The sequence below is a fragment of the Arvicanthis niloticus genome, chromosome 1 (assembly GCF_011762505.2).
Source record: "Arvicanthis niloticus isolate mArvNil1 chromosome 1, mArvNil1.pat.X, whole genome shotgun sequence".
Taxonomy (NCBI): domain Eukaryota; kingdom Metazoa; phylum Chordata; class Mammalia; order Rodentia; family Muridae; genus Arvicanthis; species Arvicanthis niloticus.
Genome location: NC_047658.1, coordinates 11,664,262 through 11,787,385, shown reverse-complemented (window position 1 = coordinate 11,787,385; position 123,124 = coordinate 11,664,262). Strand labels below are relative to the sequence as shown.

Below are 123,124 nucleotides of genomic sequence, written 5' to 3'. Positions count from 1 at the left end.
CCTTTTCCTTTGTGTATAAACTTGAACTCACATGCCAATGAGTGTGAGGCCAGAGGTCAACCTCAACCTTAAGGGTATTTGTGTGGGTGTGTGCTATGCACATGTGTGGAGGTCAGAGTGAAGACCCCCATACTCGGGAGACCCTTCCTCAAGTCTCCGGAAATCTCGACCACCCAAAGATCACAAGAAACCATACCTGGATGCAATCAGCAGAGGCTTTATTAGGGAAGTGAGCCGGCGGTCAAAACTACAAGCTCTTTAGCTCCAAGAGCAAGGTTTTGGCCTAGAGTGGTGGGTTAAAGGGTCTTTTAGAGCATGGGGTGGGGAAAGGAAGGCATTTTCGCACACTTACACATGAATGGTTGCATTTTCGCTCGCTTACACATGATTGGTTGTTTTACAAATTTTGAACATAGCACTGGGAAGACCAAGGGAGGGGTAACCAAGAACAGTGGAACATTTCAGAGAATCTAGCCCAAATGATCTAGAGTCATGTGAAAATCACTCTGCACACTCATTCTTCTCAAAAATGTGGTTTTTACCATGCTATTGTGTCCTATCCTGCCATTTACCAACTATTTCAGATTAACTATCTTCCTGCTATAGCCCCACCTAGGTGGCAGCATCTTTTATCTGTGGTCAGGAATGTGTCTTCCTGCCTTGGGCCTCCCCCACCCATAGGTGGGAGAGGCTTGAGGAATGTAATCCAGCAAGTGTCCTTCACCTGGAATGTGAAGGCCTGAAATCTTATTTTCAGTTCCGAGTTCTGTAAGGCAAAAAATCTACACATATTTCATAAAATGGCCTTTATAATTTTTCACTCTACACCGCCTCCTCCTTCTCTTCCTCCCCCTCCTCCTTTTCCTCTTCCTCCCCCATCCTTCTCCTCCCCACCCCCTCCTCCTTCTTCTTGCCCCCTTCCTGCCCCCTAGGGCAGTTTTATTGGAGGTTGAGAGGATAGAAAATTAGGCTAATTTGGAACGCAGGAGAACTGAAGCTGTTTTGCCTTCAGGCATGAGGGGCTAAATTCAAGTCTCCTCCCCAAGGAAGGAAAGAGTAGATGGATCACTGGGACTCAGTACTAGCTGGCTCGGCCTCATCCATAAGCTGCGACTCTGCAAGAGATGATGTCTCAAACAACACCAACCAAAGTGGGGTCCCAGGCTTGGTGGCAAGAGCCCTCCCTTTCTGCTGAGCCAAAAGTTGTCCTCTTGTAGAGTGACAACTTCTGTCTTCCTACTGCCTACTCCATCTTGCTCATCTCTCCAACACACATGATTCCTAAATCACAGTAGCACCTGCTACAGATGCTTGGGGGTCTTTCTTCTGGCTGCCGCGGGCTGGCCAACCTAGGACAGATGCTTCAAGTCTACCATTACTTAAGTTTCTGCTAAATCAGACTCTCTCTGTTTCCCTTCTCTACCACTCTTGGTGGGAAAAGGGGTCACAATGTAGTCCAGGCTGACATAGGACTCTGGCTTCTGCTTGCTCGTCTCTGGAATCCCAGGCGATTACCACTGTGCTGGCTCTGCTCTACAAAATGTCCCACTCTTCTCTTTTCTTCCAGCAAAACTTTTAATCCAACAATCTTATCACCTTCCCATCCCAGCAGCTTACATTCCCTGTGTGTTCCAAAATTTTCTTTCCTGGGAGACTGTCTTAGTGTTTCATTGCTATGAAGAGACCCACAACCAAGGTAACTCTTTTTGTTTTGTTTTGTTTTGTTTTGTTTTGTTTTCTGAGACAGGGTTTCTCTGTGTAGCCCTGGCTGTCAGAAATCCACCTGCCTCTGCCTTCCAAGTGCCAGGATTAAAGGCGTGTGCCACCACTGCTTAGCCCAAAGTAACTCTTAAATAGGACAACATTTAATTGGGGCTGGTTTACAGTTTCAGAGTTTTAGTCCATTATCATGACAGGAAGCAAGGCAGCGGGTAGGCAGACATGATTCTGGAGAAGCTGAGAGTTCTACATTTTAATCCTAAAACATCCAAGAAGAGACTCTCTCCCCCAGGGATCCAGGAGGGTCTCTTTGGCATTGGGTGGAGCCTGAGCATAGGAGCCTCAAAGCCTGCCCCCCACAGTGACACACTTCTTCCAAGAAGGCCACACCTCTTAATAGTGCCACTCCCTGGGCCATGCATATTCAAACCACCACAGGGACATAAACAATCCACATCTCTTTATGGTCCCATTGGCAAACTCAAGTCTAATCCCACCAAAGGCCAACCTGATTTAAAGTGGATTTAAAGTTTACTGACAGAGCAAGAGTGAGAGGTTGCTCGAGGGACCCCAAAGCTGCCACTCTAGAAGGTCTTCGACCCACATGGATGATGTTTGCTTCAGAGCTGCATACATGGATTTCCTCCTCAGCTAAACTTCTCCATCCTGAATGCCCCAGCACCTGCTGATAAACATCTCCCTCCCAGGCCAAGTAGACAGTTCTGTAAGTGGCTAAGAGGAGACTGGAGTCTCAGGTGAGGGTTCTATAACCCACCCTCTTGCAACTTCAACTGCTGATGCCTCTCACAAGCAAGCACTGCTGCTCTGATGAAGATGAAGGCCTTTCCCCCCGCCCCCATGATGACCATGCTCCACTGTGTTGCATGAGTACGGTTTGTTTTCATTTTTTTCTAAGATAGGATGTCTCTATGCAGCCCTGGCTATCCTGGAACTCAGGTGTGAGGCCTAAAGTTATATTTTAAGTTTTAAATTTTTGTGCTAAGAGATCTATAAAACAAAAATGCCTCTAACCTGTAAGCCCCACTCACCCAAGGACAGATCACTTTCTGGAATGCTGGGGGCTGTTTATGTAAGATACAAGCCGCACGTTCTAACTTCTGTAAACAAGGTTGTGTAGCTTGGAGTTTTGGCTCCTGGTGGGTCACATGCTTCCAGCCACCCGCCCAGGAACTCTTTGGACTCACAAATGAAACACACACACACACACACACACAAACACACACACACTTATTTTTGAAATGCTGTAGCTAGCTCAAAGGTTGGGCAGTTCTAATCCTCCACCTGGCTATCGTAGATTTTCCTCCAGTAATCCTGACTCAACACTCTCCAAATCTATGATCTATCTATGCTGCCCTGTTCCTTCTGGGCAGCTCCTTAGTCTTTGCTTCCCAAGACACTTCTGGGCATCCCTTAGGGGGCAGGGCCTGCATTTCTTCTCATCTACATTTAGAATGATTTTCCTTCTGCAACTCTAAATCTGATCCACCTCCTTCCGAATCATGGTGATCCTCCTCTCCTGTGTTCTAGCCCACACAAATCTAAGAGTCCCAGCTTGTCTCCCTGTGCCCAACCATTGGCCACTGGCATCTCTATTGATCAATCAAAAACCAATTGGGAACAAGGACATGCAGGTTCCTGATTAAATCTAAGCATTAGAACCAATCCCCAACAAAGTTGTCAGCCACAACTGCAAAGGATGTGCTTGGTCATCCATAGGTGATAGGTATGTAGGCAGAAAGTAAGACTGGACAAAGGTGGGAAGTTTGTAGCCTTGTGAGACTCATCTTTATAAGAACCTGACAATCCCAGGAAACCTGTATCCATTGTCCTGGCCAGTTTTTATAAAGCGTGCTTCAAGTTCAGCTCAGAAATTGTGATAGTGGTCTTATTCTCATCCAGTTGGATTAGTACCAGGTTGGCCTTGAACCAAGAGATTTGCTTACCTCTGCCTGCCAAGTGCTGGTATTAAAGTCATGCATCACCACACCCAGCTTGGTGTAACGGTTCTGAAAGGTGTGTTTGACTCAACTCTTCCTTGTGACATGGAATCTTCAGATGCTGGACATTAGATGGCCCAGATTTTTCCATTTTCCATTACTGAAGTGAAGGATCTGGTGCAGACTAACCTGACAACATTTTGGAGGCTTGCTAGGAGCCTGCCCTGTCTTAGATTGGGTGCTGAAGTAGGTCACAGAGTGGAAACACAGGCCCAAAGGATGATCCTTGGCCTGTTAGGAAACTTAATTCTTACTGTTCTGTGCTTCACTAAGTGATGAAGACTTAACTCTTTCTTACTGTTCTGTGCTAAAAACTTAACTCTTTATTACTTCATTAAGTGCTGGGGAAATTTAACTCTTTGTTTCTCTTATTATTTACTTTCTAATTCTCTGTGCTTGATTAAGCGCTGGAAAACCTAATTCTTATTTATAGACTACTTTATAATTCTCCGTCATTAACATATGCTATATAGCAACGTGAGCTCAGCACAGGACTTAATGCTAAGGCTCAGTGAGAGGGGCGGCCTGGAACGATGAACTTAGTGAAACAGGAAAAGAAAGTCATACTTGCAGAAAGAAAATATACATTTATACACACACAGTGATACATTCACATTTTTTGGTGAACCTGACCACCTGTCTCATCCACTCCACAAGTATTCATGCATATTTACATACATATACCTATATTTACATATATATAAATATATATAAACATATATATATATTTTTTGATGGATGGAGGAAAAGCCCCCACAAGCAGGTTTCACTGATCAAGTGCCAGCACAGAAAGAACACACTCATTCTGGATGAAAAATACACTCCAACCTTTATTGCTTAGAGAGAGAGAAAACTTCTACCTTTTTAGTAAGAAAAAAATCCCTGTCCTTGTCAGTAAGAAGAAACTTGCTGTTAAGAAAAAAAAAAAACCTGTCTCGTGGAAATAAAAGGCCTACCTACTCTCTGTTCTTTCTTTTCTCTCCCCCTCCCCTTCCTCTCACCCCCTCCCCCTGCTGTCTGTTCTCTGTTTTCCCCAGTTTATGACCTTTAGTTATGAGATAAATGATTTTATAGCCACCCTAAAAGGAATGTTTTCCCTGAACATACTGTTGGGAGCCGCAGTGAGCATGTCAACATTCGCCATTCCAAGATGGCGCGGACATCCTGTCCTCCCACTAGTAAACAACTGACTGCGAAGGTGCAAAAGGCAGAAAGTGCGCCAAAGTCACTGCCCATCCCGGGGCGTAATATGGGGTGATGAGTGAACAGCCAATCAGAAGTGAATACGTCACTCTAGGGTGTATTTAAGATGTGCCTCTTCCTGTCTTTCCGTCTTTCCGCTTCTGCTGTTACAAGTAAAGCCTCAATTGTAGTAATACCCGATCACTGCCTCCGTGTCCTTTTTCGAGGGCGAAGGGAACACGAGAGGCGCGCGGAACAACATACATCTGTTTCAAGCTTCATTTACCTGGAGAAAATCTGCTCACTAGGGTGGGCTAATGCCTAGGGATCGCTATGCTATTTAATAACATCAGGAAAGGCATCATGACGATCAGTTCTGAGATGAACTCTAAAAGCCTTGTAACTTTAGAGTTTATCCATCTCAGCCATGTAAAACGATGGGCCATCTTCAGAAAATCACCTACATTTTCCGGCTCTCCTAGATGGCTTCTGACAGTAGGCTGAAGGGCATGGTGCTGGTCTCAGTTTGGCTTTGGTGAAGGCCTCATGGCTGGGTCACATTGCAGTAATGGCAAGTGTGTGTGTGTGTGTGTGTGTGTGTGTAGAGACAACAAGCCACACTGCTGCACAGAAAGCCAGCAAGGGGCCAGTGTCCTCTGGTCTCCTCCAGCATCACAACTCTCACTGACCTTAAAGATCTCTTGAAGGCCTCACTGCCTCCCAGTACAGCCACTCCAGGATGCCATGCCTTCAACACATGAAGCCTGGAACACATAAAACCATGGAGAAGCACACAGGCCATCTGAACACAGCAAAAGTGCTTTCCGAGTTCAGGCCTCTATTCATTAAGTTCAATGTGTCTCAAATTCTTCCCACTGTAACGAGAAGATTATTTGTGACTTGCCGGGGTGGGGCACAAGAGAGAGCAGAGAGAGCAGAATGAAAAGTAGGCATGGTGTGTTCACTTAGTACCTGAATTTCAGCCCCAGGCCCCAGGAAGTGTAGGGAGTGTACAGAGGCTCACAGGGTCACCAACTCTCAATAAGTCATCCTATGACAATCCGCAAGGGACTGGGAGAACTAGCAGGGAGAGCCAACGTCACAGTGTTGGGAACAGAAGCCCATGTATCCAGGTGCCACCAGAAGCAGGGTCCTGCCTTTTTCTTCTAATTCTGTGCTGGGAACAGCTCAAGGGCCTGTGCATGCAAAGACATGCTCTGCCACTGAGATATGCCCAGGCCATGCCTATCACTGTGTTCCAGGTAACATGGTTCCCCTTGGGAGGAGCCTGTTAACCCCTTCCCTGCCTCCAATCACACTCCCCATCACTGTCGCTCCCTTTTTGTTGTAAATATATTATATATATATATATATATACACACACACACATATATATTATATATAATATGCTATATATGTATATATGGTATATGTATATATGTTAATATGTTATATATATATATATATATATATATATATATATATATATATAACGTTTATGTATAATTTATGAGCCTGGGTGTTTTGGCTGCACGAGCCTTTGATAGACATTTTAAGATCCAAATCAAGACAGCCAGAGAACCCCATTTTTCAGCCATGCAGCACTTGCTGACAGTAGAGAAAGCAGCACAAACAGGAAACAGACTTGTCACTTCTTTAATTGCATAAGCTAAGATGGCACTTCTGATCTTCACACTCTTCTGTGTGGGTCACCATGAAAACCAAAGTCACCTTCTGTGTCTTATAGTGGCGCATCCGGACCCAGAAACACTTCCGGTTTTGGAGATCACTGGGATGAAATGGACAAGGTCCTTGCCGGAGTCCCAGCTCACCTCCACGAAGCACCAGCTGATTCTGGTGCTGATCCTCTGTGCTTGTGTCTGGTCCTTCTGCAGCAGCCTCCTGTAGATTCAGGACATACCAGCCCCTCCATGAAGTGCCCATGGTCTCTCCAGTCCTGTAGGTTGTCTGCCCCTCTACAGCCGTGCTTTCTCTGTTTTGTTAGCCCATCTGTGTGCTGAGAGCTCAGCTCATGGCCTGTTTCCTATAAGACCCAGCATGAAGTGGGACAGTGCACATGAACTGTACCACCTGTACCCCTCCCTGGTCACAAGGTGGCCCTGGGGATGCCCCGCTTGGATGTCTTATGAAGCAGCAGCACAGGGTAGAAGAGTGTTCTTACAGAGAGGAGGAAGGCATTCTCTGGGTTGGGACAATAGCCCTGTTCTAGTGTTCCAGCTGACAATGACAAGCCCTGCCCAGCATGACGCTTGCTTTACTGTCTATAGATTTTGGGACAGTGAGTGTAAAGCCCTTTGACAAGACATCAGAGTTATCTGCTAGGTCACCTCCTAGGGAGAAGTCACATAGCTTAAACCCAGCCACCTCTTTCTGCTTGTGCCTGCTCCTCACTACGCAGCCGATAGGCACCACACAGCATCTCCATTTCTTCCGGGCCTTTCTCAGCCGCCCGGCTAGCAGTGTTGAGATGATGGGCATTGCAGAGCCAGCTCAGGGGCAGCAAGCAGAGGCTGCATCTCACCAAACATGTGGCAGGTCATTAAAGGAAACTATGGAGAGGTGTGTGGCGGGTCACTCCTGTGATCCCAGCACTCGGGAGGGAAAGGCATGAAGGCTAGCCTGGGCTGCTCAGGGAGACCCTGCCTCAGAAAATAGGGCTAGGGTACAGCTCAGAAGCCTACGTGCCCCACATGTATAGACCTCTGGGTTCAATACCTAGTGGTGTGTGTGTGTGTGTGTGTGTGTGTGTGTGTGTGTGTGTGAGAGAGAGAGAGAGAGAAAGAGACTGACTAAAACCAAAGAAACATAGAAAAGCATTTGATGCCTGGGCGGATTTATTTCTTTCTTGTCTATGACACTCAGTGGCTTCCATGGGCCTCCTTGTGAAACTGGCCCTCCTGGGGACAGAAGCCATCCACCAGCCCGCAGGAAACAGACACCTCAGACAAGAGGTCTATGCCACAGACTCCCCCAGACTCTGGCGGTTGATGGTAGCAGGAAGCTGCATGTCACCATAGCTGAAATCATGGCCAATCAGCAGGTCTCCCTGAGAGAGGCGGCTCAAGTAGGTGTCCTGAGGAGCTGTGACATGCTGTGTGCCTCTCCTCTCCAGGGTGGCCTGCAGAAGGCCCCGCATCCTTCTGTTCTCCTTGGCAGTGGACTCCAGAACCATTTCAAGCTCACCTTCCATATTTCTGGAAAAGGAGGAGAGAGGATGAAAACAGCAGCTGAACCAGTTGGGGCCACAGGATGGCCCAGTTAGTCAAGGATGTGAGTTTGGACCCTTGGAGCTTGCTGATCCACTAGCCAAGCCAGCTGGAGGGCTCTGGGCCCTGTGAGACCATGCCTCAAAAAACAGGGGAGAGGGATTGTGGAAGATCCTGATGTCAACTTCTGGTCTCCACATGTGCGCACATGTGCCAGCACACATGTGTAAACACACACACACACACACACTTCTTAAAAAAGAAATGTCACTATCCTGTGTGAGTTCTGAAGCAGTAAGATCTCCAGTGATGGATGTTTAAGGTCCAAGGGCCAGGGGAGAGGATTTTGAAGGTTGCACCGCAAAGAATCATAGTGAAGGAGAATAAGGTCAAAAAAACCAATTACTAGATACTGATTTATTTAGTGATTCACTTAAAGCACTGCCTTTCAAGCACGATTTCACATGTGACCTGGAGCAGAATGACCTGGAGAAACAGAATGGGCTATTGCCCTTAACAACCTGCCAACTGCCAACTGCCTCATATGCGTCTGTCAAATCTTGCTTGCCCACTCCAGTGTGTAGCTTTAGAATATAAATGGGAATGCAAACAGCACCCAGGATGGAGGCCTTGCAGGAGCTGACCTGGCTCTGGTCCCCTGTTGACATGTCCCTGGTGTAGAATGCTTATTCCAGGAAGGTTCCCACGATCGGTGAGGTGACAGGTGTAACCACGCTGAGCTGATCTCATGGTGTGCACTGGTGTTGAGCATCACACGGACCCACCGATCTGTACCGTTAGGTGATGCACACCATGCTGGTGAGTTACCATGTGCTGTGAGAGAGAACTGGCTCCCATTGCAGCCCCATCCCTGCCAGTCTCAAGGTGTCCTCCAAAGGCCCCTGTCTGGGCCAGGCTGGCCTTTGACTATGTGACCAGGAGAAGAACCCAGGGTGACAATGCTGTGCCCTTGCAAACAAAGGCCATTTTGTTTGGACCCTTGGAGCTGGAAGGGGAGCCATTTCTAACAGATATGACCACATCCACCCCATGACACACAAGTGCTTGCCATGGGGAAGACAAGAGAAAGGTTGTGAACTCCAGCTAGATCTCTTGCCTTCCCCACCCAGCTCCTGCTGGGTGCTGTGAACATGCATCTGATGATGTCACCTCTGTTGTTGCTGTTCGTTCTTTCACTTGGAAGTCTCCCTTGAGGGGACTCTGCCCTGCACAGGACTCCAGCTGGCCACCTCACCCAGTTTCCGTGGCATATTTGGAATACTCACTATAACATCTGTCGGCCTGCCTATCTATCTGCCTGCTACCTCATATCTGCCCTATTGCTATTAACTCCTTTACTGTGGCTTGCTATATGCTTAATAAACTCAGTCTGGCTGTGGGAGATCATTCCCTGGACCACACAGAACCAATTATTATGTCAATTAAAAATAATGACCAATGAGTTCGAGACCAGCCTGGTCTACAGAGAGAGCTCCAGGACAGTCAGGACTACACAGAGAAACCCTGTCTTGGAAAAAACCAAAAACCAAAAACCAAAAACCAAAAACCAAAAACCAAAAACCAAAACCAAACCAAACAAACAAAAAACAAAACAAAACAAAACAAAACAAAAACAAACCCCAAAACAAGGACCAAAAGGAAATAAGTGAAAAGAGATCTTATGCATATCACACATAGACCATAAAGCTATGAATTGAATATTAAGAAAATTAAAACATGTATGCATAAATGTTCAGTCTCAAATCCCGAGACAAATAGCTCAGGTGCTTATTTAACATATCAGAGCGGACCTGCCCACTAGGTTCTCCCAGCATCCCTCAGTAACTACCTGTTACAGGGCATACCCTGCCCCTACCCTAAAGGCGCCCTTACCTCGGCTGCCCTTCCCTGTATAATCCAGCCACTTTGGTTACTCACCCCTTTTTGTAACCTCACCCTCTTGGCTGCTGTACCTGATCCCCTTCCTTCCCCCTCCCCCTCTCCTCACGTGGCTCAGGGTCATGACCTCTGAACTCTCCCAGATGTGTCTGCCTCTGGCTCTGCTATCTGTTTATTCACAATAAACCTTCTCCTCCACCAAAGCTAGGAGCAGTCACGTCCTTTCTTTGTTTCCTTCTTTCTTTCTTTTTCTTTTTAAGATTTATTTATTTATTTTATGTATGAGTACACTGTAGCTGTCTTCAAACACACCCATTACAGATGGTTGTGAGCCACCATGTGTGTCAGGAGCCATAATGGGACAAGCTAATAACTAGTAGGTGATCATCCTGAAATGGCCTGCTTCGGATTATTATATAATCTGCGACAGGTGCGTCCTTATTAAGCAAGGCTATGAGGGATTCATTTTAGGAAAGATTCCTGCTATTAATATGCTTTTCTGTTATTTTTATTAAACATATATAACAATCACTTAAGTAACAGCACATCCCTCTGGAGCAGATCTCTGCAGATCCACGAAGATGTACTGTCTTGTAGTGATGCTATATAGACAAATAGATGACTCCTTAAGCCTTAATGATGACCCTATAAGAATTCTTAAAATTATAACAATGATTATCAAGCTCTTTTATAGTGGGACTGCTATTAGGTCCTTTTCTGATAGTCAAAACTGTGATGAGAACTCTGCCAGTCTCCCAAGTGTCACCAGTTAATTGCTTTTAGATAGGAACCAGATTTCTCCTACTCAGAGCACATTCCAAGAGGTTGTAAAACAATCAACCAAAGGTCATAAAAAGGGAGCTTTTTGTTACAGGTGCTAGAACAGAAGATAATACATTGACTGGGTTTATCTATGTAAAACTTCACTAATAACTTAGCTATGGTTTTAAACCTTCAGTGAGCCTGTGGAGCTAGATAGGTGATGGATGTTTAGCCAGATAATTATTCCTAATAAATATGCATGTAAACATTTTATGTTGTAAGCTTCTATTTTTCAATTTATGATTTGATTTTTTATGTGAACTTGTGATGAACTTTGTAACATGCAATCATGTATTCTGAAAGATGTTTAAGTGCTGAGGACAAGGAAAAGAGTAAGAACTGAGCTGTGAGAGGGAACTGAGCTGAGGAGTTTTTAGACAGAACACTCTTTAGGCAGAACTGAACTCAAGGAGAACTTAGAAGCATAGGCATAGCTTTGAAAGAAAAGGTATCGAGAGTAAGAGCATCGTAGTAGTTTCAGAGCAGGAGGAGAGGCAAGATTAGAAGGAGAGTGCAGAGTGGAGTAACTTAGAAACAATAAGGTAACATAAAAATGAAGAGAGCTATGTGCAGAATGCAGAGGGAAAGAGGAAAAAGAAGAAGCTGCAGAGAGCAGAGGGAGCAGGCAGGCTTCTCCTAACCATGGCACAGAACAGGTCCTTTCTTAGTAACAAACAGGCTTAGTCTTATTAAAAGGAACAAAGCTTTTTCTTTCTCTATGCAATAAAGATTGGAGTTCATTTTTCATTCAGAATGAGTGAGTTCTTTCTGCACAGGTGCTTGGTCTTTTGCTCCATATGCATGTGTAAGTATGGATGTGTGTGTATGTAATTGTGAAAATGCATGCGCGTGTGTGTATGTAATTGTGAGAATGTATGCATGTGTGTAAGTATGTAATTGTGAGAATGCATGCATGTGTGCGTGTAAGCATGTAATTGTGAGAATGCATGCACGTGTGTGTAAGTATGTAATTGTGAGAATGTATGCATGTGTGCATGTAAGCATGTAATTGTGAGAATGCATGCACGTGTGTGTAAGTATGTAATTGGAAGAATGTATGCAAGCTGGGCCCAACTGGTTTGAATGGAAGTGCATAAATGAGCATGCATAAATCATGAATCTGTATATGAACTTATGTGAGTTTATGCATATTTGCTTGTATAAAAGTTTTTCCTTCTGTGAGTGTTACTGTCTTCTCCTGATTCAATAGAAGTTTATTGCTCCAAACTTCCCCCAGCCTGACAAGTAAGAGGCATCATGACAAAAGGGAAAGGCTGTAGCAGTTAATCCTTTACTTACTCTCCTGCTGTTTTAGGATGAGGTGCTAAGTGCCAGAGACTCAGGATCACAGAAGGCAGGTCAGCTACAGTAGCATAGTAACTTAGATAAGTAAACTTTTTATTATACAGCAACCCTAAATATCTCATAAGACAAAGTTTACCCCCAATCTCATAAGACCAAGTCTTACCCTTCACCATGCTCTTCCCCCTCCGCTGCCTCAAGAACCGACAAGAAAGAAGACCCCCAAGAAAGAAGCCCAACACTGAGCACTGATGAAGAGAAAATTAAATAGAAACTGAGCACAAAATAAACAGACAAAACACTGAAAACATCAACCAGGAAAGTGAACAGATAGAAACTTTGAAAGGAACCAAGTACCAAAGGTACTCACCGAGAGTGCCTGACCGCCACTGAACCGGAGTTCCACAAGGATGCTGGGAAGCAGTGAGACACACATACACACACAGACACATGCACATAAACACAGACACACCTGCACACAAGCACTCACACACAGACACATGCACTCACACAGACACACATGCACACAAGCACTGATGCACAGACACACATGCACATGTGCACACTGGAGAGATGGCCCAGTGACTAAGAGCACTTGCTGTGTAATCACGAGGGCTGGGGTTTGGATCCCAGCCCCACGTAAGAAGCCGGACACCCGAAACACACTTATAACTCCAACTCCTAGGATGGCAAAAGATGGGATCGTGGGGCGAGCTGGCTTCCAGCCTATCAGAGAAAATGCAAGCCCCAGAATCAGGGAGAGACCCTGCGCAAAAGAACAGATGCAGAATGACAGAGAAGTCACGAGATGTGCTTCTGGAGGCGCTCCTGCGTGATGCTCCCGCACCTACCTTTTCTGCTGCAGAGCCTCATCCAGGACCTCCTGCTTTTCCTGCAGCATCCGATGCAGGTGCTTCACCTCCTTCTGGTACTGAGCTGCTTTGCCAGCAAAGTCCTCCTGCTGTTCTATTAGGCGGTGATGGATGTCCCCCAGCTTCAGCGCTGCCTGCTTTTTGTACCCCTGTAGGAGAGGGACTTGGTGAACAAGGAGTGTTGCCTCTTAGAAGTCAGAGCCCACTCACTGACTGAGTGTGCCTCAGCCAGTGCTGACCTGGAAGGCAAGTCTGGATCTTAAGAAGACGGAAAGACCAGGTACTTGGGTGGAGTGCTTGCCAGGCACTCACACAAAGCCCTGGATTTGATCTCTAGCAATGTGTAAAACTGGGTGTGCTGATGGGTGCCTGTAATCCCAGCACTTGGGAGACAGGGGCAAAGATGAGTTTAGGGCCACTTGGGATACAGTGAGACTCTGACTCAAGAAAACAAAATTAAAAAGAGATACAAAAGAATTTGGGGCAAAACCAAACCAAAACAAAACAAATGGCTCAGTGGTTAAGAGCACAGAGGACCCAAGTTCAGTTCCCAGTGCCCACGTCGGCAGCTCACATCCACCAGTACTCCAGCCCCAGGGCATCTGATGCCCTCCTCTGACTTCTAAGGGCATCGGCACTCACATGCACATTCCCACATATACACACACACTTACATAAAAGCAAATTAAACATAAAATATCTGCATCACAGAACCAATTGGATGTTTTTGCAAATTAATCTACTTCTCCAAATTTTTGTTTGTTTTGTTTTTGAGGCACAGCCTGAAGTAGCCCAGGTTGGCTTCAAATTCCCTATGTAGGTGAGGGGGATATGAACTCTGGCTCCTTCGGCCTCCCCCCCCCCCCCGCACCCCCCTTGGGTTGGGATTGCAGGTGTGCACCATCAAATCCAACTCTATCCAGAGCTGAGGATCAAACTCAGGGCCTCATGCATGCTAGGCAAACTCTATCCAGGGAACCACATGCCCAGCCCCCAGCCCCATGTCTGCAATGTTCACGGGCAATCCTTTCATCAGCTGCTGTCTTCTGATCTCTATAGTACCAGGCATGCATATGGTATACATACATACATACACTCAGATGAACACTCATTCACATATAATAAAAATAAAGAACCTCTCTCTCTCTCTCTCTCTCTCTCTCTCTCTCTCTCTCTCTCTCTCTCTCATACAGCTTTTACATTTCCAGGTTTAAAAAAACTTTTTTAAAAAAAATATTCTTTGCTGTGACATCACTGAACCCTAGAACCTGCAGATTTCTCTGAGTTTTCTAACTGCATGGTGCTTTTCTGTGCAGCAAACCACAGGTTATTATTTAAGGAGGTACAAGGTGCTGCCTGCCAGCAAAGCCGGCATGGCTTTTCTCCTTGCGTGAGACAGACACGCCACACACAGACTTGTCCTTTGGAAGCTCCGTTTCCCATGGGAAGACAGGGTGGTGCGCGATGGCCTTACCTTTACCCTCTCCTCCAGCTTGCCCAGGCGAATGTTGCCTTTCAGGATTTTGTTGAGGACCCCATGCTTCTCGCTCTCTAGACACTGAGCCTGAGGAGAGGGTGCAAACACAAACATTACTTTAGCTAACACACAAAGTCTTAGGAATTGCTCTGATTGTAACCCATTGTCACAGCACTTGCCTAGCATTTGTGAGGCCCTGGGTTCAATCCCTAGATAAACACACACACACACACACACACACACACACAGCTCCACTCTGTCTGTGTGTGTTCTATATTTTAATTCTTCCTGTCTCGCTTTTGGCCCCCTCACTCCCTGAGGGGCTGTGGGCAGAGCTTGGACAAGGACTAAGGACCAACAAGGAGAGATGCCCACACTGGACATTTCTCATGGGTAGAAAAGGAGGACCTGGGGCCTCAGACCTGGCTGTTTAGAGCTTCAGAACACTGCTGTCTCCTAGCTGTGGTGGTTTGAATGAGAAGTGATGCCCCACAGACTCAGGCATTTGAACTTGGTCCCTAGTGAGGGAAGTTATGGAAGTTTTAGGAGGTGGAGCCTTGTTGCAGGAAGTATGTCACTGGGTGTGAGTTCTGAGAGTTTATACCCTCACCCCACTCCAGTTCACTCTCTGCTTCCTGTGTGAGAATGTGATCTCCCAGCTCCTGCTCTGGCTGCCTGCTGCCATTATAGACTCTTCCTTTGAAACCATAAACAAACCAAACTCTTGAGTCCATAAGTAGCTTTGGTCACGACTCTTTCAATGGTACTCAAGGAATAAGCACTGTGATAAAAGCAGGCTTGTATCTTGGCTAATTGGATCACAACAAAACCTAAGGGAATAATAGAAACACACAACGTTCTTCTCAGACCAATATGGCAGACAGCATATCCAAGAGGGACGTCATCTAAAGCCAAGCCGTCTGCATTGACACCCAGATGGGAAACACACCATTAAGGGTTTCAGCTGCTATGGTATGGGACACCTTCCTCCTAAGGTGCCTAGGGGTAGCAGTTGGACTTTCTAGAAAGGAAAGGTCTGACTGAGAAAGTTAAACAACTTTTCCCAGACACAGGAAGCAGCATCCAATTGTCAGTTACCATGTCCATTCCTCAGACTACCGTGCCTCCCTCAGAAAAGTGCAAACGGAAGTAGATGAAAGCAAATGGGGAACGGGAGAGTAACACGTGTCCCTGGGGGTCAGTAGTCACTGCCCAGAGCAGAGTGGAGCCTTCCGTAAAGGCTGAGAGGGCCATGAGACAAGCAGGAAGTCAGTTTCACCCCATGTGGGTGATACAACACCCCCTCCAGCGGGGGGTGGGGGGAAGAGCCCCACCAGTTCCATAGCCCCCTCCTCCCCAGGGTGGGACATCAGAGGTCCTGCAGAGTGGAGCCAAGCACATGATAGCACCCCTGCCCACATCCAGTACTGACTCATGGTCTGGGTCTCAGGCATTACAAAGTTGGCTAAATTTACAACTTTTAACTATTTACACAGAGAGTATGTGGCTTCCACTGTGTTTCCACGCCTGGTCTGCAAAGCTGAGGTGTGGGTCTGAAGGGGCCATCTGAAGTCAGAAAGAATTTCCACTGCACCACAAAAGACTGGGGATCAGATCCCAGGGACAGGGGTCCCCACGTGTCCTGCCCTGGAGGTAAGGATTTAGATTTACTGTGACCCTGTGTGGAGGGTGGGTGCTGGCAGAGAAGGCACTCTACACAAGCAGTTTTGCTCTGCACCTTCCAACAGGTTTTTACCGGCTCAGCAGTCCAGTGGGCGGGTGGAGGGAAGGGGCAATTGGTGCGGTGCCAGGAAACACCAGCTCATTCAGCACTGTGGCCGGGACAGCAACTTTTCAGAAGAAGCCAGAGTCAGATCTGAGTGGCTTCACACTGGGTCAAAGTCAGGAGAGCCTTGGAGATTGCCCGTGATGGGGCCTGTGAGATGGCTCAGTGGGTACCCAGTACAACAGACAGACTGTCACCTGTCTGCCACTCATGTGCAGTGGCACACATGCCACTGACTCACCCCTGCACAACCATAATCATAATCAATTACATTTTTAAGTTGCCAGTAATGTTCCCGGAGACTTGCTGGAGCCCTGCCAGCTACTGTCACATTGTGAAAAAAATGCTTTGTGACACTGAGTACAGACAATATCAAGACACGTCCAATTAGCATTTATTTTATTAAAAGTAAGTAGCCACACCCCCTCAACTCCCCTCTACTACTTCTTCTATAAGCAGGGGCTAAGACGGCTGCCCACTGCCCTGGGGAGGGACTGCCCAGCACTTCCAGCATCCCCTCCTCCCCTCATCTCTGCCTTTCATGATGCTCCCTGTGTCTCTGCCAAGACACTCATTAACCTCCTCTGCCTTCTAACTCAACATGCCAGCCACTGAGAGGTAGAAAACCCACGCATGCTTAGACGCAGGGGAGTGTTGTGTCCAAAACACGTGGAAGAGAAAATTCAAATAAGTAAGAAGGCTCGTAAGAAACATCACCTGGAAGTCCGCCCCTTGGAGGCAACTCACTGTCAGAGCTTGGGGGAATCTACCAGACATTTCTGAACGCACATGGCTTGACACAGAGAGCAGCTGTCTTCTCCGACCACACAATCTGCTGCAGACATCTTTTTGAATCAGTGTGGAAGTGTCTAGAACCGTGCCAGGTTCTTGCTGGCTGTGCGCTTCTCCAGCATCTAGGACACCGATAATCGACTTAATTCCCTTCCCTGCTACCACACCTGGGGTGATCTCTACCTAATGCCGGAGGCTTGCTCCAGCCCTCCCTCAGTGCTGGGAACCAAACCCAGGGCCCTGCACACACGGGGCATGCATTGACGACCTCACTGCACCCCCAGCACTGCCTGTAATTATTAGGACGAGTGTGTAGGTAGGAACTGCTCAGGCAGTGACTGCAGGGGAGGTACAGATGCCTCGCCCTGCTGCTGTGTGACAGACATGAGCGCTGCCCCATACTTCACCTTCTAAAATAATGTTTGCTATTATTTAGAATTTCTGGTTTTCTTTAAAATATGTTTTGCTTGTGCTATAATCTCAAGTATTTGGGAGGCTATGGCAGGAGGATCACAAGTTTGAGGCCAGCCTTGGCTACGCAGCAATACCTTGCCTCAAAATAAATAACTAATTCTTGCCCATGGGTAAAACATAAAATCTCAGAGAATTTGGAAGTGTGGTTAATATATTAAAGAATTAAGTTTTTTTTATAATAAACTTGCTAAAAAAAAGTCTTGAAGGCACATTTGTATATAAAGCTTAAGTCTGCATAACTTAACCCTGTCTCGAAAAACAAAAAACAAAACCAAAAAAAAGTCTGCATAACTTTGAGGAAACTCACCAAATACTTAAGACTGTCTCTTTCCTTGGTGACATTCTCTGCCAAGCCCACCAGGTTTGCCAGGTACTGGTGAGCAGACATCTCCTTCCCCATAGCTTTTTCTACTTGTTTTCTAAGGACATCAATTTTCTTTTGGTATCGCCTGCAGAGGGCCCCAGTGGTGGGGAAAAAAACCAAACCTGTGAGCATAGGCTTGGGCAGAGTGAATATATGTATACAAAACCAGAATACATACATACACACATACATACATACACACACATACACACATATATACACACATATATGAACACACATATCATATATATATGTATATATACATACTCACAAAATGCCAAGCAATAAATTAGCTAATTAATTTTCTCCTAACTTTTTGACTCATGTTCTAAAAGATATTTTTGAAAATGAGATCCAGATACAAAGGTGGGAGGGGATGTGCTGGTGTGTGTGTGTGTCTGTGTGTGTGTGTCTGTGTGTGTGTCTGTGTGTGTGTGTATCTGTGTGTGTGTGTCTGTGTGTGTGTGTGTGTCTGTGTGTGTGTCTGTGTGTCTGTGTGTGTGTGTGTCTGTCTGTCTGTCTGTGTGTGTGTGTGTCTGTGTGTGTGTCTGTGTGTTTGTGTGTGTGTGTAAGTGGGAAGGGAGGAATTGGGGTGGAGATGGTCAAGACCAAATGTATATGTGCACACATGTATGCACATGTGTATGCACAATGTATATGGCGTTATCAAAGATTCTCTAAAAATGATAAGTAAATAAATGTCTGTGTATTAAAAACAAAAAGAAAAAAGAAAAAAGAGACTGGAATACAGTAAGAGGAAAACAGGATTTGGGGCGAGGTTAGGAGACACCTAGAGCCCAGGGCTACCATGTGGTTATCAATATCTGAACCATGGACTTGAGAACTATAGATCCACAGAAATGCTTTTGCTATACTGATACTCTGGTATCTGTCCCTTTGTCATTAGTTCCCATCTTATTGCCCCATCAGAGAAAGAAAAGATAAAGAAAATAAAATGGAGATAAAAAGGAAATGAAATGCTTTTCAAGCATCACACACACACACACACACACACACACACACACACACACGCACACACACGCACAGGTACCTGTTGGCCTTGCGTGTGCGCTCCAGCTCGGCCTCTAGCGCTCTGTTCCTGGTGGCCCAGCTGCTCTTCTCCAGAAGCAGGCTCTTCTTCTGCACCTGCAGGGCTGTCAGCTTTGCCATCAGCTCCTCCATCTCAGCACTGTCTTTCTCTTCTTCCTTCTGCAACTGGCTGAAGGATGAGAAATGGCAGACACATAGGTACAGTGGCACACGCATGTGTACAGTGCATCTCTGCACAGTGCACCATAGGTAAAGGAAGCCTGTGTACAGTGTTGTGGGCACAGTACACCTGAGTACAGTGTTGTGGGCACAGTACACCTGAGTACAGTGTTGTGGGCACAGTACACCTGAGTACAGTGTTGTGGGCACAGTACACCTGAGTACAGTGTTGTGGGCACAGTACACCCGCATTCAGTGTTGTGCACATAGTACACCCTGTGTACAGCGTACCTTGGGTACAGTGTACTCATGTAAAATCAAGTGGCACTAAAAGGACACAGATGACCAGTGGCCAGATTCTAGGGCCTGGTGGATACCCAAAAACAAAGAGCAGCAACAACAAACAAAAATAAAACAGCTCTGTTCACTCTGCAAGATCACGCAGAGGACTCAAGCAACCTTTGTCCACTCTGCATTTTAGCACACAGAGGGCTCAAGCAACCTCTGTCCACTCTGCATTTTAGCACACAGAGGGCTCAGGCAAGCTTGGAGAGATGTGACACTCTCACCTTTTTAGTTCATTGACAATTGATGTGTGGACATCCACCGCAATCTTGCTATCCAGCTGTGTTTTGAGCTCTCGGCATCTGGCCTGCAAGCTCTCCAGCTGCTCCTTGCTCTCCACGAGCTGTTTTTCCTGCTCCTGCGTCTTTGCCTCCAGGAGCACAAGTTGTTTGGTCAGCTTAGAAACTGGAAAGATACAAGATAAAGATTTGGCACAGAAGACTGATTAAAATATAAGTTTTAACCAGGCATGGTGATACACTCAGGGTCTGAGGCGGGAGAATCACAAGTTCTGGCTAGGCTAGGCCACATAGTGAGATCCTATCTCAAAAACCTGTCCTTTAAAAAGTAGGGAGGGCTGGAGAGATGGCTCAGTGGTTAAGAGCAGTGACTGCTCTTCTAGAAATCCTGAGTTCAATTCCCAGCAACAACAGAGTGGCTCACAACCATCTGTGATGGGATCCGATGCCCTCTTCTGGTTTGTCTGAAGACAGTGACAACGTACTTGTATACATAAAATAAATAATAAAAAAAAAATCTGTGTTTTTTTTTTTTTTTTTTAAAGGGAGAAGCCAGGCTGTGGTGAGTTCTATCTCTGAGTTCAAGGCCAGCCTGGTCTACAAAGCAAGTTTATGGACAGCCAAGGCTACACAGAAAAATTCTGTCTTGAAAAAAACACAAAACAAAACTAAAACCAACAAGAACAAAGAAAGGAGGTCGGGCTGTGTGGTGTTTGCCTAGCGTGCATAAGGCCCTAGATTAATTACTTAAAAAAAAAAAAAATCAGTCAGCTTACAAAACCAGTCCTCTAACACTCAGGATGTAGCTCAGCCGATAAAGGCTTGTACGGGATGCATGAAGTCCTGGGTTCAGTCCCCAGCACTGCATACAAAAACAAACAGAATACGGGGACCTGGGGGAACATGGCTGCCATCCAGCATTTGGGAGGCAGAGGCAGGAGGATCAGAGGTTCATGCTCATTCTTAGCTGAACAGTGACTTTTGAGGCCACATAGACTTTGTTTCAAAAAACAACCAAAAATACAAAAAAACTGAAAAAAAAAAATCCTCTGGAGAATTTTAAGTTAATACCAAAGGGCTTATACACAGAAATTGTTTTCCCTGTGTTAAGCATTCAGTTAATATGACATTAACATTAACACACATGACACCAACTGTCCACATCGGCAGATTCCACAGCTGACTCAATCAATGTGGACTGGAGATAATCGGGGAGAAGACTTGCACCTGGGGATGACGACATAGCTCAGTAGGTGAAGTTCTAGCCCCAGAACCCGTGAAAGAAAGCCAGGCATGGTGGGGCACACTTGTAATCTCAGCATTGAGGCAGGTGGAGCTCAGAGGGCTCACCACACACACACACACACACACACACACACACACACACACACACACACAGATGGGGATGGAGAGAGCCTGCATCTACACAAAACATACACAGATTCTTCTTTATCATCTTTTTTTGGTTGTTGTCTTTTTGTTTTTTGTTTTTTCGAGACAGGGTTTCTCTGTGTAGTCCTGGCTGTCCTGGAACTCACTCTGTAGATCAGGCTGGCCTCGAACTCAGAAATCCGCCTGCCTCTGCCTCCCAAGTGCTGGGATTAAAGGCATGCGCCACCACCACCCAGCCTTCTTTATCATCTTAACTTAGACAACCTGTCCTAATTATTTACAGAGCATTTATATCATGTTAGGCTTAAATTAATCTAGAGATGATTTTTGGTATATGGGAGGATCTGTGTAGGTTTTTTGTGGATACCACAGAATTTTATATAAGGACGTGTAAGTTCATGTATTTGAGTATCCACTGTGTGTGTGTTCCTGTCTGTTTATCTGCCTATAGCCCATCCTCTCTGGGTTCTTTAAGACTTTACTATGGCTTGCTGTAATATCTAAAGAGACATAAATCTAACCTTCAAGACTCTCACTTCCCAAAGACTTCAGTGTCAAGTCACACATAGATGTGTAAGCATGTGTCATGACTTGTCTGTAACTGAGAGAATTTCAGCATGAGCATAGGCATCACTCTAATGAGATATTCCCTGGGCACATGATGACACTGCCACTGGGATACACAATGGGTAAAGCTTTAAGCCCTCCACTCTCTGACAGTTTGGAGTAGAACAGAGTGAGCAGCTAGTCCAGGAAACTGAGAAGAACGTGGTGAGTGGGCTCAGTTATAGGTCAGAGGGCCTGGGCCTTCAGGCTTCCTGTAGCAAGTTCGTGGAGGGACTTCTCTCTGGACTCTGTGAACACAGCTTGGTTGTCGGCACCTGGAACCCAGGCTCAGTAGCTTCAGCTGCAACAGAGGCCAGTGGTGAACTCCTCAGTGTATGCAGAGCAGAAGAACTAGGGAGGCTCACAGGGATGGGGAAGACAGCCTGTTTAAGACTCCTGTCCTGTGACTCCTGTCTTCAAGGAGTAAAGAGGGGGAGTATGCCACTATTGGGGGGGGGTGTATTTGGTTTTAATCAAAGCAAGAGGAAAAAACCCTCTTAGCCTGGCTCACTTTGAAGAAGATTGTCATTGCTATGATGGCTACAGGGAGAGACACACTGGGAGAAGGGATGTTCACGGGACGTCCTGGAGGACTACAGAGATTTAACCTCTGATGTCCTTAGTGGCGGTACACACCTGTTACCCTTGCATTGGGGAGGTACAGGTGGGAGGGCTATGATTTCAAAGGCTCTCTGAGCTCGATGGCACTTCTGAGTCAACCTGGACTTCAGAGCAGACCCTGTCTCAGAACCCTAGGGTTAGGGATGTCTGGTGATCTGAATACAAATGGCCCCCATAGGCTCATATATGTGACTGCTTAGTCACCAGGGTTAGAAGGATTAGGAGGCTGGGGGAAATGTGTCCTGGGGTTGGGCTTTGAGATTTCAAAAGTCCATGCCAGGTCCAGTCTGTATCTGTCTCTGTCTGTCTGTCTGTCTGTCCGTCTGTCTCTCTACCTGTAAATCAAGTCATAAAGCTCTCAGCTACTGCTCTAGCACCATGTACATGCCACCATGCTTCCCGTCATGATGATGACTGGCTAACCTCTGAAACTACAAGCCAGCCTCCAATTATGTATGTTCTTTTTTTTTGTTTTGTTTTGTTTTGTTTGTTTTTTTGAGACAAGGTTTCTCTGTGTAGCCCTGGCTGTCCTGGAACTCACTCTGTAGACCAGGCTGGCCTCGAACTCAGAAATCCGCCTGCCTCTGCCTCCCAAGTGCTGGGATTAAAGGCGTGTGCCACCACCGCCCGGCATGTGAGTTCTTTTATGATTTGCCTTGGTCTCGGTGTCTCTTCACAGCAATAGAACAGTGACTAGAACTGGCTGTAACTCAATGCAAAAGTGCCTGTTTGCATGCAGAGGGTGACAGACGCTGGGGAATGGGAAACAGAAAAGTTCTACTTTCTTGTGCAGGCAATAAATATCTGGGGAAAGGAGACGTTGGGTTGTTTCAAATGCTTCATTCTGTAATCTCTTTAACCTCTCAGGTGCTATCCTACCCTAAAGCCACTTCAGCTGACCCTACGAGGGATCTGAGAACACATGGGCTGACTGTGGCTGCACCAACTTACAACTCTGGAATATGCCGCCCTGCCCGTTTTCTAGAACGTCACCATCACTCACCATCTTGGAGGTGTGCCTGGTGGGTGTCCCTGGCTTTTGTTTGCTGGATCTCCAACTGCTCTATCAACAGTTTGTTCTCATCTAGAACCAGCTCTGCTTGAGTCTGAAGCTGCCTCCTGCAATTGATTCAAAAGATCAAACACTGGCCTTGGGTTTGAGAGATCAGAGAAATATGCCACAATATGAGTCAACACCTGGGCACATTATAGCAAATGCTGCCACGTGCAGCAAACAGGGGACAGGGCAGCAATGATGCCTGAGTGACGGACACATCAGCTACTGTGTGCAGTGACAACTGGCATCCATACAAAGGCAGAGGGAGACTGCCTCGTGCATGATACTCAGGTGAGATGGCCTCAAAATGGCCAGTTTCACTTCCTACACTAAAGCCTCCAATCCCTGCACCCAAATAATTGCTCTGCAATCCACATGACATTTTTGGATGCCGTAAGGTCTCCGTTTTTACTTTGAAACCATTCATTCATAATCAGTAGCAGCTGCTTATGGCAGCCACACTTAACAAGTCCCAGCATTCCTGAGGCTGAGGCAAGGGGACTGCTTGAGTCCAGGACTTGAGGGCAAGTCTAGACAACATTGTGAGACTCAGATCTCACAAGCAGTAAAAATAAAGGGCTGGAGAGATGGCTCAACGGTCAGAAGCGCTGGCTACTCTTCTAGAGGACTTGGGCTCGATTCCTAGCACCCATATGGCAGCTCACGCCACCTGTAACTCTGTTTCCAGGACATCTGATGCTCTCTTCTGGTCTCCAAGGACACCAGGTACTCACATGGTACACAGACAAAATAACCACACACATTTAAAAAGCTTTTCATAATAAATAAATAACCTTTAAAAGCCAACAACAACAAAACCCCAGGTATGGTGCAGCTAGCCTAGAGCCTCGGCATTTGTGAAACTGAGGCAGGGGGAGCTCTGCAGCAGGCCAGTCTGGACTACAATGAGGCTACTAAAAATATAATAATAATGATAATGATAATAATAATAATAATAATAATAATAATAATAATGTTTTGTTGGTATCTCTGAAAGACAGAAAGGGAGTGGATCAGATGTAAGGTAGGGGGAAATAAAATAATAAATAATAAGAATAAGCCAGGAAAAAAAAAATCCAACATATTAGATGGCTTTGAAATACTGTCTTAAACTTATATACAAGTACCCGGCCTCACTTTCTCCATGAGAAAGCCCCTTATTTATGCGGGGCATTGTAAATCGTGTATCAGTCCAACTTTCAAAACTGAAAACTACTACTGGGATGAGCTGAAGGACCTTAGCTGTTGCACCATTAAATGTTTACTGTCCGAGTTGGAGAGATGGCTCAGAAGTTAAGAGCACTGGCTGCTCTTCCAGAGGTCCTGAGTTCAATTCCCAGAAACTACATGGTGGCTCACAACCATCTGTAATGAGATCTGGTGCCCTCTTCTGGATTGCAGGCATATATGCAAGTAGAATGCTGTATACATAATAAATAAGTCTTAAAAAAAAAAAAAAGTAAAAAAAAGTTTACTGCCTGCACTCGGTACACCATACAGCAGAAAACCAAGTGGCAGAAGAGACAAAGGTGGGTGAAGCCACACCGGGCCTGGGTGGCCAGTCCCAGAGAGCCGAGGCTGAGCTCACTGGGAGCAGGCTGTGCACGGGCTGCAGAGACTGGGTAGCACTGGAAACAGTGCGGGAAAGCGGAGGCTTCATCAGGCAGCCTTAGCCTGGGCTTCCTGTTCCCAAGCCATCATTTGGTTTGACTTCTGTTTGCAATGCTTACAGACTGAACTCAGGGCCTTAGTTGGGAACAAAGTGCTCTACTGAGCTACAGGCCCGGGGATATATTTTTAAATCTTTGTATTCTTTTTGTTTGTTTTTGAGACAGGGTTCACTGACCTGGAACTCCCTATGTAGGCCAAGCTGGCCTCCACTCACATAAATCTTCCTGCTTCTGTCTGAGTGCTGGGATTAAAAGTTGCACTACCACACCTGGTGCTGCCTTCCCCCCCCTCCCCCGAAATTAATCATCAATAAAATATCTATCTAAAGCTAGATGCAGTGGAAGCCAAGCGCTCGGAAAGATGAAGGACTTCAGAGTTCAAGGTGAGTTTAGAGCTGGAGCCACACTGCGACCTGTCTTCAAAGCCAGGGTTCGGGATTCAGTGGGAGAGCAGAGTCCCTGAGCTCCTTCCTCAGTCCTTCAAAAAATAAAAATGAAAAATCTAAAGTCCAATTTAGAAGAGTTTACTGAGGTTGTATTTTATGTGTTAGAGATTCTCCCTTTTTAAAATTTTTATAAACTGCTGGGCAGTGGTGGCAGGTGCCTTTAACCCCAGCGCTCGGGAGCAGAGGCAGATAGATCTCTGTGAGTTTGAGGCTAGCCTGGTCTACAGAGTGAGTTCCAGGATAGCCAGGGCTACACAGTAAAACTCTGTCTCGAAAAACAAAACACAAAAACAAAAAAATCTATTTATTTTACTATTTGAAAGCCTTGCAAAACCAAATAAAACTATGACACACCAAAAAACAAAAACAAAAACAAAACAAAACCATGTGGATAAGTGGAGTGGGCAAGAATTATTACAGATAGAAAGCTAATGGTTCTTGTTCTAATTCTGTCCTGGTGTTTTTGGTTTTGGCTGGTGGATAACTGCATAAAATACACTGGATACAGAAAAGTACACTTCTGTTTCTGTAATGTCACGATGCTGTTCCTCTAGTGTGTAGGTTAGCAAACGCCACTTGCCATTCATCGATGGTGACCGGGCTTCTCTTAGTTAACTCTCGGTGCAAGCCTTCGTTTTCCTTCACGATTTCTTGGACTCGCAGCCTAAAGGTTTTCATTTCCTCCTGAAATAAGAAGCATGGATGTTGTCACACACACACACACACGCAGTCTCCGCTGTGCTGCGTTGCTCAGCGTGCAGAGGGCAGAGGCGTGCTCCAGCACCGTGTTCCAGAGCCCCTCCCCACGTGCCCTCAGGAGCACCGTTTCCTGAGAGAATATTCCAAGTCACCCCAGTGTCACTGTGCACTGGGACAAAGAACTTTGAGGTTTAAGTAGTAGACTACTAATGATGTCACTTTGCGATAAGTGCCAAATACCTGAAAGCTTAAAGGAAGGATAAAATAAGTCAGACGACTAGAGACTGGAAAGTTTTCTTTATCTAGACTTTAGAGGGCAAATTGAAAAGATACTGTTTGTTTTGTTTTGTTTTGTTTTGTTTTGTTTTTCCAAACAGGGTTTCTCTGTGTAATCCTGGCTGTCCTATACCTTGCTCCATAAGTAAATTGGAGTTTTATGTTAAAAAAAGTATTTTAGGTCCTTTGGTCCTAGACGAAAGCTTCTGTGAGTAGGCAAGTGTGTTAGTGCAGGGGTTTCCTAATCTTGTCTGTGCATAGCACAGACACCCCCAGCTCAGTGGCATCAGCGTGGTCAGCCAGACACCCTGATGTATGCACCTTGGCAGATATGGGCTCCTGACCCGGGCCTCCCTGCAGTGTCCCAGCTGGCAGTTGGTGTCTTGTGGAGACCTTGGGTGTCCACACTTCCTCAGAAATGCATTGAAATGGTCTCTTGTTCACTGATTTGCAGTGCTGGGGTGAGCCTATGGCTCTGTGCACACTAGGCAGGAGCCACGCCCCCAGGCGTTTATCTCGTACAGAGGCATGCCCGCACCTTTCCCTCCTCTCGTCTCACTCCAGGACACACTCATTTGCTGCTGGCAGTCTACATGGCTATTTGCTTGTTTGTTTGTTTATAACTGTCTTGCCAAGCTGAAGCCATTGGGATAGCTGTTTGTTTTTTATTGAGTTTTACTGGAACACAGCCCCACCCACCACTGGCATCTAGGACTGCCAACCTACTACTACAACAGCAGATTGAGCATCTGTGAACAGAAACTACACGCCCACAAAGCCTGCAATGTTTATTAGCAGGTCCTTATAGAAAACATGGATGACCCTTAATTTAAAAGAGCACCCAAATGGAAATTTTATTATTGATTTTTGATCAGTGAATTCAAGATAATTTATGCTCTTAAAAATCCAAAGTCCAGGGGGCTGGAGTGATGGCTCAGAGGTTAAGAGAGCTGGCTGCTCTTCCAGAGGTTCTGAGTTCAATTCCCAGCAACTACACAGTGGCTCACAACCATCTGTAATAAGATCTTGTGTGTGCTCTCTTCTGATGTGGAGGCATACATGCAGGCAGAACACTGTATACATAATATAAATGTTTTGAAAAATCCAATAACTAATAATACATCTTAAGGTTCATGGGACGGAGTGGGTAATGGGTTGCATGACTGAGGATAAGTTGGTTGGACTTTTTAAAGGACTTGTCCCACTCAGGACCCCTTAAAGGGAAGTTCCCTGGACCTTTCCAATACAGAGACCTACTTGGCTCTATATAAATGACCTCAGAAGTGTGTGAGAGGCATAGAAGGGCCCTGGGTGTAGATGATGCCCAGGCCCAGTTGATTTCCGTTGGAACATTACCTTCTTAGGGAATAGATGAACAAACAGAAATGCACAAATCTTTGTTTCTAATACTGCGAACAACCCGGTCATAAGACACCTCTGGGGTCAGGGATTTCTGAGATACAGGAGTGTTAAGTTTCCCTAAAATGCCCTGAGTATGATCTCTGCTTGCCCAGCAAGTGGTGTCCACAGCAGCAGAGTCAGGGATGATGTTCCGACCACTGTTCCTCCTTTGCATCCCAAGCGCTCCACTCACATGGGGCTACCTCTCCCAAACACTCCTTCCCTCCTCCCACCTTACTTCTCTCCCTCTTTTCCTCCCTGCCTCCTGACACACCCCTCCTTCCTTCAACTGCTCTAGGCACATTTACCTTTGGGTTGTTTGTTGTCTGAGTGGTCTTACTTGATATAACTCGTCTCTGAGATACCTGCCCACTTACCTCCAGGGTGGTGCTGAGTTTGTCCTTCTCTTTCATTCTGTCTTCATAAGCCAGCAAGAGTGGTGAGAGGTACTTTATATCCACCTAGGTGGAACAATGAAGTAAAGGATGAGTAACATAGTTCTTTCTTCTTCTTTCTCTCTCTCTCTTTCTTTCTTTCTTTCTTTCTTTCTTTCTTTCTTTCTTTCTTTCTTTTTGAGACAGGGTTTCTCTGTGTAGAATTAAAGGTATGAACCACCACCACACAGCTCATCTGTTTTTTATAAGGCAAGATAACACTTACTCTAGCATGGTTCTTAGTAGTTTAACAAAGCCAGAGAATATGGGCCTGAGATTAAAAAACTTTCACTTAGCCAGACAGTAGTGGAGCATACCTTTGATCCCAGGACTCAGGCGGCAGAGGTAGGCAGATCAAGACCAGCCTGGTCTACAGAGTGAGTTCTAGAACAGCCAGTGCTGCATAAAGAAACCCTGCCTCAAAACAAAAACAAAATAAATAAATAAATAAATAAATAAATAAATAAATAAAATAGAATATGTTTCACTTACCAGCCAGGGGGGTGTGGGGCCCTTGGACGGGAGGCCTTCGACACGGGAACTCTGAATAAAGCACACATTGAAGACACCGTCAGCTACACTGCCTCTGAAGTCCGTGTGTTAGGTATCCTAAGAGGCATCCTTCTACTGTCTATAGTCGCATGTGCCAAAGCATGTGAAATGACTTTAGAAGTGCTCGAGAGTAACACTCTCTTCCCCTAAGAACTGCAACATGTTTCTTATAGAACATTCACTTAACTAACATCTTCCTTCTAAAAATTAGGACATAACATTGGCATATAACACCGTTTTTAAACATTCAAACTATCTCCAAGTTTCATCTTTCCATGTAAAAAGAAAGAAAGAATGGGAGGAAAGAAGGGCAGAGGGAGGAAGGGAGGGAGGAAAAAGAGAGGGGGCAGGGAAGGGGAGGTATGTACCTTGCTTGAACAGCTACACACGCATGCACGCATGCACACACGAGTGTGCACATGCTCTTCTTCCATAAATAAGTAAGAGGGATCTCATCTGGATAGAGTGACTAGGGAAATTGTCACAGAGATGGGGCATTTGCACAGGTCAGAAGAAACAGGTATAGAGTGGGGATGCGTGGGGCAGTGACAGGTGGCAACAGCCTTGTCACTGGGACCACTTGCTCTGCCCTGCCCACAGCCCCACAGAAGCACGTGGTCCAGGCAACATGTGTTGGATCATGTGAACTCCCCCAGCTTAAATTTGTTATTAAAAAGTTAACACTGGGAGCTGGTGTGGTGGCTCATGCTTATAGTCCCAGCACTTAGGAAGCCAAGAAAAAAGGCTCTTGCTGCAAGCTGAGACCCTGAGTGAGCTGCACAGTGAGTCCCTGCTTGGGCTACAGTCTGAGACTCTTTCTTAGAAATAATTCTGGAGCTGGTGGAGTGCCTGCCTAACTCATACAAAGACTTGGGTTCAATACCAGCATCACTTAAAAAGGAAGATTAATATCATACAAAATGAAAGAAATCAGTCACAAGAGGCCACTTCTAACATAATTGCATTTCTATGAACTGTTAAAAATAGGCAAATCCCTAGAATCAGAATGTCAATCAGGACAGGTGTGGGCAGTGCATACCTTTAATCCCAGAACTTGGGAGGCAGAGGCAGGAGCCTTTCTGTTCTCTTACTTAGTAAGAGTCTAAGGGCCTGGACCCTGTAAATACTTGAGTAACAATCGGTCGAATTTCTATAGCAGCTGCAACTCTAAAGAACAGGCTGAGAACGGAGCAGCTGATGGGAACCGTTAATCTTTTTATGTGTCTTCACTGGCCCAGTGGTTTACAGGCTTCACTGCCTTCTTTATGGATGGGATGGAGGAGGTGGGTGGTCCCGTGCTATGGCTGTCTGGGATGCTGCCACAGCTCATGCTTGAGCCCTTGGTCACTGGCTAGTGGAGATGTCTGCAGAGGCTGAAGAACCATACAAGGTGGGGTATGGTCCTTGTCAGCTGACAGGACACAGGGCATGGACAGGCCCTGAGCATGGTAGGCTAGGCCTGCTGCCAGTATGGCTCTTGGCTTCCTGGTTTGCAGAGATGAAACAAGTCATGCTGTACTTTGGCAGCGTGCTTCCTTACCACAGTGGGCTGCAGCCCCTGAACTGTGAGCGAAAGTAAATCTGCTCCCTTAAGTTGTTCCTAGCAGGTCTCCTGTCACAACCGTGAGAGGACAGACCAGTGCTTTTTTTTTTTTTTTAATGGAATGATTAACTATGCCTTTTTAAGAAATGTTTTTAGCCAGGCATGGTGGTCCATCTTTAGTCTCAGCACTCAGGAGTCAGAGGCAGGCAGATCTCTGAGTTAGACCAACCTGGTCTTCAGAGGGAATTCCGGGATAGCCAGAGCTACACAGACAAACTCTGTCTTGAAAACAAACAAACAAACAAAATGTTTTTTCTTTAAAGACTTACTTTTATCTTAAATTATGAGTGCCTGTGTGTATGCGCATGAAAGTACAGTGCCCTCAAGAGGCCCAAAGACGGTGTCAGAAATCTTTGAGCTGGAGTTACAAGTGGTTGTGAACTATCTGATGTGGGTGCTGGGAGGTGAAATACCAGCAAGTTAGTATTGTTGAGACATCTTTCCAGCCCCCCTTTTTTCTTCTTAAAGCCAAAGTCTCAAGTGTAGTTCAAGTGTAGTTCAGACTACCCTTGAACTTACCAGGCTGACAGACTGCGTGCGTGTGTGTGTGTGTGTGTGTGTGTGTGTGTGTGTGTGTGTGTGTTTTCTGGTTTTCTGATGGTCACAACTTTTTTGGAAATAGGGTCTCACCATGTAGACCAGGGTGGCATCAAATCCACAGAAGTAGACCTACCTCTGTCACCCAAGTGTGGGGATTAAAGGCATGAACTACCAAGAGCCTCTCAAGAACCAGAAATCAATTCAACAGTAAAGACTAAAGACAAAAAGACTGACTGTTCTGGAGTTGGAAACATTACCTCTTCCTCAGACAAAGGCCTGAATTTTGTTTGGTAGCGACTGAGTTCTACGTTCAGTCGATGGACAGTCATCCTCAGCCCCTCATTTTCATCCACCAGGTCTTGGCTTTGCTGCCGTAGGCAAAGCAATTCAGGTGTGACTACTGAAAAACATCGACGTAAAGTTACACCACAACCAATTGTATCAGCGTCACCAAGACTTTATAGAAACTACTAGTCACGTCTTTTGTTCCCTTGTAGTGAACTCTATGTAAATGCATGTGTATGTATAATAATTTACATAAATAAGTTAAGACATTTAACCAAAACATTATGGCAGGTAAAATCAAAATTCAGTAACATAAAGGTCCTAGTATAGTCTTAAATATTACAACATAAATATCCAAATACACATCAATTCTCAAAATAAGAAGAGCTGTGACTAAGAAAGAAGAGCCGTGACTATCCCTTAGTAATGGCGCCATGGGGGCCGCACCTTCCCGAGAGGAGGCCTTTTCTGTCTCCTTCAGCTTCCTGTTGTCCTTTTCCACCATCTTGAGCTTCAGGTGTAAGTCCTTCACTGCCTGTCTCAGAGCGCTCAGTTCAAGGCTGAGGGCTTGGTTTGCAGTGTACAGATGCACAGTTTCTTCTTTTAACTCCTCAAACTTTTCTTTGGTTATTTCTGTGTATCTTTGATGTATTCTACCAGCTACATCTAAAGGGTACAGAGGAAAGTCCACATAATTATGTAACCAGTTCACATCAAAAACATTTGATACTTTATTTCAAAAGCCATGTGAACAACTAGTTCACACCAGGTCTGGGGCAGTGTCTCTGGTGTCTGAACAGACTGTGTGCCCAGGGGAAGGTACAGTGGGCAGCATATAGTAAGGTGGCGGGGCCAGAGGAGGCAGGAGGAGCCTTCATGCTACAGGCTTAGCATCCTTTTGACTATCAGGTAAATCTTCTGGAATGGAGTGACTTAGTAACCAACTAGCCCCCACCAATTCTAACGCTAGTGACACTTTCAGACAGCATCTGAGACAGCAGAGGTTTCCTGGCTTTGCCAGTAACCTGCTCAGTGCACCTGGTAAAGGCCTTGATTTATGGCTGTGCTCGGTGACCATAAAAGTTCATATAACTGCTTCCATACTGGAAAATGTCACTTGGGGTGACCTGAACCCATGTTCCCAAACCCAGGTCACATGGACATCTGAGGATCCTCCTCTGAACCTCTCGCAAAGCACTGTGATGAACAACCTGACTTCAGACAGGCCATACAATGGACTAGTCCTAGGAGAAAGACCCTGAGAGCCAGAAGTTAGGGCACTCGAGCTCTCTCAGAACACGACGAAAATCCCAAGAAAGAGCCAAAATACAGTTAATTCAAATGAAAGACAAAGTAATACTTTCAGGTGAGTAACGGGAGACATAACAGCTCCAAACTACAAACCCAGTTTGACCTCTACAGCTGCTTCCCCAGCTGCAGAGGTCAGGTCAGCCTGGCAAAGCACAGCCCTCATCTGAGCCCTTGTTTGAACACCAACATCCAGGCCTCAAGCACATCCCACAGGGCTACCCGCCATTCAAGGGCTCAGCGCATCCCACAGGCACACCCTCATGAACTCTTGAGCTCTCCCACAGGCACACCCTCACTCCAGGTCCTGAGCTCTTCCCACAGGCCTACCCTTTACCCCACTAATAATCAATGATTGATGCCTTCCCAAAGCTAATCACAGCAGTAGACCCCAGAGCCTTCACAGGGAGCTGCAAACTTTCCTCCAGATGAGACTATTCTAGGTACTCTGTAAACACTAAGCATGCCCATCATAGTGAACCCCAAAAGGCCAGTACCTGGGGAGGGAGGAGGCTTTTCACGCAATGGCACTTTCTCATCCTAGGGAGGAAAAGGCAGAGAGAGTGTGAGAATGTGTGAGCATCTCCCACAGGGGACTGGCATGGACTGGCATGGACTGGCACAGAGGAAGGCTGCAGGTGGGGGGGTGAAGCTTCCTCTTTACTTGGCTCTTGAGGGTCTTTCTTTAGCACCTGGACTTTAACCCCTACTGCTTTCTTACAGCTGAACAGCACACACTTAGGGCAGCCCCTCTGGGAAGGCTCTCTCCCAGCTGTCCCCTGGTTTTGCCTAAGTATGCAGTGACCAGTGACTATATCACCACTGAAGGTCTCTTCACTTTGTAACTAAAGCACATGGCATTCTCTGAGTGTGGGGCACTGATGCCCCACTGGGCAGCAATGCAGGGCTCTTACTGCTGAGAAGACAGAATGTAGTTGCCTCTTAATAAGCAGGAGCTTATTAAGAGCTTTCCCATTGCATATGGATGTAGGGTTGCGATGTTAGTTTCTGCTGGAAAAGCAGGTAAGGTTGTAACTCTTCTGAGAGTCACAGAGTAAGTTTCTGTTTTGTCTTCTGAGACAGGATCTGCAGGCCTAGACCCATAAGCTCATGATTTTCCTGATGAGATGAGTCCCATCCAGGTGCTGGGAATCCAGGTGTGAACCACCAGATGTGGTGAAAAGGAGAAACTTCAGGAAGGACGTCCCTCAGTGCTTGCACCTTGGTTATTAAAACTGCCTATCACTCTAGAAATTCCGGAGGTGATTTCTTACTTTTCATGAGTCATTTCCATAACTTTAGCTTCTTCCAGGTTTATAAGTATTAAGTGAAGCTAGGTGTCCGGGTCAAAGGAAACTCCATTTCCCCAAAGTCTGGCGATTAGACAAAAGCCAGCCTTCCTCAGGACTTGAGAAGTCAGTTCCCCTCTACCAAAGGAGCCATTTCCTTACTGCAGGCAGAAGGGACAAATGGCTGTCCGAGGTATTTACTAGCACACCAAAGTACACACCAGGCTCCCTGGGTATCACAAGTTCTTCTCTCCTTCCCCTACCCCAGACTTCCTCCAGCTCTGGAGCTCCCCTCCCCCAGCTACTCATGCTCCCTAGAACCCTGCTAGTGCAGCTACTCTTGGTCTCACACCTGGCCTCCCACTCTCTTGCTTCTCTCTTTCTTTCTCTCACTCCTCCCCCCATCCCCACCTCCTTCACGGCCAGGTCCAGGCTGTTGGCCATGCTCAGTCTACTCTTCCTCTTTCTGCTCTGGACTCTTCCAGATGCCCCTGGCTGTACTCTCCTTTCTGGCTACAATAAAAGCCTTCCCCCTAATCATACCATGGAGCAGTCATGTCTTCAGTTCATACATTAGGAATGTAGTTCACCCATAATGCACTTGCCTAGCAAAGCACAAGGCACTCAGTGCAAGACCCAGTACCTCAAAATATTGGTGTGTATGTGTGTATGTGTCTGTGTGTGTGTATCTGTGTGTGAGTGTGTGTGTCTGTGCATGTGTGCGTGTGTGTTCATGTGTGAATGTGATGGTAGACTCCAGCTTCCACAGATACTCCAACCCCTTTACAGATACTAACAGGAGCCCTGCTGAGACAGTATCTATTCAAGTCCCTCCATGACAAGCATCCTGGAGGCAGGATTTCTCTCCTGGGAAGTGAAATCAAAGTGGGTATGACCACATATCTTGCTACCTACCCCCTTCCCTGCCTCCTGCCTGGGAATGAGAGAGCCTGACTGCACGCTTGTGCTTTGGTACCTCCCCCATCCTTAGAAAGGTATAAAAGGGAGTCCCTGCTTTTGCTATGTGGGCTCCAATTCCTTAGATCCTGCACTCTGGAGACCCTGGGATGCTATCTGTCTCTGGTGCTTAGGTACTTGGAGATCTGTTGTCTCTGTCTGTCTGTCTGTCTGTCTGTCTGTCTGTCTGCCTGCTTGAGGCATAAACAAGTCTAACAAACCCCTTAGTTTTCAGTAATCCACCTCAGTGCCCCTTTGAGTCACTCTCCTCTAACACCTCACCACAGAGAAGGTTATTCAGTGAAGCATGCAGCAGAAAGAACTCTTATGAGAAGACCTTTTAGTTGGTTTCCATCCAAGGAAGCAAAGGAAATTTTAATCAGGAAATGGAAACAAAGTACAGAGACAGAAGTCACGTGGTTTAAGAAAATAAAAAGAATACACAAAAAAGGAAAAAAAAGTAAAGGACAAATTAGAGCAAAAAGTCTACTTTTAAAAATAGAGGAATTCTTGAAAATAAGCTTACCTCTAGATTCAGAACAGAATGCTTAACATCTGGTTTAAAAAAAGAGAAAATGGAAAGTTTTAAAAGCATAAGAAATTAACACATGAGAAGAGTGTACTCATAAACTCAGAGACTTACCTGGTCCCCAGGTGTAGAGCAAAGTCTTAGGGCAAGGCAGCGGCCTTACCTTGACTGGGCCATCTCTCTCCGACCCCGAGCTCCTACACTGCTCTTCCCTGCCTTCCCAGTCACAGGTCTCTCCTGCCAGCCAAGGACAGCCACACTTCTGCCCCTCATGTCCACAGGCGCACACAAATTAAGTCACAGAAATAGCAAACTGCTCGGCGATGCAAATGGCAACAGACCTGGCAGAGGTCTCATCTGTGTGGTAACTGAGGTATCTGATGGCAGGGGTCTCGTCCTGTGCGGTACCTGAGGTACCTGAGGAAGACACCTCCCACCTGACTTGGCTGACAAGCAGGAAGCCTAGGCTGTCTCTAACTCCCCCCTATTGAGCTGGAAAGTGTAAATAACACACTGAACAGCAGATACTGTGAAAAACAGAAAAGAAAAAAGATTTTTCAGGGCCCAGAAAACCAACTAAAAAGCTTAATGCACACAGAATTCTAAACCTCCCTCCCAACTCAATAAAATTCCCAGTAGTTGAACCATCATCACTGATGGGCTTAATTTTAGTAGTTCAGTTCTATAGAGTAACTTTTATTTGCCTGACATAATTGTCGTCTCTGAGGCTTACTGCTTCCTAGATGTAGTCATGAAAGTTTCTAGTTTCCATACAATCCTAGAATTTTCTGCCCCTCTCTGAGACTTACTGTTGAATAGGCTCACCCTTGCTGGTTCTTTCAGATCTCTGGCTGGATGGTTAACTTAGCTGTTCTGGCTCAAACTCCTCTCCAAGCTGATTCATTTAATCTATGCACCCCCTCTCTCCCCTCCCTCTCCCCATCTCTGCCTCTCCTGAATTGCTCTGCTTGGCTTCATACTGTCTCTAGCAATCTGCTCTAATCTTCTGGTTCCTTCTCATTCTCTGGCTCATGTTGTCTATACCCAGCTTGTTCTCTCTGCAGCCTGTCTCTGTAACAGTGGTAAAACTGGCAACTTGTTTTTTCAAACTGCCCCTTAAGTAGCTTCCTTTTCCCCGTTCTTCTCAAGAGAGTTGGACATATCCTATTTTGTTAAATCTTTCTCTGATTCGTCACTTTGTCTACCCCTCAATTAGACATCACTTTCAAACATGGGTGCTTCCTTCTACAAACTAACTTTACCTTCATTATTTGGGATTAGTGTATATATACACTAAGGGCATGTCTGTATTCCAGCCAGAGAGATTAAAGGTGTGTGTTAAGGCTGAGCCACAACAAGAAACAGCTTTTTTTCAGTAAATAACACAATCTCAGGGTTCAAAGTGAGATCAAATATCCTGCAACACAGTTCTGCTGTTCTTAAGATGGGTCTCATATAGCCTAGGCTAAACCTGACCACTCTACAGAGCCAAAGATGACCTTGAATTCCTATCTTGTCTCTACTTCCTAAATGCTTGGGATTCCAGGTGTGTACTACTACTTGCATCTCTAACCCAGGGCTTCACAAACGCTAGGTAGGCACTCTACCAACCAGCTGCTTTCAGTCAAAATGTCGCACCACAGTCTGGACCACCTGCAAGCATCAGGCACATGGTGACACCCAGTCCTGTCTGTGAGTTCAGGCCATCTCCTGACTACTTTCTCTACCTAGCAGGTGCCACTAACCTCCTCCTCCTCCTGATCTTTGTGTCACTGTGTCACCTGTCCTGACACTCTAGGCTATAATCTGCAATCTGGCCACCTCCTCTACAACTTGAACAAGAGGGGATAAGCCCATGGATGCTATCTCTTTCACATGGGAGATGTTGAATGCCTTCTTTTTTTTTTCTTATTAATACATTGATTTGTATATGTGTGCATGTGTGTTTGTGTGTGTATGCTCTCAAATCTTCATGCAAGTGCCATTGTTCTCCACTGAGCCATCTTGCTGGCCTCTGAAGTCCGCCTGGCTGTGTGGATGGGTCTGTTTCCTGTTTCCTTACAACAGTCTCAGAAAAGCCCCTGTTGGCCAGAGCATTCATTGCTTGTCAGATGGGGTGTCACTGCACAGCCAGGCTGAGCCTGATCCCCACCCTCCTGCCTCACCCCCATACCTGGCTGCTGTCTTCCAATGTAACAGTTCTCAGATCTCATTTCTCTTTTCTGTATGGAAGAGGGGTGCCAACATTCAACTAAGAAAGTCTCTTAGCATATGTCATGCTGTGCTGGCTCTGCCCCAATCTTCATAGAGAGAAAATTCACACATGAACACATTCTTCCTGTCAAAATTCCAAATGAATCAAAACTCCCTGATGACCATGACTGCTGGGTCTGTCTGTCGCTCAACATGGTGTGACAGTTAATACTGTCAACAACAGGATCCAAAGCCACCCGGGAGACAAGCCTCCGGGCATGTGGCAGGGTGTCTAGATTGGGCTGAGGTGGGGAGATCCATCCTAAGTATGAGTGGCACCACTGAATGGAGGAGAAAGCCTACTGAGCTCCAGCGCTCATCTCTCTCTGCTTCCTGACAAAGCACCACATCCCTGCTGCCATGGCTTCCCCATAATGGATGTGCCTTCAAACCGTGAGCCCAACAAACTCTTCCTCCATAAGGTTTTTGCTTTTTTTTTTTTTTTTTTTTTTTTTTTTTTTTTTTCAATACAGTGTTTCTCTGTATAACCCTGGGTCCTGGAACTCACTCTGTAGACCAGGCTAGCTCCAAACTCACAAGAGAGCTAGACTTTAGCAAACCTGGCTTCCAGAAGGCCATCGCCACACCCCCTGCAGTGAGGCCTGGGCCTCAGCTCTGAGTGAGACACCTCCAGGTTTGTTCCTTCCTCAGATGCCTTGTGTTGACTGGCTACAACATATTGACAATCCCGCATTTGGAACATCCTCTGTAGCCCTTAGTAGGCAATCCTCTTGGATTAACTACTCTTGTAGTTACAACACACTGTGTAAACCACAGTGTGGTTCTGTCCCTTGGTTGACTCCTGGCTGATGTGTGATCCATGAGGCCACACAAAGCAGATTTTAGAAAAAAGGAGATGTCAGAAAGCTGGGCAGAGTGGTGAGTGTCCATCATGCCAGCCACTGGGAGGCTGAGGCAAGAATAAACAGCTGAAGAATGGCCATTCTGTTTCCAGTCAGGCACCATGTAGATGGAGTAACATGGAAAGTGTCCCGGGGAGCTATGGAGATAGTTCAGTTGGTAAAGGAGTTGCCTTGCATCAGGACCCGATTTTAATCTCCTGGAACCTACATAAAAATGCAATGTAATGACACACGCTTGTAATCCCAAGACTGGGGAGGTGAGACAGGTGGATCCCCAGCCAGCCTCACGTACTCAACAAGCCCCCAGCCAATACAAGACCTTGTCTCAAAAACAAAGTGGGTGGCTACTGAGGCACAGCTCTGAAGTTTGCCTCTGGCTTCTTCACCTGCACACCTTCACATACACATGAACACATACCCCAACTGTGTCCCAAGCACAAGCAACTCAAGGGCCCTGACAAAGCAGTTGCTGGCTTCCCTCTGCTTGGCAGGCTCTCTGCTGCCTGTTCTCCTTTGGGATCTCAAAATTGCTTCCTGTCTTTGCCATTGTGGGCAGAATTCTCACTGTGTCAAATAAGATATATAAAAAAAAGTCAATGTGCATTCCAGAATTATGACAGAAACATCTTATATATCCATGCATCATCCAACAAGTCCTTCACTGATGGCCCACTGTGGCCAGGCCCTGCAGCTTGCATGATGACAGGGGCAGAGGGAAAGGCACATAAACACAGACACAGCCTGAACTGGAGTCCTCTGCAAACAAACAGAACAGACAACACAGGGCCATCCATCACTTGTAGTGAGAATGGACGGCAAGCGCTTTCTGGTCAGAATCTCTGAGCCACAGCACAGAGGAGTGCTGGCCCCAAAACTGGTAACCAGAAATGCTCTTACGGTTAACTCTTTCCTTACCTTTCTGGTGAGTGTACTGTGGTGAAGAGGAGGAGGAGTCTGAAAGCCAGTCTTGCACAGAAGCATCATCTTTTCTCACCAGCTTTTGTGATGACAGTACCTTTTGGTTATGAGAGAACAATAAGCATGCGGGACCTGTTAGCTGTAACACATCCTCCTAACAGTTCAACTGTCTTAATTCATAGAACTCCCACAGCTGCCACACTGAAAAGGGCTGCATATACTATGGCAGAAAGAGACCACAGGGCCTTGTAAAAGCCGGGAAAGACAGTCAATAGAATAGCTATTGTATTTAGGCTGTGGGGAGCTTCATACCCTGTACTGCCTGGATAGCTTCCTCTCCAAATTCCTGCAGGGACTTGCTCAGGAAAGGGGCTGCTTCTGGCTTGCTCCCGACAGCACCCAATGTCATCACATTCAGCTCTGGTGTTCCATTATGAAAGTGCATTATGTGACAAGAAGAGCTGGCTATCCTGGGACAACCTTTACCTGGGCAGCTGTCTAAGGCTGAGGCCAATGATGGTCACCACGTGATTCCACTGCTGATGTCATTTCCTGATAAGTAGGATTTTACTTCTCCACTGTCATCATGTATGGTGCCAGAGCTACAAAGCTGTCCCTTAGAGGCGCTCCCACTGGCAGGGCTCTGGAGGGCAGGGACACAGGGCAATCGGCCGAGAGGAGAAGCTGTGAAACACACCCTGTGGATCCACTAGCATCCAGGCCCTTCAGGTGCACTAGCCTAGCTCGACTGATTCTTCCACAAAACCTTGCTTGGGATCAGCATGGCCTAGCAGAGGTGTGTTGGGGGTCATGGGAAGGATACTCCTGTGGCTGGCAGAAGTTGGTAGCAGCCACTACAAGATAATCGTAGGAAAGGCATCTCAGAGGCAAGAGTTAAAGCCACTGCAGCTACAGGCTCTGTGCACATGGCTCCAAGGTGACCTGGCTCAGGGTGAGCAGTCCACAGAGCTCCTAATGTACTTGTTATTTCAGAGAAGGAGAAACAATGTGACCATTTGCTTTTTATCTCCTGGGAATGAACAGCCGTGGTCACCTGTGAAAGACACATTAAACTACTCCCAGTCACCAGAAGTGTGAAATTGATAGGAAAATGCCAATGGCATCCTTGGGAGATTGTCTGGCAGGTTTAGTTCTCCAGTGGATGACACATACACACCTCTGATGGTACACACACACCATGACGAAGTACACACCCACAGGGTGTACGTACACATGCACATCAAAGCAAGTAAATATCTTTAAAAAGAAATAATATATAATGGCTGTTTCCTAAAAAAATAGCACAAACCCCCCCTTTAAAAAAAAAAAAAAAAGACAGAAAAACGGAAAAGATAGCATGGCTTGGGGAAAGACTGGAAAAAGGTATGTTTGCTGTGCAAGCCCAGGGACCCAAGTTCAACCCCTGGAGCCCTCTTAAAAGTGGAAGGAAAACGGACTCCACACACATGCACACCACAGTATGTGCATCTACACACGAGGACCACACAGGTACACGCACATGCACATAATAATAAACTTTAAAATTTTAACCCAAAGAAAGGGAAGATGAAGAATGTCAGTCAAATAGCTACTAGGGAGGGCTGGGGAGAATGCTCAGTGGTTAGAACACCGGTTGCTCTTGCAGAGTATGTGGGTTCAGTTCTCAGCACCCACACAGTGTCTCACAACCATCTGTGACTCCAGTTCTTGAGGATTTAATACCCTCTTTAGACCCTCTTGGGCACTGGGCATGCAGGTGGTGAGCATACTCACAGGCAAAATAAACACATCACACACATAAAATAAATACATCAAAAAAAGAAGTGATTAGCGGAAATACATATGATTTCAAAAATCATATACACCTAACAACAGAGTCATCTGAATGGATATATTCTAATACATCCCGCGTCTCCACGTACAGTAAATTAAAACGCTTACAAGCGAATGCAGAATGTCAGAAGTCCTGTAAGGAGGGACGGAAGCAAGGGATAGGAAGCCTGATGAAAGCAAAGCAAGCCGTAGTGTTAACGTGTGCCCGTGTGACAAGACTGTACCAGCTGGCACTGAGTGACCCTAGGAAAGCACGGGGTCTAGCACAGAGCTCCATGCAAGTCTCCTGACAGCTCTCACCATGTCAGTCACATGAACACACCTCCCCAAATGTGGCATGTGGTCATGAGGGGCAATGCCATGGTGGGGAGCCGTGATGGGGAGCCAGCTTGGGGGAATCTGGACAAGAAAATGTAAGAGAACAGTTGAGGTGGCAACGCCTTTATGCCCAGCATTCAGGAGGCAGAGGCAGGTGGACCTCTGTGAGTGTCAGGATAGCCTGGTCTACTTAGTGAGTTTCAAACTAACCAGCTCAAGGTTACATAGTTAGATCCAATCTCAAATGAACCTCATAAAACAAATAAGCAACAATAACAACAAAAGCACACACACAAGCAAGTGTAACACACACACACAGACACACACACAAGCAAGTGTAACACATACACACACACACAAGCAAGTGTAACACATACACGCACAGACACACACACAAACAAGTGTAACACATATACACACACACAGACACACACACACAAGCAAGCATAACACATACACACATACACACACAAAAAAAATAACACACTCTCAACAGACACACACAAGCAAGTGTAACACACACACAGACTCACATACATTCGCACACACTCACACAAGCAAGTATAACACACACAGAAGCAAGCATAACACACACACAAGCAAGCATAACACATACACACTCACACATACATATACAAGCAAGCATAACACATACACTCTCACACACATGCACTCACACACACTACACACACAGATAATATACACAGCAAAAGAAGAATCCCATGCATCCTCATGAAGATGTTGTATCTTTGCCTTTGAAGGACTTGGTTTATCAAAGGATAAACCAAGAAGTTTAAGTTTTGCTCCATCCAGATAGACGCAAGACTGAACACAGTAGCAATGGAACAGAGCGAAGACGATGGCTGCTCAAGTGTTCTGGGCAGCCTACTGTGGGTAGCAGGTGGGAAGCAGCTCGGGAACATGGAGTTACCTGATCCCTGTGAGGCACAGCATATACAGCATCTCTGCCATCCCCCACATCCTTCCACGTGGAGGACGACTCTGACTCCCTGCAGCTGTTTGACACCTGTGTTTCAGCATCTTCATCCTCCCTGTAGCCTAACGTCGCAAAGGATGGTAATGAAGTCCTTCTCTGCTCATTCTGCCAGCGTTGCCTGCGTTAGGTCATAAATGAATGAAAAAAAAACAAAACAACTGACTTAGCACTTGATGCTGATATTGGAACATTTTTTTTTTTTGGGAGGCTGCCTCAGCCTCCCAAGTGTTGGGATTATTGGCCCACACCACCCCACCAAGCTGTTACGCACATCTTAAATGTGCTGTCTCCGGGTCCACACCAAAGAAGTATTGTGACAGTAAAACACACGGGAGCTGAGTAACGACAGCGCCTGCTCTCCCTGCGCTGTGTCCCTCTAAGTATTGCTTTATACTTGTTTTTATACTCATACTCTGGACATACAGAATGCACTATTTTAAAAAAAGATGTATTTTTATTTATATGTATATCAACATGAACAGAGGCCAGAAGGGGGCGCTGGACTCCCCTGGAGCTGGAGTTAAAGGAGATTGTGAGTGGCCTAATATGAGTGCTGGGAACTGAACCTGGGGCTTCTGGAATAGTAGCCAATGCTCTTAACCTCTGAGCCATGTCTGCATCTGCTATTAGTAAGGCTGTATTTGTTTGTTTAGTTACAGGTATGCAGGCATGTTACTGTGTTTGTGTGAAAATTCAAATGCTGATTTCTGTCTCCCCTGTATCTGGTTGCAATCCTTATTCTGAGAATCTCCGGTCTCAATCTTATGTAAATACCAGCTCCCCAATTTTTCCCTGATGTGTCAATAGAGCTTAACAGCCAATGACTGAGCAGGAAGAGAATAGGGCCGGACTTCCTGCCAGCCCTGGGAGGAAGTGGAGATTAGCAATGGGAAGAGAGTCCAGGAGACACCATAGGGAAAAAAAAAAAACCTGGAACAGGGAAAGCCATAAAATGCAAATATCTCAGTGATGTGGGCTGGGAGGTAGCCAGATAAGGCTGGAGGATTAAAATAGCACAATGCTGCTCAGTTGTTGTGCCCTTAAAACTTGATAAATAAATATAACAGTCCAGTTTCAATTATTTGGGAGCTAGCTGGGTAAGAGCAAAACTGTTAATACACTTATTTAAAAAAACAGTAACACAGGTGCGTGCATGTGTGCCTGTGTGTAGGTAAATGCTTATGAGTGCAGGGGCCCATGAAGGCCAGAGCATCAGATTCCTATAGGGGTTATAGGTGGTTGTGAACTGCCTAATGTGGATACTGGAAACCAAATTTGGTCTTCTGCAAGAGCAGTCTATGCTGCATGCTGTACTCTTTACTGCTGGGCCATCTGCTCCTGCCCTGGTTTCTTGTTTTTTTGTTTATTGAGATGATCTCACTAAGTAGCCTTGCCTGGACTAGAACTTGTTATGTAGATCAGTCAGACCTGCCCCTGCCTCCCATATGTTGGGATTAAAGGCATGCACCCTCACACCCAGGAACTAGTAAGATCTTACAGTCAACATTTTGAATGGTAGATTATTATCTTTTTTTAAACATATGATTAAAAGAAAAATGTTTGGCTGGGGTCATAGTTAGTGTTACAGCTTTTGCTTAGCACGTAAAGGACCTAAGACTTACCCCCTAGAATGGTAAAACATTTGTTGTTTTGCTTTTGTTTTGAGATAGTATCTCACACACAGCCCAAGCTGGTCTGGAATTTACTGTATACCCAAGGATAGCTCTGAACTCCTGATCCTTCAAGTTCCATCTCCCAAATTCTAGGACTACAGATGCCACAATTCCCAGCCCCTCAGGATCACCTTCAAAAAAATCAACTTATTTTACCGTCTAAGTTCCTAGCTTTGAAGTACATGGCCATTGTCCGGGGAGTTCATGGTCTTATGTATATGAATACCTAGAACGATCCTTTAATCTCATAGGAACTGACTGGGGTGTAAGATTTGGACAAGGTTCAAAGCTGATTTGTTTTCAGTCAGTTGATGTACTGAAGACCTTCCTTCTCTCTGGTCTGTCCCAGGTTCCTAGTGCATTCACAAGCACCTCTCACCGATGAGCTGAGTGCCTCACATTCCTGTCACTACTTAGCATTGTGTTTTAAAATATGGCAGGGTTAGCTCAGCCCTCACCTGGACTGGCATTCTTCCTTTGATGGTTTTATATCCTTTTTTCAGTTCCTTATTTTTAGTTCAATTCAGTATATATGTAATTCTTAGAAGAAAAACTAGCTATATTCAAAATGGCTAGAGTCAAGAGTGAGATCCCACAGTGCACTGCTATAACCTGGCTGCCTGGGAGCCTGAAGCATGAGAAATAAGGTCTGAGGCCATCCTGGTCTATACAGAAAGGCCTTGTCTCAGAACTAAAGGAACAATTATTGTCCCTGTCAGTGTCTCCTGGACACAACTGATGAAAACCTGGTGATTACACCTCACAGGGCCCCATGCACAGTGGACACAGCTATGCTGAGCTGCCCTCTACTGCCATGAGAGGACACAGAGCCACAACACGTCCCTACCGAAGCCTCAGCTCTGAGGTGGTGGCATAGGGCTCAATGAAGCTGTCCTTTTCAACGCAGGAGGCATCACTCTCAGACCGGGATCTCTGGCGAGGCTGGGGAATGGCAACCGTCTGTCCAGTCAACGTGGTTGCCAGGATGGCTGCAGCCAGAGCAGACCTGCGAACAGGAACATGCCAAAGAGGCCCTGAGCAATGGGCTGACCTGGCCAGGGTAACCTCGTCTACTGTGGCTGCTGATCGTGACCATGATGGCCCATCAGAATCCCCGCTTACCTCTCACGTTGACTGTATGATCAAATTTATGCCGTCATTTTTTTTTTTATAGCAACTGAATGATTTGTAAAGACTTTTCCAGTCCAGTGTTCTCCATCTTCCTAATGCTTGTGACCCTTTCATACAGTTCCTCATGTTGTGGTGACCTCCAATCATAAATCATTTTGTTGCTACTTCATAATTTCGTAAACTTGACATACAGCATGTCTGATATGAGACAACCCCCGCCCCCCAATGAAGTCAGTCACAAGCCACAGGTTGAGAGCTACTGGTCTAGCCAATAGGATGTCACACACACTGGGTTGTAACTCTACATAGTCAGACATGCAAAGCCTATATTCAAATCATTTTCTTATTAAAACAAAAGATCAGAATGGAATAAAAGAATGAGATACAGAACACTTAAGCCAGGCGTGGTGGCACACATCTTTGATCCCAGCACTTGGGAGCAAGGCAGGCAGACCATTGGGAGTTGGAGCCAGGCTGGTCTACCTAGCAAGTTCTACACAACCTGGGCTAGATAGTTGAGTCCCTGACCTTAAAAAAATGAATATATAAATAGCCAGGCGGTGCTGGCGCATGGCTTTAATCCCAGCAATCCCAGGAGGCAGAGGCAGGTAGATCTCTGAGTGCAAGGCCTACCTGGTCTACAAAGCAAGTTCTAGGACAGCCAGGGCTACACAAAGAAACCCTATCTCAGAAAAGCACGTGTGTTCACGCGTGAGCACACACACACACACACACACACACACACACACAACTTGTCATGATGAAAAGACACATCAACTAAACACATATATCTCTAGTATTAGCTGGCCAGCCAGCCTAGCCCAAAAGGCAAGCTTCTGATTCAGTGAGAGATCTGTCTCAGATGAACAAGACTAAGATCAGAGGAAGACACCGCCTAACAAACTGCAAACTCACATGCATATAAACCACACAACACACATGCACACACTAAAAACCCCCACAAACCCAAACAAAACAAGAAACCCTACCGACCAGCGAGCGCTGCTGTGTTACTGATCCATATTTTTCTCTTTGCCCTTATCCACGGACCCGAGACTCTTTATAAGGTCGTCTTAAGTCCAACCCTCTGCACTTGGTTCTTGAAGCAGCTGAGCAGCTCCGGAGAGACAGGCGACCTTTTATCATTTACAGGCAGCCTTTTCAAACACCTGAGCTTAGAATAATGAGGTGAGTTTTGATAAATCCCTAGATAACCACTGGATGAGGAATTGGTTGTCAGAGGAACCAGCCAAGTGAAAGCCTGAGGATGGAGGAAGCCTATGGATGGTGGGAGCCTGCGCATGGTGGGAGCCTGTGTACGGACGGAGGGAGCCTGCAGATGGTAGAATATATGGGAACTTCCAGGATGGGGAATAAGACCTCCAGGTGCTTGGATAGCCAACTCTATGGAGACAGAAACACTTGTGCTTGGGACCTTTCCATACCTTACCCTATGGATCATTTCATATGCCTATTTGTGTCCTTTAAAACATCCTTTGTAAAGCAAGGCATGGGGACATACACTTAGGAGTCTGGAGCCAGCCTGGGCTACCCTACCTCAAAGAAAACCAAAACAAAGAGTAAAACAGCCTCCATAATAAATCAATAAAACACACAAATTCAAGGCCAACAAAGAAGCCACACTGTGTGGAAAACCCTGCAGGCTGACAGACTGATAGGAGCCATAGCTAGAGAGATGGATTGCTTCATGATCAAAAGCTGACAAGACTTCACGGCCAGTTACAACCAATCTTTGATTTGGCCTAATCTCCTTGCACCTTCAGGGAAACTCTTGGGACATATTATTGAACTTGAGAGAGTAGTAGCTTCCACAAACCCCAAGAAAGCCTGCAAGCCGCCATATGAAACCTACAGACCATCCATGCTCGGCAGTAGCCTGCCTCCCAGATGTCTCTACATCTACGAATGCATTTGGTAAATGCATTGGTCTATGACTTTCTTTTGCTCTCTGACTTATATAAATTAATTACTCTCTTCTACACTGAAGCATGTCATTCAAGGTAACCAGAATCCATATTTCTGGACTATTCATAGTTAGCTCAGAACCTGGATCCTGTTCCCTGACCAGGGCCACTCATTTCCGGCTCAGAATAAACTAAATTTTATTCCAAGGGCTGTGTTTTGCATCAAGTTTTCCCAAGATCTGTGAGCACTCTTATCAAATCCAAGGATTTGATTGTGAGAGCACCAGCTTACTTCTGGGTCAGAACACAGGCAGAACCACCTGGGCTGTATCTGGTATCTGAAGTGAGGGCGGGGCAGTAGGAGCTGAGCCCTCAGCCAATGGGATCTGATATAACCTTCGGTCTTAGAACTTAAATGGGCCGGGCGGTGGTGGCGCACGCCTTTAATCCCAGCACTTGGGAGGCAGAGGCAGGCGGATCTCTGAGTTCCAGGCCAGCCTGGTCTACAGAGTGAGTTCCAGGACAGCCAGGACTACACAGAGAAACCCTGTCTCGAAAAACCAAAAAAAAAAAAAAAAAAAAAAAAGAACTTAACTGGATTAAAGAAGACCCAGCCACTGCCCACTGAAGAATTATTTACGTCCAGAGTGACATGTTGATTATTGTTGGGGGAGAACCCAGGAGGAGCCGAATGGCTTTTCCCCTATAACCTCAGAAGTACACTCATTAGATGCCTGGAAATTTTAAAGACTAATCAAGATAATCTCTTACACGCAGCCTTTCCACACAGAACTGACAGATGGCTCCCACAGTGAACAGCAGCAGGTAGGGCCACCCTGGCATCACAGGAGGACAGCAGCAACGCTCACAAACACACCCTGACATTCTAGAGAGCAGAAATGTGCCTCAGGCTAGATGAACAAGGAGTAGCTTGCCTGTGAGTGGACACGATTGCCAAGAAAGCACGATGGTCACCCAACAGGCTCAGGACGTCGCCCATTCGTGCGTGGTCACCGCTTTCAAAAGTCAGGTTTTTGACTATGAAACTGGTAGTTAGCTCAGAACCAGGGTCCTGTTTCCAGGCCAGGGCCACTCATTTCTAGCTCAGAATAAACTATGCAGACTGACAACCAAATGGTGGTGCCAGTGTGAAATAACACAAACACAGCAGTGGGAAGTGGCTTCACAATCACTTTAGAAACAAAAGGTTTTGCTTTTTGGTTTTTTTTTTGTTGTTGTTGTTTTGTTTTGTTTTGTTTTGTTTTTTTGTTTGTTTTTTTTTTTTTTTTGGGTTTTTTTTTTGAGGCTGGAGAGATGGCTCAGTGGTTAAGAGCACAAGAAGCTCTTCCAGGGGATCCAGGTTTGGTTCTCAGTACCCACGCGGTAGCTCACAGCCATCTGTAACTCCAGTCCCAGAGGACAGAACACCCTATTCTCACCTCTGAGGGCATAAGCAGGCATGTTGAACACAGACACATATGCAAACAAAACACTCATAAAACAAACCTTAAAAAAGTTTTTAAAATAATGATTTTTTTTTTTTTTTAAATCAAGGTCTCACTATGTAGTTCAGGCTAGCCTAGGACAATCAATCCTCCTGCATCAGCTTCCTGAGTCCTGGAATTACAAGTGTATGCAACCAAGCTCTTAAAAAAATTATTACTTTTAATTATGTGTATCTAACATTCGCCTCTGTGTAGGTATGTGCAGTAAGTACAGGTGCCCAAGAAGACCAGAAAGGTTGAAGCCAGAGTTACAAGCAATTGTGAGCTGTCCCATGTAGTTGCTGGGAACTGAACCTGGGTCCTCTGCAAGAGTAATGCATGCTCTTATCCAGATGAGCCATCTCTACAGGCCCACTAGACCCTGGTAGAAAAGACTTTCTAGCGAGCCCACAGCATCCTAACCACGAAGCTACTGCTTCATTTGTTTGGCTGACAAGGGAAGGAAAGCTAACCCTCTGGGTGCCCAGGCTGCATAAACCCAAGTCTCACTGATACAAGACAAACACTGACAAACTGAACGGACCACCTTCCTGCCAGTAGTGCTACTGCCATGACGTTCTAAGCAGTGATCAATAACTGAACCTCACAGGTGACCCAATATAGGGATGACCACAAGGCCCTCTCATGGTGTTACTGAGAGGGTGGAAGAGACACTGCTTGTTCAGTACCCACTAGGCTACTTGGCACAGAGTGATCACTAATAAATGGCTCTCTGTGTGATGGACTCTGCTGCAGGCAAAATCAAACACTAAAACACCACAGACTTCTTTCCTCCCCTAGTGTTAAGGATAGAATTCCGGAGTTTCATGTGTGCTGGGCAAATGCAGAATCACCAAGTCCTATTCTATTTCCAGCCCTTCAGAGTTCTAATCAAATGCACAGAATATACCAGTACCAAAGATCACATAGAAAGTGGCCCTCTAAAGTGGACTTAGCCCTTATTGATAACTAATAACCCAATCAATTTGCAGATTAAAAACAGAGCAGTGGACTGAAGAGACAGCTCAGTGAATTAAAGAATGCACACTGACCTTGCAGAGGATCTGATTTGGCTGCCAGCACCTACTGGGTGGCTCACAACTACCTATAACAGCAGCTCCGGGAACCCAACGTCCTCTTCTAGATTCCAATGGTACCCACATCAAAGTATACACACACACACACACACACACACACACACACACACACACACACTAATGCCCACATACATGTACATACAAAGGCATATACACATAGTTTATAATTTTTGTCTTTGTAGTTCTAGCTGTCCTGGAACTTGCTCTGTACTCCAGGTTGACCTCAAACTTATCCACCTGCTCTGTCTCCTGAGTGCTCAGATTAAAGGAGTGTGCCACCACTGACCAGCTACAAATGAAAATTTAAAGGACAACAACAACAACAAATCAGACTAGCTAGGCATGGTGGCTCATACTCTTCAGAGGCTGAGGCAGGAGGACTGCCTTGAATGCAAGGTCAGGCTGGGCCACAAAGCAAGACCCTATAGAAAACAAACAAAACAAGTCTAAAGTTTTCAAGTGTCTGAAATCTTGGCAGATATAGACAGTGGTCCCAAGAATGAAAAGAGAGTTGGCTGTCAGCAGTTAGGAACACCAGTTCCTGGCAGGGAATATGTTCCTTCCTTTTAATACAAAGTAGTTTGTTGTTTTTATTGCAGAATTGTATCTAGAAAGACATTTTTTGTGCAGTTCTCCTAAAAGTACTGTTAACCTGGATGGACACAAAGCTGAGATGAAGAGTACATGTTTAGTACAGCATGCACAGGCCCTGGCTTCCGCTCCCAGGAAGAGGAAGGAAGGGAGGGAGGGAGGGAGGGAGGAAAGGACAGAAGGAGGATGGAGAGAGGGAGGGAGGATGGAGGGAGGGAGGATGGACGGGCAGAAGGAAGGAGTAACTAAAACTTGGTGCTCTATACTTAACAGGCACCAACTGCATCCAATCCTGCAATCTGAGATCTTCCATTGAAGGTATCAGACCCCAAGCAAGTCCACTGATTCTCAGAGAAGCCAGATGAAGTGCATCATGGAGCAGAGGTAAATACTGCAGAGGGTATTAGTCTAGCCCTCTACTTGTGGCCTCTTAGCCAGTGTGATCAGTTCCAGGGTTCAGGACTTGATGGTCAAGCATGGGGGTGACCCTCGGTGGTGCTCATCTTGAGACTTACCTGGGCCTCTCTGGAGAAGGATTGGGGCTTCGGGGAGGGGGTGTGCGTGGCACAGCTGGCTTCGGCGCAATGCTGGCTGCGGGGAGGAAGCCATGGATGATGTGGTTCTGCACAAATGAAACCCAAGGCAGGTCACTGGGAGGAGGAAATCACCTGGCTCCTGTGCCACCATCACCTCCCAAGCTGAGGCCACAACAAGGATCTGGTCCCACGAGAGTCCCTTTACCCTGCTGCTGTTCCCAATCCCTGCTGGTGAGGCAAGCACACTCACTGGGGCACACCATCACGGCTGGCTGTTTCACACTTTCCTGCTCACTGCAGCTTTCCTGACTGATTGCAATTGCCAACTGAACTGGGTTAATCCACACCTAGTGTGTTATGAAGCACACCTTTGGGTGTCTGTGGGGGGCGCTTTTCCAGAGAGGATTAACTAATTGAACTGGGCTAATGTACCCTAAATATGAAGAGAACCAACTCCTGGGGTAGGAGACTCAGACGAAAGAGAAAGGGAAAGAGAAGAGAAAGAAGATCGGCTGGGCACCCATTCTTCTGCCTAAGCTTCCTGGGCTGCTGAGATGTGAGCAAGCACCTGCTGTACATGCCTGCCACCATGGAGCCAACTGGTGCCACACCCTCCCCCACTGTGATGGACGGTGTCCCCTCAAAATCATGAGCCAAAATAAAGCTCTCCTCACATCAGCTGCTTCTTGTCAGGTCCCAGCCAGCGAGAAAATTAATACACTGACCATTCATTACCTTCTAGGCTACCACACACAGCACTGTCCTCAGTGACTAATGTCACCCAGGCCTTCCCGCTCCCAAGCAACAGGTGCCTTTCTTATCTTTATCAACCCTGGCACTCTCACACTGAGTATACCAACTCATCTCATAGGAGGAGCCTGACTCCTGGTGGCTCATTGCAAAGCTGCACAGTAAGGATAACGCACTCCTACCTATGATGAAAGTCAGAGGGGACGCCACCCCACTTTGATGAACTGGGCAAAAGGGTCTCTCAAGTTTCTGAACCTTGTACAGTCTGCTTTCTGGGCACCAGCCACTCACACCCACTAGAGGCAGGACGCCATGAAAGACGATGAAGACACGCGGTCTTCATCCTCAGGAGCATAGAGTGGGAAAACACTCAACACAGTCGAAATAGAACACAGAATTATGATAAATGTCAAGGGACAAGAAAAATCAAAATAGCCCAAGGAAAGAAGAGTTGTCACCCCATGCCTGCTTCACCCAGGACCGCTGTGCACTGAGCTGGACTGGAGGGAGAGAAGCCTAGCAGGGCACAGGTGAGTGCAGGGCAGGATCGTGGTGGGCAATGAGTGCGCATGCAATGAACGACACATCCAGGAACAGCTTTGGAGAACTGGTTCATTTATTTGGAGGGGGAGGGTATTTATGCTGGTGGGAAGGTGGCCAGGGTCTCTGGGGCAAGTATTATATGGCTGTGTATGGGCTAGGGCAAGGATGTTGGAAGATGTACATACTCAGGGGCAGTAGTGGGGAAGAGGGATGGGAGACCTTCCACAGTCAAACAACAAGTGAAACCTGATACCTGTCAGGGTAATAAACTGATGGTGGGAGAGCCGCTTTACTGCCTTTGCAGCGCCAGGTTGAGAGTAGGCAGCTACTCAATTCCTGGGAGATTTCATTCGATCTTTCCTTCATAACCCTGGGCCATTATTGTCTCACCAAGGGTTCCTTCAGGGTTTTTTGCCTTTCTTTCTTTTTTATTTTTTTAAACATTTACTTATTTTATGTGTGTGAATGTTTTGTCTGCATATATGTATGGGTACCGCGTGCATTTGTGAGTCTGTGGAGGTTCAGAAGAGGATATCAGATCTCTTAGAAACGGTGTCTGGTGTCTCAGATAGTTGTGAGCCAGCATGTAGGCGCTGGAAGTTGAACCCACGTCCTCTGCAAAAGCAACATGTGCCCTTAACCACTGAGCCATCCCTCCAGCCCTTCGGAGTTTGAAACCAGCAAAGAAACTTCAAGTGCTTCCCTAGGAAAGAGGCACAGAGGCATTAAGAATGGGTCTTCAAAGACAGCCCTTGCCTCTGTATTGGAAAAGGAGCAGCATGAACACAGGAACTGACAAAACACCAATGGCAGGCGACTTAGACCAGGAAAAGAGAACACCTGGGATCTGTGGATCATCTCAGTTTATTCCTGGGGTCTGGAAAGATGGCTCAGTGGTTAAGAGCATGTACTACTCTTCCGGAGGACCTGACTCCAGTTACCAACACCAATGCCGGGTGACTCACAACTGCCTGTAACTGCACCTCTAGGGAATCCAGTGCCTTTGGCTTCTACCGGCAAGTGCCCAAACTCACACTTGAGACACACATAATTAAAATCAATTTTTTTTGTTATTAGAGCGAGGATATAACTCAATGACTTACTGTTTGCTTAGTGTTCAAAAGGGCCTAGAATAGTGACTTTCTTCCGACCTTGAGACCGGATCTCACTGTGTAGCTTTGACTAGTCTGGGACTCACTGTGTAGTCCAGGCTGCCCTTGAACTCACAGGGGTCTGCCTACCTCTGCCTCCAGAGTGCTGAGATTAAAGGCAAGTGCTATACACTTCCTGGCCTAAAGGCCCTGAAATGGATTCCTAGCACCACAAAATACAGTTGGCATGATGAACAGATTGTAGTGAGAGGAATGGGGTGTGTGCCCATAGATCGCTGGAGTCACAATCCTAGAGCAATGAGTAAGAAGCCAAGTGTGACGTTGAAGCCTGTAATCTCAGCACTCAGGAGACAAAGGCAAGAGGCTGTGGGGAGTTTCCTGGGCTACATAGTAAGACCCTGTTTCAAAACCAAAACCAAACAGAAGAAATATAAACCAGCAAGGCATCAGAGAATGAGACTAGGAAGACACTACATTGGCACATGGTGACACGGTGGCTTTTATAAGATCTGGAAGAACACACCCAGGCAGAAGGAACAGAAAATGTCAGTGCATCTGGCTAGTGAGTGTGGCATGATCAGATCTGTGCTTTTCAAAGTTTCAGTCATTGCTCTGTAGACAGCAAATCTCAGGGACCTCAGAGATGAAAACAGAGAAGCTAGGAAACATCTGATTAGGAAGCAGTCCAAGTAGATAGAAGCCAGGTCGGAGTGGGTAAGGTAGGAACTGGTGGGCAGCCGCGATGGACCTGCCAAAGCCTGTAGGTACTGCAGGGTGCAGGGAGGAACCAAGTAGGACTTCCCTGCGGGGACATCCGGTCATGTCACAGTTTTCAACAAGACAGGAATGAACTCCCAGCCAAGGGGAGAATCCTGACAGGGAGGCCGAGATTCCTGTCTGTGGCGGACTCTGGACATGAAGGATTCTTTGGAACGCGAAGTCTGGGCTTCTGGAACTTAATGCTCCCTGATAGTGTTGCCGCCTCCCTCCTATCTCAGACCTTAAAAACTGCACACGAGGGCTGAAGAGATGGCTCATTGGTTAAGAGCGTTGTCTGCTCTTCCAGAGGTCTTGAGTTCAATTCCCAGCAACCACATGGTGGCTCACAACCATCTATCTGTAATGGGATCTGATGCCCTCTCCTTCTATGCTGGCATACATCCAGATAGAATACTCTATAAATAAGTAGATCTTTGCTTTTTAAAACCGCACATGAAGGCCTGGAATTACTCACGAACTGGCTCCGGCGGTTCTTGCGGAAGCTGAGGAGCATCCTGGCTGAGAGCTGGGGGCATGCGCCCGGCGCTGGACTAGCTGGAAGATAGCCCCGCAGCCCTCTGAGCTCTCCACAGCTTAGCTCCCCACAGCTTAGCTCCCGCGGACCCCCGACTTTAAAACAAGCACGTCTCACATTGGCTCTGTTTTGAGTCTCAGCCAATCAGAGTCAATTTTACTACCACCCGTTGCTCTTGACAACCCAGCAAGGCGTCATTCAAATGCCAGCTAGTGAGGAAGCAGGCTGAGACTTTCGTTCCATTATTGGCTATAGTAGATGCCAGTTCTTTACATATCACCCAATCAAACGCAGGACAGGGCGTTTCAGAATTTCAAAGAGGGCTCCCGGGATGTGGGAACCCGGAAGTGGCAGGGCGTCTGGTGACATCCACGGAGGTTCTAGACCCCGGAGCAGTGAGCTTCCTTGCCGTTGTAGCCCCTGACAGGGACCGAATAGAGGAGCCACCATAAGCGTCCTGTTAGAGCTAAGGGAGTTGCTTACAAAGAGGGACGGAGTCACTAAAACAGAAGTCTCCCGGTTTTAGCCTGGGGTGGTGGCACCCGGCTGTCATTCTAGTACTTGGGCTGCTGAGTTCAAGTCAAGCTTGAGCTAGTAGTCAACTATCAGTACAGAGAGGAGCCAAGCTTGATAATAAGACCCAATATTGTTTTGAAAATAAATAAATACATTTCTTGAATTCAGACGTCGGTTGAAGTAGTTCAATGCCTGAAAAGCCACTCTACAGATCCTGCAAAGAGGTTCGGACTTCGTGTAGAAGTGTGTGCAACAGCGCCTACTCGAGCGAAATCTTTCATTTTCCTCATTAGACCAAAACCACGGATGGAAAGGAATCCCTCTGATGGTACAGGTCCGGTCCACGTGCCACTGGGGCATATTGTGGCTAATGAAAAATGGCGTGGGTCCCAACTGGCTCAGGAGATACAAGGTCAGTGGGCTGTCTTCTATCATACTCCTTTCTTCACAGCACGTTAAAAGAGGGAGAGAAATGCTGGGTATGGTGATGTTCTTTTACAATCCCAGCACTCCTGGGACTGAAGCAGGAGAATCATTGAGTTGGATACCAGCCTGGGCTACGTAGCAAATTCAAGGCCAACTTGGGCTATGAGAGCTTGTATCAAAATAATTACATAGACTAACATAAAATGAGACTAGAGAGATAGCTCAATGGTTAAGAGAACTGGCTGGTTTTGCAGAGGATCCTGGTTTAATTCCCAGCACCCACCTGGTGGCTCAGGGGATCAGACTCCTCCCTCATCTGGTCTTTGGGAGCACTAGGCTCACACATGTGCACAGACATATGCAAGCAAAACATACATGTAAATCTTTGGGTTTTGTTTTATTTTATTTTATTAAAAAGGAAGCTTAGGCCAGGTGGTCTAAAAGTCAGGCCACACCTTTAATCCCAGCACTTGGGAGGCAGAGGCAGGAGGATCTCTTGAGTTCAAGGCCAGCCTGGTCTACAGAGTGAGTTCTAGGACAATCAGGGCTACACAGAGAAACCCTGTCTCAAACCACCAAAAAGTGGAGTGGGGACAAGAGATGGCTAGATCCCCACCATCTCCACTGGGCTGGTCATTACTGCCTGTAATTCCAGTTCCAGAGGATTTGATGCCCTGCCTCTCGGGGTATCTGTGAGCACAATCACACACACACACACACATTTTTAAAATGAGTCTTCACACAAAAAATACATTCTACCTGTTGCTGCCTTGTTATCTGGAATTTCTAAAAATTCATTTTGTCTGTTTTTTAGGAAAAGTTAGACTCATTTTTGAGGAGGGTCTGGCATCAGCAGATTTCTACCTGTCTAGCAAATCTTGCATTCTCTATATCACTGAAGCAGATCTGGTGGCCGGACATGGCTACAGAAAGAGACTTGCTCGCTTTAGAAACGTAAGTACTGAATTAGAGGCACTAAAATCTAGCATCCCCTCTCAACAACTGTCCCAAGCACTGAGTGGTAGCTTTCTGAACTTCAAACGGAGCTGTTACCAGACTTTACTCTTTTCTTTTGAAGTCTGCACATCTTCAAGGGATTATAATAGTTGAAAAAACCCAGATGAGTGAACAGTACTTCCCAGCAGTCCAGAAGTTCACTGTGCTAGACCTTGGGATGGTGCTGCTTCCAGTGGCAAGCCAGTCGGAAGCATCCTGCCTCATTATCCAGTTGGTAAGTATCAGACTTCTCTGTTATAATATCCAGAAGATCCATAATATCCGTCCAGAAGATGCTCAGTTTGCCTCAGATCCAGACTTCCCAAAGCTGCCTTTATTAAAATGGTGTTGGTTTCTCAAAATATTTTCTTTTTAATTTTGTTTTGTTTGTTTTCTGAGAAAGGTTTTTTTTCTATGTAGACCAGGCTGGCCTCACAGAGATCCTTCTACCCTTAATTCCCAAGTGCTGGGATCAAAGGTGTGCGCCACCACACCTGACTTCAAGATAAATTTTTGACACAGGGTCCTATGTAGCTGAGATCACAGGCACGTGTCACCACCCTGGGCTTTAGGCAGTGCTGGAGGTTGAACCCAGGACTTACTGCATGCAAGGCAAACACTCTGCCAGCCAATGAGACCTCCATCTGGTTTCTTGAAACTTCTGTGTATAACCAAGGCTGTAAGCCGGGGCAGCCCCTTTGTCCCCTTCGCACATGCCATATTTAAGTAGCAGCATTTCTTCATTTGTTTTTTTTTTTTTGTGTGTGTGTGTGTGTGTGTGTGTGTGTGTGTGTGTGTGTGTCCACTCCCCATTCCTGCCTCACACTATAGGGCCTGTGGAGCCCAGACAGTCCTTAAACTCCTGATCCTCCTCCTTCTACTTCCCAGGTCCTTGGGATCACAAGCATTTCTGACACCATGCCTAAGATTCAGTACTTCTGTGTATAGGCTTAATCTCTTTGCAACAAATAAACAAACAACTAAAAATAAAAAACCTGGGACTGGGGGGCATGGCCCCGTGGTTAAAACACTTGCTACACAAGCATGAGGACCTCAATTTGATGCCCCACCCCCACCCCATCTGAAAATGCTATACATGATGACACATACCTGTAATTCCACCCCTGGGGAGAGAGACAGGCAGATAAATGCCTATGGCTTGCTAGCCAGCCAGCCTAGCCGGATCAACCAGCTACAGGCAAGGAGAAACTCTGTTTCAAACCACGTGATGCATGGAGCCCAAGGAACACACAAGGTTGACGTGTGGTCTCCATACGCACACAAACGTGTATTCCTATGTGAATTCCACACACCCAACAAAAACAGACAGTGCTGGCTTCCTTTCCTTTGCTCTGTCCCCGAGTTTTCAGGCTGCCTGCACTTTACCCTTTCCTAGGGAGTTAGTTTGCCTTTCCATTCCAGTCTCACTGTGTAGACCAGGGTGGCTTGCAGAGCACTTACTTTGTAGCCCAGGCTGACTTCTAACTTGTAATGCTTCCTGAGTGCTGGGAGTATAGGTGCTATATGCCCTGCCCAGTGCTCCTGGGAAGTGTTTTAAGAAAAGTGTCATGGGCTGGCAAGTTGTGCAGTGGGTAAAGGCACTTGCCACCTGGGGCTCTGAGTTCAATCCCTGGAGTCCATATGGTGGAAGAAGAGAGTCTCTTCCCAGATTGTCTTCCGACCTCTACATGCATGCTGTAGTACATACATGTCTCCCCAAATAACGTAAACTAGCATTTCCACCCACAACAAACCCCGATAAAAATTCACAAAAGTCAAACAAATAAAATGCATAAATGAAGCAAGCCCATGGAGCATGCCTACAGTTCCAGCCTCTGAGAGCTAGGAGGAGCAGAACTTTGAGGCTATCCTGGGCTACATTATTTATATATAAACTGAATGATATGGAACAACTGTCTTAAGGGGCTAGGGAAGTGACACAGTAAGTAAGCCACACAGACACGGGGGACCAGAGCTCATGTAAAAAGCCCACTGGGGAGGTGAAGACAGCAAGATCCTTGGAGGTCACTGGCTTTTCTACCTTGAAGAGCTCGGGGTTTAGTAAGAACTCCCCCCGCCCCCCAATAAGGTAGAGAGCAGTAGAGGAAGACACCCAGTGCTAGTCTCGCCCCCACACCCAGGCATGCACACGTGCACTGCAGCACACATGTGTACATACATGTGTACACACACACACACACACACACACACACACATTTTTAAATAAGAACTATCTGTCCACCAGAGGGCGCTCACATCCTTTTCCTTTAATTTTCCCATTCAGGTTCAAGAGCAAACCAGAGAGCCCAGCAAGAACCCTTTCCTCAGGAAAAAGCGCTCCATGCTTTCTGAGTTGTCTCTTGTTCAAACTGTGCAGCAGATCCCAGGGGTTGGGAAGGTTAAGGCCCCCCTTCTGCTCCAGAAGTTTCCAAGCATCCAGCAACTGAGTAACGCTTCCATCCAGGAACTGGAGGAGGTCGTGGGACACGCAGTAGCACGGCAAATCCACACCTTCTTCACCCAGCCTAAGGGACAGCAGCCCCGCAGCTGACTCTGCCTTCAGACTACAAACTACATCGTCTGGGTTTCATATTTTAAAAAGCAAGGGAAAACGTCCTCCTCCCAGTGGCAACAGGCTAAAGATAAGGAGCGGACCGATGAGGCCCTGCCTCATTGTCTGTCGGGGCAGTGACCTTGTGGGCCTTGGGGGGTCTCGGGTGGCACTGGCCACTTTCTGATTAAGATAAAGAGGATCCCGCAGGGTTCATCCAGAGACTTTCTCAGCAGCAGCCAGCTGGAGCAGATTTGTACAAGGCACTTTGCCCTTCATGTGTCACTGAGAGGTCCTGTGAGGGTCCAGGTGGCAGATGTGAGGGTCCAGAGCTGAGTAGGGAGTGCCCTTGTTCCCAGTGTCAGGGCCTCAGCTCAGGTCTTCTCCGCACATGTCAGGTACCATGCTCTGGAGTTTCTGTCAACAAATGCCTTTCCTCCCTCATAACCCCTTCCTCCCTTCTCAACACAAAAAAACTATTTTGTGCTTTGGATGATGTAGAAGAAGTAATTAGGGTGAAATAAAAAAAAAAAAAATAACTCAAACAATGAACATGACTTTATTTAAATATTTATATAAACACAGCCCCAGGGACAGTGGGCACACTTTCCTTAAGGCGTTTGCGTTCTCGAGATATTGCACAATAGAAAAATATTTAAATCCGTGTTACCTCTCTAACTAAGATCCACAGGCTATATCCTTAAGCAAATCACTTAAACTGTGTCAACCGTGACTCTGAAAAGGTCACAGTATCATCCAACCTATAGCCCCAAAGTCAAGTTGGTAGATACATCTTACAAAGTCAAGTAGAGGTTTCAACTTGAGTAAGTTTACGTCTTCACCTTGTAAACTGCGAAACTACTACTTAAACCAAGACTCTTAAAACACATAGTTACATACCTCCTACTTTAAACAAAAAGAGCGACGTTTTGAGTATCAAACAGCATATTATCTACCCTGTAGACAGTATCTCCTAACACTGCCATTGTGTTAGCTACTGGTCAGCATGACTGAGGTGGTCCTGGAGGAAGGGAAGGCAGAGTTGGCACTCAACTTTATCTGGGAAAGAGCAGTCAAATGATGCAGGAATGACAAGAGATGGACCATTTTCATCTCATGAATTCCTAAGTACTTAAAGCAGCCTGTTTCAGTTTTGCTTGAGACAGGGTCTCTATGTAGCCCCAGCTGTCCTAGAACTCACTATGTAGACCAGGCTGGCCTCAAACTCACAGAAATCTTCTAAGCAGCCCGGTTTTAGTAACACCTGTCACCTCCCTCCATTCAAGAGTCACTTGAACTTGAGGTTAAGGAATCACTGTTATCCAAATCTAAACACTCAGATATAGTGCCAAAGTAGGTGGCCCCAATTCATCTCTCGCAGTGTCTGAATATCATAATCACAGCCACTGAGAACTGCCATAGCAGCCGCTGGGTGGTGGTGGCACACATCTTTAGTCCTAGCATTCAAGAGGCAGAGGCAGGTGGATCTCTGAGTTCGAGGCCAGCCTGGTCTACAGGGCAACTTCTAGGACAGGCAGGGCTACACAGTAGAAAACTGGAAAACCAAAAAAACAGTTAAAGCATCCAGGCTCTTCTATGCCCTACTTTAGAATAAATAACTGCAGCAGTGTGGAAATCCTCATGTGGCTGGGTTTCTCGGCGATTTCTGGAGGCCTCTCTTCACGTTCACAACAAGCACATCAAAATTTGCACTCTGAGAAGATGGGGTTGGAGGACATTCCCGTCGAGGCATGGGTGCTTAGACAGCTGTGGCAGCCGCGGAGTGACCCGTTCTGCCTCCTCTCTTCAGTACAGAGAGCTGTCCGAGTTGAGCAGGCTGAAGGGAGTCGGGAGCTTCTTCTTGTTTTGTGGCCTTGCCAGGCCAACCTCAGGGAGGCACAGAGTGCTGGCCGACTTCTGTCTGTTTTTACTGGTGCCCCAACTCAAGAAGGAGAGCTTTTTTGAGATTTTCTTGGTCTTGTCAGCTTTGTCGTCGTCGTCCATGGACAGGCATATCATGGAGTACGTTTTCTGCATCCCCACAGAGTAAGTGGCACACTTATTATGCTGTTCGTGGGGAAGGAAGAGGGAAAGTGAGGCATTACCAGACAGTAACGATGGGCAAATCTGGTTCAGGTAGAGTTCGGGAGGAAGAAGCGGGGGGATTAGAACTTCAACACCAGTCTTGGCTACTCAGTTGGAGGCCAGCTTGAGTCACAGCAGATGTTGTACTAAGAACCCAAAAGTTTGAAACTCACACTGTACACCGACGGCATCCTTTCTGACGGAAGGGTGATGGAGGGCCGATGAGATGGCCCGGTGGGTACAGGTGCTTGCTACAAAGCAAGGGTGACCTGAATCCCACCCTCTGAACCTACCTGATAGAAAGAGAAAATGGCTCCTACAAGTCATCCTGTGACCTCCGCATGCACACTTATGGTACTCTCACACAAATATATATATCAGGTTGATATAATCTAAAACTTGGATGACTGATGCGCTCACAGAATTATGCCCTGAAAAGCTAGGTCGGAGGAAAGATGGCTCAGTAGGTAAAGGCATTCATGTGAGGATGGGAAGAACTGGCTGACTCCTACAGGTTGTCCCCTGACCTCTACAGGCGCTCCATGGAACACACGCCCAATAAATAAACCAAACTTAAAACTCTGTAAAGCATAGACAGGGGCAGTTTTGTGCTATACATCTTAGCACTCAGGATGCGGAGGGTGGGGCGTGGAGAGCTGTTTGGTTCTTAATACAGGGAACAATAAAGGAAGGGTATTTATGGTGATTCCCCTTATGTGCTGGCTAGTTTTATGTCAACTTGATCCAGGCTGGAGTCATTGGAGAAGATCGGGCTGTAGGCATGCCTGTAAGGCATTCTCTTAATTAGGATTGATGGGGGAGGGCCCAGCCCAGTGTGAGTGGTGCAATTCCTGGTCTGATGGTCCTGGGATCTATAAGGAAGCAGACTGAGAAGGCCAGGGGGAGCAAGCCAGAAAGCAGCACCCCTCCACGGCCTCTGCATCAGTTCCTGCCTCCAGCTTCCTGCCCTGTTTAAGATCCTGTCTTGACTTCCTTTGATGATGAACAGTGCTGTGGAGGTGTGGACCGAATAAATCCTTTCCTCCCCAGGTTTCTTTGGTCTTGGCGTTTGAGTTCCATCTCCTTTGCCCTCACAGCTTTTGATGGTGAACAGAAATAGGGAAGTGTGAGCCAAACAAACCCTCTCCTAACCCAAGTTGCTTTCTGGTCCTGGTGTTTTATTTCAGCCAATAGTAACTCTACCTAGGGCACCTTGGAATCTGGTAATTTTGGGTCAAGACTCCCTTTCAAAGACTCCAATGGGGCATGCGATCATGAAAAACGATGAGACCAAGTTCTCCAGCCAGAATCCAGGACTCTGAGCACCTCCCACCCTTCACCTGCTTTGAGTCTGCCTTCTACCATGATAACGGCTCCCTCACAAACATTCTCAGTTCTTGTCCTCCCTCCTCTGGCAGGATGTCAGCTCCGGTTCCACCACATGCCTCCCTGCCTCTCCCACCACCATCCTTCAAACAGCTGGTTTACAGCTTGAGGCTTCCCTGACTCCCTGGCTCTGAATGACCTTTGACCTGGCATGCCTGTCTTCCCCTGGTCCCACCAGCCCTTTGCTCTAATATGGCTCTTATAATCCTCTCTGCTCACCTCCAACCACTCGACACATATATCCTCCAGAGAGCCTTGCCCTACAAGCAATTGCAATGGCCTCAAAGAACATACCCCACACTGCCTGGATTCCACTCCTCCTCCTCCAGGTACCAGCCCATACCCTGCATTCCTGCCTCAGAAGCCATTCCTAGCAGACACGGGCTCGCTCTGGTATCCATGCATGTCCACACACACCCACACATTCTTTAAGAAGCTTCTCTGACCCTTTCCCCTCCCAGGACCACTCCAGGTTCTGCCCCTTCTCAGGTCTTCCCTCCTTCCCTTCCCATCTTCTATTGTTTGTACATGGCATGCTCCCTGCCCCTGAGTCCCCAAGCCTTCCTGCCCCCTGTCTGAGACTTTCAGAGCACTTCTGGCAAATACTGCATGGTCTAACTCTGAAAACCTACTGCCAAGGACACCAAGGCCCAGAGAGGGTGTTAACCAGCTGAAGTTGCACAGCTTGTTGAGAGTCAGGGCCCGATTCCAGCTCTACATTGCAAAGCACAGACTCTTTCCACGGTGTTAGTAGTTTCCAAATGTGCTCTAGGAAGGAGCAGGATTCCCACCATTCAAAACAAAGAGTAGCAGGTAAATGATGCGGGTAGAGACGGCCCTTAGCTTGTTCTCACCACTTTGATGTTTTTCCATCACTGGGAAGGAACCCAGGACATGCTAAGCAAGCGTTACATTCTGAGTCACGTGCCCGGCACTTGCCATCTAAGTTTGTTTTGCAGCAGAGTCAGTGAAACACAATGTTCCGGGGCTGGGAGATGGCTCGGTGGCTCAGAGCACCTGCTGCTCTCCCAGAGGACCTGAGCTCAGTTCCCAGCAGTCACCACACACAACCAGCAGTGACTCCAGCTCCAAGGGACCTGCCACTTTCTGGCACCTAGCACCTGCGCTCACTCATGTGTGCATACATACAAGTAGGACACACACCTACTTGTAATTAGAATTAATAACCAGGAACCTTTTAAAAGCAAACAGTGGCCAAGAGTCATTATCTGAAGTCTTCATTGGCTACAAGAAAATGACCCATAACAATCATGGTAGTATAGGGCTGGTGAGATAACTCAGTGGTTAAGAATGGCTCCTCTTCCAGAGGGCCTGAGTTCGATTCCCAGCAACCACAAGGTGGCTCACAACCATCTATAATGGGATCTGATGCCATCTGGCATGTGGATATGCATGCAACAGAGCACTCCTATTTTAAAAAAATACATAAATAAATATCTAAAAAAACAATCACGGGGAACATTATCACACCTACTTTATAAACAAATGGCTCTTGAGTCCCGTTGTACAGGCTTTGCCTATACTAACTCATCGTGGCCCACTAAGACCCTAGGATACAGTTCCTCTCTCCCCACTATCGTGAGCTTCAGAGCTATTCTTGAACTCACCCAAGGTCCATGACTAGTTATGGCCAGAATTTAAATCCAGCCAGACTGTGTGCTGAAGCGACCACTTTTAAAACCATGCCCTGTTGGCCCTGGTTCAAAGGGAGGACAGCAACAGTGATAAATAAACCTTTTAACCAGTCATGGGGGCACAGCAAGCTCTGTGGAGTCCAGACTCCTGACAACATTCAAGACCACGCACAGCTGTCTGCTTAACCTCTTCTCAGACACACGTCTGTTCCCGGAGATCACTTGGTTGCCTGTCCAGAAACACCATGGATTTTGTGTATGTGTCTCCAGCCCACAGCATTCTCCGCGGTTTCCTAGTGTACTGAGTCTAAACTTCCTCATCTTCCTGTCTTTATTCATTTTTGGCTCTTTTAAGGCTGTGCTCACTTTGGGAGGCTATGGAAACTTTGTTACTGTTGCCTAGCTGGCAGAAATGGATGTTCCCAGATGAGCCTTGAAGGTGATATCTGCTGACCTACCAAGATGTGGGGAGGCGGAAGAGGCTAGTTCCGGCTGCCATGCCCTCCCCACCAAGATGAACAGCGTCCCCTAAAGTCATGAGCCACGACAAACCTCTCCTCTCTTAAGTTGTTTACTTCTGCCCTTACTTCAGTCACAGCGACATGAACTTAACTAATACAGCTCCCAAATGCTGCTTATGATCACATACGCACACACGCACGCACGCACGCATGCACCATGCGTGCATGCGTGCAGTCCACACTGCTCGCTTGGCCAGATATCCAGACCCAAGCAGCAGATAGTCTTCAAAAACAAACCCTGGACTATGTCAGCAACCTCTGTGAAGGCTGACTGGCTTCCAACCTCCACCCCTGTCAACAAGCCCCGCCCCACTTCCTGTAATCCATTCTGCCCGCTTAAAGGTCTTCCTCTCCTTCTGGTACAATCTGTTCCTGTCAGTGCCGTGCTCAGCATACCCTTATTTCCTTTCTTTCTTTTAAACAATTATTGTTATTATACAATTATTTATGTTTTATAACGATTATTGTTATTTTATGTGTATGAGTGTCTACAAGGTCTAAAGAGGCCAGAAGAGGGCGCAGATACAGCACCGAGCGGCTGTGTGGGTGCTGGAGACTGAACCTGGGTCTTCTGCAAGAACAGCAAGAGATCTTGGCTGCTGAGCCATCCCTCCCCCAGCACACTCTTCTGTCAGCCTTGTGCCCACTGCTGGACACTGGACAACGTTAGTCTGGTTTTCAAAACCACATCTATGCTTTGCTTTTTTGTGCAAGTCTCACAGAGGTCCTTGAGTTAACTGGGGAGAAATGCTGGGACCCTGGAAGATTTGGCCTGTTCTACACCGTGCTCTCTCCTACCATCATGCCATCTACCTTACCACATGGCCAGAGCAACGGAAGCACTAGATCTGGATTTTTCAACCTCCTATGTTGTGAGCTGAATAAAATCTGTTTCATGAGCCTCGGGTCTCTTGCTAGACTAATGAAAAGCTTAGTCTCGGAGTATTGTGAATGAAAGTTGTTACAGTGTGAACGGTCTAAAGTACATTGTTAAGTGTGGCAAAGTGCAGAAGAGAATTGGCACTTTGGTGTCACCTCCTTTCCCTGTGCAAACACTCAAAGGCTCTAGCTCCACAGATGAACTGACAGAAGCACCAAACACTTCCCAAGACCTCACTGGGAGTGACTACGATGGTCTCTTAGCCCTTCTGTATAAAACAACCATTTGTCTGTCTATCTGTTTGTCTATCTGTCTGTCTGTCTCCTTCCCTTCCTCCCCACCCCCATCAGTCTGGCACAGGGTCTCACTGTGTATCCCAGGCTGGCCTGGTCTTCACCATCCTGGGTGACAGGATTCCAGGTACACTCAACTTTACCTGAACATTTTTATTTCATTAATCCTGTGATTACACAGAATTTCATCAGAAAAAAAAAAAACAGTGAGCTAATTAGTCTGAGATTAAAAAATTCAGTTTTCAGGTTATCTCTGACCCAGGGCAAGTATGAGCAAAAGAGACCAGGGGATGGCGTCAGATGCCCCTGCCATATTATACAGGTGGGAAACAGGGGGCCTGACAACTCCAAGGGCCATCTGACAGCCTCCCCCACCAAGGGCACTTGTGCTCACCATGGATGATGTGGAGTCCAGGAGACTCACGACCTTCATCTCAACCTCGTCTCCCCCAAAACTCTTCAGCAACTTCATAACCTCACTCACTGTCAGCCACTTGCAATCCACATCTTGAATGGAAACAATATAATCTCCTTCCTTGGCCCCTGCAAGCTTAAAAGAAATGTTTGAATAAATGTCAGAGATTAGTCATTACACTCCAGGATACGTCCCCAGACTCGTGGTGCAAGCAGACACTGGTATAAGCCTGTCTTTTGATATTTATTTATTTATTTTTATTTATTTATTTATTTTTATGGTACATCCGTATGCTAATTAGGTACTCCAGTACTGAGTCCTACATCTGCATAAAGTTTACTACAAGAAACACAAATTTATCTGAGGGTGTGGTGGTGGGTGTGAAGCATTCAGAAAGCCTTTCACTTAGAGTCAGACCTTAGACATGACCAAACCCCAATTTCCATCACCCACCCAGCTACTTGTGCCTGGGCCTCTGGCTCTGATTCCTCCATGCTCCCCGTTGGTCCTCCCACTTACCGAAGCAGAGCAGTGAGGATCCAGAAAGTGCACCTGGACAGGGGTGTTGCCTCGTAGGGTGAACCCCAAGTCCCCTTCCTCCACTACAAAGTGAATACCTCGAGGAGGCGACCATCTCTTGTTGGCCGAAAACACAGACAGGGGACCCTTGAGAAGAGAGGGTGATGAGGTGAAGCTTTGGAGGCGGAATTGCTTTGCAGCCTAGGGTGGGCTCAAACACATGGATTCAAGGGACACTCCTGCCTCTGTTCTTTAACCAGCTCCATTGTGTCTAATGTCACACGGGGGCAGTATGTGCTGGTACAATTCTATAAGAACAGTATTGACACTGTTTCTAACATATCCAGTATATTTGAAATAAGATTATCTTATAGAAATTCATTCATATTCTCTCTCATTCTACTTTTACATGCTAGGCAAGAGCACTGTAACTAAATTATGCCCCTAAACCTACTAATAATCTTAATAGGGCCAGGTATGGTGACACAGGCCTTTAATCCCAGCACACAGGAGGCAGAGGAAAAAGGATCTTTATGAGTTCAAAGCCAGTCTGCTCTACATAGTGAGTTGAAGACAGCCATGGCTACACAAAGAAACACAGTCTTAAAAAAAAAAAAGAACCACCAACCCCCCCCCCCAAAAAAAAAAACCAAAACAAGACAAAATAATAAAATAAAGACAGTAGAAAGTTTTAAAAGCCTTTACATAATTTATGAAATAAGTGGTTGACATACCAGCTTCTGGAAGAAGTCTGTCACTGTCACTTTGGAGAAGTCGGGGAAGGTTATTTTGACCTCTTGCTCAGTTTTTGCTAAAAAAAGGTTAGAATTAGGGTAAGTTGTGTGTATCACAGGAAGTCATTCCTGAAAACTCGGGTTTCAGGCCTCCCTTTAAAGACACTAACAGAGTTCTCTTGGCCTAAACACACAGTGGTGTAGATGGCAGCCCTCTCGGGCCTGGCCCAGGGAGACCATGCTTTCTGCTGGGCCATACCTGTGAGCCTTAAACTATTTGGAGTGGGAACAGAGAAGATCAGACACAAATCTACCTTCCAAGAGCTTGTTCATATGCAGTGGCTCTCACCCTTCCCAAAGCTGTGACCCTTTAACACAGTTGCTCGTGCTGTGGTGATACCGGCCGTAGCACTGTTTTTGTCGCTACTTTATATATCTAATCTTGTTACTGCTACGAATTATAAAGTAAGTAGTTATGTTTCCCAACGATCTTGGGTGACCCCTGTGAAAGGACTGTTTGACCCCTCCCCTCCAAAGGGGTCATGACCCACAGGTTGAGAACTGCTGTTCCAGCAGGAAGCCACAGTCACCAAGGCAGACTCCCTTCATTCACACAATAACCCCTGAGGGTCTTAAGGACACCAACAGGAGGCTGCCAGAGTGGTAAAGCCATCTGTGAGCCATGGAGTTTAAGTCTCTACCTCCTGGGCAGAGGGGAGTACAGCATCTGAGTGGAATCCTTGAGAGACACTGGTACTTTCACCAGATGTGGGGTCACCTGGGACAAGAACTGGAATCCCTAAGCATTTCCTCCTTGCCTGTATTTTGTCCTTGCTGGAAATCAAATGTGGGGTCTCACAAACTAGGAAGTGCACAGAGCCATGCCCCAGACCCTCACTGGAGGACTCTAGGCAGGTGCTTTACCACTGGGCCACGCCTGTAGGACTCTAAAGCACCTTGCCACTAAGCTACACCCCAAGTGCTTCCTCATCTGTAACACAGGTAATGCTAGCACCATCTTCAGTGCTAATACAGATGGGAATGTTGAGGCTGGCAGACCTCAGATGCTAATACTGATCTAGAAAAGCCCAGGAGTCCTGTTGGAAGAGGTCTAAGAGACCTAGATCAGAGCTGTAGGAAACAGAGAGAGTGAGATATTATGATATATGGTTTTTTTTTTTTTTTTTTTTTTTTTTTTTTTTTTGGTTTTTCGAGACAGGGTTTCTCTGTATAGCTTTTGGCTGTCCTGGAACTCACTCGGTAGACCAGGCTGGCCTCGAACTCAGAAATTCGCCTGCCTCTGCCTCCCAAGTGCTGGGATTAAAGGCGTGCGCCACCACCGCCCAGCGATGATATATGTTATTATTGCTCTCATCCACCGTTTCTGGTTCATAACTCTCTCCCCACAGCAGGCTATAGAAACTAGGACTCCTATCCTCCCAGGCCATCCTAAAAGCTCTAATCTTTCTGTCTAGGATTCGGCCACAGAAACTCTGACAGATGCTTGTCTGATAGCAGGTCATGAGGTCTGTCCATTCCAAAGGGACCTGCCCCATTCCTTGGAGAGGGGAAAGATATGGAGGCTCCCACATGACCAGCTAGAACTGGTTTTTTCTCTATATTCTTAGGAGGGTCCTGACTCACCCTCCATTTCTCAACTCTAATTTCTATAAATAAATAAATAAATAAATAAATAAATAAATAAATAAAATCCTCATTGTAAAGCAACCTAGCTAGTGACGTCCTGCAAAGACATTTCCAAGCACAGCAGTGACTGTCTAGGCCACATCAACACTGCAGTGATACCTGGGAGATGTTTAAAAATGTCAGGGCCACAAAAAGGGGAGAAAGGCCAGAAGTGGAAACAGGTACACATGTGGCTTCCAAGTTAGGGAGGTAAAAGAGAAAGAAGACAGCCAGTGTACTTTCGGTGTAATCTGCAGGCCTCAGACCATCAAGTAAGGCTCTAGGCATGGATGAGGTCACTAAAGCCCAGAGCAGGCCTGAGACCCATGAGGAGGAGTATACCCAAACTAGATGGGACAAAGCAGAGTCCAGGGAAAGGCTGGGAGGGTGGGCTGAGGAGGAAGATAAGCAGAGGGCAGAGCGAAGCAAACTGAGGAACACAAAACAAGACCAGGAGAGGACTCAAAATGCATAGAAGAGGCGGACTGAGCGGAGGCGGGGACCGAGCAGAGGCGGGGACTGAGAGAGACTGAGGTAAAGGTGGCTAGGAAAAGGTAGACAGGATAAGAGCCTCACCTCTTTCATTAGGCCCAGGCCGAGGCTGGCCTTGAATTTATGGCAATCCTCCTGCCTCACCTCCCCAATACTAGAATTACAGGTATGTCACTACGTCCAACAGAGGAGTTGCACTAGGTCTCTCCCCAATCCAATCCTGACAAAACCCGGCACCCCGCAGCCAGGCCTTGTGTGAACCCTGCCAGACAGCCAAATAAATACAGGCTTGTGTGGCACCCACACTCCCACGTGCCAGACAGTTCCCACCACTCACAAAGGACATCTGGAGCGTCAATCAAGTTGAGAAGATCGTCATCCTCTCGGTGCTGGGTGTACTTGAGCTGAGTGCGCTGATGGGCCGCAGACAGCACGTCGCGGAGCACCTGGATGTCACGAAGCTTCTTGCACAGGTTGGCCTCCCTCAGTGACTCCTCGTGGTAGCCAATGGCCCGGTGCAGATGTCCTTTACCTGCAGATAGAAACCTCTCTCAGACCAAAATAAGACCTTCCTGATTAACTTAAAAAAAAAAAAATCCTGTTATTTTTTGTTTGTTTGTTTGTTTATATTTGATGAGGTAAATAGGAGGTGAGAGCCAAGCCATGATGATCTGCTGACAAGAAAGGCAGGTGGGATGGCCAAGCACACCCAACACTGCAGAGGGAGAGCCTCTCTCATCAAGTCGAGGAGATGGTCATGCTGACACTCGGCAGAGAACTAGAACAGGATTCCTCATTTCCAGCTGCCACTCACTACTGGTGAAGCATAAAAAACAACAATGGGAGCCCGTGCACACCAGCACTTGGGAAGCTGAGGCAGGGGGATGGTAAGTTCAAGGTTGGCCTGGGCGACAGAGCTGGGCAGCTTACCAAGAGTCTGCCCCCCAAATGAAAAGAAATAAAAAAAGGCAGAGGTTTGGTTTAGTGGTGTTTGCCCCGCATACATGAGGCCCTCTATTCAATCCCCGATTCTGGGGGGGGGGGGGGGGGGGGGCGGTACTCAGGAAGCTCACAGCAAGCCTGAGTGACCTGCCCTGTCTCAAAAAGGAATGAATGATCAAATAAATTAACTGAAGAGAAAGAAAACTAGAGGCAGACAGATCTCTACGAGTTCAAGGCCAGTGTGGTCCACACACAGAGTTTAGGGCTACATAGTGTAACCTGGCTTAAAGAAGAAAAAGGAAAGGGAGGGGAGAGGAGGGGAAGGAAGAGAGGGGAGAGGAGCAAGGAGACTGGAAGAGAGAGAAGAAGGGAGGGGGGAGAGGAGAGGAGAAGGGAGAGGAGGAGAGAGGAGAAGAAAGGAGGGGAGGGAAGAGGAGAAGAAAGGAGGAGGTGGAGAAGAAGGGAGGGGAGGGGAGGGGAGGGAGAGAAGGGAACCAACAACAGTTTTCACAGCAGTGTGGCTGAGTGCCAACTATGGACACTCAGTCAGGAGGTATGGACAGTGTCAGGAGGTAGTTAAGGGCCCAGCTGTGGTGAGAAGACATGAGAACATAGCTCTGGAAGGCCCTCTGCAGCTAGGGCTGGCCCACACAGTCTCTTAATGCTAGGTGGTCTGCTTTCTTTTGGAGCCCCGTCTTGGGGCTGTTTGTGAGCAGGAATAGCTGAGGAGCCAGCAGAGCCCCACCAGGGACAGGACTACACACCCAGCAGCACACGCTGCCCGCCATTCTTCAGCGTGGCCAGAGGCGTCATCCCTTCCGGCATGCGGTCATAGAGCTGGGACAGGCACTTCTCTTGGTGGTCCTCGTCTGCACCTGGCTTTACTGCAAAGACAGCTACAGGTTACATTCCCTCACTGTGGAGACAGTGCCCCAGACCTGCGTTCTATTTGAACAATGTCGAAAAGCTATTTTTGGCTCCAGGACAAAGCCTAGGCTACCAGGTCCTAAGCCTCTGTTTCCAAGCAGACAGCCAGCTACATACTAGGGGTTCAGAATTTGACCCTGGACCGACCTCCTTTAACTTCCCCTCCAAGTTGAACGTTATATGGAGCCTTCTTACATCACTCTGGCCCAATGGTTGCCCTATCTGCATTCTTGTCGGGGGCTATAAACCTGACAAGTCTCCTTCTTTCTTCTTCCTCCCTGGAAGAAGTCTTTTTAATTTGGGATATAGGGTCTCTAGTAGCTGGCCTGACACTTAATGATGATGTAGTCGAAGATAACCTTAAACTTCTGATGCTCCTGCCTCCACCTCCTAAGTGTGAGAGTTACAAGCGTATACCACCATGCCCAGCTTTTTCAGTGGTCTGGACTGAACCCAGAGCTTCCGCATACTAGGCAAGCAGCCTAACCACTGAGCCGCACGCCCAGCCCATGTGATCACTAATGCTGAGTGTGTGTATGTGGTGCTTGGGATGGGAATATACCCTAGCCCCATGACTTTTTAAGATGCCAAAATAAAGGAATTAAGTATAGTGGGCGCCTTAAACACAGCACTGAGAGGCTAAGGTAGGGACTGTGAGCCTGAAGGCAGCCTAGCCATGTGGCAGGACATTATTCAAACCGAAGACCAGACCCACAGTGAGTAAGATACCAGTCATTCTTAAACTGCACTGGATGAGGGCTCAATGCAGACTTTTTTTGTGTGTGCAATCCTATTGTGATGTAATTTGGTTTTGTAGTTTATTTTTTGAGACAGGGTCTCTCTACATAGCGCTACAGGCTGGCTGTCCTGGAACTCACTCTGTAGACCTGACTCACCTCACACTCACAGAGATCTACCAGCCTCTGGAATGCCAGGATTTAAGGCATGTACCACCATGCCCAATTTTTGGCTTAAAATTTTAATCAAGAATTTTTTTGTATTAATTTTGATTCATTTAAAGTATCATCTATATATATGGCTCAGTGGTTAAAAGAACTGACTGCTCTTCTAGAGTTCTGAGTTCAATTCCCAGCAACCACATTCCCAGCAATCACAACCATTTGTAATGGGAACCAATGCTGTCTTCTGGTGTGTCTGAAGAAAGCGACAGTGTACTCACATACATTACTTAAATCTTAAAAGAAAATATATCGGGGTTGGAAAGATGGCTCAGCCATTAAGATTAAAAGCACTGACTGCTCTTCAAGGTCCTGAGTTCAATTCCCAACAACCACATGGTGGCTCACAACCATCTGTAATGAGTTCAGATGCCCTCTTCTAATGTGTCTGAACACAGCTATGGTATACTAATAGAAATAAAATTTAAAAATACATACATAGATATCATCTATGGCCTCATAAGATGCTCAGTGGCATAAATACACACAAATTAATTAATTAAAATAAAAAATATGTTGCCTTAGCTGGCCACAGTGGCACACACCTATAATCCTAGCACTTCAGAATCAGACAGACCAGGGGTTTAAGGCCAGCTTGGGCCACATGACACCCAATCCAAACAAAACAAAGCAAAGCAAAGCACAATTACTCTTTGAGGACGGATATGGTAGCACAAACTTAAAATATAAGCATTTGGAAGGCATTTAATGCAGGAGGGTCTTGAGTTCAAGACCAGCCTTAAGCTATATAGAAAAACCTCATCTCTAAGTAGATATATAATAATTAAATGAATTAAAATAAACACTTCTAAGTAAAACCCTGTTATTCCATCCCCAAAACTACCAAAATAAAAAATAAGCCAGGGGTGACGGTGGCACATGGCTTTAATCCCAGCACTCAGGAGGCAGAGGCAGGCAGATCTCTGAGTTTAAGGCCAGCCTGGTCTATAGAGTGAGTTCCAGGATGGCCAGAGCTACACAGAGAAACCCTGTCTCAAAATACTACTACTACTATCAACAACAACAACAATAAATAATTGAGGCTGGAGAGATGGCACAGTGGTTGAGTGTGTACTACTGGTGCAGAAGACACCAGTTCTCAAATCAAACAGTTCACAACTGCTCACAACTGCTTGTGCTCCGGTTCTAGGGCATGCACCGCCCTCTTCTGGCCTCTGTGGGCACTGCACACCTATGCAGGACCCCACGTACAGAGTCACATAGTTGTATGTGGTGGTTTGAATGCAAATGGACTCCACAGTCTCATCTATTTGCATGATTAGTCCCCAGCTGCTGAACTATTTGGAAAGGATTAGAAGGTATGTCACCAGACGTGGTCTTAAAAGCCCAGGGTGTCTCTTTCTCTGTTCTTTCTCTGTTCTTTGCCTTAGGAGTCAGCCCTGAATTCCACAGGCCTCTGTGACAGCCACTTGGGTCAATGTGTCCTTTACATCTTGTGTCTTTGTGGTGCACACATGCCCAAGGAGGAAGGCAGTTCCCTACCAGCTCAGCATCCCCCAAAGGTAGCAAGCCCACAATAGCCTGAGCGAGCCTTACGCTGGTGGTCGATGAGGAGAGTGGCCGCAAAGTAGTGAGCCAGGGCCCCATAGTGGTAGGCCTTCACATAGGCCACGCTGGCCCACGAATACGGGATGTTCTCTTTCACTGGTTCCTGGCTCATGGCTGCATGCAGCTGCCGGTAGGCCTCTGCCACCTGAAATAGAAGGGAGATGGGCAAGGAGGGCCTGGCACAGGGGCCCTCCCAAGCCTGGCTGCAGAGAAAGAGTCCTTTCTTCTAAGCCAAATTCCCCTGCTGGAGAATGTTCCAGAATGTGGGCATAAGGCCAAGCAAGCCCTCCTGCTGTGAGCATCATCGTTAACAGAGGATCAAGCAACTGTCATTAGGCTGCTTTTTTTGGTTGAGCTGCAGATTGGCCTCCGTGATCCGTATCTGAAACACTAGTAACCTATCAAATAAACGTAGGCTGGCCGCTTCAGTAGCTCTAGCACATGCTTAGGTTGGGAGCGAGCTGCTGCTATGGTATCCCCCACCCTTGCCCTCCCACCCCTTTCTTTCCCCACACCCACACCCACTGCTCCCAGCACCTGCACCAGCAGATCCTGCCCACCCAGAAGTCAAAGAAACTAAGAAGTCTTTACCTTGGCAGCCTCCTGAGCCACCTTCACCAGCACAAAGAACTCATTCTGGATCCCCGGGAGGCAGACTTTGTCAAACACACTTTCTTGGGCTTGGGCGAGCATCATTTTGACCAGCACACTGAGCATGGCGGGGCTCATGTCGTAACTTGGAGTATGAGTGAAGGTCTCTTTCAGGTAGTTTAAAACCCCTAGGATCAGAATTTGTTGCTCATTAGTAAGGAATCACACTTATTTTTAGGATGCTACTGTAGAGAAAGAAGACAGAAAAGACACCCTGGGATCAGGGTGTCTGTCATAAGTGAGTGCTTGCTTAGCACACAGGAAGTCCTGAGTGTAAGCTCCTAGCTGTGCAAAGAAAACTCTATGTGTGTATGTACGTATGTATGTGTGTATGTATGTATGTGTGGGTGTATGTATGTATGTATCATCTATCATCTACCTATGTATCTATCTACTTTCTATCTAATGTGCATATACAACTTATATACGTATTTATATATTATACACACACACATGGTAGACACCTATAATCCTAAAGCATCTGGAAAAACCTGTATTTGCCAGGTGTGATAGTACATGCCTTTAATCCCAATATTAGGGAAGCTGAAGTAGGAGGAGGGAAGAGGTCAAAGACCTTCTGGGGGAGGTAGCAAGACTCTGTGTGACTCTCAGTTGCCATGCTATCTGACCATGCCGCTCCTTAGTGTGGACCTTGGCAATCACACGGAAGGCTCCTTGGACACTGGGCTCACTGCAGCACTGATCACAATAACCACTCCAAATGCCCACTGATGGATTAACAGGTGATCATGATGTCTACACACGCACAGCGGAATATTCTTCAGCTTAAGAGGACTGAGGGGCTGGAGGTACAGCACAGTGGTAGAGTTTGTATTTACCCTGTAAGAGGCCTCAGGTTCGATTCCCAGTACTACAAGTAAAATGAGGCTCTCGTAACCTTTAATACTAGTACTTGGAAAGTAAAGGGAGGGGGGAATCTCTGAGTTTCAGATCAGTCTGGTCTACAGAGTGAATTTCAGGCCTGCCATGGTTTCATAGTGAGACCCTGTCTCATGAAACTCTGATGTGTAGACAATATGAATGAAGACTTTATGCCAGGTACAATAAGCCAGTCACGGATGACAGGTAGCACAGGATTCCATTTGGTGAGGTTCCTGGAATAGTCCAACTCAGAGGCACAAGAACAGAAGTCACTAGGAGCTACAGGAACAAGGAAAGGGACATACACTCTGGTACAGAGACTCCAGGCGTGGTGGCACACCCCTGTAATACCAGCACTTGGGAGGGTGGCCCAGGGGGATGGCCCTGTCTTGATAAATGTGAATAAAATCGTGAATGGATAGGTCCCACTTGAGCATGCATGACAGGGGGATGCTGGGGCTGGAGAGTGCTCGATGCCACTGAGCCCAGCACCTAGAAACTGTCAACAAGATCACTGCATTTCATACATATTTACCACAGTAAGAAATCGTTAAAGCTGTATCTGATGGTAGCTATACCTCGGCACAATTTTGGTTTTCAATCAGGTTCTCTTTAAAGGCATTTACATATGCATGAAGCAAGGGAACCGGCTGGCTCTCCTCTGTTTCCATCCCACCTGGGAAATTCCATCCATGACTGGGCATGGGGTGAGTGAGGGATACTGGGCCCGTGCTGCCACCTCACCTACTTCTGTGGGGAGCCCTGACGGACCGTTAGCCTGGAGGTGACGCGGACTGGACACATGCATCTCATCCAACTGGTCCCTCAGGTTTTGTTGCCCCAGAGAAGGATGTGTCCGGTCTGGTCTGTTCACCCTCCTCCCTTCCTCCACCTCAGACTGTCCTGTTCCTACGTTTCTTTGTTTGTATTTCTGAAGCCTTGGAGGCAGGTCACAAAGCATGACTGCCTAAGATTCCTCAGAAGCCAGCAGAATGAAACAAACCTGCAATCCCAGCATGCCAGAAACGCAGAGTTCAAGGCCAGCCTGAGGTAAATACTAACAAGACCGTGCCTCCACGAGTCAAAATGGCACAGCCATGCTACTTCATGGGTTTTATGGGTTTTATAGAGATATCTCTCCAGGCAGGTTTATGCTGGGAGAGGAAATGATTAGAAAAAAAAAAAAGGATGCTAACCTGACACTCAGGAGGCCAAGGCAGGATGACCATCTCTAGTTCAAAACCAGCCTGGCCGACAGCATGAGTTAAAGACCATCTTGGTTTACATAGTCACAACTTGTCTCAAAGGATTAAAAAAAAAAAAAAAAAAAAAAAAAGCCATCAGCCTGCCTGTTTGGAGGTCACACTGTGGCCTGCACCCTCCATTCTCAAGCTTGGTCTCCTGCAGACACAGGCCCTGCTAGGAGGGAGCAGCACAGACCTTCTAGTACCTCAGTCTGTGCTGCACCAACTCTACTGACCCCAGTCCCTATGGCTTGGTGTTAAGCGAGGTTTCTTCTTTGCCGCTGATTCTGGTTCATTCGAGGATGAGCTTGTAGGGGTGATGGAGTTAAAATGAGGAAAAACAAGCTGACTGTCACAGCACACATCTGTCATCCCAGCACTGAGGTAGGAGGATCCCAAATTCCCGGCCAACCTGGCTTACAAAACAAGCTCCACCCTAGCACTCAAGCTCCACCCCTAGCACTCAAGCTCCACCCCTAGCACTCAAACTCCACCCCTAGCACTGTAGAAGAGAGGCCTGCTGGGAGAGCTCAGCCTTCCCTGAAAGTAACAAAACCAGTGAAAACCAGCAGGCTCCTGGCCCACATCACCTGACAAGCACTGAAATCAGCAAGTGCAGGCTTTGCAAACTTGGCAGATTAACCATAATACAAAAGTGCAGATAATAACAGTAATTCCCTTTATCTGAGGTTCAGCTCTGTTCCGGCTCAGTTACGTTCAGCCAACTGCAATATGATAACATTGCATGGAAAATTCCAGAAACAAGCAATTCGTAACATTTATCACATGGAATTGCTACCACTGTTCTATTTTATTGTTCCTTGTTAATCTTTGACTGTGTCCAATCTATCTCACAGATATGGGGACAGGACGGGAATTCTTTATGTTGTCTTTCCCTCCTTCTCCTTTCCCCATCCCCGTCATTTGTCTGCAGTGCTACAGTTCAAACCTAGAGCCTCACACATGCTAGACAAGTGTTCTACCCCTGAGCTAGCCTGCACCCTCAGATAGGCTTCAGGACTATTTACAACTCCCTATGTACATGTCTAGGAACATGTGCTCCTATGGGTAAATTACTATATTAGCTGACACAGTGATTGTAAGGGCTTCATCTCCACTAGTTAAGGCAAGTTCCTGTATTCCTATCATTGAGAAATACTCACAGCCACACACTGGAGCCACACACCTGGAAAAGATGAATCATTAACTACAAGCCTATGTACATGAGCCCTACTGGGCCGAGATCACATGATGCCAACCTTTGAGTAAATCTCCTGACCAAGAAGTTATACAACCATTCCTTCCTCCTTTATGGTTATGAGATTATAAATTGACCCTAAGACTCCCCTCAAGCTGGCCAGTCACGCCTTCTACCTCTGAGCCACACTCCCAGCCCCTCACTGGGGAAATCTAGGCAGGGGCTCTACCACTGAGCCACACCCATAGCCCTTCACTGGGGGATTCTAGGTAGAGGCTCTACCACTGAGCCACGCCCCCAGCCCCTCACTGGGGGATTCTAGGCAGGGGTTCTACCACTGAGCCACACCCCAAGCCTCTTACTGGAGGATTCTAGGCACTGCTTTACCTCTGGAGCCATGCCCCCAGCCTTTGTGAGACTTGTAAGGCATTGGTACTCCCTAGGTCTGCAGACGACCTGAGCAAGTTTCTTTTAAGCTGGGGACAGAACCAGCACCATGGACACCACCTGGTGGGTTCAAGACTGTAAGGCTGCTGCCCTGGAAGACACACACCTGCAGCTCTCTGAAAGGCATCCACAGAGCTCTCCAAGCCAGCCTGTGTCTGCCGGTTACAGCGGGTCCCAATCTGGGTGTACAGCGCCCCGATGTTGAAGAGAATGCTGGCCTTCTCCAACAGCAAAGTCTGTTGGCTGACGGGAACCCCAGTGAAGGAGTCATACCTAGGTAAAACAGATATGTTCTGATCGACAGATGACTTAGTTACTACTTAATGCTGTTGCTGGGCATGCAAGAACAAAAACTTATTTCTTACATGAAAATCAAAGATGCACAGCAATCGGGCTTTTGTTTCCAAGCAAGACAACAAGTCTGAACATATAGGATTCATGTCTACCATCCCAGCACTCAGGAGGCTGAGGCAGGAGGATCATGAATTTAAAGTCAGCCTGGGGTATACAAAAAGACCCTATCTCAAAAGGAAAAAAAAATCCTGTAAGCTAGACCTGGTGGCACATGCCTAACATCCTGGTACTCTCTGAAGGCTGAGGCAGAAGGATTGTGAGTTTGACAGTCAGGGCCACCCAGCAAGAATCTGTCTCAAGAAGCCAAATGTGTTTTGAGTTTTAAAACCTCTTTCTGGTGGTACACGTCTATAATCACAGTACTAGCATTTCGAAGACAAGAGGATCACAGCCAGTCGGAGGTCAGTTTGACCTTGGGACTACACAGCGAAATCCTGTTATAACGGAACAAAAATTCTATTTCTTTTTGTAGCCCTTGTCACTGGGATCAAGCTCAATTCAAGCTCACACCCACAGCCGTGCCCTGTGTAAGAAAAGATTCTTCTTAAAAGAAAAAATTGTCTTGCTTCTCTTTCGTTCCACCCGAGAGCCCTGGTTTCTCCCCGGCGACCAAGTGAGCACACACACAAAAGGCCTCTTTTTCACGGCTCATTGGTTCTGAGAAACCACGGTCAGTGGCAGCCTCTCATCTCTGGGTCTTTACACAAACAACAATTTATAGACCATCCCCACCCCTGGGACCCTCTGGGAAGATGCCAATCAGAATGAGGGTGTGCATAGTAGAGGGGGCCCCAGGGAGCACCTACCAGGTAAACAGGAGCCCCATGTGGCGTGTGGGTGGGAAAAATCTACTCTCCACAAAGCCCAGCTGAATGAAGTAAGACATGAGCAGTTCAACTCCTGCCTCATCCCTGCTGGGTGTTCGACAGGCCTGAAAGGAAAGCAAGGAGGTGTGATACAGGTGAGCATCCCCAGAACCCATCCCTGAACACTCGAACAGATAGATGCTTTGCCATGGGTATCATGAACTCTAGCAGAGGTAGCTTAGGAGGAAGAAACAAAGTCAGGAATCCTGAAACCCAGCTCCATGGGCAGGTCTCAGTCCTGCTCTGGTCTTCTGATGTAGCAAGTACAGTGGGTGATCCTGACAGCCCCTCTCTGTGTCTCCAGGACTACTAGTGTCAGTCATGTGATCCCCGAAGCCTCAGCAAACAGAGCTGACTCCTGGACTGCTGCCCTTACCTGTCGCAGGTCCATAAGGTCTGCAATGTCATCCTCATACAAATAGCTGTCTTCACTGTAATGTTCCAAAATAAAATCCTGTAAGAAAAAAAAAAAAAAAAAAAAGCCAAGGTGCCAGTCAATAGCTGGGTCTGCAACATGGGGAGAGGGAGGGAGGGGGGAGGTCTCAGCACAAGAGTCAGTCAAACCATAGATCTAGCCTGGGCGTGGTGTATATCTGTAATCCTGGCACTTGGGAAGCCAAGACAAGAGGATTCGTAAAAGTGAGGCAGCCCAGGCTACATGTTGAATATCATGATAGCCTGGGCTACATGCAGTATGAGAGTCTGCCTTAAAGGAACCAAAATGAAGTGGGCTGGAGAGATGATTCAGTGGTTAAGTGTGCTCTTGCAGGGGACACAAGTTCACTTCTCAGAACCTATGTTAGATGGACCAAAAGCTTCTTGTCCAGCTCCACAGGATCAGAGGTCTCTAGTGTCCTCAAGTTCACAACCCCTCACACACTTTAAAAAAATACTGTTTTTTAATGCAAAGGGGGAAAGGGGAAATGTCTATGTAATAGTTAAGTAATGATATGTTAACTACTTCTGACAGACCAGCAAGGGGTCAGACCATCCACCTTTATGTTGCTTCAGTACTTGGACACATGGCCTTCTGAGCCAAGGAGATCTGGGCCTAGGGATATCTGGAGTGGTGAGGACTCCTGTGAGAACAGCTCTCTCTGGTAAGGTTAGACACATGAGACATCTCAGTGCAACCCTTTCGTTGAGTGCACAACAACCTATTGTTTGACAATTGTTCCAAGTTCATGTGGTCATTCAACAAACACTAAAGATCCTTCCCCTTCACTAGGCCCATGGTGACACACAGAAGGTGAGCAGCCACCGCAGACTTAATGACATATATGAGCTGGATGAAGACCCCTTATCCAAAATGCTCGATGGTTGATGGCTCCCACTTCAGACTTTTCCAGATCTCAGACTAGCTGTATACACATACTATATTTGGGACCCAAATCTAAACTTGAAATTTATGCTGGGCATTGGTGGCACACCCCTTTAATCCCAGCACTTGGGAGGCAGAGGTAGGCGGATTTCTGAGTTCGAGGCCAGCCTGGTCTATAGAGTGAGTTCCAGGACAGCCAGGGCTACACAGAGAAACCCTGTCTCGAAAAACCAAAAACCAACAAAACAAAACCTTAAAATTTACTTATGGATTTTTTTTCCTTCTATAAAAGATATTTATAGCCAGGCCTTTAATCCCAGCACTCAGGAGGCAAGTGGATCTCTGAGTTTGAGTCCAGACTGTTTTACAGAGTGAGTTCAGGACAGCCAGGGCTAAACAGAAAAACCCTGTCTCGAAAAGAAAGAAAGGAAGAAAGGAAGAAAGGAAGAAAGGAAGAAAGGAAGAAAGAAAGAAAGAAAGAAAGAAAGAAAGATTGTTTTGTTTTTGTTTTTGTTTTTTTTGTTTTTTGTTTTTTTTTCTGAGACAGGGTTTGTCTGTGTAGCCCTGGCTGTCCTGGAACTCACTCTGTAGACCAGGCTGGTCTCGAACTCAGAAATCCACCTGCCTCTGCCTCCCAAGTGCTGGGATTAAAGGCGTGCACCACTACTGCCTGGCGAAAAAAAAAATTATTTGATGAGTATTTGTCTACATGTATGTATACATGCATGCTAGTGCAAAAGTAGGCCAGAGAGGGTGCTATATCCCCTGGGATTGCAGTTACAAATAGTTCCTAGCTACCATTTGAGTGCTGGGAACTGGACCAGGGATCCCTGTAAGAGCAGGCAGTGCTCACCACCCCTGAGACATCCCTCCAGCTCCTGATCCTCTTTTATATACACACTTTATACATGTAGCCTGAGGGTTACCTATCTTATACGATACTTTTAAGAGATTTAGTACAGGGAATTTGTGATGTGGAATTTTCCACTTCCTACATCATTGTTCAAAATATGAAATTTGCAGTATTTTGGGTTTTCAGATAGGGAGACACTCACCCTGACATTACAGATTACAGAGGGGAAAAAAACTAAGAGAGTCACATACAGGGTAGATGTTCCTAGGTAATTCTCCACAAGTGCTAATGGAAATTAACACGACAGATCGAGGACCATGGTTTCCCAAATATTAATGAGGTATTTTATTTTATCTATTTATCTACCTATTTATTTATTTAAATTATTTATTTATTTTTGGTGTGTGTGTGTGTGTGTGTTTGATCCAGTCTTGCTGTGTAGCCCAGCACACACACACACACACACACACACACACACACACACACACACACACACAAACCTTTGGACAAACATACGGTATACCTATACTGGCTCTATACAAATGGGTACAGAATAACTTCAGTGTGCTCATCTTTATAACTTGGCAATACAGCAGCCATTTTCATGGGTCATTAAACATCTACAGCAAGACTTCTGATGGGTCAATAAACCTCCAGTGTATTACTCAAGTATTCAACAAATAATCTGCACTGTTCTCCATCAATGCAAGCCAAGACTTCTACTTTATTCCCAGGTTGTTTGTTTGTTCGTTCGTTTGTTTGTTTGTTTGTTTAAAATAGGTCTTTTCTATGTAATCTGGCTGTCCTGAAACTCACTCTGTAGACCAGGCTGGCCTTGAACTCACAGAGATCTACCTGCCTCTGCCTCCTGAATGCTAGGATTAAAGGCATGTGACACCATGCTCAGTGCCCAGGTTTTTTAAAAATTCACCTAAAAAAAAAATCTATGCAGGTGTATGTTGTGTGGGTATGCTCCCTATGGGTGAGGGCAGGTAACCTCAGAGGCTAGAGGCGTTGGGTTCCCAGGAGCTGGAGTTACAGGCTGTTGTAGACTGCTCAGTGTGGGCACTGGGAACCAAACTTCACCCTCTGCAAAAGGAGTACTAGATCTTAACCAGTAAGCCATCTTGTTGGCCTGTAACATCTCACGGGAGCAATTAACCGAGTTTCATAAGTTAAGGCCATCAAGTACACAGTGAGTTCAAGGTTAGCCTGAAACTTGGCTGAGAGACAGACAGCGAAATCACACATAAAATAAAAAAGTTAAGAGAAAGTTCATGTGCCTCTCATAAAAATCAAACAGGATTGTGACAGAATTCTACATGTTTTCCTGGCTTCTTATTTTTGAAACAAATCTCACTAGGTCACCCAAGCTAGCCTAGAACCCATGATCCTCCTGCTTCAACCCACTGAGTCCTGGGACACATCACCACACTAGCTATTTCTGACCATGAAAATTCAGTAAATGAGACCTGATGGATGTTTTCCACTGTGACCATTTCGGTTAGCATCCCAAGCCCTATGTAGACGTAGGGGCTACGATGGATGCCTGGAATTCCAACACCTGGTGAAGACGCAGGTTTAACCGGATACCAGGGTTCACTGGCCCGATACTCTAAGGGACAAAGCAAAGGCACCGGCCATTGAGGCTGTTCCTCACCACTGCCTGAGAAGTCTGTAGCCAAGAAATTTAAGGAAAATAATGTAAATATTTAAAGGTATAAAATTCTTTTGGAAAAACAAAAGGTATTTATAAAACCCAAGAACACCAACTGGAAAATAACTGAATTAGTAAGAATTAACTAAAGTAACCTAAAGGTTAATATATCAAAGTTGGTGGTAGATGGCTCAGCAGTTAAGAGACATGGCTGTTCTTCTAAGAGGACATGGGTTCAATTCCCAGCACCTGCATGGTGGCTCTCAACCATCTGTGACTCCAGTTCTGGAGGATCTGATGCCTTTTTCTGACCTCCATGGGCAGCAGGCAACACACAGGGGGCAGGGGCACAGACACAGATGCCAACAAAATACCCATGTAAGAAATAAAAATAACTAACTCTTAAGAAAAGGAGTCAAAGGGTTGGGGAGTGGCTCAGTGAACAAAATACTTGCTGCATAAGCATCAGGACTTGAGTTTGCATGGCCAGCACCCATATAGAAGTTGGGGCTATGGTACATGCCTGGAACCCCAATGCCTCGGGGAAAGGTCCAGATAACCAGTTCACTGGCCTGCTATTCTGAAAAACAAAAAAACAAAAACAAAAAAACCAAAAACAAAACAAAAAACAAAACCAAAAAACAGGTTGAATGAGCTCTGTCTCAAAACAGTGAGATGGTTTGGAGAAGACCAGAGCAAAGACTGCACAGGCCCAGTGCACTCATGAACCCTGGGAAGCTGTGGTTGCCCACATACAACCTCCACAAGGTCAAGACAGTAACCAATGCAGCACAGCGCAGGTTGGGGGATGGGGCATAAGCTCCTACCTTGAGCTGAGAAGCTCTTCACAGTCGATGGCTTCTGCAGGTGGGGGGTGTGTTGATTTTCCTTAAGGGTGTGGCACCTAGTAGAACCACCATGATCCTGTGGGTGGCCCCACATCCCTGGGTATATGGGCAGCTCAGATCGGATTTGGTGGGTTATAAAAATAAAGACATAAACTTGGGAAGTGGGGAGGGTCTGAGAGGAGTTGAGAGGACTAGGAGGGTGAATATGGTCAAACACAATGCATGAATATATGAAATACTCCAAGAGTTAATAAAAACATTCTATTAAACAAAAAGGTGGAGAGTGACAGAGAATGACACCCAACTCTAACCTCTCTGCTCTTTACACATATATGCACAGGTGAGCACGCCTGCAAAAATACATACACATATGAACACATAAAATAAAACTAAAAGTCACAAATGAAAAACTAAAGTCAACTTTTTGAGGGAATTTTGACAAAACATTGAAGCAAATATTCGGGGCAACCAGGTGTGACAGTGTGTACCTGCAATCCTAGCAGCCAGGTGTGGTAGTGTGCACCTGCAATCCTAGCGGCCAGGTGTGGTAGTGTGCACTTGCAATCCTAGCAGCCAGGTGTGGTAGTGTGCACTTGCAATCCTAGCAGCCAGGTGTGTGGTAGTGTGCACCTGCAATCCTAGCAGCCAGGTGTGTGGTAGTGTGCACCTGCAATCCTAGCAGCCAGGTGTGTGGTAGTGTGCACCTGCAATCCTAGCAGCCAGGTGTGTGGTAGTGTACACTTGCAATCCTAGCAGCCAGGTGTGTGGTAGCATGCATCTGTAATCTTAGCAGACGGGTGTAGTAGCACACACCTGTAATTCTAGTTCAGAGGCTGAGGCAGGAAGATGGAGCAGCTACATAGATACTGTCTCAAAAGAAAATAAAAGCAAAACTAGCTGCTAGAAAGGTAGTCCACTGCTCTTTCCTGGCCACCATGAAGCCTTGGGTCCAATGTCTAAGACTGCTAAAACACAAAGTTAAAAAAAGTTAGATATGGTGGCACACTTGAGAAGTAGAGGCAAGAGAACCAGGAGTTCAAGGCCAGCGTGAGCCACATATGACCCTACATCAAAACACCAAATCAAATCAAACCAAAAAAATCCTTGAACTGTCCAGAAAAGGAATTTACTTTAATGGCATACCCCCACCCCCACCAGCCGATCTCCTAATGCTGGACACTGGGAATAGAGTCCAGGGTCTTACACAGGCCAGCGCTATTCACTGAGGTAAACACTCCAGGCCTAGTGGTGTGTGCTAAGGAATATGGCTACTTTAAAATGTCAGTCTTTAAACAGAGCGAATCACATCATGAAAGCTTGCCTGACCTAACAGTCCAAGGAAACACAGGCCAGGTCTGAAATGGAACTGCCCAGATCAAGTTCACTCGGTCACTCCTCTAGTGGCTGCATTTCTCTCAAGCATAAACGTGGAATGGAGAAAATTAAAAGTCTGCTCACTGGGTCTCATTTTTGCATGACTGACATCTGCAGGCTCCCTTTTAGGCTAAAATGACATGGTTGGAAACCGCAGCTGAGCAGTGGTTGGCCATGTCTACAACATGGGATTTGTTTTTTGTTTTTTTTTTTAACTCCCTTTAATGTGGAATTTGGCATGTGACCTATTTGGATTTCCACCGATGCCATAAAATCCCCAGGTTTCTATGACACAAGTCTCCTTTTAAAATGCTTGCATTCTTGTAACTCTGGAGCTAAGCTACGCCTGCTACTACCTGCTCTTCTCCAACTGGAGTACACCCCTCACAGAGATGCGGCCTGGATTTGAACAGAGCAGAGCAGAAGTTTAAAAAAAAAAAAAAAAAAGGAAGAAAGAAAATAAACAGGGGCCTGGGTGTGGTGGTACATGCCTTTAGTTCCAGCACTGGGGAGGCAAAGAGCCAGGTGTATCTTTGAGTTTGAGGCTAGCCTGGTCTATGAAGTGAGTTGTTCCAGGACAGCCAAAGCTACATAGAGAAACCCTGTCTTGCTGTGTGTTTGGAAGTTGGGCTGGGGGAGACATAACAAAACCCTAGAGGGGTTGGAGACATGACTCAGTGGCTAAGCGCTGCTCTTGCAGAGGACCTGCGTTCATTTTCCGGCACTCACATGACAGTGGCTTACAACTGTCTTTTAACTCCAATTCCAGGAGATCTCCTGGCCCCTACTGGTACTGCATGCACATGGTGCACATACACACATGCAGGCAAACATCCATGTGCATAATAATAACAATACTACTAATAATAATAAACAATAATAAGTTAAATGTCCTTGGTAAAGGTTTATTTATATCAAGAGATGATAGTCTCTGCTTAAGAACAGAGGTCAAAAACATAACTTTTCAAAGTATTAACCAACTTTTCTCTAAAAGATACATTTTGAGCAGCTAGTGATGACCCAAGGTTCAAAGCATTTACTGCTCTTGCAGAGGATCTGGGTAGGTTAGCATGTACATTAGCCAGCCTACAGCTGGCTGCCACCTCCGCCATCCCCTCTGGGCTTCAAAGGCTGCATATGGTAGTTCCAGCTTAGGCTACATAGTGAGACTGGCTCAAAGAAAAAGAAGAGCAAGGTAGAATGAAGGGTAAAGGCACTTGCTGCCAAGCCAGATGACCTGAGTTCTATTCCTGGGACCCAAATGATGCAAGGAAGGAGAGAACCAACTGTAAGCTCTTCTCTGACTTCCACACACCCATACATATTTGCATGACCACCTGTTTGCAAGTACACACATACACACACACAAAGAGAGAGAAAGAGAGAGAGAGAGAGAGAGAGAGAGAGAGAGAGAGACAGACAGACAGACATAAATAAATGTAATTTTTTTTTTTTTTTTGGTTTTTCAAGACAGGGTTTCTCTGTATAGCCTTGGCTATCCTGGAACTCACTCTGTAGACCAGGCTGGCCTCAAACTCAGAAATCCACCTGCCTCTGCCTCCCAAGTGCTGGGATTAAAGGCATGCACCACCCCTGCCTGGCCTAATTTTTTTTTTTTAATAAAGACTCTAACACAGAGTAGAATCCGTCTCTGTAAGGCACACAAAAGGAGCTACAAAGTCACCAAAAAACAGACTAAGAACATAGTCAATGCAGAGCACTTGCCCTGCATACACAAGGTCCTGGGTTCCATCCCCAGCACAATAAAAGGGACAGCCAGGGTGTCAGAAGTCATCAGAGATGACAGCAAGATTTTCAGGAGATCGAATAAACAAAATTCTCCTTGTAAGTGGCCAAGTGAGGTCTCAGGGTCACCTTGCAGACGTCAATGGACATTTGAGTCATGGCGCCTAAAGCCATTGCAAATAATATGTCATTTCATTCCCATCCCTGGCCCAGTGCCCACTGTTTGAGATTTACCTTGAAGACGATGGAAAAGTCAACTTCTTTGGTTTCCTTCAGGCCGAGAGGAATTAGAGGAATGGTAAATGCTTCCCTATAAAGAACACACAGGGTTCATGAACAGCCTACCCTGTACCCGCCCCTCTGCACCGGAGGCCTGAGCTCTAACAGCCCAATTCCCGTCCTCTAGATCAAGCCAGCACCCCTTCCTTCTCTTTGAATATGGCTCCCAGCATCCTATGATGCTGGACATGACAGCCTAACTCAATGGAGCCCTACTGTGTTGGTCTAATTCAGTTCTCAGTTGCCCTCAATGGGCAACTGTACCAGGGTTAATATTAGGGCTGCCCATGTGCACAAGGCCCATGTCTGCCGCTCTCTACCTGGGTGCATGCATCTTTGCTGCACTGGGTCTCCTTCCAGACTACAACCACGGTACCGTCCACGCTTCACCATAGCACCCTTCCCCACCCCCAACATCTCCCATGATAGAACCCGGGTCTCTCAAGACTCTCTTCTTTTGGGGACACATCATGCCATGTATCTTATTGCACAAACCCCCAGAGGCCACTGAGTCACCCCACAGGTTGACCTGAGAATGCTCCCTGGACCTACATTCCTAAGGGTAGGGCCAGAAGGAAGTGCTGGGTTTTGCAAATAGGGATTTAGCTCTTTGACCTGTAACAAGAGACCTCCATGGGCTGCTGAGCCCAGCCCCAGAGAGAAGGCCAGGAATGCTGGGCAGGGCTGAGTGGACCATAGCTGAAAGCTGAAACTGCCTCTGTGGCACTCGGGTGCTAAAGACAGGTGAGACCCAACCCAGGTATGTGGCCTCCCCAAAGCCTGCCCGGAAGACTGGACTCTGGGAGAGGCTGCTAAGTCTCGGTCTTATTCTTCCAGGCCCCGGAGTCCTCCTGTGCCCAGTGAGAAGAGGAACCACAAATACGGTGAAGACTCAAGACACCAGGGTACCTCTAACCCCAGGGTGGCACAAACATGCTTTTCTGGGGCCTGGGCCTCTCTGAGTTTTCTCATTTGCATACTGAGATGATATCTTCTCTGCCCACCTCAGAAGTGCTCAGATCTAAGGTACTAAGAAAATGACAATTCATTTGGAAAACCTACAAGGCATCACTTGGAATCCTCGTGTCTCTCTACTTTTCCCAGTGACACGGGAGACTAACTGTAGCCACTATGAAGGGTAGTCACATGGGCTTGAAAGCCCCCACGCCCACCTCTTCAACACAGCTAACAGGAGACCAGGCTGTGCATACTACCCTGCCTGGAATGCTCGAGCCTCTTAGACCTTATAGACAAAACAATGGTATCTAATAGCAGAGCACAGGCTGAAAGAAATTTGGGGGGGGGGGGTCGTTAGTTTTTTTGTTGTTGTTGTTGTTCTCACTGGGTTTTTGAAACTGCACTGGGAGCCCACAGGTAAGCCAGGCAAACACAGATGTCACTGGCCAAAGATCTAGCAGGGTCCCAGGCATGTGTGTTTGTGTCCGCCTTTGAGAAAGGCCCCAGGTGACACACAGATTAGTATTAGGAAATGCACATCCCAAGGTGACTCAAAATTCTAGGAAACTATTTCTTGTTTCAGCTCAGGCTCACCGGCTTCTCCAGAAGGCACAGCTTCCCTTCCCATGCAGAAAGCATGGAAACCACTGCCTTGAAGTGTTTTCTTTTTCCTTTGGTTTTATTTTGTTGTAACACTCAGGAATGGGCCTTGTGCAAACTAGGCAAATACTCTACCACTCAGGACCCCTCCTAAGCAGGGGCTCTACCACTGAGCCACACCCCCAGCCCCTCACTGTGGGATTCTAGGCAGGGGCTCTACCACTGAGCCACACCCCCAGCCCCTCACTGGGGGATTCTAGGCAGGGGCTCTACCACTAAGCTATACCACCTGCACATTTTAATTTTACTTTGACTCAGTATCTTGTTATGTACCCCAGGCTGGCCTCAAACTCATAATCTTCTTGTCTCAGCTTACTGAATAGCTGAGATCTTTGCACCAAGATATCAGACCCTGTTGGTTATTTCTTCTTAAACATGGGTCTTTCTCCACTACCCCAGCCCCACAAAGGTTCACATACAGTGAGCAGAGGAACCGCTGGGTTTTCCTGAGTGCCTCACCTCAAATACTCCCCAAGGAATGGTTTTGAATTTCAGTACTCATTTCTCAAATATTTAGCAGGGCGCATTTCTGAAGAACCCCCATTGCACCATCTTCTTAAGGGAATTCAGATGGGTCCCCTACTTTTCATGGTATAATATGTACATGAAATCAGTTTATGCTTTCTTGGTATTTAATTCCCATTCGAGTCCTTTCTCTATAAACCTCAAGTTCACCCCTTTTACCCCAGTTCAACGTGGCTCAGAGAGTATCTGGAAGGCCTTTGCTTACTCACTCGGTGCCCTGGTACACTCCCACGGAGATGTTGAGACCCTCCAGCTCTTCCTTCAGCATCTGCAGGTCTGAGTTGACAAAGCTCAGCTCCAGGCGAACCTGTTCCCTCACCTTCTGGTTCGTGGCAACTCTGGGAGGCAGAGGGTTGGGAGAGGGGAGAGAAAGAGAGACTTTCAGCCAGTATCCTTGCCAGGCAATTCTTGCAAGGAATCTCAAGGGACGACTATCAGATGAGCTATCTCAGAGACCCTGGGTACCAGCGCCATCCTGACCACACCAGCCATCAAATGGACCTAAGAGGTGGCTGGTAACACCGGCAAGCTGCTGGGCATGAACCCTTAGAGGAATTAGCCTTGAGAAGACCCAAACCAAAACAACCTGCTCTCCACCGCCCACTAAACAGGTCATAAATTATCTCCTAAACACTTGGGAGGCAGAGACGGAAGAGTTTCAGGCCAGCCTGGGCTATAGAGTATGGCTGTCTCTCCAAAAACCAAATAAAAACAAAACTTAGACCATGAATAAGATCACATCCAAGGCTGGAAAGAGGGCTCAGGGATTATAAGAGTGTGACTGCTCTTTCGGAGGACCTGGTTGGATGGCCAGCACTCACATCAGGCGGCTCACATCTATCTGTCCCAAAGACTGTCAATCTGTAAAAGCTAATGGCCAACACAATGTGTACTGGTGAAAGACTCATCGCTTCCCTCTTCTGAACAAAGCCACTCTTAAGGTTTTATTTATTTTTGTTCTTTTTTGCAGTGCTAGGGATGGACCTAGGGTTTTGTACATGCTTGGAAAGTTCTGTATCTCTGAGGTATACTCCCAACCCAAATTTCTTCCCCCCTCTCTCTCCTTCCCTCTCTCTCTTCTTTCCTTCCTTCCTCAACATCCCAAATACTGAGATGACAGGCTGAGCCACCAAGCCCAGCTTGATTAATAACTCCAGTGGGAGAGTAAGGCACTGATACCTAGCACAGAAAGAAAGGAAGCAAGAAGAAGGAGAGGAGGAGGAGAAGAGAGAGAGAGAAAGAGATCCTAAAATATATATAGAATTGTAGAAAACCAAGAAGAGCCAAAATGATTTTGAGAAAGAAAAACCAAGTCAGAGGACATGCACTATCTGACTAAACACCACTATAGTCAGGCAGATGGTGGTGGCGGCTCATGCCTTTGATCCCAGCAATCAGGATGCAGAGGCAGGTGGATCTGAGTTTGAGGCTAGCCTGGTCTGCAGTTCTAGAATCACCAGGGTTACACAGGGAAACCTTGTCTCAGGAAAGAAAAAACCAACCAGGTCACTATAAAGCTAAAGCAACTGGCACAGCGTGGAACTGATTAGCGTGAAGCCGTAGACCAGAAAAGAACAGACAAGGCAGAGATGTATCTGTACATTCATGGTCAATTAATTTTGATAAAAATGCTAAGACAGCTGGGGTGGGGTGGGGATAAGCATTTAGTAAACGATGCTGAAGCCATCAGATTTCCATTAGATGCTGGCAGCCAGGAAGGGGGGCGGGGGGGGGGGGTCGGCGTTTGCAGAACTCTTTGACCTTTGGGCACAAAGATGACTCAGAAATCAGTCCCAAGGTTTGACTTGCTTCTTGAACAGGTGAGATGTTTTCCATTGACTCATTGGTGGAAGGAGCTTTCTCAAATATGGTGTGCCTAGGCAAGATGGTGGGTATTCCCAGCTGTCTCTGTCTGGGCCAGGCTGGAGGCTATAGACAAATCGAGAACCATCCTACCTTGGTCAGGGAGCAAGGATGGAGGCTTAGGTTTGTCGGTTCCTTTGCTCTGTACCCAGAGTGCTTTTCTGAATGAAAACAAATGGCTATGTTCCTTCTTAGAGGCATGTGTCCTTTCTACAGTAGTGATCCAGTGTGCATCTCTGAGGCGGCTGTGGCCTGTCTGAGGAGCATCAAGCAAAGGGTGTTTCGTCCCTTTCCTGCCCAGAAAAATCACACCAGGACAACTCTCCATGACTCCTGTCACGAGGGTAGGCATTAGCTCCCTCAGGCTCTCACAAAGAGCATGCACATTCTGTAAGAACTATGTGGAAGATCCCACAGTTACACTCTTGGATGAGTCAAGTCACAAGCATAGCCGGGGACAGGCAGGCCACGACTAAGTACTTCCTACAACTACTGAACACATGGCCGCGTGTTTTCCTGCACCTTGGAGCCTCTGGGCTCTTCTTTTCTTTTCTTCGAGACAGGGTCTCACATACCAGGGCCCAGCCTTACCCCTGCCTTGTCTACTTGGCAAAGTTCCCACCTCACAGTGGCTCGTCTATTTCAGGCTCAAAAGGATCACTTTGGTTTGGAGAGAAAGTACTCCCTAAAAGTTGGTGGGTTGAAGGTCTCCAAGCAGTGCTCAGAAATGGGGATTGGAAGAAGTAGCCAGATCTTGAGGGTCTCTGACTTTATCAGCGTTAACCCACCGATGGATCCCTGACAGGATGGCATTATGGGGCATTGGTGGAAACATTAGGAGGTGGGGCCTGGTTAAAGAAAGAAGGTTATTAGGTACATGCCTTTGAAAGGTGTTTTCTTGTCCCCGCTCCTGTCCTGACAGTCACCCTCCCTTTTGCCCAGGTGCCTCAGGGCACATGCACCTGACACAGGACAATCCTTTCCTTAGGCCCAGAATCCACAGATGCAGCTGACCCAGGATGGCAATTCCAATGAGCTAACCAAATCCAGACTCTTTTTTTTTCTATTTTGATTTTAGTTTTTTTGAAACAGGGTTTCTCTGTATAGCCCTGGCTATCCTGCAACTCACTTTGTAGACCAGGCTGGCCTCAATCCTCTTGGCTCTGCCTCCCAAGTGCTGGGATTAAGGGCATGCACCACCATTGCCTGCTAAATCCAGCCTCTTTGAAGTACCCCCTCCAATACCTGTCATAAAAAGTCCAATGTAAAAACAGTCGGTAATTCTACATTCTGATCCATGTGTCGCTGTTTGGTTTTGTGTGGTGCTGGGATGGTACACAAGGGCTCTGTGACTGAACCACATCAGCTCTTTATTTTCAGTTTAGAATAATTTCATTTTTCTTTCAAACCTTTTAGTAAACCTGTCCGTGTGAAAACTGGTTCCATGCTGACTCTGGGTCTGCTCCATGCTATAGACTGTCTGGGACAATCTAACAGACTCTGGCAGCTGTCTTCACTCTGCCAGTTTGCTCTGCCAGAACCATTCTCATAGTCCACTCTGCCAAGGATTCAAGTATATATGTATGTGGAGGGAAAGGTGGCGGAGGTGGGGGTGGGACCGCGGGTCACCACCTTGTGCCCTGTATAGACAGTGGCTAAGGCATCAGATCTGTCTCCAGTGTTCAAAGAAGGCAGATACAGGAACAAGCATCAGTCTGAAGGCCAAAGGGGGGCTCAGCTTAAAGCTGACCATGTGAGCAATCACTAAGCTCACAGACAGTCAAGGCCACCCCAGTTTGACACTCGGCCTGGCCATCACAAGTAACTTGTTGACTTGGTTGTCACTGTATGGCTCTTTCATCCCTTAACTGGCTGCCAAATATTTAAAAGTTCAGTGATCCTAAGATTTTTTTAAAACCCAGTATGGTGGCAACAGGCCTAAAATCCAGAATCAGGAGAGGCAGACGCAGGAGAAGCTTGAATTCCAGGCCAGCCAGGGATATAAAGTGAGACTCTTTTCCCAACAAAACAAGATAAGAGCAAAAACAAAACACAGGGAATGTATCTCAGTTGGCAGAGTGCCTATCCATACATCAAATCTGGGTGTGGTAGCAACATCTGCAATCCCAGCACTCAGGAGGCAGAGATAGGAGGATTCTCACAAGGCCCAGCCTGGGCTACAGAGTGATTTCTGGGCCAGCCAAGGCTATATAGTGGGACCCTGCCTTGAAAGAAAGAAAGAAGGAAAGAAAGAAAGGAAGGAAGGAAGGAAGGAAGGAAGGAAGGAAGGAAGAGAGAAAGAGAGAAAGAGAGAAAGAGAAAGAAAGAAAAGAAGAGTAAAGAAGAGAAAAGAAGAGAAAAGAATTATGATCTAAGCAATGGATGGCAATGAAGTCACACCATACGATGGGTCTGGGGGGACGTTTACTAGGGAGGGGTATACAGAGGCTGCCTCTGGGCGAGGGTGGAGGGAAAAGGAGAAAGAAGAGAGGAGCGGTTGGCCTTTACAGGGGGATGAGGAGTATATGTGGCTCATGGGGACAGTGGGAATGTGTCACATCTTGGCAGCTAGTGATGACTATCCTGTTGTTGCTGGGTCCCTGGGGCTGGTGATGGAGATGCCTGGTTGCTGAAAAAGAGAAAGAAAAAGAAAGAAAGAAAGAAAGAAAGAAAGAAAGAAAGAAAGAAAGAAAGAGAAAGAAAGAGAGAAAGAAGAGAGAAAGAGAGAGAGAGAGGGAGAAGGGATGAAAGGAAGAAAGGGAGGGGGGGAAGAGGAGAGAGGGGAAGAGAGTGCCTGTATGTGCTGTGACGCATGTCTGTAATAGCAGCACTAAGGAGGCTGAGACAGGAAGATCTCCCCAGTTCCAGGCTGGCCTGGGCTATATGCTACAGGCCAGCCTGGGCTATACATTGCATACTCCTCTACCCCCACCATTCCTCACAGCTCCCTGCATAGAGTCTTGCTCTGACCCACTCACTCACCAGCAGGTACAAGGACACTTGCAAGCCTCAGAGTGAGGCTCTCCTAATTCGATCTAACTAGCAGTGTAAGAAGGCAATCTGAAGCTTTAACCAGAATGGTTAAGCAGCCTGTTCTTTCACTAAAGAACTAGTTAAAATTGAACAACCTAGTAACTTGCTTTAATCTCCCTGCCTCAGAAATACTATCTGGTTTCTGCCTCCCCTTTCACAAGGGAGGGAAAGGGCAGATTCCTGCCAGAGCCCAGCATGGAGCACTTCAAAGTACCAGCTAGCTCCCAGCAAGCTTAGGAAGCTCACTGACTCTTCTTGGCTCACATAAATCAGGGAAGGGGAGGACCTTCAAGGGACCTGAAACCTCCCCACTCACAGCTTCTGTCCAGTCATGGTGGCCCGAACAGTTATTGGCAGGGACCTCCATTTCCAAGCCTGCATTTCTGGGGATGTTTTCCCAAATACCCTCTTGCCTATATTGCAATTGCTCTACCCTCATCACAGAATCTTAGTAGGACATCAGGCAATCTGAGGACAGGACAGCCCTGCCCAATATATGACAGTAGTTACCTGCTGCTAGTAGCAACAGTCAGGGACACTGCGGGGCCAGAGTGAAGCTTGGCCTGATGCCCTCCTTGATTTCAGGAAGCTTTGGTGTCAGTTGAGTCAGATTAATAAATACCTCTGGGTTCCTTCTAACAACAGTCTCTAAATGCATAGGTGTGTTGAGTCAGATTAATAAATACCTCCGGGTTTCCTCTAACAGTCTCTACACAGGGACGATTTAAGCTTATCAGTTCTAGGAGAATCATTTACAGCTCTGTCCCACCCTATCTTGACCTATCAGCTAAACAACTGCTAACCTGACAGTAAGTGTGATTGAGTCTGACCTGGGCTCCAGAGAGGTTGTCTGCTGGTGCTGTTAACAGAGCAAAACAGATGAAACAGCTCTAATGTCTGCTATAAAAGCAAAACAAAACAAAAAACCCAAACAAATAAAAACAACAACAACTCTAGAACAGGCTGGACAGGTGGCTCAGCTGACAAAGGTGCTTGCTGCCAAGCCTGACAACTAGAGAGTTCCATCCCCGGGATTTTACATGATAGGAGGAAACTGACACACAAAGTTACGCTCTGCATGGGGATGCACAAGCGCGCACATACACACACACACACACACACACACACACACGAAGAGGCAATCAGGAGTTTAAGATCATCCTTAACTACATAGCAAGTTTTAAGCCAGCCTAGGCTACATGAGATCCTGCCTCATAAAACCAAAGAACTACCCTGTAGGCCTCTGAAGATGGGAAGGGGAGGTAGATGGGTAGATGGGTTGGCAAGTAAAAGCACCTGCCACTCGATACCCATGATGCCGCATGCTCCAAGCGCCAGAAATGAGACCCTGCCTCACCAAGACGGACGGCAAGAGAGCGGAAAGCCAAAGGCTGTCCTCTGAGGGGAGCGTCTGTACTCTTAGCAAGCTGGCACACTGCACTTAAGGGTGTGGGGAGGATTTACAGCTGTCTAGACGCAGGTACAGCTTTCCTGAGCTCTGCTTGATAAGTAACTATTTTATCTCTACAGCACAGCACTGAGTGCCCGGTACAACCTGCCCCTCCTCTCTCATTAACTCTCAGGCTTCCCTAGACAGGGTTTCGCTACTTTGCCCAGATGTCTCAAACCCCAGGATTCAAGCAATCCTCCTGCCTCAGATGCTCACGTAGCTGAAACCACAGGTATGTTCCACAGTGTCCTGTTTATGACTCCTCTCATTAGAAAGGTGGACACTACTAGTAATAGAAATGTCCTCTCTCTTATCCATCAAGATACGTTTACTGAGCATGGATCCTATCAGGGATAACTCTGGGCAGTGGAAAAGGAGTCAAGCCCAGAAGCAAATGCTAAGACAGCAACTGGACCTGTAAACAACATGGCCGCAACTGAGGGCTGGAGAGACAGATGCTTAGCAGGTAACAGCACTCACTGCTCTTGCAGAGAGCAGAACCTAAGCTCTGTTCCCAGCACTGGTGTGGTGGCTCATAACCACCTGCAATTCCAGTTCCAGGGAATCTGCAATGCCCTCCTCTGGCCTCCATGGACACCAGGTACCACATGGTGTACACATGTACATGCGCGCCAACACTCATAGACATAAAATTAAAATAAACTAATCATATATATGTATATGTGTATATATATATTTTACACGCATACACACACACACACAGCTGTGATCCACTGTCTGTCACAATTCTCCACAAATACAGGGTGGACAAAACATCGTAGTCTTTAACATGACCAAGCTCTAGGTAACAAAGGACCTGTCCAGACACCCCCAAAGAGAAGGAAATCTCAAAGCTGAAAAGCAAGACCCCAGCTGAGGGTCTGGGCTCTGTCTGTCGATCAAACAGACAGTTCCTCAGGAGAGCCAGAGCTCCTGGCCAAGGCAGCAAAAACAGAGGTACCTACTTTAGAAGGTTCTCAGCTCCTGTCCGCATCCGCACAGCCTTCAGGATCTGCTGGTTCAAGGCAGCCCTTTGATTCTGCAGCTTGCTCCGGCCAGTTTGTGCAAGGGGATTACAACCCTGAGCGGAAAAGAAGAGAGACACCCGTTCAGAGATCAGTGACACCCAAAATGATGACATTCTATGAGAAAAAAAAAAGTGTTTAACAAACCTATAAAGTCTCACCGTCAAAACTGCCCAAACATGAGCTGAACAAAGAGGACCCCAATAGACACACGGAAGTGGACGGGAAGAGCGCTTCTCCCCAGGAAAAGTGCATGAATTGGTGTTTGGAGGAGCAAAGGCTCAGCCCTGAAAACATACATACCAGTCACACTATACGAACTGAACGGGTTATATTTTGGAATACATGTATGTGTACATATGTATACATATATGCATACAATAGCAATTAGTGGAAAAGCAGCTATGAATTTGAAGGAGACTGGGAAAGGGTTTATAGGAGAGTTGGGAGGAAAGGAAAGGAAGGGAGAAATGTGGTAATTGTATTCTCGAAAAGTAGGTTTTTTTTTTAAATGACAATGTAGAAGATAAAATAAGAAAACTCATTTAAAAAAAAAAAAACACACACACACAAAAATCATACTAACACAGCCCAGAAAGAGACACTGTGAGCTGGTGTCTTTTGCTCCAGTCTGTTTTCTCCCACCACGATAGTGACACTCATGATCCTCTTCCCCAGTATTAAAAATGCACCAATGTATATGTAGCATCTCTGCTCGAATCAGCCCACTGAGTGCTCATTACCAAGGTACCCAAGCCCAGCACAGGCCAGGTCTCCAGAATCCAGGAGGGGAGAAAGCACTGTCAAAAGACACGGTAGGAACACTCTGAGAGCTGGGCTCCCGGACACCAACCAGGGCCAGCCCTGCCCACAAACATACTAAAGCAGCCTGAGGCCCAACACATAACCCTCTCCAGCACTGTGGTACTCGGGGCTTGCTGTACTTTCTCATTGTGCTCTCAAGAATTTCCCAAAGGGGCTGAAAGATGGTGGTTAAGAGCATATACCGGGATTATAGGGGACCTGAATTTAATCCCCAGCTCCCATATCACCACCACCTCTTAACTCCAGCTCCAGGGAGATTCAACACCCTCTACTGGCCTCTTTGGGCACCTGCACTCATGTACACATACCTCCACATATGCCCACACCCATACACAGACTTAAAGATATTAAAAATAAATAGATAAAAATTCCCCTTAGAATACAGTATTCCTTAATGACAGGAGCAAAGTGTACTGACTCACATCTATAATCTCCAGAAATTCAGGCGGGAGGATTGCTGTAAGTCCCAGGCCAGCCTGGGCTACAGAGCAAGACCCAGTCTCAAAAAAAAAAAAAAAAAAAAAAAAAAAAAAAAAAAAAAAAAAAACAAGCGAGATAGCTCACCAGCATGCAAAGCTGCCTCCTGCCAAGCCTGAGGACCTGAGTTCAAACCCTGGGACCCACGTGGTAGAAGGCAAGAACATGCCTCTGCAGGTTGAACTCTGACCTCCACAGGCATACCATAGCACACCCCACCAGAATAATAGCCACAACACCCCTGATCTCCACAGGCATGCCATAATCCACACAGACATCAAAATAACAAATAAAATTGTATAGAAGTTCAGAACAAAAAAGATTGCATAACATTGTCTATTTTTTTCCCTAAAAGACCTATAACTTCCTTATACCTGGAATACTGGATTATTTCTTAGACTCCAACTTTTTTCCTTAAAAGTTGGTTTGGATCCCAGCACTCCAGGCTGGGGGCGGGCAGATCTCCATGAGTTGGAAGCCAACCTGGTCTACATAATGAGACCCTGTCTCAAAAAACAAGCAAGATTGTTGAACAGTGCTGAGGATTCAATCGAGGCAGGGTCTGTGTGTGTGCAGGGCAGGTGCCCTACTACCGAGGTGCACACCCAAGTCAGTATTTTTATTTGGTACACATATATGAACACACATTTTTTTTTTTTTTTTTTGGAAAGTCTGGAGTGTTTTCTCTAAGACATATTTCTGGGGCAGTCAATCTAACGCCTCTTTAGAGCTAAGAGGTAGCCAATGGGCCCCCAGGAAAGAAAAGCATACAAACTGACCTGTGGACATCCCTTCTGCTCATTGTCATTGGACTAAATCTTCATTTTCTTTTCAGTAACAGCTTTATGGAGAAATTGATACACCACAATATTCACCACTTAGGATAAAAAAACAGATGGGGTGTTGGAATGGACCGTCAAAGGAGAACTGCCACTTGCCACTGCTTTAGGTAACATGGAGGTCACGTTACTAACTGAGGTAAGTCAAACACTAGAAGAAAAGCATTGTAAGATCTCATGAAGAATACCCCTGCATACACACAGACACACAGACACACACACACACACACACACACACACACACGAGCCCACATGCATACCCACAAAGCCACACATACAGAGACAAAAGAATTAAACATTAAACAATGGCAGAGGTGGAAAATATTAAACAAGGTAATACATGAGATGGTCATGTCTTAAGAGTCTAAGAATGTGCTGGACACAGTGGTGCACACCTTTCATCCCAGCACTCAGGAGGCAGAGGCTAGTGGATCTCTGAGTTTGAGGCCAGCCTGGTCTACAGAGTGAGTTCCAGGACAGCACAGCTACATAGTGAGACTCTCTGTCTTGAAAAGCTAAAAAAAAATTTTTAAAATTAGTCTAAGGATACTAAGGTATAGCAAAGACTGAAAAGATTACACTGTATCTGGGATTCCAGAGAAGTGAGATTTTAGTTGCTCTTACCACAACAAAACAAAACAAAACAAAAAAACCCCGCAAAACAAACAAAAATACTTGTCAGTGTACATAGTTATATTTGCGTAAATATTACCCTAACTGATAGCATCAAGTTACAGAAAGGAACGGCACACAATGTAATTGTTTTAGAAGCCTGCTCTTAACCATCTGACCAGTTCTGGCTGGACACACCTGTAACCTCAGCACAGCTGAGGCAGGAGGGTCATGAGTTCTAGAACCCAGTGTCATAGCAAAAACCTATCAGCAAAACAAAACAAAAATGCCACCCACCCAACCGTTTAAAGCATCCAGGACCTGGAGACAGCCCTCAGACACAGAATGCAGGCTTTCTTTGTTCAAGGCCCTGGTTCAATCCCCAACTGACTAAACAAAAGAGTCCTCGAGTCAGTGTCCTTTGTTTTAACGCCTTCACTACTATACGTGGCCATCACCTATTTCAGACTTTGGAACATTTTAGCGTCTCAAAAAGAAACTTAGCATCCATTTCTTATCTCTGAGTTCTGCTAGCTGTTTTTAGGGGGTTGTTTTGGTTTGTCTTCTGTTTTTGTTTTGTCCTGTACAGATTTGGCTCATTGTGGATACTTCACATAAATAGAACATTCAATATGTGGCGTTCTGTCTGTCTTCTTTCACACAGCGCATAGATTTCTTCTGTGTGTGTGGGATAAAAGATGTGCATCACTACCCAGCAGATTTTAGTTGTTCTTAACACACACACACACACACACACACACACACACACACACACACACACGCATCACTCCTCAGGTGCCATCCATCTTTGTTGTAGATACAGTCTCTCACTGGCCTGGAGCTCCCAAGTAGGCTAGAGCAGCTGCTCAGAGAGGCCCAGGCTCCACCGTTTCTACCTCCTCAGTGTTCACAAGCATGCAGCTGGGGACTGAACGCCAGTCCTCCAAGCACGTCACCAACTAGCTTTCTCTTCTTCTCCCCTACCCCATTATTATTGTGTTTCACTGTTTGAAAGGGTATTATTGCATAGCCCAGGCTGGCCTTAATCTGCGCTCCCCCTGCCTTAGTTTCCTACATTCTGGGCCTATTGCCCAGTGCCTCACACCTGGCTAGCATATTGTTTTCAAAGTTCTCCCAGATCACAGCCTGCCTGCAACCAATTCACTCTTTCATCGTTAGGTAAGCAGACGACATTTGTTCTGTTTAACCATTTACCAGTGCTGGACATTTGAGGTGTTCTCATTTTTTGCTGTCACAAATACGGCTAGAGGCACGGTATGGTGGCCCATGCCTAAAACCCCAGTACATGGAACATGAGAATGGAGAATCAGGAATTTAAGACCAGTCTTAGCAACATAGCAAGTTCAAGACCAGCCTGGACTGCATGAGATCCTGCACCAAATAAACTTTAAAAAAAAAAAAAAAAAAAAAAAAAAAAAGCTTTAAAAAGGAGGAGGAGGAAGAGAAGAGGAAGACTTTCAAAAAACCTCGGGGAAAGAAAGTACCTCATTTCTGACCCTTATAGTCCAAAGGCCACTGATTGGGGCCCCTGAGCAGCCTAGACTAGAAATAACTTGTTTTTCTCTCCATATGGTTCACTTAATGGGTATGGCTCAGGACAAAGAAAGGGAAGGGTGTAAGGGTGTGTGTGTGTGTGTGTGTGTGTGTGTGTGCGCGCGCGCGCACATGCACGTAGTTAAGAACAACTAAAATCTGCTGGGTAGTGATGCACACCTTTTATCCCAGTACTTAAGAGGCAGAGGCACGTGAACCTCTGAGTTCGAGGCCAGCCTGATCTACAGAGGGAGTTCCAGGATAGTCTGGGCTACACAGAAAAACCTTATCTCAAAACAAAACAAAACCTAAAACCTCATTTTCTATACAAGTTGTTTCTCTGAATAAACATTGCTGATTTTTTTTTTCAATATATCTGTGGATTATGTGGTTGATTCTGTGTTTAACCATTTGCCAAAGTGGATCGTATTATTTTATATTCCCACTAGCAAGTATTCTGTAACTGAGCCACACCCCCAGCTCCTCACTGATCGGTTAAGTACTCCATGACTGAACTGCAGCCCCAGACCTACATTTTTTTTTTTAAATGACAGCCACCTGACTTAGGTTTCTATTGCTGTGATAAAATGCCATGCCCCAAAGCCGGCTTGTTTTCTTTCATCTCACAACGCTCTGGTAACAGTCCCCCATCACCCCTCAGTCAAGGCGGGGCCTGCTCCCACCTCCATCACTAATCAAGACAACACCCGCCCACGCTGACTTGCCTACAAGGCCATCTTATTATGGTGGCATTTTCACCTAGGTTTGTGCCAACCTAACATCAAATAGCCAGCACACCATCCCGGTGTGTGTGGTATGTCACCGTGAGTCAACTCTTTCATTGACTTGAGTTAGGGATATGACTCAACACACAGGGCTGGCCTGGCATGAGCAAGGCCTTGGGTTTCACCCTAGCACTGCCCAGTTCTCCTACAAAACGTGAGATAAAACCACTCTGGTCACTGTGGAGACTTCTGCTAGAGCCCTTAGGCCCTATGTCAGGAAGACTTCTTGCCCCATGTCATCTCCTTGGGTGTGGAAATCAAGCTCAAGAAATGATGAGTCTTTTCATGGGCTTGTAGTCATTTTGGGGGGGTTGGGGGGAGGAATTACTGACTCAAAACATTTGTCCATTTTAAAAATAGGTTATCTCATTTGTTGGGTTCAAAAGTTTGTTTTTGTTTTGTTTTGTTTTATTATGTGTTTTTGGTTTTAAGACAGGGTCTCTCTATGCAGCTCAGGTCAACTTCTAATTATACCAATCCTCCTGCCTCAGCTTCTTGAGCACTGAGGTTATAAATGTTAGCACTCGGGAGGCAGAGGCAGGAGGATCTCTGAGTCCAGGCCAGCCTGGTCTACAGAGAGAGTTCTAGGACAGCCAGGGCTACACAGAGAAACCCTGTCTCAAAAATTGGAAAAAAAGAAGAAAAAAAAAAAAAAAGGAAGGAAAGAGAGATAGAGAGGGAGAGGACAGGGAGATTATAGATGTACACTGTCATACTAAGCTTCCAAAAATAATGTATTATTATTAGTGTGGGGGTCACAGTTGTCATGGCGCGTGCATAAAGGTCAGAGGAGAACTTGTGGGAGTCAGTTCTCTCTTTTGTGTGCACCCTGGGAATCAATCTCAGGTTGTCAACTTCGGCAACAATCACCTTTATTTGCTGAGCCTCTGATGCCCCCAAAGTACTAATTTTCACCTTGGAAAATGAGAAACTCAGTCTCCCAGGAATCGATCCTTTAGTAGGTAAACATTTTTACATGCTGATCGCTTAGATGTTCTTATCGGTATCTGCTTGTGTTCTTTGCCTATGATTCCCTGGGGTATTTGTTTCCTTTTTCTTTTTGTAGTGCTGGCGACTGAAGCCACTAGGCAAGTGCTCTACCACTGGGGCACATCCCTAGCCCCTCCTAGGGTCTTTGGATTATCATGTAACAAGTTTCAGATCAGCAAACAATTTCCTTTAAATATAATGGTGCTCTCCCTAGCTCAGAGAGGCGGGGTCTGAATGAATTCCTTATCTTCAGGGTCAGTGGCTACTCCCTGGGAGTGTCCTGGTAGGCAGTGTGCTCAGATCTGACAACCCAGGAACCTTACACTAACAACCTCAATCAACTCCTTCCCACACCCCCAGTCCCCACCCACACCCATACCACTCTGGCACCCACGGCCTGAACCCCTGAGAGGAGAGGTGGTAGGTCATTTATAGCCCAGTCTGCTCAGGGGTCCCAGAATGTGGCCTTTGGACTAGAGAGACGTGAGTTTCCATCCTTCCTCAGGATTTTCTCATTCCTTTTTCCCAGAAGGAAACTAGCATCTCTCAACAATGATTCCACCCTCCCACCCCACCCAGTTCTCAGTCCCATAATGATACTTTCCTCTATATTTAAATTTCTGAGGCCAGGGACCAAAGAGATGGCTCAGCGGTTAAAAGCATTGACTGCTCTTCCAGAAGACCCGGGTTCAATTCCCAGCACTAACAGGACAGCTCACAACTCCAACAGCTTCACACAGACATCTGTGCAGGCAAAACACTAATGGACATAAATTAAAAATAAATAAATTAAAAATCAAATTGCTCTGACCACATTTGCATTGGTGGTAGCATTGGCTGCCTTCTAAATTGCACAGATACTCAGAATCTGCGTTGGAACGGATCCTAAAGCAAGTATCTAATATAGGCAGACCATCAATCCCTAATTTTAAAACTTAGAATGAGGAAGCTGTTTCCAGCACTTAGAGTCGGAGACAAGAGAATTGGGTGTTCAAAGCCAGTTTGGACTACATAGTGAATTTGAAGCCAGTCTTTACTAGATAGAGACCATGCCCCCCAAAAAAGCGAGGGGTGGGGTGGAGGGCACTAGACAGTTGGCTCAACAATTAAAACCTTGTATTGCTCCTGAGGAGAATCAGGATCCATAGACAGCTCACAACTGCTCCAGGGGACCCAGCACCTCTGGCCTCTGTGGGCACCATGCTTACTTGTATACACACATAACACACATTATTTTTAAATCTTAAAAAACGGGATCTGGGACAGATCTTAATTGTGCTTTTCTAACCTAGCATGCATGAAGTCTTACATGTGCATGCCTGCCATCCCAACACTCAGAAGGAGAAGGCAGGATGATCAGAACTTCTGGGCCAGCCTAGGCTACATGAGACCCTTTCAAAGAGCACAGGATGTCATTCTTTTTCCCCAGAAACTATTAAAATTTCTTTCAATTTAATTGTTTGTATTTCACGAGCACAAGTGTTTGCCTGCGTTTGTGTATGTGCACAAGTGTGCAATGCCTGTGAAGGACAGAAGAGGGTGTCAGCTCCCCTAGAACTGGAGTTACGTGGTATATGTGAGCTTGTGAGTTTACAAGTGCTCTTAACCGTTAAAGCCATTTCTCCAGTCACAAAAAAATGCATTTACTGCTAAGTTGGTTTAATAGTAAAAGGCTGAAAATCCCTACAGAGCGCGGGTCCAACTTGCCTCAGAATGCTACAGCCCACCAATACTTTACAGATACTTTAATAATGAGTGGAGTCCTTCTTGAAGCTCAGATAAGCATCCATTCCTGCTTATAAGAACTTTTTCCTGTTCCTAGACCTCACCCAACTTCTGGAAATCTCTGCTCTGAGCAGCCAACAAATGTAGGGTCCAGTTTCTAGATAAGGCACAGGAATGCAGGGGATTATACTGGACTGAGTCACTGGACTCAAAACTACATTACTTCTTACTGACAGGCAGGAATGCTGGGTGCTGCTGGAACTCCCAAAACCCCACGCAGCTGCTTGCCAAGTTCCCAGAGAGGTAAATGCAGGCCACTATCACAGCAGCTTGGCCTAGAACTCTGGCACAGATGAGCTACCTGTGTGTTACACTTTAAGAGTCACCATTGACAGAGTCCTATATACAATGAGTGCAGGCAGCAAGCGCAAGCCTGTAATCCCAGCACTTGGAAGGCTGAGAAAAGAGGATGTGTTCAAAGCCAGCTTGAGCTACGTAATAGCACTTTAAAACACACACACACACACACACACACACACACACACACACACACACCATAAACACACCTTCGAAGAAATAAGTGTCCTGGACTGGAGAGATGGCTCAGTGGTTAAGAGCACTGACTGCTCTTCCAGAGGTCTTGAGTTCAATTCCCAGCAACCACATGGTGGCTCACAACCATCTGTAATGGGATCTGATGCCCTCTTCTGGTATGTCTGAAGACAGTGACAGTGTCCTCATATACATAAAATAAATAAATAAATCTTTGGAAAAAAAAAGAAAGTGAGTGTCCTACACGGGTCCATTTGGTTCCCTGGAAAGATTAGATCCAAACATTTCAGTTACTCTTTAAAAAAAAAAAAGATTTGCTTATCTTATGTGAGTACACTGTCGCTGTCTTCAGACACAGCAGAAAAGGATATCAGATCCCATTACAGATGATTGTGAGCCACCATATGATTGCTGGGTATTGAACTCAGAGCCAATGCTCTTAACCTCTCTCTGAGCCATCTCTCCAGCCCTCAGTTACTCTTAGAACATGAAGCGGGGTGCTGGAGAGACAGCTCAGTGGTTAAGAGTGCTTGCTACTCACTTGGTAACTTGGGCTCCAGAGCATCCAAGGATCCAACATTCTCTCCTGGCCTCCACTGGCAACTGCACTCACAGACACAAACTCACACTGAAGGGTGTTGGTGACACTGACACACTGACACACACACACACACAGTTGAAAGTAAAAAATCAGCCTTAAAAAATTGAAAGAGTCAGACAACTAGCACCCAAGAAAAGCACGTTCTGAGAACGCTCACTCTCCTTCTTAGCTTTAGGGCCATTTCCCAGGTACAGCATCCTGGACCCTGCAGCCAGAAGGCAAAGAGGACAGCTGGAGCCCCTGGCAGCAGCACAGGCTGGAAGGGAACTTCAGCCCTGTCCCTCCTGCCCCTTTTAAGGTGAGCTGGGTGGTGGCCACCACAGCAGAGCATCGGAGGGACTCAGGCAGCCCATCTGCCAACCATGTGATTCTTGGCTGAGAGAGCCAAGGGTTTCATCTCACACTGTTTGGGTGAACACTTCCCATCTCAAAGCCGGGGAAGCTCATAGAGATAGATAACCTCCCTGTCCTCCCCCCGCCCCCTCCAAAGAGGAAGAATGTGTGACTCATGCCTGGAGAGTTGGAAAACCAAGTGTCTGGAACCAAGACTGGATCAAGAAAAAGTACAGGGGTGGGGAATGACCATTGGGCTCAATCAGAGCTTATCACCAAGAGGCCCTTGCTGGGTATGGTGGTGCACACCTCTAATCTCAGCACTGCAGAGATAGGAGTATCACTATGCATTACGTACTAAGCCCATATCTCAAAGGGGGTTACTAGTACTTAGATGTATTAGGAGAGTGTCTCCCTAGAAATGGAATCTACCCAGAGGGAACGGACCAGAAGAGCCCTGGCTGTCCTGAAATTCACTCTGTAGACCAGGCCGGCCTCGAAGTCAGAGATCTGCCTATCTCCCAGATGCAAGAATTAAAGGCATGTGCCACCACAGCACCACATCCAGAAGGAAACTTTAGTGAGCACATTTAGACCCTTGATCAAGCTAGACCTGAAGCCATTGCTCCAGACTTCTTAGTTACAGGGATCAGTTTATTATCTCCTTTGCTATGCTATATTTTTTTAAACTGAAGGTTAATTTTCACATTATAAAACATACAAATCCTAAATGCAGAGTTCAATGCATTTGGACAACATATATGCCTATATAATCACCATTCTACCCCCAAATCCAGAAAAAAAAATGTCCATCATCCCAGGCAATCAACACTTGGCTTTTTTTTTTTTTAAATTTTCTAAAAAAATATTTATTTATTTATTTATTTATTTATTTATTTATTTATTCATTCATTCATTCATTCATTTTACATATATGACTGCTCTGATGCATGTATACCTGCATGCCAGAAGATGGCATCAGATCCCTTTATAGATGGTTGTGAGCCGCCATGTTGGGGCTGGGAAGCAAATCTACATCCTCTGAAGAGCTGGCAGTTCTCTCAACTACTAAGCCATCTCTCCAACCCCTTACTTTTTAAATTTATTTACTTTTATTTTATTTTATTTGTATGAGTGTTTTGCCTGCAGTGTGTCTGTGTGAGGGTGTCAGATCTTGGAGTTACAGTTGTTAGTTGCCATATGGGTGCTGGGAATTAAACCTGGGTCCTCTGGAAGAGCAGTCAGTGCTTTTAACCACCAAGCCACCTCTCTAGCCCTGCTTTTAATTTTTAAAAAATGTATGTGCATGATCACTCGAATATGTGTGTGTGTGTATGTGTGTGTATATATATATATATATATGTATATGTATGTATATATATATGTCTATGTGTGTGTGTGTGTGTATACATATGTGTCACAGCACTTATGTGGAGGTCAGAGGCCAACTTTGGGGAGTCATTTTCTCCTATTTTGTGGGTTCTGGTGATTAAGTGCAGGTCATGAGACTTGGAAGCCTTTGAGAGCTGAGCCATCTCATGGGCATAACACTGTGAGTTTTTATCACCTTACATTTCTGTGTGTTCTTAAACTACACAAATAGAATCAGCATGTATCTTGATCCAACAACCTATCTTGAGATTTGTCCATGATGCTGCATTTACCAACGTTTGTTCCTTTCTTATTGCTGAGTAGAATCCTACCACAGGATGCTAAGCATGATGGCACACTCAGGAGGCTGAGGCAGGAGGATCAGCAGTTCAAGGCTGGGCTACCTATCGAGACATAGATCATAAATAGATAGATAGGTGGATGGATAGACGGACAGACAGACAGACAGACAGACAGATCTTGTAGAGCTATCCCAAGGTGTGTTCATCTTTTCTGATGACTCCAACAGGTTGTTTATCTGTAAAACACTATTTTAAAGCAATGCCTAAGGGGAAACTGGAGGCATCTAATTTGGAAGACATGGATAACTCCAGATAAATAAAGCCCATGTTTATGGAAGTTCTGGTAATGTCAGGGAAAAATGCAAGTTCAAGATGTAGCAGTTGGGAGTGACAGACAGGGTAAGCCTGGGACAGCACCAGGCCAGAGACACCAGGATTGGGTCACAGAAAGCAGGTGTGTTTCTCCAGCAAGAATATATTTCTCTGCCTCTCCAGGTCCGTTCTGCTTGCACAATCCCTTACTCAACCAATAAAATCTGGAAAACAAGACTTGTTTGTTTCTGATTCTGCCACAGCTGTCGGCCAGAAAGTACAGAAATAGCAAGCCATACCCTGCAATACACACATAGTTCATTTTACTCCTTGCCACACTGGAGACTGGATGGAGGAGTCCAGATTTCCATGCCTAAAATAAACAGATGAACAAATGGTGCGGGCCTGTGATCTCTCCACATGGGAGATTAAGGCCAGAATATCTTGAGTCTGAGGCCAGCCTAGGCTACACTGCAAGACCTCAACTCAAAAAACAAAAACAAAACAAAAAAAACTACCCAACAACAACAAACACCCCAATAAGTAAATAGTAAAAAAATACCCAATAACAACAAACACCCCAATAAGTAAATAGTAAAAACTTAAAACACAGATTTGATTTTATAAATAGCTCTTGTGGGGTGAGGGACGTGGCTCCGTGGTTAAGAACACTGCTTGCTCTCCTAGAGGACTGGGATTTGATTCCCAGTACCCACGTGGAGGCTCACGCTGCCTACAATTTCAGTTCCAGGGGATCCAACGCCCTCTTCTGGCTTCTGCAGCCACTACATGCATGGGATGCACAGGCATATATGCAGGCTAAACAACTCATACACATAAATAAAAATAAAAGTTATAAAAGTTAAAAAGACAAAAACCAAATAGCTCTCTTATCCTTCTGGGAGGTCCACCAGGTAGGGGCCCAGCTGCCTTCCTCCCAGCATTTCAGCCCATTCCCATGGGAGCAATTCCCAAGAGAATGGAGGCAGACACCATAAGAATCAAGACTTACTGGAGAGATGGTGCAGCAGCTAAGAGCACTGACTGCCTGAGTTCAATTCCCAGCAACCACATGGTGGCTCACAACCATCTGTAATAGGAGCCAATGCCCTCTTCTGGTGTGTCTGAAGAAAGTAACCGTGTGACCTTATACTCACATACACAAAATAAATAAATAAATCTTTTAAAAAAAAAAAGAAAAAGAAAAAAGAATCAAGACTTTATGAAATGCAGGCTCCTTCCAGTAAGATCCACAACCATATCAACATCTACTGTATGTCAATTATACAATCACCAAAATGTCCAACTGTATTAACAGAAACACAGTATGGCCCACTTAAAGATTGTCACACCATAAGAACAGACCTATCTAGCCAATATGGCAATGGGATGGGGGCTGTGCGGTATGACCTTGAACTTGTACATTTTGGTGACTGCCTCCTTTATGACAACTTATGGTACCATAAAATGCAAACAGTACCGTAGAAAAACAAACCACCTCTGAAGTTGTTTGGGTTCCCCTATTCTCTTATAAGCAAATGGAAACCTGGGAGTTTTCCAAAGCCTCAGGGAACACATGAACTCCCAAGCTCTCCCTGAAAAAAGCCAGAACTCACATGGTTCACCACCATCGCTTTGTCACTGGCGATTCGCAGACAGCCATACTGCCCACTCTGCCCACATGGCTCAGATGCACCTGTACTTCCTCTGTTCTTTGTGGCCACTTCCAATGTAGCCTTTGTGTCAGGAGACAACGCACCTGAGGCACAGGAGGAAGTGTTGATCCAGCGAAAGCCAATGCCCAGCAGCATCAGGTGGTGTCTTGGCAAACTGTCCCAACTGCCCCAGGAAACAAGGGACATTTACAGTGTTACAGCTCATCACGTTGACTCTCCTCTGAGTCACCTGAAAACCCTGCTTCTGCCAGGGGACTCCTCCTGGCCACAATCCCACAGCAAGAGGAGTGCCAGCAGGCCCTCTGGGCTGTAGTTGTACACCTCTGCAAACCAGGACCCTCATGAAGGCTATGGTCAGCCTGCATCCAGCCAGGCCTTTAGACCCATACTATGAGGGGGAGACCCTTAGTTGTTCTGGGGCTTGGATCTTTTGTGTGTCCTTTGTTTTTCAGTGCTGGGGACCAGACCTAGGGCTCTGTTCTTGCTAAGCAAGTACTCTAACCCTGAGCTAGTGAGAAACAGGATCAGCAAATGTATATGGCCCTTCATTTTTCTCCCTCCTCCTGATCTGGGAAATGACAATGGCCCCAAGGGCAGGGACAACATCATTAGCCCATAGGACTGGAGCTGTTGATCCACTATGATCAATATAGCTAAGCTGAGGCAGAAGGATCAGAAGTTCAAAGACAACCTGAGATACAGAGAGTTGTAAAGCCAGCCTGGAAAACTTAGGGAGACCTTGCTTCAACATAAGAAGGAAATAGAAGACAGACTTATAGTTGCTCAGTGGTAGAGTGTTTGCCTACAACACTAAAAGCCCAGTATCCACAGAAATAAAAGAAACAAGGCTTCCCCATATGCCTCTCATAAGAAATTAGATGGAGGATGCAGAGGACAAAGAGAAGAGGCTAGGCTTACAAAGACAAGAGCTCAGCCAGGTATGGTGGTGCACGCCTTTGATCTCAGCACTCTGGAGGCAGAGGCAAGCAGATCTCTGTGAGTTCAAGGCTAGCCTGGTCTATACAGTGCATTCCAGGCCAGTCAGAGCTACACAGTATGATCTTGTCTCAATTTAAAAAAATAAATAAATAGAAAAGAAGAGCAGTAAGGATTTCTCCTCCTTCCTTCCCAGTTGGAGCCTCCAGGAAACCCAGAGGGTAAACAGGGGCCATAAACCAGGACACAGTGGACCGTGGGGCCCTGTCCAGCCAGCAGGTTTAGAGAATAAACAATCAGCGGCTCCTACAGCTCTTGAATAAAAACAATGGACAGTGTTCCCTGGGGAAGAAGAGGCGGAGAGATAGCAAGTCACAGAGCCTCACTGTCCACAGCTCCCTGGGCACAGGCCCCGCCACCGCCTCCCACTTTGAGCCTCTCTAAAGTCCTAGGGCAAGGCTTTCTATAATTTTCTTTTTTCTTTTCCCCCAGCTGGGGGATTTTAGAATTACCACCGCCAGCGGGGAAGAGGCCCCAAAGAAGGGGGTCTGCTCTCTCTCCGCACACAGGACTTCACATGGCTCTGCAGTTATCAGCAGGTCTAAGCACATTTTCTTTGAAGCCTTTCTGAACAAGAATAAAAAAATCTTGGGGGGACGAGGTAACAACCAGGCTCAACCCTCTTTTAAGGAAGAATAATTTTAAACATATAAAGGCATACAAGCCAGAAAAGGCATTTATCATGATCTTATAGAATCCATTTTGATGTAAGCATCATAAAATTTAGGAAGACGAAAACGGACAGTGAGAAGCCAAAAGATATGGTACCTTGACAGCCAACAAGTGTGTTTTCTCTCTCTCTCTCTCTCTCTCTCTCTCTCTCTCTCTCTCTCTCTCTCTCTCTCTCTCTCTTAAAGATGCCTCTAAGTTGTCTTCCAGACCCAGAGGACAGAGTTTGTCCTGAGGATGTCTTGGTCTGGGGTTCTGTATCCTCAAACTGTACAACCAGGTCCTGCACAATGCCCAAGAGCCTCTGGTTTACCAGGGTCCCCTCCCTGTAATTTTGCACACTTTGGATCCACAACCAACTTGCAAAGGGACTTGTGAGCAATTAGGTTTCGTTTTGTGTACAAGTCACACAAAACACAGGTGACTGTGGCGGGTGAGGTGAGCCATTCCACTGCTCACTTTGAACAACGGTGAAAAGCTCATTGTTTTTCAAGCATGATCTGAACTTTGCAGACAAAGCCCTGGATCACAGCCTTGCTCAGCACCCCAGAAAATGGGGTCTGCCTTAAGCAGCAGGCCCAGGGGCTGTCACAGACAGGTAAAGCACTTGCCTAACTCTCTCAAGGCTCTAGGTTTTATTTCCCAGGGGACAGCAGAGTGGGGAGAGCAGGGTCCTTCAATGGTCTGTCCCTGAGCTAGGGTCAGCCAAAGGCACAACCTTCCTCAGTCCATAGAACAGAATGGCATTTGAAAGACTCGAGGAAGGAATAACAAAGAACTGATAAGAATATAAATTTGTCTTGAGCACATAAGGATCCAATCCTGCAAGCACTTGGGTGGAGGAGTCTGTCCTGAAGGCTGTTGTATGGTCCTGACTACATTTCCAGTTTTGGGATGCTCATTCCCTCCTCCTTGGCTGGCTCACCCTCTCAATACTTCCAAACCTCACCTCCCTCCCATCAGACAGGAGTGCTCCCTAGGAGTGCTCCCCAGCTTATCCTTTTCCTGAGTCTCAAACAGCCCCACACCTGACTTCCTCCCTTCTTCTGTTAGTTTGCATCCTGAGACAGGGTTTTACTAGTCCAAGCTGGCCTGGAACTCACTGTACATGGAGATCAGGCAGGTCCACTAGCCTCTCTGAGTCCCGATTACCAGAATCTCAGATGTGTGCAATTGCATCTCCCTGCAGTTTTGTTTGGTTTTGTCTAGTGAGCAACTAATCAAGGTTTATCTTAGAAAGCAAAACTCAGTCTACCCTCCAGAAGGAGGAGCCTGCAGAGCCCCGGGGCAGCAACTTTGTTTTGTGTTCTTATGTTCTTTGATTTCATTCTCCTGCTTTTCAAGTGCTTTAGGAGGCTGAGATAGTGTACTAACCAAGGAGGCACAAGCCCTGGGGCTATATACATAAAAGCAAGATTTTAAGAAGACTCTAATGGGGTATGGAAGTCTATACTTGTTAACCACACACTTGGGAGGAAAAGACAGGAGACTAGAGAATTCAAACTCTCTTTCCTCAACAACAGAAGAAGGAAAAAGAAAAAGAAACACAAAAATCAAGTCTCTAGACTTGTCCATTCTAGAACAAGCATTTGGGAAAGGGGGTTGCAGGTCAGTAGTAGAGTATATGTGAGGTACACAAGAGGCCCCCAATTCCATCCCCAGCACCTTAAAAATCTTTTTGATAATAAACAATTGCTGGGCAGTGGTGGCACATGCCTTTGATCCCAACACTCAGGAGGCAGAGGCAGGCAGATCTCTAAGTTTGAAGCCAGCCTGGTCTACAGAGACAGTTCCAGGACAGCCAGGGCTACACAGAGAAACCATGTCTTGGAAAATATTTTTTTCAAGGAGCTGGAGATGCGGTTCCGTGATAGAGAGCCTAGCATATTGAAAGCTATAGGCTCTATGCCCAATTCTCTCTCTCTCTCTCTGCTGACAATGGGGGATTTTGCATGGATGAGGTCAACCTGGACTATATAATGAGACCTTGTCTACACACACACACACACATACACACTTCGGTCTTCCTTCATCTTCCTGCAGCATCTCCTGCAGCAACCCAGCCACACTGGTTTTTGTTCCTACCCTCCACTCACTCACTCACTTTCTGCTTTTCCCTTGAAGGGATAACCTGGACCTCTCCAGCACTCTTCAAGCTGTCAACTTCTGCTAAAAAAGACTTAACTTCTCTCAGCTTCCTCAGCAATGCCACCCTTCTAGCTTTCTTGTCTTCTACCGTCTCCCCATCCCTTCCCTTAATCCAGATATTTCTGCCCTGGCTTCTTTACTCGCTATCGAAAATGCCTATCACTTGGGTGACTCCCAACGTGGCATCTCCCATCCGCAGCTGGCAAATTGCCAGTTCCCACTCACCATCTGAGCCTCCCCACTGGCATCCCTGCTATCCAGTGTTTATTTCATAGGGGTGGGGAGGGAACCCAGGCTCATGTGCCTGTTAGGCAAGTGCCCCACCACTGAGCTGCAATCCCCACCTGGACATAGGATTTCACACTGGTAAACGCCATCTGCAGTCTGTATCAGGGTAGGGAAGATAAAGATGATGGGATCACAGGGTCTAAAGCAGTGATTCTCCACAGGTGGGCCAAGACCCCTTTGGGGATAGCATATCAGATATCCTGCACATCAGATGTTTACATTACGTTTCATAACGGCAGCAAAGTTACAGCCACGAACGTAGCAACAAGAATAATTTTTATGGTTGGGGAGTCACCACAACATGAGGAGCTGTATTAAGTATCACGGCTTTGGGAAGGTTGAGAAACACCGGTCTAACGCAACATAACTTCCTCCTGTGCAGTTTCACTGTTTCTCCACCACTGTAGTCAAAATGATTTTTTTTTTCTGGTACAAATCCCAACACATGGCTGAACCCACTTTAAATGTTTCCATGGATTCCAGAGTTCCCTAGTTCCTTAGGATATGTAATCTGAAACTCCTGAGCTCCCAAACGTACTTCTACTCTCAGAGGGTTCCAAGCACCCATGCCTCTACGCCTTTGCCCAGGCCCTTTCCTCGGCCTGCAGGGCCCCTGCTCATCTCCTTCACCTGTCTAACCTCCACCGTTCACTCATCTATCATAGGACTTACATCCAAGTGGCTCAGGGCACACTGAAAAATTCACCCCAACTTGTTTATTTTCCTGACACAAAGGACAGCACTCTGCAGACTGGCATGATTTAACTCAGATACCAACAAGATCGCAGTGACAAGGTTTCGCTTTTGCACAGGCAACTAATTGTAAAATTCATCATACTCTGCTCTCAGCCGGCATCAGAGAAACTGTACCTGAGAAATACCCAAAGAACTGGAGAAATGGCTCAGTGGTTAGGCTTGCTTGCTGCTTCTGCAGTGGACCTTAGTTTGGTTCCTGGCAGTCATGTTAAATGGATGTTTGCAACTACTTGTAATTCCAGTCCTAGGGTATTTGGTGTTCTCTTCTGACCTCCAAGGCGTGTGTGTGTGTGTGTGTGTGTGTGTGTGTATTCATTCTCTCTCTCTCTCTCTCTCTCTCTCTCTCTCTCTCTCTCTCTCTCACATACACACACACACACAACTTCAATCTTTAAAAAACATTCAGACTCCAATCCTTTCCTTCCCCACCCACATCCTCCCCTGAGATTCACAGCCCGGAATGGGTACCACAGGAGAACTTGTTCTGAAGAGCTTGACACCCTCCAGAGTATACTTCATCCTCCCTGACTTCCTGTCTTCTCCCCCAAGAAGCCGTCACAGGTCCACCAAACCATCTGTTCAGAAGACAAACAATCTAGCAAGAACTGATATCCCACAAAGAGACAGCAACTTGCTGGAGGCTGTAAAGCAGTTTTGTGGGGGTGGCAGCCAGGCCCTAGGGCCTTAGGTTGGACATCTTGAGATTCCCAGGCCAAGCAACCTCCTACAATTCTGGCCTGTGATCCTCTGGCCCAAATGCCACACATAATTAGAAGTTATAATCCTGTAATTCCATGATGACATCTTTCAACTTAAATACACTTTAAAACTTTTTTAAATGCCAAAAGGAACTTTAAAAATTGCCCAGTGTCCCCACCTGTCTCCAGATTCCCCTCTTTTCTATTACTATTTCACGAGTGAGCAAAAGTTCTTTAAGTTGCCAGTGTCCCTCGGGAGAAGGAAGCTGCCAAGCCCATTTACGAAGTGGCGTTGGAACAATTAAGAATTGATTGCTCTGTGAGAAGCAGTTTCACTTCCCTATTCATGACTACTGCTGCACCTTCGATCGTATCAGTTAGAAAAAATATCCACGACAATCTCTCAACCCACCAGGTGATCCTTGGCCAAAGTCCAAAGGCTATTTTTAGACTCACAGACCCAAGAGGAAGGTGAGAAGTCTGTCACCGTGATTCGCACCTCTAAAGCGTCTTTGTAAGCCTGTTCCTGCAGCTGTTGGGCAATCCCAGCACCGCTGTGGGCGCCTAATGGGGTCGCTTTTGAGGAACTGAGTTCCAGGCCGGAAAGGCAGTCGCATAAGTTGCCCAGGAGCGCCAAGACGTGCCAAGCGCGCAGAGTCCAGTCTCGCCCGCCCGGTCTCTCGGACAACCAAATACAGATAAATCTACTTTGGAGGAGTGAGACTCCAGTTCTCTGGCTCTCTTGGGCGCGGACAAACAAGGGAGGCGCGCTCGAGGTTCCCTTGTAGCATCCACCCTCCCTTACCTAAGAAGTTGAAGGGGACAAACGCTGAAAGCATTTGGGAGGCAAAAGAGCAAAATTCGCGCTCCACATGCAGCATGGCTAAGCGCTCGGATAGAAACTGGGCTGCGGTATCAGCGCAGAGGGACCGACCGAGCTCGCCAGCGTGGCCAGGGGCTGGTCCTTTCCCCACAAGCGCGAGAAGGCTGGCAGGGCCATCCGGATCACCTCGCCAGGTTCCCACCTACGCGTGGCTAGCATATGCACCTGCGCGCCCCAGCCCGGCTTCCATCTGCTCGGGGCTCCAAGTCCCGCGCAATCCCCTTTCGACCCCCCTTCTCCGCCGTTCGGCCCGCACCAACCCTGCGGGTCCCTCCCTTCTCCTTCCCCTCCCCCTCCGGTCCAAGCCGACCCCGGCCGCAAGCCCCTTCAGCGCGCTCCGCAGTTTGTGGGGACCGAGAGGGTCTGCTGACTTGCCGCTCACCTTTCGAAAGTAGTCGTCATTCTCTTTCTCCAGCGGCTGGGGGGCCGCGGGTAGCAGCGCGTCCGTCATGCTGGCAGCGCGGGAGTCCAGGGTGAACTGAGGTGCAGTGGCTACTAAGGGCCCCAGGAGGCGCCGGGACACGCCCCCGCTCCCGCCTCGACAGGCCGACCGCCCTGCCGCCCCGCCCGGGCCCTAAAGCGCCAGATATCTGGAGCTCCGCCCCTCCTAACAAGACCTGGACATTGGCAGATCCCTAGCCTGGAACTTGGTTCTGCCATCTAGGCCCCGCCCCAGCCTCTCAAGAGGCGAATCCCGAGCCCTGGAGTTCCAACCCCCCAGCCTTTGCGGTCCTCCTGCATCCCTGAGTAAGCCCCACCCCGGATCTTTGGAACCACGCCCCATCTCGCCCAGGCCCCGCCCCCACCACGGTCCAGTACTACCGGAGGCGGATACCTAACTCTGTAGCCTCGCCCCGCTCAACTCAGCCTCCGCCCACAACACGCACGGCCCTCCTCCAGCCCCGCCCGAGGTTGAAGCCAGAGCCCTGAAGCCCTGCCCTTAATTGTATAGACCACGCCCCTGCCCCGTGCTAGCGCCTTAAGTCTAGCAAGGTGCTCCTGTGGAGCCTCCGATCTTAATCTGCATGTGGTTAATAGCTCTCTACCCTGTGAGCGTCAAGCCGGCGCAGCCGGGGGGTTAGGGGTTTCAGCGACCGTAGTGAAACCCAAATTGGCCCCTTTCTCTGGAGCTCTGGGAGTAGTAGATGCAGAGAGCGCTTAATACACGTTTGCTTTTCTACTCAGGAACGCGGACACTCATGTCCAGTTCAATCGCTGCTCGGAAGCTTTTAAAGGCTCTGACCAGGGAGGTCGAGAAAGCTGTTTGCTAAGGCCTCCGAGCGCTAGAGTAGCAGAAGTCCAGAGAGGGGGCCACCTACTGAGCAGGCTTTGTTTACAGGAACTCTGCAGGTGTCTTTAAGGATGCTTCTTAGCCAGAGTTCCCAGCCTCGGTTTTCTCAGTTCTCAGGCCCAAGTGATTCTTTCTCTGGCTAGTCCAGGGTGTCAGGTACCCAGGTAGTTAGTACAGGAGTACCAGAGGGTCCCTTAGGCTCGGGGTTCGCGCTACTTCCTACTGGAGAGAAGGCAGATTCTAGGGTAGGATATTGATGGCACATGGGGCTACGATCCATCTGCAGGAGCCTAGAGCCCTCAGCCTGCAGAATCCTTCCTCGCTGCCACCATCACCAAAGAACACCTTTGTCTGCTGCCTTTGGCAGTCTGTTAGTCGCAGTGTAAACCTCAGGTTCAGCTTTCAAAGCTGACAAACTGTTTTCATACTCTTTAAAAAGTGTTTTAGGGCCAGGCGGTGGTAGCCCACACGTTTAATTCCAGGACTCAGGAGGCAGAGGCAGGCGGGTATCAAAGCCAAGGCTACACGGAAAATCCCTGTCTCGGAAAAAACAAAAACAAACAAAAAAAACCGGACAACAACAACAAAAGGTTGTTAGTATGTTAGTATGGGTGGAGAAGTGGTTCAGAAAATAAAGGTGCTTGCCTCTCAGCCTGACAACCTGAGTTCCATCCCTGGGACCCATTGGGTAGAAAAGGCAAAACCCAACTTCCACAAGTTCTCTGACCTCACACGTGCGCCATGACACGTGCATGCCTCCCCCCACCCCACCATACACAAAAAAATAAATAAATTAAAATCATATTTAAAGTAAATAAACATATATTTAAAGTGAAGTTCGAGAGTTTTAAAATAAGTATCTGAAATAAACAAAAGCAACAGCTTAACATGTGTTAATAAGTAAAAAAAATTTAAATCCACCTGGTCATGAGAAAAGGATTACTTAAGTCTAAGAAAGGTCCTGCCAAAGGGATGGTTCACACACCTGCAATCTCGATGCCTTTCAGGAAGCTGAAACAGCACTATTGTTGAGTTTGAGGCTAGTCTTATGTCTTAGTCTGCTTCACGCTGCTGTGATAGAGCCTGACCAAAAGGACTTGGAGGAGAAAAGGTTTAATTTGATGTATACCTTACTTACATATATATACCTTACACCACTGAGGGAAACCAGTTCAGGAACTCAAGGCAGGAACCTGGAGTCAGGAGATGAAGCAAAGACTTGAACACTGCTTACTGTCTTGCTCCTCATAGCTTGCACAGCCTGCTTTTCTTTCATTTTTAATTATTATTACTTTATGTGTATGGTCCTTTTGCCTGCATGTATGTCTGCACACCCTATGTATGTGTCCACGGAGGTCATACAAGGGCATCAGATCCCCTGGAATTGGAGTTATAGACAGTTGTAAGCCTCCATGTGGATTCTCTTGAAATGCAGCCAATGCTCTCAATCACTGAACCATCTCTCCAGCCCCACTGTCTGCTTTCCTATACAACTCTGAACAACCAGTGGAGGGTTAGGACCACCCACAGTGAGCTGGGCCCTCCCACATCAATTACTTAATCAAGAGACTTGCCTACTGACCAATCTTACGAAGGCATTTTCTCAATTAGATAGACTCCCTCCTCTAGCTAGTGACAAACTATTAACTATTATAAGCTAGTGACAAACTGACAAAAGACATTAACCCACCATACTGGGGCTCAGTTGAAAGACACTGTGTCCATATTCCAAGAAAGACAGAAAGATGGAAGAAAAGAAAAAAAAAAAAAGAAAGAAAAGAAACCTACAGAGTCCTAACCAGCAGGACTCTGGGGCAGGTGATTTTGGAAAGAGCTAATTAAAAAAACAAAACAAACAAAAAAACAAAAAAACAAAACAAAAACCCTTTTCTTCCTTCCTAAGTCAGTCTAGATCACAAATCAATTTAACACAGGCTCTCTTTAGTTCGTTGTCCTGGAAATGTGCTTGCCTGAGGCTGAGGCTTAAACACAGCCACTTTGGTTCAGACTCCTAGAGTAGTGGGTCAATATATTGCTGTGTTAATACATTTAAACGGGGTTGGAGAGATGGCTCAGTGGTTAAGGGCACTGACTGCTCTTCTAGAGGTCTCTGAATTCAATTCCCAGCAACCGCACAGTGGTTCACAACCATCTGTAATGGCATCTGTTGCTCTCTTCTGGTGTGTCTGAAGACAGTGACAGTGTATTCACATAATTAAAATAAATAAATAAGTCTTTTAAAAAGATACTCAGATATTGTGCTTCAGTTTCTGCACCCTTGTACCTACAAAAGGCCTCAAAGGATCTTCGCTCCTGAGGTAGAAAGACCCAGGCTCTGAAGACAGGAGTGGCCGAGGGCACACTTCCCATTAGTGTCTCACTTACCCCAGGCTCACTGCCTTCTCACTTTCCTGTCCTCTTCAGTGCAGTCCCATCTCCTAATACACTGAAGTTCAAATTGCCATTTTTGTTTTAAAATACTGACATACTTCGTAGCCCGTGGTAGTTTGGAGCCCCAGTTTCTCCTGCCTCCTGTTCCCAAGTGCTAGGTTGGCAGGTGTTCCTTACCAAGCCGAGGTCAGACTGCCTTTACAGTTTGTTATACATACAAACCAACTTAACTAATGTGGACTTCATAGTCTTTTTAAAGGTGTTCTCCAGAACTGGAGTTAACAGGTGATTGTGAGCCACCCTTCCTAGGCGCTGGGAACCAAGTCTTCTCTGTAAGAGCATCGAGCACACTAACCACTCATCCAACTCTCTAGACCCTTTATAGTTTTCTTTCTTCTTTTTTAGATGTATTTATTATATATATAGTGTTCTGCCCACATATAGGCCTGCAGGCCAGAATAGGGCACCAGATCACATTATAGATGGTTATGAGCCACCATGTGGTTGCCAGGAATTGAACTCATTACTTCTGGAAGAGCACCTATCTCTCCAGCCCCCATTTATAGTTTTTTTTTTTTAATTAAGATATTTAGACAAAGTTTTTTTGAGACAGATTCTCAATCTATAGTTCAGGCTGTCCTGAAACTCACTGTGTAAAACTTTGAAGCCGTCTGTCTCAGCCTCCCAGTAGCCGGAATTATAGTCATGGGCCACTGTGACTAAGTCGATTTCTATGTCTAATGGCAAATACGTCACCACCATGAGAGAAAACCCAATTGTACTTTGCCCTATAGAGAGAGGCTTGTAAAAAGTAAATACAATAAAAACCCAAGGTCTATTATTTAATCTACTCTGACATCATTGCCTCTTCCAGCTGCCTTGTTTGTTAAAGAAGAGAGTCTGGGGATGTAGCTCAAGGGTATATGAGGTTCTTTGTTCAACACCTAGCATAGTACAGACAAAAAAGAGAAAGAAAAGGAAGCTTGTCACTAAAGACCTATCAGCCCATCTAAAACTAGCTCCTTCTATGTGTCTTCAGAGGTATAGTCAGCATCTGTCCTCAGGATACATGAGCCATCTGAACTTTAATCCTTAGGTGTGCTCAAGATCAGGTACCTTCAGACAGCCTCATGACTCACTTCCCATGGGTGTCCTTCTATGCTTACTCTGATTTCATTGGGACCAGGAAGTAGGACCTGTTACTGCTAGCCCAATAAGAAAGCAGCATCAACCTTACTTGTCTCAACTGTTACGAAACAAACAAACAAAGAAACAAACAAACTGGCATTGAACTGTGTATGGTGGGATTTGTAATCCCCCTACTCAAGGGAACTGAAGCAAGAGTATCACAAGTTCAGGTCCCTGCTTGGGAGGTAGAGACAGAGGGATGAGAAGTTCAAGGTAAGAGTGGAGAGATGGTGGAGTTAACAAGGGCCTGCTTTATATCTGCAGAAGAAAAAAAAAAAGCCGAGAATGTTGGAGCACATTGTAATCCCAGCACTGGGCAGGAAGGCAGAGACAGGAGGATCGATGGGGCTCACTGGCTAATCAGTGAGCCCCAGGATGTAGTGAAAGACACTGTCTTAAAAACCAAAGGCAGAGGGGGACTAGAAAAATATATTCATTTGGCAGAGGACTTACTGGTATACAGGCAGTCCTGTGTTCCATCCCAAGCTTCATATAAAACAGTAGTTTATACCTGAAATATTTTCTTAAAGATTTATTTACTTAATGTATATAAGTATACTGTCACTGGCTTCAGACACACCAGAAGGGGGAATCAGTTGCCATTACAGATGGTTGTGAACCACTATGTGGTTGCTGGGAATTGAACTCGGGACCCCAGAAGAGCAGTCAGTGCTCTTAACCACCAAGCCATTTCTCCAGCCCATACACCTGAAATCTTAACACTTGGGAATTGGAAGTAAAAGGGTCAGGCGTTCAGTGTCATCCTTGGGTATACAATGAGTTCAAGGCCAGTCCAGACTTCCTGAGATTCTGTTATAAAAACAGAATAAGAATTTACAAGGTGGACAGTCTATCTAAAGACCAATACTCAAGCTTAGCCTCTGCTCTGCACACCACACACACACACACACACACACACACACACACACACACGTGTTCATGTACCACACATACATATACATGCACAAGAAAGAAGTAAAAGAACATTCCTGACTGAACTATCTGAGATAGAAACTACCCAGTTCTCTAGAAATAAATGACCTAACAGTCCATTCATAGTAGAATAGATGGGTGAGGCACAGTAGGCTCACATGATGGAAAGTGGCAAACAATGGAGTGAACACCTTGCTTTTATGTACAGAATCACAAGGGATCTCACACTGGCGTTGCTGAGCAAAGGAAGCCAGACATAAAATACTATATGAGGGCCACCAAGGTACTTCAGTAGGTAAAGGCAGTTACCACAAAGCCTGAGGTCGATTCCTGGGACCTACATGGAAGTACTTACTCCGTAAGGTTATTCCCACAATGATTTGCCATGTGTGGCATGCCCTGCTCCAGCAAACAAATAAACCAGCATTTAAAAA

At 46.5% G+C, this 123,124-nt stretch overlaps 3 protein-coding genes across 5 annotated transcripts; 1 reads left to right on the top strand and 2 right to left on the bottom strand.

Moving 5' to 3' along the window:
* Positions 1–7,756: 7,756 nt before the first annotated feature.
* Positions 7,757–54,819, bottom strand: Cep89 (centrosomal protein 89). Of its 3 annotated transcripts, XR_004608828.2 has the most exons (20): positions 54,651–54,819; positions 50,991–51,097; positions 45,095–45,253; positions 42,509–42,692; positions 39,424–39,523; positions 35,390–35,418; positions 33,115–33,157; positions 31,757–31,975; positions 31,282–31,424; positions 28,822–28,872; positions 28,273–28,356; positions 26,100–26,203; positions 23,350–23,465; positions 19,713–19,893; positions 18,986–19,153; positions 17,878–18,019; positions 17,022–17,218; positions 14,516–14,605; positions 13,021–13,190; positions 7,757–8,134 (listed from the first exon to the last, which is right to left on the bottom strand). XR_004608828.2 is itself a non-coding variant. In XM_034524584.2 (19 exons), the coding sequence occupies exons 1-19, from the start codon at positions 54,687–54,689 to the stop codon at positions 7,894–7,896; spliced, it is 2,370 nt and encodes a 789-aa protein (XP_034380475.1). In that variant the 5' UTR covers positions 54,690–54,818; the 3' UTR covers positions 7,757–7,893. The 3 variants fall into 3 exon arrangements, 2 of the variants coding, with proteins under 2 accessions (XP_034380475.1, XP_076788324.1); XM_034524584.2 differs by lacking the exon at positions 17,022–17,218 and having other exon boundaries at positions 54,651–54,818; XM_076932209.1 differs by lacking the exon at positions 17,022–17,218 and having other exon boundaries at positions 31,282–31,421; positions 54,651–54,818.
* Positions 54,820–55,062: 243 nt separating this feature from the next.
* On the top strand, positions 55,063–59,717 carry Faap24 (FA core complex associated protein 24). The gene is made up of 4 exons (XM_034485622.2): positions 55,063–55,638; positions 56,467–56,606; positions 56,731–56,883; positions 58,933–59,717. The coding sequence occupies exons 1-4, from the start codon at positions 55,533–55,535 to the stop codon at positions 59,197–59,199; spliced, it is 666 nt and encodes a 221-aa protein (XP_034341513.1). The 5' UTR covers positions 55,063–55,532; the 3' UTR covers positions 59,200–59,717.
* Positions 59,718–59,739: 22 nt separating this feature from the next.
* Rhpn2 (rhophilin Rho GTPase binding protein 2) lies at positions 59,740–117,425 on the bottom strand. Its single transcript, XM_034485612.2, has 15 exons — positions 117,270–117,425; positions 97,436–97,551; positions 90,334–90,462; positions 87,938–88,013; positions 80,281–80,358; positions 79,845–79,969; positions 78,791–78,957; positions 74,854–75,041; positions 74,251–74,407; positions 71,572–71,691; positions 70,203–70,397; positions 67,688–67,764; positions 66,954–67,100; positions 66,414–66,569; positions 59,740–61,266 (listed from the first exon to the last, which is right to left on the bottom strand). Exons 1-15 carry the CDS (start codon positions 117,336–117,338, stop codon positions 61,006–61,008), a joined length of 2,061 nt encoding a protein of 686 aa, XP_034341503.1. The 5' UTR covers positions 117,339–117,425; the 3' UTR covers positions 59,740–61,005.
* Between the last annotated feature and the right edge of the window lie 5,699 nt (positions 117,426–123,124).

What these genes read in the sequence shown, in the direction of transcription:
- Cep89 (XM_034524584.2), bottom strand. Translation starts at nt 54,689, where the DNA reads ATGCTCCTCAGCTTCCGCAAGAACCGCCGGAGCCAGTTC. An exon ending in AAAGGCCTCCTCTCGGGAAG is followed by an intron (nt 31,425 to 31,756) that starts GTGCGGCCCCCA and finishes GATGTTTTTCAG; the next exon opens with TAGTCACACCTGAATTGCTT. An exon ending in GAGACAGTCTTAAGTATTTG is followed by an intron (nt 14,606 to 17,877) that starts GTGAGTTTCCTC and finishes CCCTCTCCTCAG; the next exon opens with GCTCAGTGTCTAGAGAGCGA.
- Faap24 (XM_034485622.2), top strand. Translation starts at nt 55,533, where the DNA reads ATGGAAAGGAATCCCTCTGATGGTACAGGTCCGGTCCACGTGCCACTG. An exon ending in ACTGGCTCAGGAGATACAAG is followed by an intron (nt 55,639 to 56,466) that starts GTCAGTGGGCTG and finishes TCTGTTTTTTAG; the next exon opens with GAAAAGTTAGACTCATTTTT. An exon ending in CCTGCCTCATTATCCAGTTG is followed by an intron (nt 56,884 to 58,932) that starts GTAAGTATCAGA and finishes TTTCCCATTCAG; the next exon opens with GTTCAAGAGCAAACCAGAGA.
- Rhpn2 (XM_034485612.2), bottom strand. Translation starts at nt 117,338, where the DNA reads ATGACGGACGCGCTGCTACCCGCGGCCCCCCAGCCGCTGGAGAAAGAG. An exon ending in ATGACGACTACTTTCGAAAG is followed by an intron (nt 97,552 to 117,269) that starts GTGAGCGGCAAG and finishes TTTTCCGCTCAG; the next exon opens with GGTTGTAATCCCCTTGCACA. An exon ending in TGCCTTTCAGAGAGCTGCAG is followed by an intron (nt 75,042 to 78,790) that starts GTGTGTGTCTTC and finishes TTCTGATCCTAG; the next exon opens with GGGTTTTAAACTACCTGAAA.